The sequence below is a fragment of the Dasypus novemcinctus genome, chromosome 9 (assembly GCF_030445035.2).
Source record: "Dasypus novemcinctus isolate mDasNov1 chromosome 9, mDasNov1.1.hap2, whole genome shotgun sequence".
NCBI classification, from domain to species: Eukaryota; Metazoa; Chordata; class Mammalia; order Cingulata; family Dasypodidae; genus Dasypus; species Dasypus novemcinctus.
The window spans coordinates 94,057,045-94,194,893 of NC_080681.1; the positions used below are offsets into that span (position 1 = coordinate 94,057,045).

The 137,849-nt window shown below is 41.4% G+C and overlaps 3 protein-coding genes and 2 pseudogenes across 8 annotated transcripts in view; 1 reads left to right on the forward strand and 4 right to left on the reverse strand.

Annotated features, from left to right (window-relative positions):
- LOC101424237 (zinc finger protein 684) overlaps window positions 1–1,937 on the reverse strand; it is a 16,978-nt gene extending 15,041 nt beyond the window's left edge. For 3 of the 4 annotated variants that reach the window (XM_058303812.2, XM_071217526.1, XM_058303811.2), the window contains exons 1-2: window positions 1,736–1,913; window positions 678–820 (exon numbers count right to left, since the gene is read on the reverse strand). The gene's annotated coding sequence lies outside the window, so the exon portion shown is untranslated. Of the gene's footprint in view, window positions 1–677; window positions 821–1,735 lie in introns of all 4 variants that reach the window. The other variant, XM_058303814.2, reaches the window with a different exon arrangement.
- Window positions 1,938–9,670: 7,733 nt separating this feature from the next.
- Window positions 9,671–14,468, reverse strand: LOC139439632 (7-methylguanosine phosphate-specific 5'-nucleotidase-like; annotated as a pseudogene).
- A 2,917-nt stretch (window positions 14,469–17,385) lies between these two features.
- Window positions 17,386–22,710, reverse strand: EXO5 (exonuclease 5). The gene is made up of 2 exons (XM_004450640.5): window positions 21,862–22,710; window positions 17,386–18,941 (listed from the first exon to the last, which is right to left on the reverse strand). Exon 2 carries the CDS (start codon window positions 18,909–18,911, stop codon window positions 17,790–17,792), a length of 1,122 nt encoding a protein of 373 aa, XP_004450697.1. The 5' UTR covers window positions 18,912–18,941; window positions 21,862–22,710; the 3' UTR covers window positions 17,386–17,789.
- Window positions 22,711–27,864: 5,154 nt separating this feature from the next.
- On the reverse strand, window positions 27,865–106,565 carry LOC101434942 (zinc finger protein 69 homolog). Of its 3 annotated transcripts, XM_012522261.4 has the most exons (7): window positions 106,444–106,565; window positions 105,548–105,955; window positions 102,649–102,734; window positions 99,812–99,938; window positions 99,454–99,549; window positions 95,278–96,390; window positions 30,612–31,404 (listed from the first exon to the last, which is right to left on the reverse strand). In XM_012522261.4, exons 2-7 carry the CDS (start codon window positions 105,672–105,674, stop codon window positions 30,689–30,691), a joined length of 2,265 nt encoding a protein of 754 aa, XP_012377715.2. In that variant the 5' UTR covers window positions 105,675–105,955; window positions 106,444–106,565; the 3' UTR covers window positions 30,612–30,688. The 3 variants fall into 3 exon arrangements, with proteins under 3 accessions (XP_058159799.1, XP_023442396.2, XP_012377715.2); XM_058303816.2 differs by lacking the exons at window positions 95,278–96,390; window positions 99,454–99,549; window positions 99,812–99,938; ... (1 more) ...; window positions 105,548–105,955; window positions 106,444–106,565 and adding exons at window positions 45,752–45,850; window positions 46,160–46,286; window positions 64,560–64,642; window positions 65,972–66,465; window positions 67,698–68,139 and having other exon boundaries at window positions 27,865–31,827; XM_023586628.3 differs by lacking the exons at window positions 95,278–96,390; window positions 99,454–99,549; window positions 99,812–99,938; ... (1 more) ...; window positions 105,548–105,955; window positions 106,444–106,565 and adding exons at window positions 45,752–45,847; window positions 46,160–46,286; window positions 64,560–64,642; window positions 65,972–66,465; window positions 67,698–67,983 and having other exon boundaries at window positions 27,865–31,827.
- Window positions 106,566–135,306: 28,741 nt separating this feature from the next.
- LOC111762358 (small nucleolar RNA SNORA51) lies at window positions 135,307–135,429 on the forward strand (annotated as a pseudogene).
- Window positions 135,430–137,849: the final 2,420 nt, after the last annotated feature.

A 137,849-nucleotide genomic window follows, 5' to 3' on the forward strand; every position in this document is an offset into this window, starting at 1 on the left:
CTTGTTACTGTGAGGTTATTTCATAAATGGTATTTGCATCTGCAATTGATCATATCTACAATCAAGAAAGGCGAGTGTCCTCAGCAATGTGGGGAGTCTCCTCATTCGGTCAGTTGGTCTTTAAAACCAAAATTGAGGATTTCAGAGGTCAGAAAGAATTTCTACCTCAACTTCGATAGTGGCTTTTGTTGGAATTACCAGTCAGCCAGACCCCCTGAGGAATTTGGACTAGGGACTACAGCATTACCATTAGCAGAATTTCCAGAATTTCCCTACAGAGCTTGGACTTGCCAGCTCCCACAGTGGCATGAGCCAATTCCTTATAATAAATCTCAGTTCTGCTTCTCTGGAGAACCCTAGTATACTAAGAAACTGAAAAAAAAATGACCACATAATCAAACTTACTTAAATATTTCAAAAGGAGAACAAACCCAACGCTTTGTTTTGGGCAGGGTATCATGTTGTAAAAAAGAATGAAATTTGGAGAACACCGTCAGGGAAGAGACAACTGTTAACACCTCCAGGGGAGGAGTTCTATGTCATGAAGAATAGCAAGGAGAATAATGCCTGTCATCAGAAGCACTGAGGATCTCAACCCATTCCATGGCTTGCAGGTGTTGGGGTCCCCAACAAAAGCATAACCCACACAGGCAATGGATGGATAATGCTTTACTCACATAGAAAAGAGGCAGAGCAAGGTCAGCTTCAGTAGTGAGTGTCCCCCATGGCCAGCAGGTCTCTCTCTGCAGCCTATGCCGGGAGATGGTATGCTCGCACCCTTCTTGTGCTTGTGCTGCAGGAAAGGACGCTGCTTCCCTCCCTGCCAGGAAAAGATATAGTGGGGGTAAAGAGTTGGGGCTGGCCAGGTGCCATAAAGCAGACACTTTAGCCAAGCAAGTTTTGTGAATGCTCAGGGCAAAAAGGGAAAGAATACACCTAGTAGACCGCTATCGACTAGATGATGTGCTTCAGATGACGGTGCCCAAGGATGGTGTCTGCCCATTCATCATCCACCCTATGCTGGTCTGAAGCACTGGGTTCATTCGTGGGTCACAGAGAAAGGGTCAGGCCATGCTCAGATCACCCCCTTCCACAAAAACCTATGGGGGACCAGATGTAGCTCAAGTGGTTGAGCACCCGCTTCCCATCCCTGAGGTCCTGGGTTAAATCCCCAATACCTCCTAAAAAACAAAACAAAACAAAACACCACCTATGTAGGTACGAATCTCAGCTCTTCCGCTTAGAAGCAGGCAAGTAATTTCCCTTCTCTCAGCTTCAGTTAATTCATATGCGAAATAGAAATATTTACTTCAGATGATTGCTGTAAAAACACCCTAATGATAGTAGTTTCTCTAGAAATGTTTTCTTCCCGGCTCCCTTGATATGGCTTAAACTTTCCTCGCGGGCTAGGATAGGGACAACGATGTTCTTGCAATCGGGAAAGGTATAGCTGGTTGGTTGCACAGACTCCTACACCACAACCTTTATCTACAAGGCCAGGGATGCAAACAGCCTGCCAAAGCTTGGTAACTCGCCCAGGGCCAGCAGGAGCCATGCTTTCTGCTTTTTCTGAACCAGTCTAGGGTTGAACAGATATACACCCAACCGCTAAGTCACCGCACGAGGGGGTTGTGATGTTTATCCTCGGCCGGATAAACTCCCAGACCAGTCCTCGCCTTTCTCTCCTCCCTTCCTGACATTTTCCAAGTCCTGCAGAGCCACACCTGACACTCACCGACTCGCTCCCGGCTTCGTTTCTAACCCGGGGATCAGGTTACTGTGCCCGGAGACTAAAGGAACACCACACGATCTCACCTCCCGCAGGTACCGCCTGAGAACCTCAGAATATCGGCTACTACCCCACTGCGCGTGGGCGGAAGTAACTGCCTCCTTAGAGTTCCCAGGGTCCTCCCGGGTGTAGGCCACCCAGAAACTACATTTCACGGAGGGCCGGTGGGGCCGGTTTCCGGAAGTCGTCATAAGTTTCTGCCTCTTTAGGGGGAGATTCCAGGGTTGGTATCTCCGGGGCTACAGAGAGGACCGCCTTCGTTTTTAAAAGGGAAATATAATTTCGTTTAAAGAGATAGACATCAGAACTTAAAAATATTGGAAAACCGAAACCAGCAGTATATTAAGAGAATAATTTATCCTTACTCAGTAGGGTTTCTTCTATCAAGCAATAGCTTAGGGCAGGGAAATGAGAAATGAGACGGAGAAAGAAACGATCCGTGAGGTAGATGGACAAGGTAGGATAATTTGGATCTGCAAAACCAAGCGAAGAAAATATTTCAAGAAGGGGGGCGGGGGGCGATCAGGTTTGCAAAACTTGCTGACAGGTCAAGTAAAATGAGACCTAAGAATTGATCATTGGATTTAGCAACATGAAGTTCACATTGACACATGCGGTTTTGACCAAGTGGAGGAAGTTTGATAAGAGTGGGAGGAAAGAAGTGGACACAGCAAATGTAAACAACACTTTTAAGATTTTAAAAAGTTTTGCTTTTAAGATGAGCAAAAAAAAAAATAAGGCTGTAGTTGGATATGGATTTTGGGTTGAGATTTTTTTTTTTCTCTAATTTAAAGGTGGAAGAGGGTATAGAACATGCTTGTATCCTAATTAAAATGATACAGTAGACAGGAAAAATTGATAATACAGGAGAGACAGGATAGTTGCAGGAGCAGTCATTGAATAGGAGATTAGGGGTGGAATGCAGTACACAACTGGAGGGATCATTTCTGAGTAGGAAAGTAAGCAATTCATCCATTGAAATAAAAAAAGAGGAAGAGTATATAGGTCCAGATACAGGCAGGTGCACAGACTTTGGTAGTGGGATGAGGATGTCCTCTTCTGAGTGGGTTTTCAGCAAAACAGGAAGTTGAAAATGAAGATAGGAGAAGGTACTGGAGGAATGAGGAGAGAAAAGATAATACCGTATAACATTGGTTTTTTTTTTTAAGATTTTATTTCTCCACACTCTCATTGTTTGCGCTGTCTTTTCATTGTGTGCTTATCTTTGGTGTGTTTTTTTTGGAGGCATTGGGAACTGAACCCAGGATCTCCATTGGTCAGGAGGTCAATTGCTTGAGCCACAGCCGCTTCCCTACATTGATTCTAATATACTTTTCATATTTCCACAAATGTGAACTTGCTATCTTGCAATAATTGCCTGCCATCATTTAACTGGCAGCATTTTTCTTTCTTAATGATACATAAAATAATCACTCATCCTACAATCAATGGCATCTTAGACTCTATCAAATGTTAGTTATATAGTAACATGGGAGAGTGAGTGGATTAAGTAAATGGAGTACTACTGCCCAGTTGATTAAGGTCCACTTAATGGGATTAAAAGTCCACTTGATGTTAATAGTGATTGGCTTTACTGAAGTTTCAATGTCATAAAGACATATTTTTATCTATTGTTAAAAAAATTCTTTTTGACTTTTCCAACAGTTGCTCCAGTTTTCAGCTTTCCTTCACAGAAAAATTTCTCTAAAGAGTTGTTAGGGAAGCAGATATGGCTCAAGCAATTGAGCTCCTGCCTACCACATAGGAAGTCCTGGGTTCAGTACCCAGTGCCTCACGGAGAAGAGGAGCAAGACAGCGTGCTGGTGCTATGGGCAGGCATGGTGAGCTGACACAAGATGACACAACAAGGAGACACAAAGGGGAAAGACAATGAGAGACACAATAAAGCAGGGAGCTGAGGTCGTTCAGGCAATTGAGCGCCTCTCTCCCACATGGAAGGTCCCAGGTTCAGTGCCCAGTGCCTCTTAAATAGATGAACAGGCATAGAGAGCACACATTGAATGGACACAGAGCAGACAGCAAGTGCTAACAATAAGGGGGGGGAATATATTTTTAAAATCTTTTTTAAAAAAGAGTTAATTGCTGCTACCTATGTTTTCTTTTTGTTGTTTTTAAATAATAAACTTTATTTTTAGAGAAGTTTTAATTTATAGAAAAATTACACCAAAAGTATAGGGAGTACCCATATAATTCCCTGCACACACGCAATACACACCCACCCACACACACAAAGTTCCCCTATTATTAACATCTTATATTAGTATATTGTACATTTGTTACAATTGATGAACCAATATTGAAGCATTGCTACTAACAAAAGTATATAGTTTACATTATGGTTTACATTTCATGAAGCACAATTTTATAGGCTTTGACAGATGTATAATGTCATGTATCCATCATTGCAGTATATTACAGAATAGTTTCACTGCCCTAAAAATGCTGTATTCCATCTATTCATCCTTCCCCCTCCACTCTGAACTGCTGGCAACCACAATCTTTATAACAATGTTACAAATTTGAGGTACCGGGAGCAGGGACTGGGGACTGAACCTGGGACTTTGTATGTGGGAAGCTGGCACTCAACCACCAAGTCACATCAGCTTCCCTGAGTTGGTACGTGTTTGTTTGTTGTTCTTGTCCCTTCAGGAGGTACCAGGAACAGAACCTGGGATCTCATATGTGGGAAGCAGGTGCCCAACTGCTTGAGCCACATCTGTTTCCCTCATTCCTCAGTCTTGAGGTATTTGGGATCATATCCTTTCTGCTTCAGGCTGAGAGGGGACTTAGATATTATGGAACAGATAAAAGGAAATGTTTTGCTTGCAGTTGTAGATACTCCTTGTTTTGGGGACTTGTCCATCATCGTCGTTTTGTTAGTTGTCCAAGGAAAGCCCAAAGAAGTGGAGAGTAGGAGTTGGCCACAACTCTGCGAGGTTTCAGGGCTCAACAGTCGTATGAACAATTCAAAGATTTAAGACTCAGATATATTTAACAGGTATACTGAAAATTATATCTTCAAATAAAAGTAGAAGAATCATGATTAAGGGAATTATGAGTATAAATATGTCATAGATTTTCGTATATATTTCCAGATAGGGTCCACCAAGGAATATTATTTCATGAGGCTGTGTGGCTTGCCCATGGTGTCCAGACATCCCTAAAGCCCTTGGGAGCATTTTTATTTGAGGCTTTGTTTACTGTGGCAGAGAACAGCATAAGCATAACCTCAAGAATGACCTCCTGATTCACTTAGAAATCTCTTAGCCATAAAAACTCTGTTTTGGGAAATGGATGTGGCTCAATCAATTGGGCTCCCATCTACCATATAGGAGGTCCACAGTTGGATGCCCGGGGCCTCCTGGTGAGGGCAAGCTGGCTCACGCAGAGTTCCGGCCAATGCAGGAATGCAGCCCCACACAGGAGTGCTGCCCTGTGTGGGAATGCCGCCTCTTGCGAGGAAGCTGCCCTGCGCAGGAGTGCTGGCTGACCTGGAGAGCTGGTGCGGCAAGATGATGCAATAAGAGACACAGAGGAGAGAAAGTAAGAAGACAGCAGAATAGGGGAGCTGAGTGGCATAAGAGAGTAACCACCTCTCTCCCACTCCAGAAGGTCCCAGGATTGGTTCCCTGGGCCGCCCAATGAGAATATAAGCAGACACAGAAGAACACACAGCGAATGGACACAGAGAGAAGACAACAGGGGGAGTGAGGGTGGGGGAGAAATAAATAAACCTTAAAGAAAAACAACTGTTTTATTTAATATTTCCCCCTTTTGGTCAAAGTGTTTTTCCAAATGGATCGCTGGTTAATGCTTGGTAATAATCCCTTGGTGTCAGGGAGGCTCATCTCCAAGAATTCCATATGGAAGGGGGCGGGGGGTGGAGTTAATGAGTTTATTTGCAGAGTTTGGTTTAGAGAGAGGCCACATTTGAGTAATAAAGAGGTTTTCAGGAGGTAACTCAGCTGCCTATATTTTCTTACCTCCAGTTCTCTCCTCAGTTCACTCCAGTTGAACTTCTTGACCTGGGCTATATGCCTAAAACTGTTTTTTTCAAGTTACCAGTGAAGTTCCACTTGATAAATCAAACAGACTCTCTCTGTTCTCATATTTGACCTCAATAGCATTCAACAAAATTGAAGTATTTCCTTTTCTTGGTTTCTAGAACATCTCATGCAGGTAGTTTCTCCCACCTCACTGGACTACTTTTCTATTTCCTTTACTGAATAGTCTTCCTCTGTTCCACCTTCAAATGTTGGAATGCCCAAGGGTTTGGCGTTGGGCTTTTTCTAAGTTTTTCTCTCTGCAAATGCTCTCATTCAGTCCCTTGGCTTTAAATACTTTTATTTGATAGTGATTGACAACTATATCTCTAGTCCTCACCTCTCCCTTCAACTCCCCTAAATCTATATGCTTACCTGAAATTTCCCCTTGGATATCTAAGAGCCATCTCCAACTTAATGTATCCAATCTAAACTCTTCATTCCTGCCACAAACTAGCATTTCTCCCAGATGAATAAACACAGCATTATCCACTGTTACTCAAAAAACAACAACAAACAACCCAGAAGCCATCCTTGATTCCTCCCTTTCCTTTTCCTCTTTCATAGAATATACATTTTATAAATGCCTCATGTAGCCATTCTTCTCTGGGGGCTTGTCTGGCCCAGGGTCTTGCTTCTCTGGGTCCCACAAACCTCTCAACTCTCTTTCCTTCCTCTAACACACAGGTTGTATGGTAATTCTATATTTAACTTTTTGAGGAGTCACCAAACTTTTTCAAATTGGCTGCATCATTTTACATTCCCACCAGCAATGCACAAGAGTTCCAATTTCTCCACATCCTCTCCAACATTTATTTTCCACTTTTAAAAAATTTATTTTTAAAACAGTTGTAGGTTTACAGAAAAAAACATGCAGTTAAGTACAGAGTTCCCATATAACCCCCCATATGCAGTATTCCCTCTTAACATTTTAGATTAGTGTGATATATTTGTTATACTTTATGAACCATTATTATATTAACTATAGTCTATAGTTTACATTAGGGTTCACTCTTTGTGCTGTATAGTTAGTTCTATGGATTGAAAAAAATTAGTGGTACACCAACTAAGTATTAACTCTCCATTCCCCACCCTAAACCCAAACCTTGCCTCTGGTAACCTTTATTCTAATTTCTGATTCTATGAATTTGCATATTCTAATTGTTTCCTAGAAGTGAGATCATACCATATTTGTCCTTTTGTGTCTGGATTATATCACCCAACATGGTGTCTTCATGGTTCATCCATGTTATAGCATGTATCAGAATTTCATTCCTTTTTATAGCTGAATAATATTCCATTGTATGTATATACCATATCACATTTTTTCCATTCATCTTTTGATGGACACTTGGGTTGCTTCCATGCTTTAGCTCTTGTAATGGTGCTATGAAAATAGGTGTGTAAATATCCGTTTGAGTGCTTGCTTCCAATTCATTTGGGTATATACCTATAAGTGGAAATGTCAAGTCACCTGTTAATTCTATCTTAACTCTCTGAGGAACTGCCAAACTGTTTTCCACAGTGGTTGCACCATTTAACATTCCCACCAACAGTACACAAGTGTTCCTATTTCTCCACATCCTCACTTACGCTTGGTATTTTCTTTTTCTTTCTTTCTTTCTTTTTTTAATCATGGCCATTCTAGTGGGTGTGAAATAATATCTCTTTGTGGTTTTGATTTGCATTTCCCTAATAACTAATGATGTTGATCATCTTTTCATATGTGTATTGGTCCTTAGTATATTTTCTATAGCAGTCTGCCAAAAGGGTGCCGATGCAAAAATACCAGAAATCTGGTGGCTTTTATAAAGGGTATTTATTTGGGGTAAAAGCTTACAGTTACAAGGCTGTAAGAAGTCCAACTCAAGGTTGATTTATTACCAAAGTCAGTTGCCACGTGTTGAAGCAATATGGTTGCTGGTCTCTGCCTTCCCCTCTGGGTCTTCCTCTTGAGGCTCCCTGCTTAAGTCCTCTCTTGTGGTATAGGGCTTGTTTCTTTCCAGGCCTCCTATATCAATTTCAGCTCTCTACACAATCTCAGCGTAAGCTATCAGGCAAAATTATTCATTTCTCTAGGGCGTTAGCTCTTCGAGCCTTCTCCTTTCTGTCACATGGCAGGATAAAAAATGACAGAGATCTCTCTTCTGTTTCCATCTTCTTGACTGTCTGTTTATATTAGATCCAGCAAGGGGTTAGGGACTCAACCTGAGTCATACCTCTGATGTAGTCAAATCTAAAAGTCCTAATCTTAACAGGTAATCTAATCAAAGACATCTCAGCTGAATTAATGCAATCAAAGGGTATCAATCCCAAAGGAATAGTTTACAAACACAATCTTTCCTTTTGGGATTCATAAAATAATCTCAAATTGCCATATCTTTTCTGGAATAATGACTATTCAAATCCTTTGCCCATTTTAAAACTGAGTTGTCTTTTTGTTGTTGAGTTGCAGCAGTTCTCTACATATTCTGGATATTAAACCCTTATCAGATATATGGTATATATGGTTTGCAACTATTTTCTCCCATTCTGTAGGTTGTCTTTCATTTTCTTTTTTCTATTTATTTATTTTCCCCCCCTTCCCCACCCTCTCCCCTCCTCCGCCCAGTTGTCTGCTCTCTGTGTCCATTCGCTGTGTGTTCTTCTGTGTCCACTTGTATTCTTGTCAGTGGCACCAGGATCTGTGTCTCTTTTTGTTGCACCATTTTTCTGCATCAACTCTCCCTGTGTGCGGCACCACTCCTGGGCAGGCTGCACTTCTTTCGTGTTGGGTGGCTCTTCTTACGGAGCACACTTCTGGTGCGTGGGGCTCCCCTACACGGGGGACACCCGTGTGGCAGGGCACTCCTTGCGCGCATCAGCATTGTGCATGGGCCAGCTCATCACATGGCCCAGGAGGCCCGGGGTTTGAACCCTGGACCTCCCATGTGCTGGGTGGATGCTCTATCTGTTGAGCCAAATCTGCTTCCCTCTTCATTTACTTTTAATGTCCTTTGATACTAAAAATTTTTTTATTTTGATGAAGTAACATTTACCTATTCTTTTCTTTTATTTCCCCTACTTTTGGTGTTATAGCTAAGAATTCATTATTCGATCTCAGGTCCTGAAGATTTGCCCCTATGCTAGTTTCTAAGAGTTTCATTGTTTTATTTCTTATATTTAGGTTCTTAATACATTTTGAGCTAATTTTTGTGTATAGTATGAGGTAGGGTTCCAACTTCATTCTTTTGCATGCGGATATCATTTTCTCAACACCATTTGTTGAAGAAACTATTCTTTCCCCCATTAAATGTCTTGACACAATTGTCAAAAACCAGTTGCCCATGGATGCATAGGTCTACCTCTGGACTTTCTATTATATTCCATTAGTCTATATGTCTAAGCTTATGTCACTACCATACTCTTTTGATTACTGTAACTTCAAGGTATGTTTTGAAATTGGGGAGTGTGAGTACTCCAACTTTGTTCTTTTTCAAAATTGTTTTGGCTATTTGGAGGGCCCTTATTATTCTGTATTAATTTGAGAACCAGCTTTTTTCATTTCTGCGAAAAAAGGGTGTTGTTTTTTGTTTTTTCTTATTCTGATCTGCTATACAAGTTAGATTTGCTTGAGTAACAGGTTCCAATGTTTAAACTTTTTGAAAAAAAATCTTAGGACTAGATGATCCCAAGAGTGCTAAGATCTGGCAAGTTCATGGTTCATTTGGAGCAGCTTCTGCTGCCCTCCCACCTGGCAGAGCTTCCCCCAAGCTCTGATGAAAACAATGGAAGGATCTGGGAGAAAGGAGGAAGGAGGGGTGTGGGGCCCAGCAGCTCCCAACCACCCTGGATTTTTCTCTGCAGACAGGGAAGAGCAGTGCTTGCAGAAGGCAGTCCATGGGTAAGATTCCCCTCATCATGGCCTGCAGGACCTGGCTGAGCACGCAGGGTTCAGGAGCTCTACATCTCCATCTGGTCCTCCTGGTGCAGGATGTGCTGCAGCAGCCCATTGACCACATCCAACATCTCATCTTTTTCCAGCACAATGTCATAGGAGTCCATGTAGCACTCCAACCACTTCTCTACATTGTCATTCAGGAAGCCAATTTTGAGTAATTTTGTCTACACCGGGAACCCCATCGACCATAGTAAGGTCGCCCATGGAGTATCCAAGCAGGATGACGTTGGTTTTGCCCTGAAGCTTCTGGAAGTAACTGGAATCCTCCCACATGGAAATGTTTTTGTTATATGTGTATATGAGCTGACCCTTGAATTCCTCTAGGAAACCATTCTCATCAAAATCCATGTAGTTAGACACAATATGGATGTGGGGTGGAAAACTTTGTCAGATAATTTCTTCCAGGACATCACTGATGCTTGGCGGAAAAGATGAAAAGGGGAATGTGGTTATGGTACAGTGTATTGAAGAATGTTTTGTATCTTTCCCTAAGGATCGCATTGAACTCTCTAATCATTTTGGCTCTCTGAAACTTCTAAATTTTCTGTTAACACTGGAGATCTTGTGCTTTGGTCCACCATTCCATCATCATATGAGGTTACTTCTCTTTGATGGTCCAGTTTGGGTCAATTTCAATTGGGTAATAATGGTGAAAGATTGCCATCAGTTCTCTCCAGCACTCCTCACTGATGATCCTACTGTTATCCAGAATATTGTAAGAAGATGGACATTGCTTTCCATTATATACAAACCTGCTCAAGGTCATATCAAAATTAGAAATCACCTGTAAGTAGTCTTCCCCATCCCTGCAGGGTGCAACCACAATCTCCTTCACCCGCCTTCATCAGGGAGCTCACCTGTCCCAAGACCCAAGAGAACTGATCTCTTCATGGGCTGGCCCAAAAGGGTGCCCAAGGCTTGTTGGGAGGGGACGAAGTGGGGGCTCTGCCAGGGCTGGGGCTACTGGCCCGGGGAAACACAGCAGGGCCAAGGATGCATCTTCTGGCCTTACCTTCTCCACCATCTGGGTGGTGGCCTCTGTTGGAATCTTGATAGGGATTGCATTGAATCTGTGGATCACTTTGTGTAATACTGATACATTCATGATAGTCTTCCAATCCATGAACAAGAATGTCCTGCCATTTATTTAGGTCTTCTCTAAAAATTTTCAGCTATGATTTGTAGTTTTTAATGTACAAATATTTAAAGGATTATGAGAACTATCCTCCACCACACCTTCTATTCTTAGTTTTCTGAGTGTTTTTATCATGAAAGATGGTTAAAGTTTGTCAAATGCCTTTTCTGCATCTACTGATATAATCATGTGGGTTTTTTCCCCTTTGTTCTATTTATGTGCTGTATTACATTGACTGTGTTGAACCACCCTTGCATTTCTGGGATAAACACCACTTAGTCATGGTATACAATCTTTTCAGGATGCTAGGATATAAAGAACTTTTTCATGTCTGCTTATAAGGGGAATTGGTCTGTAATTTTCTTTTCTTGTGCTGTCTTTGTCTTTACTGGGCTTTGGTATCAGGATAATACTCATAGAATTAACTAAGAAGTCTTCCCTACTCTTGAGTTTTTTGGAAGAGTTTGAGAAGGGTTAGTGAATCCTTCTCAGGTAATTAAACCTTTAAAGGTAAATTAAACCTTTGGTAAAATTTACCAGTGCATCCATCTGGTTCTGGACTTTTTTTTATTGGGAGGTTTTTGATTACTGTCTGTTGAGATTTTCTATTTCTTCTTGAGTCAACTTAGGACATTTGTGTGTTTCTAGGAATTTTCCATTTTATCTAGATTATCTAATTTGTTGGTGTACAATTGTTCACAGTATTCTCTTATAATCCTTTAAATATTTGTAAGGTCAGTTGATATGCCACAATTTCCATTTCTGATTTTAGTTATTTGTATCTTTTCTCATCAATCTTTGTTAAGTTTGTCAATTTAGACAAAGGGGGAAGTGGACTTGGCCCAGTGGTTAGGGCGTCTGTCTACCACATGGGAGGTCCGCGGTTCAAACCCCGGGCCTCCTTGACCCGTGTGGAGCTGGCCCACATGCAGTGCTGATGCACGCAAGGAGTGCCATGCCATGCAGGGATGTCCCAGCATAGGGGAGCCCAAAGCGCAAGGAGTGCACCCAGTAAGGAGAGCCGCCCAGCGCGAAAGAAAAGTTCAGCCTGCCCAAGAATGGCACCGCACACATGGAAAGCTGACACAACAAGATGATGTAACAAAAAGAAACACAGATTCCCATGCCGCTGACAACAGAAGAGGACAAAGAAGAACACGCAGCAAATAGACACAGAGAACAGACAACTGGGGGGAGGGGGAAGGGGAGAGGGAAAAAAAATTTAGACAAAGGTTTGTCAATTTTATTGATCTTTTAAAGGAACCATTCTTTAGGTTTGTTTATTCTCTCATTGCTTTTCTATTGTTTCATTTATCTCCACTCTAATCTTATTTCCTTCATTCTGCTCACTCTGGTTTACTTTACTCTTCTTTTTCTAGTTCCTCAAGATCAGAAGTTAGGTTATTGAGAGCTTTCTTCTTTTAAAATACAGGCATCCATAGCTATATATTTTCCTCTATACATTGCTGTCTTTGTATTCCATAAGTTTTGGTATGTTGTCCTTTCATTTTCATTTATTTCTAGGTATTTTCTAATTTTCCTTTTGATTTTTGTCTCTTTAACCCACTGGTTGTTTGAAAGCGGAGCTTAATCTGCACATATTTATAAATTTTCCAGCTTTCCTACTGTTAATGATTTCTAGCTTCATTCCATTGTTGTGAAGTTACTTTGCATGATTTCAATAATTTAAATTTATTGACACTTGAAGAACTTTGCAAGCCAAGGATAAAGTGGAGAGAAGGGTTCAGATTAGAGATATAATATGAAAGTGGAAAGGAAGACAGAATCAGGATGAGTCCCAGGTTTCTGGCTTGAAAAAGGAGTAGTTGGGAAGTAGATGTGGCTCAAGCAATTGGATGCCCATCTATCATATAGGAGGTCCAGGGTTCGATGCCCAGGGCCTCCTGGTAAAGGCAAGCTGGCCCATGTGGTGAGCTGGCCCATGCAGAATGCTGGCCTGTGCAGAGTGCTGCCCATGCAGGAGTGCTGCCCCATGCGGAGAGCTGGCCCACGTGGAGAGCTGGCGCAGCAGGATGACGCAACAAAAAGAGACGCAGAGGAGAAAGAATAAGAGATGCGGCAGATCTGGGAGCTGAGGTGGCATGAGAGAATGATTTCCTCTCTCCCACTCTGGAAGGTCCCAGGATCGATTCCTGGAGCCGCCTAATGAGAATACAAGCAGACACAGAAGAAAACACAGCGAATGGCCAGAGAGCAGACAATGGAGGGAGTGGGGAGAAATAAATAACAAAAATAAATCTTAAAAAAAAAAAAAAGAGTAGTTAATGGTGCTATTTATGGGGAAATGAGAAGGACAGAAAAAGGAACAGGTTTAGATAGGAAATCATGAATTTAACTTTGGTCATGTGATGGCTGAGATATTTATGAGATACCCAAGTCCAGATGTCAAAATTTGGCCTCTGAGATGTGAGCTTTAATTAGAGGCATGGACTGGTAAGAAAACTACAGGTGACTTCAGCATACAGACTGGTCAAGTCAAGGGTATGGCTATAGTAACCTCAGGAAAATAAGTTTAAAGAGTAGACTTTCATTGTCTCTTTTATACACTTGTATATTATTTTAAAAATTTTTGTAACACTGTTACATGGGGAAAGGAGAATCTACTTTGCAGGAAAGAAAAATCAACTAATTGTTGGCTAATAGAAATAAAAGGAATTAGTAATTTCAGAAGACAGTAACCAGAATCATTTATGAAGCTTTAAAATGCTGATGCCCTGAACCCAGCCCAGAGTCTCCAAATGTGAGGCAAGGACATGTGATTTTTAATAATATCTAATATTGATTTTGATGCATACTCTTGGTAAAGAAACATTACCCTACCTCTCAGTTTCCTGACCTACTCACTCCAATTATCTTCACTTCAATTCTAGTTCAGTATCCTATAAATATTGATGCCTAGGCCCATAGGCAGATTTTGTGGCTGTGGGGTATAAGCAAGCTAGGAATCTTCATCCTAGCCTGCTTCTTCAATTCTCCTAAACTACACTTCTACCCACCTTCAACAAAGGCTCAATAACCACATACTAGAATTTGATCCTTATCAGATCTGCTACACTTCTGAAACCTTAAATTCTAACATCCTACTTCTAAACCCAACCTCCCATTCTTCTTGTTCCATTAGTCCTAGCTCATCGTCTACTTCATCAGATATCCAGAGTTTGGAGCCACCCCTTTCTCCCCATCAGCAGGCCCTCTGAACCTTACTGCCTTACTCAAAATAATGTCATATCCACTTTGCATTTTCTACTCCTACATTTGAGGAGCTGAAAACCATGCAACCTGGAATCCTGATACCACAATATATCCAATCTCAGCTCCATCTGAGATGAATCTGAGACAAATCATTCTGAAATACATTTACTAAAACAGCTCCATCTCAAGGATACTACTTTGCCCCCACTTACTTTACAAAGATATTGAGAAAAAGAGAAATTAGGGGCAAACAGCAAGAAATCTAGTAACTCTCTGAAATTATTTATGAAGCCTTGCATAGTGTCCTGCTTACCTCTTCTGCTTCATTTCTTCCACTTCCCCACATTATATTCTCTAAATTTAACTAACTTTTTTCATATCCTTGTACGTAGCATGTTCTCCACCTGTTGTTACATACACTATTCTCTGTCTTGAAAATTATTGCCCGAAACCTCTCAATTCAGCTAAATCATTCTGTTCGGGTATCAGTTGTCATTTCTACTGGAAATCTTTCCTGACCTCAAAGTCAAGAGTAGATGTCCTTTTGTGAACCTCTAGTATCTTGTACTACTTGTTAATAGCTCTTACCACATAGTTATATCATTGCCTGTTTATTTGTCTGTATTACCTACTAGACTATACAACACACGAATACCAGAACTGAATCTGTCTTGGCTGGGTCCTCTCAAACTTGCCTTTCCTTTGGCTGTAAGATACCCAGAATCATTAGTTAACGCTTCTAAGAATCTCATGGCCTTCTGCAGGCCTCCAGTGGTTTTACAAGTTATCAAATTCTCAAAGTTGACTATCAACCTGCTGTTTTTGCCTCAGAATATGCAAGTCAGTGTATTTGTCCAGATTCTATAGAGCAGATGATATAAGATTTAAAATTTTAAAAATTATGAGTGATTATCAGGAAGCCTTAAGCTGGAACTATCAATTCTGATATATTTTGGTACCAGGATGGAGTTGTAGGGATAAAATAAAAACTGGTCATGCTCTCCTCTTCCCCCTTCCCTCATTCTATCCAAGAGTGTAGGGTCCTAGCAAAGCAGAGTGCCAGCACTGTTCCAGAAAACCTCAGTGGGGTAGAGAATGCAAGCTGTTCCTCAACATCCCTTCTTCCCTTCTTGCACTGTCATAAAATCTACCCATTTTTTCCTGGCATATGCTTTCCCAGAATAAAAACTACATATCCCAACCCCTCTTGCAACTATCTTTGGCCATGTGGTCAAGGTCTGGCCAATGATATGTAAGGGGCAGTGGTAGTACAAATTTAGGAAGTGTCGTAAAAGGGATGCCCTTCTTTTCCAGCTTGCTGCTGGATGTCTGGAACTTGGGAGCCATTTTCATCTTTGAAGTAGAAGATACATGTTGACATCACAGAAATAAGACAGAAGGAATCTGGCTAGACGGAAAGCCACACCAGACCTGGACTAACTATATCTAGATTTCGTTTATATGGGAAAGAAATAAACTTTTATTTAACTACTATTATTTTGGGTGTTTCCATTATAAGCAGTTGAATCTAACCCTAACTAAGTTATTCCACTTATTTCCTGGCTCAAAAAGCAAAATAAATAAATAAATAAATAGCATTGTGACAAAGTCTCCTGTCATTTACCCACTGAACAAATATCCAAGAGGTCCACAATTTGGAGCATACACACTTAGGCAGAATTCACAAGGGAGAGAGACATCATTAGATATGTCGAGGCTAAAGACCAGGGAAGCATTTGTTGTGGGGAACAAAAGCAGTAATATGGGGGGAGGGGTAACAAATATCCCAACTACAGATGCCTAAAATTATGTTGTGAGAAATATTAAGTTGATAGACAGAAGCTGTTAGCTTAAAATAAGGATTTGCGATCCCAGGGAATTACTGAATTCTGACAGTGCCACTATCTGAAACCAGTTGATTTCCCCCCTTTTCCTCTTCTTAAAGCTTCTAGTATAACTAAAATGATGCTACAAAATCCTGAACAAGTTCTTTTCTTAAAGACTGTTAGCTTAATTCTGTTTATCTCATATGGTCCAGTTTGATTCCAAACTTCCTGGGACCTAAAATATTAATAATATACTATACACTCCAGGAACCTTAACAACAGCAAAAAGGAAACTTTATATCATAATGGTTATGAACATAAACACTCCAGTCAGGCATATCTGGGCTAGAGTCTACTATCTGCAAAATGTGGGACTTTGGGCAAATAATATAACCCTTCTAAGCCTCAATCCTCATCAGGGATAATAACGGATATATAGATTTAACCACAAAAAGTGCTTAGTCCAGTGCCTGGAACATCACAATCACTCAATAAATGGGAACAGTTATTACAAGACTTCCATTGTCCATAAGAGTATGTGCAACTCAAAAGGTCTCCAGAGGTAACCTACTTTATCTCACAAATATACTCAGGTATTACCAGCTCATATATAGCATGGAGGCATATTAATAACCATGTTCAGCTGGCTCTTGACTTTCTAGTTAATACAGAAACCCTGCCCCTGCCAATTTTCTGCCTCATCCACTTACTTCAACAAATTTTCCAATGGTATCTCTAAGAACAAGTCCTTACCTTCCAGGTAGTTTCCTTATCATTCTTTCCTCTAGCCCTTAGGTGATATTTGTAGGTAAGGGCTCTATTGCCTTATAATATGCTTTGATATTCCTCTCATCTTTTTCCTTAAAATATTTTAATTTTTATTTTCCACTTTATAAAAGTGATCCTGCTATATATAATCTTTTGGGACTTACTTTTATTCACTTAATACTGTAAGGCTAAGATCCATCCATATTGTATATCATTGTAGCTCATTTGTTTTGGCTGCTGTACCACATCATCCACTCTTCTGATGATAGGCAGGTGGGTAATTTCTAGTATTTGCTATGGTGAAAGTGCTATAATGTATATTCTTGTTCATTTTCCTGTTAATACATGTACAGGAGTTTCTCTTCGTATATACCTAGTACTGGTATTGCTGGATTGTAGAGCACATGAATGCTCAATGTTACTTCATGTATTATGTTTTCTATATCTCATCTATTTACTTTTTTATGACTTTCTGTTCCTGCTTCATTTTCTTCAACTCTTCGAGGTTATTTACTGTGCTTATTTAAAATTCTTGGTCTGCCCATTCCATTAATTCTGATTCAGAAAAATATTTAAGTATTTAAAGGTTTGGAATAATATACACAAAACTATTTATAGCAGTCATCCTTGAGATATTGGGATTATGAGAAAACGTTCAACTGTCCTGGACAGTGTTTTATTTTATTATATAAAATGCAAAAACCAACCAACAAACAAAAAACTTGATTGAGGAAAATAGAAAAGGGGCTTATCATAAACTGAAGAATTTTCTTAGGAAGGTAATGTTTGCTGAAGGATACATTTGCTCCAGTCATGATGAGCATCGGTCTTCTTGGCAATTCACAGCAAAGCTCCAGGGAAGGCATAACCCCCAGATCTCTCCTGCTGACCTCTTAGCCTTGGTCCTGGATTTGAAGTGGTTACAAGTCAAGGATATAAGGAATAGAGCCAAAAGAAGGCCACTCCATAAAAGCCAAGTTCAGAGACTGCTCCTCCTTTACTCTGCTGAATACATTAGGAGCAGGAAGGATCAAAATTCTTGAAGATACACCTTCTATTCACTAGTTTGGTTTTTTTTGGCTTGGGGCTCCAGTGTGGAGGTGAATACCCCACCACTCTTCCTCCACTCACAGATATCTGCATAGTTGCATGTGCGGCACTTCCAAGCCTCCTCCACATCAACCCCTTGAGGCTCTCGGTGGCCCATCCAGTAGGCCATATAACGCTGCACCTTACTTCTCACCTTCTTCTCTTCAAAGGCCACAATCTCTGTACCCAGCACAGTGGCAGTCTCTTGGTGGATATACTCAATTTTCAGGATATCAATGACTGGGAGGTCAGATAATGTTAGAGACAAGAAGACCAGCTCCATCAGGTCACCCAAAGACTTCACAGAGAAACCTCCCTGCTGGGCATGCCTCTGCACCAAGGGTCCCAGTGGTTTTTCTGGACACAGTTTTGCATGGTGGATTAGGCTAGCAGGAATCACTTTCCCTTGTACCATGGCATCAAAGATATATTTGTATAGGCTGACTTGAAAGCAGTCTTTTTTCTTCTGAGCTTCCAGAGGAAGCAAAGGGCGCTTGCGTGTCTTCAGTTCAGTCAGTTCCAGTTCCCCCTTGGCTGTATAGTGCAGCTCATCAATCACCCCAACAAGAAGTACACCCTCCACTTCCCCAAACACTGGAAACTCTCTGATGCGCCCCTCTGACTGCAAGGTGGGAATCATTGATAGTATGTTGAGAAACTTAGTTGCCCAGGCATCTTCTTTCGTGGTGATGGGGATAGTCACAAGATCATGAACTTCCAGTTCTCTAGCTAGGTGGATGCTAGCACCAGTTTCCAAAATAGCTGCCTTTTCTGGTGTCAGAAAGTCAGGAAACTCCTTTCCATATACCATTTGCTGTTCACACCAGTTCTGAGTTGATAGGTCAGTGACATACAAATAGTTAAGGTGGAATTGCTCCATGGGTGAGGACACATCCAAGTCTCTCTTCCACTTCTGTAAGCTTGTGGCCTTGCCATCCTTCCCTGGAAGTTCAGAAGAAGGGCCAGTCTTGCTAACTGAAGCACTTGACTCTTGGGCATCTACCAGTTCCAGGATCTCTGAGTCACTCATGTCTGAGAACCCAGAGGCATCTGCTGACACTGTCTCCTCTTCCCTAGTCTCTGCCATGGCACAGCTCTGGATTAGGCAAGGAAGGCCCTGCATAACATGTTAAAGAAATACATTATCCAAATAAAAACTTGCTCAAAAGTTCCAAGGAGGTAAAAATAATTATGATTATTTATATTTTCATGGAAGCCTAATAATTGGCCATTACTAATGCAATTGAGTTGTAACCCAAGTACAAGTACACTTTATAATACTAGGGCTCCCTGTATCATTCATATATGCCCACTTGGCAGGGTTTTTTAAATGGAAAAATAGTTTTATTCCTGGATATGCTACTAACATACAGTGTGACTTCAAGCAAATCACCCTCTTGGCCTTAATTTCTTCTGATTTAAAAGGAAATTTGATATTCACTTTTTGTTTGTCAAATGTCTCCTGACTAGGAGCATTATTTCATTATTTTAGGTGAATACAGATATTTGTAAATGTTGGACAAAATTTAACAATTTACCGTGGGTCACATCTCTAATGCCTGTGATGCTGAGTCCTTGACCTAGAATATAAACCTCAAATACAGACTTCCTTCGGTAAAACCAACTTTACAAATACCATCTCTAAATGTAGTTCTCAAGTACACGGTATGGCAAAAGACCAATAGAGAGAAATACAAATAGAGCTACTTATATACAAAATAGTAATGTGAAGAAAAAAATCTTGGTAGGTTTTAGCTTCCTCCTATTGACTTTATAAATTCACCCTCCTATTATTATTAATATATAGAAATAGGCGTTTCCCACTACCAGGAATTAGCTTACAGTAGAAAATACCTTTCAATAAGCACTATTAAAATATTACCGTTTTGCTACAAGTTAATATTTAGTGTGCAATTATTGTGTGTTATACACTGAGCCAAGTGCTTCACACTCAATATCTCACTATCCTACCATGGGACAGGTACTCATTTTTTAATGTTTTACTATGAAAATCTTCAAAGGTACAAAGAAGCAGAAAAAATAGAACAATGAACAACTATATACACACCAACTAGATTAACAACAGTTGACATTTTTATTTTCTTAATGTTTGTATTTCGGGGGTGGGACAAGAATTATTTTAAATTAAATTATAGACATCATAACACCTCAGATCTAAATGTTTCAGCATACCTTTCCAAATAAGCTCATTTTCCTGCATAACTACAGTATTATCAAAACTAACAAAATGAATGCAGTTCGTATTCAAATTTCTCCAATGGCCCTAAAAATGTCTTGGATACCTTTCCTTTAAACCATGAAACAAAGTCCATACATTATTGTTTTATCTCTCAAGTATTTTTAATTCTTAATAAATTAGGCATATTATCTTATGAAGGTACTCTTTTTAAGCTTTCCTCCTAACCTCATAAGTCTAACTTTGAATAAAGAGAAAATAAAAGAAAGCCAAACAAGGTATGACCAGTTCACTAGTATTTGACTTTGAGTGCCAGGAAAGTAAACAATTTAACAGAATTTAAACTGATCCAGGTAACTATGAGCCAAGCATCTCCTCCTTGATTTTGATAGGCAGTTACTATGCTGAATGTACCGACTTCCATATTAATAGTTGAAGAACTGATGCCCTGAAATTGGTATTAGTTAGGCTTGTACTTAACCAATTTTTACAATAATCTAAATGCTATTAATGAAGGAAAATATATATAGCTGGAAGTAAAATTATTTGCAAAGAGTACAAGTAATATTACAATAAGGGACTTTTGCTTATATCCTATAACGTTATTGGCTTATAGGATACTTCAGTAATAATAAAACTGAGAAGCTGCACATATGTCCAAGTGTCTTAAATTGTAAATGTGCTTTAAATGATAGTTTCAAAATGTGTAATTTGGTGTGGATTTTGAACTCTCTGGAAGTTCAAGAGAATCTTTGCTGTCCACCAAGAAACTAAGTTAAATGGCAATAAATACGTATACTTCCTTTCTTTTTAGGGGGAGGGCACTAAATCCAAAATTAAATCATCTTGCAAATATTTCATTTCACATATCTACACCTGGGTTGTCCAACAGGATAGTCACTGTGGCTATTTAAATTTAAATTAACTAAAAATAAATAAAACAACCTTCAGTTCCTCAGTTGCACTGGGTACGGTATTGGATGGCACAGATAGAGTATATTTCCCTTATCACAGAACTGGGTAGTACTGATTTAGGCTATGTCATGTGTATGTATTAACTCCTCAAAGAGAGTAAGCTTCTACAACATAGGGACTTTCTACTTGTTTTGCCTACTACATTGAGAACGGAGTAGCCCTAAATGGTTAAGTGAAATATCTCTTAGAGAAGACACAAAAGGGGATATTTTTTTGTGGAATTATTCATTAAAAGAAGAAAACAATAGCCTAGGGATGGACAATTTAGACTCAGATGTGTTGCCTGGAGTTTCCTATACAGGAAAAAAAAAAAAAATCCAGGAGCAAGTATGATGTAGTACACTGTGTCCCCTTTGACACATGAGATGATTTTACAAAGTACTTGGACCACAGTTTTTAGATCCACCTTTAAAAAGCTATTAAAGCTATTAGAGCTGTTAAAGCTATAAACTTTTTTAATGTGTTTGTATCCATCAGATGCATAATTCCATAGATACTGTTTGTATCCACCAAATGCATAATTTCATAGATACTGTTTCTAGGGATAAGTTTGACTTTTAAATAAATGTAAGTTAAAGTGAAAAAAATATTATTGTAACAATACAGGAAGCACAGAGGTTTGGCAACAATCATTAGGTGGTTAGTGAATGATATGGTTAGGAAATACCCAGCACAGCGTCAATAATTTGGAGGCCCTACAGATCTGGATTCTTAGCCTGACCCTGACTAGGTCTACTGTTAACTTAGTATTTGCTACCTGCTTTTGGAGTAATCTTGAGCAAGGTTTTAGTTTTCTTAAGGCTACTGACACATCTTCTATTCTACCCAGCTACCCAAAGGAGTAAGTGATAAAACACGCACACACCTGTTAGCACTCAATGAACAGGAATCTTCTTCCTATGGAAGAGATGACGGTGTACCCATTCACTCCGACAAATCTGACTAAACCCTCGGAGAGAGGAAACTCCTATTCGCCTGGGATTTGGTTGATCTTAATTGAGAAGAGCAGACTGCTGAGATGACAAGGCTAGGAGAGGAGGAAGCGGCTCTGACAGACCAGGTCTTCGTGGACGCTCCGCGATCGGCTCCCTCCTCCAGCTCCATCCTCAGGTCAGAGATTGCTTTCCTCTTCGATGGGTTCCCATCGCCTGCGCAACTGCCACCGCCTTATCCCTCAACATCTGACCTGCTGGTTCAGTGCAGCCCTGACTTGTGAGCTCCGAGAGTTCCCGTCAACGGAGACCTTTCCTAGGGCTCCGCGAGGGCCCTGGAATTTCCTGAGCACTTCCTGCAAGGTCCCGGAGCAGCGAGAATGGGAGCGACGCGCTCGCCTCGGAAGGGGCCCTACCCGACCGCAGGGTCTTTGGAGGGCGTAGGGTGTGGAATCCACCTGGGGGGCCTGCGGAGGGAGGGCGGCCGCTGTCCTGGCACAGGCCCTACCCGGGAGAGAGCGAGGGGGAGGCAGCGGCGGCAGGGACAGCCCCCGGGACTCCGAAACGCGGCGCCCGCACGCCCGCACGCCCGCCTCCAGGAGGAGCCTCGGAACCCCTTATCTCACGCAGCCCCGCCCCGGCCTCGGAACTGCTCCGGGACTCCCGCCCCGCTCAGAACACTCAGCACTTGAGCGAGTCCGGCAGAGAGCGCTGCGAGAGGCGGCTTTCCGCCCGGCTTTCGGAAAAGTCCCCGAGGCGTGCGGCCCCAGAAGGCGCAGCGCGGCCCTAGGACCGCCCCTTCCGCCGGACGTGGCCCCCGCGCGGCCTCCCCTCGCTGCGCGGCGTCCCAGCCCCGAAGGCGGCTTGCGGGAGCTCTCCAAGTCTGTGCGTGTCGTTTACTTCCGGAACGGGAGCGCTAAACTGCCCTTCTGGCGGGGTCTCCCGGCTTTAGCGGGAGCTCCTGCCAAGCCAGTGCCCGGGAAAAGCGCGGGCGGGCCCTCCTCGGGGCGCCCGGCCTCTGCTGGCTGGGTGCTGCGTCTTCGCTCCGTCACCTCTGGATTCTGTCTCCCGGTCTTACCTCCTCTCACCTGCTTTCCCCGCTGAGAGAACAAACACGAACTCACTTTCCAAAGATGCTGGCGCTCGCTTCACCAATCTGTTTTGTGTTTATTTGCTTTTCAATTAATCTTTTTTTTGGGGGGGGGAAGGGGGGAATGTAGCACAATTATATTCTGAAATATAAAACAAATATAAGAATAATTATTGAGCAGACGTCATCATTAAAGCAGAAATAGAAGTGCCAGTACTTTCGCAAATACATTACCATCTCTCCTGAGGCAACCATTCACCTAATTATTATCACAGTCCCTTCCTTGTTTTACAGTTTTATCACCCATATTTGGATACTTGGTTTATAACAAAGGTGGCATTGCACAGCAGTGGAGAAAAGATGGTCTTTTAAATGAATGGTCCTGTGACAGTAGAGTATACTTCTGGAAACAAAAAAAGAGACAAAATTGCACCTCTGTCTTCCTTAATAAAAAATCAATTCCAGGTGGATTAAAGACATATAAAAAGCAAAACTATAAAGCTTTTAGAACATAACATAGGAAAATATCTTTTGGACTTAGAATAGGGGAAGATTTCTTAAATAAAAATACAAAAATGTAAAAAAAAAAGCTACAAAGTTCAGTTGGGGAAATTTAAATGTGATTTGTACATTAGATAATAATACCCATCAATTATAAATACCTTGGGTGTGTGAATGGTTTTATGGTCGTGGGGAATATATCCTTATTCTTAGAGACTGAGGAAAATGCAATATATGAAGAGAGGTATTACTGGGTTGGGCTGGAGGTTTCCGTCTCCTCTTCAATACAGCCTTCTCTAGTCAAGATGGAGCTCCCAGGAAAGCCCCTCCTAATCTCCTCATATAACAGTTCTTCAAATGTAGTTTGGGGGACACTCCTGTTGGGTGAAGTTAAACAGAAGAGATTGAGAATGTCCAAAAGAGAAAGACCACATTCTCCAAAGCTTTCATTCTGAAGACTGTGAACTGCAAAATTCAGGAAAGATACCCTTTTCTCCAAAAGGCTATCCTGATGCCCATCACCTCCCCAAATCCTCAAGATTGGGGAATGAACAATGGACTAAAGTACACTTATTATTCTGCTATAGACTTATTATTCTAGCAATGGAAGAACTTTTATCATTGCTATAAAGGCAGTAGCCACCAGTGGCTCTGAGGAGAGGGAGAGGGAAGAATAAGTGTAATATGGTTTTTTGGGGGGACATTGGAGTTGTTCTTCATAACATTGCAATGATGGATACAGGCCATTATATATTTTGTCACAACCTACCAAATTGCACAGGACGGAATGTAAACTATAACGTAAACTATAGTCCATGGTTAGTAGCAATGCTTCAATACATGTTCATCAATTGTAATAAATGTGCCACACAAATGAAGGATGTTAATGTGGGAAAGTGTGGGAGGGGAAGGGAGTGGGGCGTATGGGAATGTCCTGTATTTTTAATATAACATTTATATAATTTAAAGCTTTAGAAAAATTAATTAAAAAATAATATTGTTCCTCAATTGTAACAAAGATTCCACACTTATTCAGAGTGTTAACAATAGGGAAAACTGGGAAGTGGATGTGGCTCAAGCAATTGGGCTCCTATCTACCATATAGGAGGTCCAGGATTCAATATCCAGGACCTCCTGGTGAAGGCAAGATGGCCCATGTGGTGAGCTGGCCCACATGGAGTGCTGCCCCACGCAGGAATACTGCCCTGCGCAGGAGTACTGGCCCATGTGGAGACCTGGTGCAGCAAGATGACGTAACAGAAAGAGACACAGAAGAGAGATAATAAGAGATGCAGCAGATCAGGGCGCTGAGGTGGCGCAAGAGAATGATCACCTCTCTCCCACTCCAGAAGGTCCCAGGATCAGTTCCTGGAGCCACCCAATGAGAATACAAGCAGACACAGAGGAACACACAGCAAATGGACACAGAGAGCAGACAATGGAGGGAGGAGGGAGAAATAAATCAATAAAAATCTTAAAAAAAAAATAGGGAAAACTGCGTGTGAAGGAGTGTATATGGGAACTCTATTTTCTGCATTTTTCTGTAAACCTACATCTTCTCTAATTAAAAAAAGACTTTTTCAATTAAAAAAAAAAAAAGACTATCCTAACAAGTCTGGGCCTTGAAGGCCCATCAGTACACAAAAATCATTGATTTGGTTCTTCCATTCCCGTGGATTCTATAACTATGGAAATACTGTTAGACAAAAGTGGTCCATTTTCCTCTGTTTCCATCTAATGAGATGTGCTGTAACTATAAGACACATCAGATTTTGAAGACAGTATGAAAAAAAAAGTAAAATAGTTCACTACTAATTTTCATATTGATTACATGCTGAAATGATAACATTGGATATATTGGGTTAAATAAAATATATTTTAAAATTAATTTTGCTTATTTATTTTTATTAATATGACTACTAGAAAATTTAAAATTACATATGTAGTTCCCATTTCTATTGGACAGTGCTGCTCTAGAGCACCAGAGCATTAAGGGTAGGAAATTTACCTTGCTCAAGTTTGTATTCACCACAGGTGCTGGACAATAATTCATATAATCTCTGTATGCTCAAGAGAAGCCCACTGACAAAATTCTGTACAGATCTCCTCCCCCTCCCATATTAAAATCATCCTCTCCTCACCCAAACACCAATTTCCGATCATTGAAAAGGGCATTGCTTAATTGGAGAAAGCCAGAGGAGGTAACTTAGTTAAGAAGTTGGGGGTGGTGGAAATGAACTAAGGATGTAAGACTGGGGCTTGCTTGTGCCCAAAACAGGCAGCTTCAGGTTCAAGAAGCTTCATAGGCTTCATTCATTTGCAAAGGCTTGAAAACCCAGGCAGCTCTGCCTTCAGGTGAGGCTTGATCCAGGGGTCAGTGTGACTAGGATGGTGTTTTCTCTCTCTCTATTGCTTGGGTGTTTTCTTTGCTCCATTTCTAGGCAGCTTCCCCCTTCTTCCATTGCCAGTCATTTCCAGGACTGCAGACTGCCAGATTTGTGCCCAATGGGAAAAAAAAGGAAGTCCATTTCCCTGATAGGGCAGAGAGGAGAGAAAAGGAAGGAATTTAAGCTGGAGAATTGGATGGATGATGGTACCTCTTCCTGGGTTAAGGAATACAGATTTTATTGAAAAGATTATGAGTTGAGTTTTGGACATATTGACTTTGAGGTGACTATTGGCTAGCCAAGAAGAGATGTCCAGCAGGACGTTGAACATAAAGTTCTGGCACTCAGAGGAAAAATCTAGAACAGAAATGCAGATATAAGAAGTATTAGGATGTCAGTGTGATCACAAACAATGTGTAGCTCAAGAAGAGAATATGCTTAAAGACACAGACCTGTGGAGAAACACTGACGTGATCAGCAGAGGGAGGAGTGCTTGTGAGGGAAAGTGAATGAGCAGGGCTTTATGACAGGCAAAGGCCAGGGGAAGGCTCTAGAACACAATTTATAAAGACCTCCTGTGGCAGTAGTAGGTATAAGAAGAAAACCTCTTAAGAATGGTAGAGTAGCTATGTTCAGCCATTAAGGGCACGTGTTTGAAAAGCTGGCTAGCAAACTTGGAGGAAAAAAATGTTAAAAAATGTGACTCAGGGAAAATGACATGACTGGAGGGGATTCTCCATTTCTTCATCTATAAAATAAGGAGTTTAGATTAGATAAATTCCTACACTCTTTCCAGGTCTTATCCTATGAGCTGGTATTGAAGGGGTAGGATTTGGGACTCTATGAATACAACCCTTCTTCTGGGAGTCTCTCTCCTGCCCCTCCACCTATGCATCACTACTCCATCACATGGTACCCGTGGAGCCTGATCTCTGGCTACAGTTAATTTGTTTAGGAGAAGGCATCTGACTCAGCTGGGCCAATAAGAATTTTGAGACTGGAAGTGAAAGAGAGAAGTCTGCTTTTATTTGGGTGGTATAAACCGAATGTATGTAAAATCTGGTGCTCCAGTTAACCATGATGAGCAATGAGGTGTGAAAAAGAAAGAAAGAAAGAAAAAGAAAGCCAGAATGTAGATATAAGAAGCAGAGGTGATATAAACCAGATACCTTTTCAGAGTTTTTACTCAGGCTGCCTACCGAGCATGTTGACTTATCACAACACCAATCACATTACCAACACTTCCTACAGCATCCAGATTTTCTTTCTTTTGAAAATATGTCTCGATAATGTGGTTTAGGCCTCAAATTCAACTAAGATTAACACTTCAGGTGATGTTAAGCTTTAGCAATATAAAATGGAACCACTTATTGACTTAGCTAATCCTGTTATCCTTAGTTTTTACTAAAAGCAATAAAGTCCCAAGGGAAAAATCTTCTGCTTGAATCCATGCAATAAACAGCTTTCTTGGAAGAGTAGGGGAGGAGGAGGAGGAGGAGCAGCAGCAGCAGCAGCAAGAAATGGAGAGAAAATGTCCTGGGTTTTCCAACATGCTTCATTTCAGGTCCTGGTCCCAGTCCACTGCTAGCATGTATTACTGCCCCTGAATTTTATAAAATACCATAGTATCCCTCTAAAACATCCCCCTTTGAGACTTAAGCTAATCCTAGTTGATTTCTGCTATTTGCCATCTTAGGATGTCAGAGTATATATGGGAAGGGGAAAACTAAGAGGAGATGAAGCTGTAAGGAAGGACTAGATATAATAGAGGATCTTAAGTGCCAGACTTTGGATTAAAAGTGATGTAGTGGCTTTGGGGTTGGAGACGAGGGGAATCCATTAACATTTCACAGAAACACTAAAACAAATGAAACTTAAACAATTGAGAAATAAACATTTACAAAATCACTGTGGTCCCAGACTTGGTACTCAACTACAACAAAAATAAGCAACGTTAACTAATTAATTAATGCTCTTTGTTTATTCAGTATTCTTGTCTTGCCTCCTTTCTGTCACTCTTCATGTGTTAATTATAACTAGTTAACACAACCATCTGTAAAAGTCTGTGTATAGTCAGTTAGCCATCCACAGTACACCCTGCCATCCTAAGTATCCTGCCTCAATCATCAGCTTCCCTCCTTTACAGTCAAAGAGTTTGCAGCCAAGATTATATTTGCCAAAGTAGGTGGAGCAGTTGGTGGAGAGCTGTCTCCTTCTCCAGCTTAGAATTTGATGAGTTTGATTGCTACTCAAAAAGATGCACATTCTTCCCCAGTTCCAAGGATAGTGTATGCTGCTGATCAGAACATCCAAAGGAATGCAGCTCAGCTGGTACTTCTATATTATCTTGCAATATGCTCATGCTTTTTTGATGGTTGATAGAGCTATTGCTCTAGGAGATGCCTTAGCACCAGAAATGACTTTACAGTTCCATGTCTTGCTGGTAGGAGAATAAATTGGTCCAACCTCTGTGAAGGTCAATATAGCAATATCTAATAAAGTTACAAATGCACTTACTTTCTAATGCAAAAATTCCAGGTCCAGGAATTTATCCTACATATATACTTACATGGGTGAGAAATAAAAATGTGTAAGATTATTCATTGCAACACTATATAAGTAAAAGACTGGAAATGACTAAAAAAAAAATCCACTGATAGTGAACTAAGGTGCATCATACAATGGAATACCATGTAGTTATGAAAAAGAATGAGTAGCAATTTATATGCTGATGTGGAATGACCTCTATGACATATTAAGAAATAAAAGTAACACACAGATGTGTTTGCATATGAAGCTGCCATTGTTTAACAAGAAAAAGGGAAGAACTGTATATTTATATTTCCTTGGATATAAAGAGAAATTCAAATCTCTAGAAGGGGGTACAAAATTGGTTAAAAAATGGTTGCTTCTAGATAGAATTTGGTGGTAGAAGGCTTTTTATTGTATACAAACTTCCATGCCTTTTAAACTTTATACTATGTGCAAGTTTTCCCTATTAAAAAATAAATTAGAAAAATAGGGGCAGTGGTATTTTATATGGTGGTTTCCAAATGCTGGTCTGTAAATCAGTAAATGCCCTTGAAGAATAATCTATTAATCCACGGTAAAATTAGAAAAATAGTAATAAGTATGTTGTGAATTTTTCATAATGCTAAACATTTAGTTTGAAAGACCATACTGTATTCCTATTTAGGGATTTTGTAAAGAGGTGTTAATAGATAGTAGTTAGCATCATTGTTTTTCTTTACATAATGGGCAAAATAAAAAGTTGGCATCATTGTATCAATCCCTCAGATTTATTTATGAGACCTGAGTCCTGACATTTAAAATCCTAGAATCGCTGATTTAGACTTGGCTTTTTTTTAAAGGGCAGAATATTTTGTCATTTGTAAATCAGATAGCGGTTGGATTATATAGTCTTCATACATAATCTTTCTTTTTTTGTAAATAAAAAAATTACAAGTTAAATCTTAAACTGATGATGGCTGGTTATGTTTTTCAGAAAACATGATTAGCTTAATTCATTAATGGCGGCTTCAAGCTTTTCCTTATTAGTGCCAGAAAATTCCCCCATTTTTGTCCTTTTTTTTTTTTTTGCCTCCCACCCCTATTCTTAAATTGAGACAAAAGAGGCAGAGGTACGAGTGTTCAGACATGCTTCTCTGTGGGTGGACTAGTTCTCTAATGGGCATTGGCAGGCACAGAGGCTCTGCTACAGCTGATCGTGAGCCCTCTGGAGTCAGCCAGACCTACAGTTCTCTAATTGCCATAAGACTTCGGATAAAATGCCAAACTTTCCTGACCCTCTTGAATAAAACTGGGGTCATATCTACTTTACAAGAGGCCATAAGGATTAGAGACAGAGGTTGGAGCCACCCTCATCTATCTCCATCAGCCTTTCCAAGCCACTCCTCCAAATGAACTACCGGTGAATACAATATGCGTGCAGTTAGGAAAGCTTCGAGAGACGTCTCCTGGTACCCTCTTCTGACCAGATTTCAGACCCTAAATCCTTCCTGCTCCTGGGTGGAAATTCTGATGCAGCCCCTAGAGTTGGTGTTCCAACAACTATTATTTTTATTGTTATTATATGTTGGAGTATCTTATGGACAGGTTCTGGAGATATTACGGTGAAAGGCTAACATTAAAGGGCCCTTCAGGGAGCTCTCCGAGGCCTGCTATCTTCAAACCCTGGACCCTGGCAGTAGCATCTGAATGGATGGCTTAAATGAATCAGCTTAGTGACAGCTAGTCCTCCTCCGCCACACATGGGTTCTGAAGATAGCTGCTTTGGGGCAGAGGGGTGCCCCTCGAGGATTTCTCCAGGCTAGATAGAGGCCCTCCGGACCCCCTTCCAGGTCTAGGGGGCCTATCTCGCAGGTTTTCACATGAGCGGGGTTGGGGGCTGGGGAGTGGGCAGGTAAGGGGTGTCCCTTTTTATAAAACTGAAATGTTGGCATGCATTTGACTTCACACTCTACAGCAACAGTCATCGACATCTACTTCAAGGAACACCACCTTGTTACACTTTTCAGAGGAATTAAAGAAAGACTCCATTATTTTGCAAGGCCTGCACCACATGGTGAGAAATCAACTACTACAAGTTTATCTCCAGCACCTTTCAAGATGTCTAAAAATCTCCCTTGCTGGCAACCTGCTTCACCATTTTAGTTGCTTGGGGTCTGACAATCGACCATAGAAAATGTCGAAGAGGACCCAAAAAGCAGGACTGAGGCTGGGCTAGACCAGACTTTTCTTCTTATATTGAATAATCTGTTCTCAAACATTAATTTGGAAAGGTTTCCTCCTGTGTATTTCATAGTGTCGACTAAGAGATGAATTATAGCTGAAGGATTTTCCACATTCATTACACTCATAAGGTCTTTCTCCAGTGTGACGTCTCTGATGTTTCTTAAAGGATGAATCATGCCTATAGGCTTTTCCACAGCGATTGCATTCATACGCTTTCACTCCTGTATGAACAGTTTTATGGTTGCTAAGGTGTATTCTCTGCCTAAAGGCTTTTCCACATTCCTTACATTTGTAGGGCTTCTCCCCAGTATGGATTCTCTGGTGATGTGTCAGATAAGCTCTGTGGCTAAAGGTTTTACAACAGGCAGTGCATGCATAGGGCTTCTCTCCAGTATGAATCCTTATATGCTCACTGAGGTGTCTAATCTGTCGAAAGGTTTTCCCACACTCATTGCATGTAAAGGGTTTCTCTCCAGAATGAGTTCTCAAATGTTGGATCAAGCTAATGTTCTGACTGAAAGCTTTTTGACATTTATCACAGACATAGGGTTTCTCCCCAGTGTGAGTTCTATGATGCTGATTGAGAGATGAACGATGTCTGAAGGTTTTGCCACATTTCTCACATTCATAGGGTTTCTCACCAGTATGGATTCTCTGATGTGTAGTAAGGGAGGCGCTTTGACTAAAGGCCCTTCCACATTCCTTACATCTGAAGGGTTTCTCACCAGTATGAATTCTCATATGTTCTGTAAGGTGAATGGGTTGTTTGAAGACTTTCAAACATATACTACATTCAAAGGATTTTGTTCTTATGTAACTTGCTGGATGATTAACCAAATCTAAATTGTATTTGTTCCTCTTTCTAGCTGTGTTACATTTATGGCGTCTTTGTTTTACAATAACATTTGAACCCACAATGATATTTTCCCCAAATGTGCTGGTTTCTTGGCTTCTCTTCTTGTGGGTCAGGATGGCTTGTCTCACATCTCTCCTACAGGTTTCCTGGGGCCTTTCTAATTCATCATCATATTTGGAGACTTTTCTCAATGTGGAATAAATGATATCGTCCCTCAGGAACTTTTCCATCATGATGCCATGACATAATTTTTCCTGTGAAATGTCATTCTTTGCAGTTGACTCACTAGTTTCTGTTTTACTCTTCAAATCTGAAAGAAATGAAAAACATGCAGATAACTGGTATTTATTATGCTTTGAAAAATCACTTTAGTGAGCATGGAATGATGTTAGAGATTGGGGAAGGTCTATACTTTTGAACTGAGCAGGAAAGGGTAATTAGGAGAGGGCAGGGTTATGAGGATAAGTATTAAAGAGAGGACAGAGGCCGATCAGATTCCCATACCCTATCATTTCATGTATACATTACTGAAGGAACTGTTCTAACAAATTGATGGAAACTAAGAAGCAGGAAGAAAGAGGACCCACATGTAAAAATGGATCTGAGAAGAGGTAAAGGCAAGACTGAGGGTGCGAGCTTCACAGTGAAGTCCCAGCAGGAAACGAGTGATATTGTCCACTTGGGCAAGCTGAAGAGAGTTTAAGAAAGGAACCATTCATAGAAAGTGCCTAGTAATTTTGGATAAACATAAATGGCCTCAAAATTATACAAAGTTATTTTAATAACTTGGACCAGGAACAGAGGATCACTGAAGTTTTCCTTAACAGGGAAGGGACAAAATAAATAGAATGATTCTGGTGGCCAAACCCAGCACTAATCTCCAAGATGTTTAGGAAGAAAGAGCATGACATCAACAAATTCAATCAAGAAATTTGGAAAATCAAGAAAGTGAGAAAATCAGACATAAGGTGAAAGGCACCTGGATTCGTGTTGTATAAATGGGAATGGAGCATGGAGTGAGTCTAAAAGCTATTTCCTAAGAAGAAACCCTGGCAAAAGAGGGAAAAATTGGTTACATGAAAAATTAGTTATATGAAAGGGTATAGGCTGACACTACAGATTTTAGTCTTGAGTTGAAAGAAGACATGAAGGGGAGCTTCCCTGAGCTGGCTAGAAGATGACTTCTTTTTTTGATTTACTGAGTTCATATAATAATGGAATATCCAATTGAAGATACTCCGTGGGACAGGGAAAACATGAGAATAGGGTAGAGGTGGGAGACCAGGACTGAGGCAATGATTTGGGAGACGTAGATACAGAAGAGTTGAAGTCACTGTAATATATTAGTTCTTTGCAGGCTTTCATGCAGACAGATGAGTAAAGTAGAAGACCTTAGGGAAGATATAGGCATTAAAAGGTACATAGCTAAGAAAACACTTAAAAAATAGTCAATAGAAGAGAAACTGGATGAGACCAGGGATGTATGATTATTAAAGTAGCCAGTGGAGGAAATAATGGCAGGAAGATGATGAGGTTAGCATAATACAATGCTACAGAGTAGAATGGTGGAAACAAATACCAGTTCTACTGTGCAGTAGCTACATGGCCTTGTGTAAATCACTTAACCTCTCTTGGGTCTTAATTTCCTCACCCGTAAAATGAAGATAAAATTTGTAAAGTACCTTTAACAGCATTTTAAATAGAGCTGGCCTAACATTTGATAGTGCAACAGATTTTTTTTTTAAGATTTATTTATTTATTTATTTATCTCCCCTTCCCCCCTCCCCCCGCCCCGGTTGTCTGTTCTCTGTGCCTATTTGCTGCGTTGTCTTCTTTGTCCGCTTCTGTTGTTGTCAGCTGCATGGGAATCTCTGTTTCTTTTTGTTGCGTAAATCTTGTTGTGTCAGCTCTCTGTGTGGGCAGCGCCATTCTTAGGCAGGCTGCACTTTCTTTTGTGCTGGGCGGCTCTCCTTATGGGGCGCACTCCTTGCGCGTGGGGCTCCCCTATGTGGGGGACACCCCTGCATGGCACGGCATTCCTTGCGTGCATCAGCACTGCACATGGGCCAGCTCCACACGGGTCAAGGAGGCCCGGGGTTTGAACTGTGGTGTGTATCTTTTTGAACATTAGAGGAATAACTGAGTTGTTGGAATGGGATGAGATAAAAGTGCATGGAAAGAACTTTTTAGGAGTAATGCTTCCATAACTTGTTGAACTGCCTTTTTCAGTTATTTTTTTAAATAAAGTTTGAATTTTAAAAAAAGTTGCCTGGATACCAAAGTGACCCAGCAGAGAAGAGGTCCACCAAATGCCCAGGGACTAAGGGAGGGGACTTGCCCATGCCCTGCTGGAGAAGGCACCGAGGGAAATACTGGAAGGGCAGTGAAGGTTCCCAGGAGCAGCATGAGAGAAAGTAGCAACTACATATCTACCACTGAAGGAGTAGAAAAACCACACATGCCCTTTATCCTATATTATTAAAGAAAATTCTCCTCTATCCTTTCCCTTTATCTTAAAGTAAAATTTGAGCCTTATAGGCCTACTCTTTTTTTTTTCTTCTCCTCCCTCCTTGTGGCTTTTTGCTTTCTGTCTGCTTTCTGTGTCCATTTGCTGTGTGTTCTTCTGTGTCTGTATTTATTTATTCCCCACCCCTTGTAGCTTGCTTGTTGTCTGCTCTCTGTGTCCATTCGCTCCACTCTTCTGTGTTTTTGCTTGTCTCCCTTTTTGTTGCGTCACCTTGCTGAGTCAGCTCTCTGCAGCACTTGTGGGCTGGGCGGCACTCTGTGGAGGTGGCGGGCAAGCCTGCCTTCACCAGGAGGCCACAGGATGCGAACCCATGGCCTCCCATATGGTAGATGGCAATCCAACTACTTAAGCCACAGCAGCTTCCCAGACCTACTGTTTAAAAAAAAAAATCAATTTTATTGATACATATTAATGAAGCATACAGTTCATCCCAAGTGTATAATCAATGGTATTTAGTTTAATAACATAGTTGTGCATTCATTACTTCAATCATTATTACGGCATTTTCATTATTTCAATAATAATAATAATAAACAAAAATCAGACAAACAATCAAAAGTCCTCACCTCTCAGTCTCTGTTTCCCCTGCTGTACATAGCTGCTATTTCTGGCTCTTCTTGCACAATTATTTATTTGTTTATCAAGCAATTTTATCAAGATATATTCACATACCATATGATCTATCTGAAGTGTATAATCAATGGCTTTTAGTATAATCACATTGTACAATCATCATCTCAAAATTTTAGAACAATTTCATTACTCCAAAAAGAAAGACTCAATATTCCTTAGTGGAAAAAAAAAAAACCAAAAAAAAAAGAAAGAAAAAATACCCCTTAGCATTTCTTCTCCAGCCCTACATAATGACTAATTTCATCTTTATAAATTTATGTATATTTATATTTTATATAAACGGAATCATACAATATATAGTATCCTGTGATTGGTTTCCTTCACTTAGTATAATGGAGTTTTTTTGTCTGATATTAACATTTTGTAGTATTAACCTACATTTGTTCAGCTTCAAAGAAAGTCTTACATGCAATTTTACTCATATTCATATTTCACATAATTATACTTCACATAATATGTTTAGTTCATAATAGCACTATCATATAGTATTTGTACTTTTGTGTCTGGCTTGCTTCACTCAACATAATGTCCTCCAAGTTCATCCATGTTGTCATATGTTTCACAACTTCATTTTATCTTACCACTGCATAATATTCCGTCATGTGTATACTCCACAATTTGTTTATCCATTCATCAGTTGATGGACACCTGAGTTGTTTCCAACTTTTGGCTCATGTATAACACTGCTATGAACATAAGTGTGCAGATGTCTATTCGTGTCACTGCTCTCAGTTCTTCTAGGTATATACCTAGCAATGGTGTAGCCGGGTCACAAGGCAAATCTATATTCAAATCCTTAGGAACTGCCTGCCAAACAGTCCTCCACAGTGGCTGTATCATTCTACATTCCCACCAACAATGAATAAGCATTCCTATCTCTCTACATCCTTTCCAACATTTACAGTTTTCTATCTTTTTTTTTTTAAGATTTATTTATTTCTCTCCCCTCCCCCCACCCCCACCCTGGTTGTCTGTTCTCTGTGTCTATTTGCTGCATCTTCTTTGTCTGCTTCTGTTGCTGTCAGTGGCACAGGAATCTGTGTTTCTTTTTGTTGTGTCATCTTGTTGTGTCAGCTCTCCGTGTGTGTGGCACCATTCCTGGGCAGGCTGCACTTTCTTTGGCGCTGGGCAGCTCTCCTTACGGGGCGCACTCCTTGTGCGTGGGGCTCCCCTACGCGGGGACACCCCTGCGTGGCAGGGCACTCCTTGCGCGCATCAGTACTTCGCATGGGCCAGCTGCACACGGGTCAAGGAGGCCTGGGGTTTGAACCGCGGACCTCCCATGTGGTAGACGGACGCCCTAACCACTGGGCCAAGTCCGCCACCTTCTATCTTTTTAATAGCTGCCAGTCTAATAGGTATGAAATAATATCTCATTGTAGTTTTGATTTGCATTTTCCTAATCACAGTGACGTTTTCATGTGTTTCTTTGCCATTTGTATTTCTTTCTTTGGACAGTTGTCTTTTCGAGTCCTTTGCCCATTTTTAAATCAGATACTTTTGTCTTTTTATTGTTGAGTTGTATGATCTCCTTATATATCATGGATATTATACCCTTATCAGATATGTGACTGTCAAATATTTTCTCCTATTGAGTCAGCTGCTTTTTCACCCTTTTGACAAAGTCCTTTGAGGTACAAAAGTGTTGAATTTTGAGGAGGTCCTATTTATCCATTTTTTTCTTTTGCTGCTTGCACTTTGGGTTTAAGGTTTAAGAAACTATTTTCTACCACAAGATCTTGAAGATGTTTTCCTACATTTTCTTCTAGGAATTTTATGGTTGTTATTTTTATATTTAGGTCCTTGATCCATTTTGAGTTAAGTTTTGTATAAGGTGTGAGATAGGAGTTTTCTTTCTTTCTTTTGGATATGGCTATCCAGTTTTCCCAGCACCATTTGTTGAACAGACTATTCTGGACCAGCTAGGAGAGCTTAACAGTCTTGTCAAAAATCACTTGACTGTAGACATAAGGTTGAATTCTGAGCTTTGATTCCATTCCATTGGCCAATCTGTCTGTCCTTATGCCAGTGCCATGCTGTTTGTTTGTTTGTTTTTTAACACTGTAGCTAAGGAATATGCTTTAAAGTCAGGAAGTGAGAGTCCTCCAACTTTTTTTTTTTTTTTTTAAGACATTTTTGGCTCTTCAGGGCCCCTTACCCTTCCAAATTGATTATTGGCTTTTCAATTTCTGCAAAAAAGGCTGCTGGGATTTTTACTGGGATTGCATTGAATCTGTAAATCAGTTTGGGAAGAATGGACTGCCCCTCCATTTATTTAAGTCTTCTTCAGTTTCTTTTATCAATGTTTTGTAATTCTTGAATACAGGTCCTTTATGTCCTTGGTTAAGTTTATTCCTAAATATTTGACTGTTTTAGTTGCTATTATAATTGGAATTCCCCCCCCCCCATTTCCTTCTCAGATTGCACATCAGTAGTATATAGAAACGCTATTGACTTTTGCATATTAATCTTGTATTCCGCCACTTTGCTGAACTCATCTGTTAATTCTATAGCTTTGTTGTGGATTTTTCAGGATTTCCGAGATATAGGATGTCATTAGCAAATAGTGAAAATTTTACTTCTTCCTTTCCTATTTGGGTGCCTTTTATTTCTTCTTCTAACCTAATTGCTCTAGTTAGAACTTCAGCACAATATAGAATAATAGTGGTGACAGTGGGCATCCTTGTCTTGTTCCTGATCTCAGTGGGAAAGCTTTCAGTCTTTCACCGTTGAGTACAACGCTAACTGTAGGTTTTTCATACATGTAGTTTACCATATTAAGAAAACTTCCTTCTATTTCTATCTTTTGGAGTGTTTTTATCAAGAAAGGATGCTGTTTTTTGCCAAATGCCTTTTCTGCATCAATAGAGAGGATGATATGATTTTTCTTCTTCCAATTTATCAATGTGGTTTATTACACTAATTGGTTTTCTTTTGCTGAACCACCCTTGCATACCTGGGATAAAACCCACTTGATCATGGTGTATAATTCTTTTAATGTGCTTTTGGATTCTGTTTGCAAGAATTTGTTGAGGATTTTTGCATGTATATACATTAGAGATATTGGTCTGTAATTTTCTTTATTCATACTATTTTTATCTGGGTTTTGGTATTAGGGTAATGTTGGCTTCATAGAAATGAGTTTGGTAGCATTCTTTCCTGTTCATTTTTTGGAAGAGCTTGAGCAAGATCGGTATTAAGTTGTCTTTGAATGATTGATAGAATTCACCTGTGAAGCCATCTGGTCCTGGGCTTTTCATCTTTGGGAGTTTTTTGATGACTGTTTCAATCTCTGCACTTGTGATTGGTTTGTTGAGGTCCTCTATTTCTTCCAGGGTCAGTGTAGGTGCTTCGTGTGTTTCTAGGAATGTATCCATCTTGTCTACATTTTCTAGTTTTTTGGCATAGAGTTGTTTATAGTATCCTCTTACGATCTCTTTTATTTCTGCAGGGTCTGTGCCAATGTTCCCCCTCTCACTTCTGATTCTGTGTCTTCTCTTTTTTCTTTGTTAGTCTAGCTAAGGGTTTGTTGAGTTTGTTGATCTTCTAAAAGAACCAACTTTTGGTTTTGCTGCATCTCTCTAATGCTTTGTTTTTGTGTGTGTGTGTGTGGGGGGGGTTGTTCTTTTTTTTTTTTTTTAAGATTTATTTTATTTATTTCTCTCCCTTTCTCCCCCACTGTCTGCTCTCTATGTCCATTCACTGTGTGTTCTTCTGCATCCATTTGCATTATCCAGTGGCACTGGGAAACTGCATCTCTTTTTGTTGCGACATCTTGCTGCATCAGCTCTCCGTGTGTGCGGTGCCACTCCTGGGTGAGCTGTGCTTTTTTCATGTGGGGTGGCTCTCCTTGTGGGGCACACACCTTGCACATGGGCACCCCTATGCAGGGGCGCCCCTGTATGGCATGGCGCTCCTTGTGCACAGCAGCACTGCGCATGGGCCAGCTTACCACATGGTCAGGAGGCCCTGGGATTCAAACCCTGGACTCTCCATACGGTAGACAGATGCTCTATCTGTTGAGCCACGTCCATTGCCCTTTTTTTTTTTAGATTTTTATTTTTTATTTAATTCCAACCCTCCCCCCCCCCCCGGTTGTCTGTTCTCTGTGTCTATTTGCTGCGTCTTGTATCTTCTGTCTGCTTCTGTTGCCGTCAGCGGCACCGGAAATGTGGGTGGCGCCATTCCTGGGCAGGCTGCACTTTCTTTTGCGCTAGGCGGCTCTCCTTATGGGCGCACTCCTTGCGTGTGGGGCTCCCCTACGCGGGGGACACCCCTGCGTGCCACGGCACTCCTTGTGCGCATCAACACTGTGCATCGGCCAGCTCCACATGGGTCAAGGAGGCCCAGGGTTTGAACCACGGACCTCCCATGTGGTAGATGGACGCCCTAACCACTGGGCCAAGTCTGTTTCCCTTTTTTTTTGTTCTTGATTTCATTTATTTCTGCTCTGATATTTACTATTTCTTTCCTTCGGCTTGGTTTGGGATTAACTTGCTGCTCTTTTTCTAGTTTCTCCAGGTGCGCACTTAGATCTTCAATTTTAGCTCTTTCTTCTTTTTTAATGTAAGCATTGAGGGCTATAAATTGCCTTCTCAGTACTGCCTTTGCAGTGGCCCAAAGGTTTTGATATATTATATTCTCATTTTCAGTCATCTGAAAAAATCTTGCTGAATTCTATTGCAATTTTTTTCTTTTGAACCACTGATTATTTATGAGTGTGTTGTTTAATCTCCATATATTTGTGAATTTTCCCTTTTTTGTCCACTATTGATTTCCAGCTTCATTCTCTTATGATCAGAGAAAATGTTTTGTATAATTTCAATCTTTTTAAATTTATTGAGATTTGTCTTGTGACCCAACATATGGTTTACCTTGGAGAAGCATCCATGAGCACTTTAAAAGAATGTATATCCTGCTGTTTTGGGGTGCAATGCTCTACAGATGTCTGTTAGGTCTAGTTAATTTATCACATTATTCAAGCTCTCTCTTTCTTTATTTATCCTCTGCCCAGATATTCTATCCAATACTGAGAGTGGTGAATTGAAGTCTCCAACTATTATTGTAGAGACATCTATTTCTCCCTTCAGTTTTGCCAGTGTGTGCCTAATGTATCTTGGGGCACTGAGGTTAGGTGCATAAATAGTTAGTATAGTTATTTCTTCTTGTTGAATTGCCCCTTTTATTAATATATAATGACCTTTTTCATCCCTTATAATTGTTTTGCATTTCAAATCTATTTTGTTCGGAATTAGTATCACTACTCCAGCTCTTTTTGGTTATTTGCATGGAATATCTTTTTATAATGTGTCACTTTTAACCTGGTTGTGTCCTTATGTCTGAGGCAAGTCTCCTATAGACAACATATAGATGGTTCATAATTTTTTATCCATTCATCAGTCTATGTCTTTTGATTGGGAAGTTCAAGTCATTAGCATTCAATATTATTACCATAAAGGTATTATTTACTTCATCCATTTTGACCTTTGGCTATCTGTCGTCGTATCATACTATTGTCTATCTTTTTACTGTTTAATTTACCCTATCTAATAATCTTCATTTCTACACTCTTTTCCAAGTCTCTTGTCCTTGTTTTTTCCTTTCAGATTGCAGCACTCCCTTTAGTATATCTTGTAATTGTTGTCTTTTAGTAACACATTCTATCATTTTTTGCTTGTCTGTGAAGACTGTGAACTCTCGTTCCCTGTTTGATTTTTTTAAATTTAAATTTTATTTATTTAGTCCCTCCCTCTTCCCCTGTTGTTCTGCACTTGCTGTCTGTTCTCTGTGTCCATTCACTGTGTGCTCTCTGCGCCTGCTCATCTTCTCTTTAGGAGGCACTGGGAACCGAACCTGGGACCTTCCCTGTGGGAGAGGTACTCAATCTCTTGCGTTCTCAGAGCTAGGCTCTCTACTTGTTGTGTCTCTCACTGTCTTTCTTCTTTGTGTCTCCTTGTTGCATCATCTTGTTGTATCAGCTTGCCATGCCTGCCCGTTGCACCAGCTTACTGTCTTGCTTGTCTTCTCCAGGAGGCACCAGGAACCAAACCTGGGACCCCCCCTGTGGTAGGCGGGAACTCAAACACTTGAGCCGTACCCACTTCCCTCCCCTTCATTTCTGAGGGACAGCCTAGCCAGATACAGAATTCTTGGCTGGCAGTTTTTCTCTTTCAGTTCCTTAAATATATCATAACACTTTCTTTTCTCCTCCATGGTTTCTTATGAAAGGTTGGCACTTAATCTTATCGAGTTTCCCTTGTATGTGATGCCTTGCTTGTCTCTTGCTGGTTTCAGAATCTTCTGTTTATCTCTGATATCTGCTCAATAGTAGGTGTCTCTGGATAGGCCTATTCAGATTTATTCTGTTTGGGGTGCATTGTCCTTCTGGGATATTTACATTTATGTTTTTCACAAGGGTTGGGAAGTTTTCAGTCATTATTTCCTCAAATATTCTTTCTGCTCATTTTCCATTTTCTTCTCCTTCTGGAACATCAATAATGAGTACGCTTTTGCGTTTTGCGTTGTCATTCAATTTCCTGAGACCCTGCTCCATTTTTTCCCATTCTCTTCTTTTCTGCTCTCTTGTCTTTTCCAGGCCAGATGTTCTGTCTTTGAAACCATTAATTCTGTCTTTGAGCAATTCAAATCTGCTCTTATGTTTCACTAATATTTTTAAATCACATCCATCATATCTTTCATTCCCATAAGGTGTTACTTTTCTTTGCAGACTTTCAAATTGTTCTTTATTCTTACCCAGTGTCTTCTTAATATCCTTTATCTCTTTAGACACATTTTCTTTCAATTCTTTAAATTGATTTAGGACAGTTGTATGCTTATCATTGATTAATAGTCTTAAACCCTACATCTCTTCAGGATATTTGATTTGTTCCTTTAGCTGGGCCATCTCTTCCTATTTCCTAGTATGGCTTGAAATTCTTTTGCCGAGGTCTAGGCATCTGAATATGATGGTGAATTTACTTTGATGGTCAATTTATCTCTCTTGCCTATTGTTATTTTTTCACAGCTCTTCTTTTTTTTTTTTTTTTTTTTTTTTTAAGATTTATTTTTATTTATTTAATTCCCCTCCCCTCCCCCGGTTGTCTGTTTTCTGTGTCTTTTTGCTGCGTCTTGTTTCTTTGTCCACTTCTGTTGTTGTCAGCGGCACGGGAAGTGTGGGCGGCGCCATTCCTCGGCAGGCTGCTCCCTCCTTCGCGCTGGGCGGCTCTCCTTATGGGTGCACTCCTTGCGAGTGGGGCTCCCCTACGCGGGGGACACCCCTGTGTAGCACGGCACTCCTTGCGCGCATCAGCACTGCGCATGGGCCAGCTCCACACGGGTCAAGAAGGCCCGGGGCTTGAACCGCGGGCCTCCCATGTGGTAGACGGACGCCCTAACCACTGGGCCAAAGTCCGTTTCCCCACAACTCTTCTTTGATATTTTATTCAACTTACCCTAAGTCTTTAAAATTGCCCAGTTTAAGACATCAGAATTGTCCAGGGACTCATTAATGAGATGCAAATTTTCTCCCAGAAGTTGAAGAACAGAGAAACCCAAGTGCAGTTTTTGTCCATGCAATTTCCAGACTAGTTAGCTGATAGCACTTGTTGGTGCACCTTTCCACAGAGGTGTATCTCTCTCTGTTTTCCTTTGTTTTGGTCTGTCCAAAGCCTAGATTCAAAGTGGACTCCACTGGCTGAATTCACTGAAGAAAAACCCCCTGACACCTCCCTCCCTTTTCCTTTGTAACTGCTGAGAGGGAGGAAGACATCTGCTTCCCTCTCAGTCAGCTGCAATGAGCCAGGGGTTTTACCCCTATTTAATATCTTAGGGATATGGGAGGGGAGTCCTACCTGGTGGCCAGGAGGTTTAGTAACTCACAGTTCGCTGTTTTGGGTTCTTCCTCTCTCTGTCCTTCACCTTCCTGGGAGTTGTGAAGCACTGTCCTGTCCGCTGACCCCCAAAGCAGGTTCCTTGGGTAGCTTATGGCTCTTTCTCCATTGTTTTTGTGAGAGAGCTGAGCCTTGCCTGCCTAATCTGATGCCATCTTCCCACTATTCTTTAATAGTGCTAGGTAATGAAATTTCAGAGCTATGTCTTAAGAATTTAAGTCTTTTTAATTGACTACTACTTTTGGAAAACAATCTCAGAAAAATTTTAAAAAAACAAAAAAAAGATGTCCCTCTCCTCTTCCAGCAGCAGGAGACACACTAATTCCAAAACTAGGGTTTCAAACTGAGAACATTCACAGGAACATTAATGTCCTTTACTGAAATTTTTATTATTTACCTATTATTCTGCTTTCTATAGTTGTTAATCTATCCCTGGAAGAGTTACTTATACAGAGGAAACTTGTAAGAACCCCAGACTGTTATGTTGCTATGGTTGTAATGGTCTATTAAAGTATTTTTTAACCTTTAAAACTCTGACTGGTTTTCTTACTTGATAAATTGTTGTACAATTACTAATGTTTCAAGATATTTTTCAATACAGAGGGATCATCAAAATTCCTAATTCTACATGAATGGAGGCAATAATAAAGTCTGTCCTCTGCAGGCCCCTGCTCCTGGTCCTGAAAAAGGGAGAGGAGGAAGAGAAGAAGCCAGGGAAAGGAAGAAGCCACCGCCTATGTTATCCTCCCCAATTCAGTACCCAAGCCCGAAGCAGCTTCAAGCTAGGGCAGAAAAGATTTCACCCTAAATGAAGTTGGAATTTTTTATTATTGCTCTGATTTACATACTTTACTAAAATCAGACTGTTCTTACTATGTAAAGAGACTGAACAGGCTATGGGGCCTCTCTATTATTTCATTCATAAGCAGAGAAAGAACAGTCATGGGAACTTTTGTTATTATTTTCATTATTATAAGTTGAAAAAGAGAAGACCCAAGAGATTGTACAAACAAATTACTGGAATTAACCAGAGAGTAAAACAAGACGGCTGACTATAAGGTCAATATTCAAAACCAACTATGTTTCGATATGAGCAACAAACAGAAAACTTAATTTTTAAAATATACTATCTACAATAGCAACAGAATAAAAGGTTTTCAGGATGATTCTAACAAAAAATGTGAAATATGTGTAAGACCTTTATGGGGAAAATCCTGAAACCTTATTGAAAAAAATTAAGAAATATCAATAAATTATAATGATTATTATATGTTATAATGTTAATTCTCCCCAAAATTAATCTATAAATCCGATGCTAATCCCATCAAAGTGCCAGCAGAGTAACTGTGTATGTGTGTGTATGTGTGTGGTTTGACACACTGACACCATTTTTAAAAACTAAAAGGCCACTGACTGAGAGAAAATATTTGCAACACATAAAGCTATCAAGGATTAGTATCTAGAATATAAACATACACATAGTTTTTTCTATAAGGAAAGAAAAAACAACAGAAAAATTGGTAAAGGATATAAATGGACAATTACAGAAGAGCGATCCTGGATGGATGGTCAATAAACATGAAAAATCAGGATAATTAAAGAAAACAACAAGATTCCAGATTAACCCACTGAATTCACAAAAATTTTAAAGTTTGATGATGCCAAGTATTGATAAAGATGCTAAGGTCTGAAAACTCTCAAAACCTGCTGGTGGGCATACAAATTGGTACCACTGGTTTGAGGTGAAATTTGTCAAAACTCAGCAAAATGACTCAACAGTTTTATTTCTAGCAAATATTTTAGAGAAATGCTTGCAAACGTACAGAAGAAGATACATACATGAAGGTTTTCTGCAGCCTTCTTTGTAACCCCATTTTTAGAAACTGTATATGTCTATCAACGGGAAATTGGATAAATAAATCAAAGGAAATGAATGAACTAGAATAGAATAAATCTTAATGTAGTTGAGTGAAAAAAAAGCCAGTGGGATGAAGTATATACACCAATTACTTAAATAATAAAAACATGAAAAACATTGCTTTATATTATTTAGGGATATACACATATATAGCAAAAGTATGAAGACACCTATGGGAAGGATATTTAAATTCAGAAAAGTGGTTATTTCAGGGTGTTGGGAGGGACACAGAGGGGTTTCAACTCTGATTTATTTTTTAAAATCTAAATAGAAGATACATAGGAATTTGTTATAATGTTCTCCATGCCTTTCTGAATGTATAAAATATTTCTTAATAAAAGCAAAGTTTAAGGAGATTGTTATATACCACCGGATTTTGGTGAGAAGGAAGCCTGTGGTAATTTCTCTTGCAGGAGCTTTCATAAAATAGTTGATAAAAAAAATTAAAATATATGAGTTAAAGAGAATTAGAGCTGAAGATGGGATTGTAAAACTAAAGTTGATAAAGAGTAGAAATAGGATGCAAGAAAGAAAATTAAAGATTTGTGGAATGCCTTTGATTGATACAGCCTTAAAATACTGAAGAAAGAGGGAAAAATCAAGTTTAGACTTAATGAGGACAAGACCTCTCTTTCGTTCAACTCCAGAGAGAGTTTTGGGAAGAATCAAGCAAAGAATGGGGAAGGGAGAGAAGATTAAAATCAAGTATTGCTGTCCAGTAGCTCAGCCTTGTCCAGAGCCTAGGAAAACTTTTGAGCACTCTGGCCTACATCTTAAAAGGTATGATATGGCGGCAGGCTTGGCCCAGTGGTTGGGGCGTCTGTCTACCACACGGGAGGTTCGCGGTTCAAACCCTGGGCCTCCTTGACCCGGTGTGGAGCTGGCCCATGCGCAATGCTGATGTGCGCAAGGAGTGCCCTGCCACGCAGGGGTGTCCCCCGCGTAGGGGAGCCCCACACGCAAGGAGTGTGCCCGGTAAGGAGAGCCGCCCAGCGTGAAAGAAAGTGCAGCCTGCCCAGGAATGGTGCCGCACACACAGAGAACTGACACAACAAGATGATGCCACAAAAAGAAACACAAGATTCCTGTGCCGCTGACAACAATAGAAGTGGACAAAGAAGCAGCAGCAAATAGACACAGAGAACAGACAACCAGGGTGGGGGTGGGGGTGGGGGTGGGGAGAAATAAATAAATAAATAAATAAATCTTTAAAAAATATATATATATGGTAAAAAAAAAAAAAAGGTATAAGCTGTCTTAGTCTCACCTGAACTGGGATCTCCTGAGTCTTCTTTCTCTGCTACCCATGGTTCTTCCCCTTTTTCCAACTGGGAAATCACACTAGGTTTGGAAAGCTGATATCCTGCTTGTGGAGTAAAAAAAAGAGAATATGAATGTTTATGCTGAGGTCTAAACAGCATCACTAGAATTAGTTCCATCCCTCTGGTATTCAGGGCCTTTGGAAACAGAAAGGGGCACCACAGCCGCATGTCTTCTTATTTCTAGATCTTCAAAGAAAGTAGAGCCAGATAAGTCCTGGCTTTGTTTTTAAGGAACAAGGCATCTGTAACACAAGCCAAGGACAAGCTTCGGGAAAAACACATCATGTAATACTTAGAAATAATGATTCTCTTGTACTGGGCAGGTTTCGGTTGTGTGGCTAGCCCATTCTTACCCACTGACACCAGGTTCCTGTAGTTTTCCAGCATCACCTCTCGGTACAGGTTCTGGTGAGGAGGGGCCAGTCTCCCCCATTCCTCCTGGGTGAAATCCACAGATATGTCCTTGAAGGTCAACAGTTCCTAGAATATCAAATATGTTCCTTTTCAGCTAGAGACCACTTCTACCAATGTCCAAAGAGTTCTGACAGTATTCTAGGTTCTGAGAAATTCTAGAGAAGTTTTCCCAGAAGCCTCCTCTGGGTCAATTTGGAGATTCTCCAGAGGCTTTCAAAAAAGAATTAAATATACAAAAGGGCAGATGGTCATAAATGCCTTAAAAAAAAGTAAAGCAGGGAAAAGGGAATAAGGAGAGCCAAAATGAGGGTAGGCAGGCTCTTTTCTGTATGGTGGTTAGGGAAAGTCTCTCTAAAAGGGTGATACTGAAATTCAATAAGGGAGATTGTCATTAGGAAACGGAGAGGAAAGCATTCTGGGCAGGTACAAAGGACTTAAGGTCAGAGTTTTCTCGTTTTGTTTGAGGAGGAGAAAGGTGAAAGCATGGCTGGAGACAGGTTAGTAAAAGGGAGATTAGAAGAAGAAAACTGAGACATGGGGGTGGGGTGGGGAGGAGAGAAAGGCTTTCTTTCTTCATTCAGCACATATTTTGAATGAATGAAAGACCTATGCATTCTTGCTGAGCTTGATTTATGGGGCCCTGCTGAAGTTAAATCCAAAGATAAACAAAATTGTCTGAAACAGTGGCTTAACCCCTTTCTAGTTCAAATACTGCAAAGACAGAAAAAAAAGATCAGTCCCCTATCAGTGGTGGTCAGACATTTGCAGCTAGGCTAACCAGAAGTAAAATCAATCGAATTAAAGCTGCATCTCATACAGAACATTATATATCCTGCAATAACTCGCTGAATGGACCGGGGAGAGAGTGTAAACTACAACGTAAACTATAATCCATGCTGTGCAGCAGTGCTCCAAAATGTACTCATCAAATGCAATGAATGTACCATCCTAATGAAAAAAGTTGTTGAAGTGGGAGGAGCAGGGGGTGTGGGAAGTAGGGTATATGGGAACCTCTTCTATTTTTTAATGTAACATTTTGTGTGATCTATGTATCTTTAAAAAAAAAAAGATAATTAAAAACAATGAAGAAAAAAAAAAGCTGCATCTCAATCAGAGCTCACAGTTTGGGGAGGGGGGGGGATATGAATAATCAGTCCTTCATCTTAACCACCAGAGGAAAGGGCTTAGAGTCTCTTGGAAATAAACAGAACTGAATATGAAAATATATATTTCACCCTCCACTATTCCTGTATACACAAATCTCAATTTCAATAAAAAATTATTAGACATGTGAAGGAAGAAAACGTGCTAATAAAAAAATCAATAGAATCAGACCCATAGATAACTCAGTTATTGGAAATAGCAAACAAGGAATTAAAAACAACTATTAAAAAAATATATATATTGGCAGTGGACTTGGCTCAGTGGTTAGGGCATCCATCTACCATATGGGAGGTCTGTGGTTCAAACCCCGGGCCTCCTTGACCCGTGTGCAGCTGGCCCATGCGCAGTGCTGATGCACGCAAGGAGTGCCGTGTCACGCAGGGGTGCCCCCACTTACGGGTGCCCCACGCACAAGGAGTGAGCCCTGCAAGGAGAGTCGCCCCATGTGAAAAAAGTGCAGCCCACCCAGGAGTGGCACTGCATACATGGAGAGCTGACATAGCAAGATGATGTAAGAAAAAAGAGATGTAGGGAAGCGCATTTGGCTGAATGGATAGAGCATCCACCGACGACATGGGAGGTCCAGAGTTCAAACTCAGGGCCTCCTGACACATGTGGTGAGCTAGCCCACGCGCACAACTCATGCGCACGAGGAATGCCCTGCCACACAGGGGTATCCCCTGAGTAGGGGAACCCCACTGCAAGGAGTGCGCCCCATAAGGAGAGTTGCCCAGTGCAAAAAGTGCAGCCTGCCCAGGAGTGGCGCCGCACACACGGAGAGCTGATGCAGCAAGATAATGCAACAAAAAGAGACACAGATACTTGGCTGGTGACAAGAATACAAGTGGACACAGGAGAACACACAGCAAATGGACACAGAGAGCAGACAACTGGGTGGGGGAGGGAGGCAGGGAAGGGGAGAGAAATAAATAAAAAATAAACTTAAAAAAAAAAGAGAGAGACGCAGTTTCCCAGTGCCGCCTGACAATGCAAGCGGACACAAAAGAACACAAAGTGAATGGACACAGCAGACAACAGGGGGAAAGGAGAGAGAAATAAAATAAATCTTAAAAAAAAAAAAGAGCGTCTGAATTGACCAAAATGTGGGTGAGTATAAAAGGCTCATTTTTTTCCTTTTCTTAAGTTCTTTATAACATAATTTCCTGTTAAAAACAAAAATAAGAACAGTGTGTTGTGGGGAATATAATATGTAAAATAAAATGTATTATGACAATAACAAAAAGAATGGGAAGAAGAAAACAGAAATGCAATGTTATAAGATTTTCACATTATATATGAAGTAGTATAATATTAATTCAAGGAAACTGTGATACATTAAGAATACATATTGTAATGGCTAGAGCAACCACTAAACACAAATAAAACAGGTATAGCTAAAAAGTAATTGGGGATTCATTTGGAAGATATAAAATGGAATATTAAAAAGTGACTCAATCCAATAGAAGGCAGAAAAATGAGGAACAAAGAAACATAGATGGGAAAAGGAGTAAACAAAACAAGAATATACCCCTAAACTCAACCATATCAATAATAACTTTTACATAAAATGAATTAAACAAGGAAGCTCCAGCTATATTTAAGGAGGTCACACTGTAAATATAAAGACACAGATATGTTAAAAGTAAAAGGACGGAAAGGCCTATACCTTGCTAACAGTAATTAAAAGAAAGCTGGTGTGGCTATCTTAAATCAGATAAATATACTTCAGGAAAAGGAATATTACTAGGGATATGAAGGACATTTCATAATGATAAAAGGGTCAATTCATTAAGAAGATATAAAAAGCCTAAATGTTCATCCACCTAATAAGAGAACTTCAAAATAAAGCAAAATTGACAGAACTACAGAGAGATATAGATAAAACCATGTTAACACTCTTCTCTCAGTAATCATTACAAGTAGACAAAAATTCATCGAAGATATTGTAACAGTTTGAAGTTCTTTCATGAATCCCCAAAAGAAAAAGATTATGTTTTTGAACTAATTCATTCCTGTGTGTGTGAGAACCGTTTGGATTGGACTACGTCAGTGATGCACGACTCAGGTTGAGTCTCTGCCCTCTTGCTGGGTCTGATATAAAAGGACACACAGAGGAAAAGGAAGAAGCTGTGTGAGAGAGAGGACTGGAAGAAAATAGAATCCCCAAGAGACAGATGTCCTGGAGTCTGGAACCAAGAGAGCACAGAGGCATGGGAAGAGGACTCCAAGGGGCTGGGCCCATGGAGCAGCTCAAGAGGAGATGATGTTGGATATATGGGAGTCCCCTATATCATATATATGAACTACTGTGATCTAAAACTTTTGTGAAGACAAAATTAAAAATTAGGAAAAAAAAAAAAGAAATGATGTAGACACTGAGGAAGAAATGAAAGAAATTGCCTTGCCACTGTACATACAGGGCAACACCTATTGCAGTGATGAAAGGCAAAACGTCAAAAATAAAACTTTATAATATTTTTCATTTTTTAATACCCCAACTTATTTTTACCCTATTTTAGTTTTTCTAAATTAGTATGTAATCTATTTCTAATCTATAAACCTATCAATATATTTCATTTTCATATTAATTGAATTTGGCCATATATTAGGCTTCATTTTTTAAGAAGTTTTAGACCACAGAGAGGTTCAACTATGGTAGGGGAGGAACACTGGTGTAGGGTGTTATTGATAGGGGGCACATAGTTAGGAGGGAGTTCTCCAGGGCATGTACATAGGGTACATAAAAATGTTCGGATATATGTTGGGTATTTTCATAGTAGTTACGTTACAAATGACAACTGAGGAAGTGCTGAGTTCCTACCCAGGGGAACTCTACCATATTCCCCAATGGAACAGCAACAATCCCCCAAGTGCGATGGCAAAGATCAATGAAGAAGGATGGCCCAACGATGAGCCCTAGATACTGATGACTATGCTTAAGAGCCTGTGTGCCTGAAATATGAAGTAGGCCTACAGCTGCAGGGTGCCTAAGAGTTACCTCCTGAGAGCCTCCATGCTGCTCAAATGTAACCACTCTTTAAGCCAAACTCAGCATGTAAATGCATTACCTTCTCCCCAGCGTGGGACATGACTCCCAGGGAGGAGCCTCCCTGACACCAAGGGATTATTACCAATCACTAACTGGTGACACAACTAGAAAGAGACCTTGAATAAAAGGGTCAACTCAGACCAGCAGAATATCTCAGCATACCTGTAGGATCATGTGTTAAAAACTGTTTTGACCTTGAAAAAAAGGGGTAATGGCAAAGACAAATGAGTTTATATGGCTAAGAGTATTCAAAAAAGAATCAGGAGGTCATCAGAGGGGTTGTGCTTATGCAGACCTCAGCAGGACCCCAGAGACAGCTGAAGTGGATACAACCCCAGGTACTGGTTCTCCTGAGGGCTACAGAGATCCACAGGTTCTATGGTCATGGTAGATAGCTCTGGAGTTCAGTGCCATGGCAGTGGGCCCTACTTTGGAATTTGTGTTCCTGAATGTGATGGAGTTGGACTCAGATGTGACCTTTCTACACATGCCTCTTTTGTCACTTTTACTGAACCTGTGGTTGGTGCTAGGGTTGGTGTATACTCAGGAGACTTCAATCTCTGGACTGCCCATGTGCCAGCTGGGCCGTGAGCTTCAGTAGAGTTGCAACTCCTGCCCTCTGGTCCTTGGACTTACCCAGGTCAGCTAACAGGGAGGTGAAGATGGTTAACCACAACACCAGGGAACCAAGAGTGCCTAAAACTACAAGAAGAGAATTGTATCCATCATCCATTTGGAATCTAAGCCCCCTCTCGATATAGAGGTAGAGTGGACATCACCATCCCAGGGTCCACAGAATGGAGGAATAAAATATGGATTAGAGTGGACTTACTGATATTCTACCATGTAACTATTTTGACTAGTAATGGAAGAAATTGTAGCATTGATATGGAGAAAGTGGCCAAGGTAGTTGCTGAACGCAGGGAGAGGGAAGAAGAGATGTGATGTGGGAGTATTTTCGGGACTTGGAGTTGTCCTAAATGATATTGCGGGGACAGATGCTGGACATTATACGTCCTGCCATAACCCAATGAATGTACTGGAGAAGAGTGTACACTACAACGTAAACTATTATCCATGTGGTGCAGCAGTTTTCCAAAATGTATTCACCAAATGCAATGAATGTGCCACAACGATGAAAGAGGTTGTTGATGTGGGAGGAGTGGGGTGAGGGGTGGTGGGGGGCATATGGGGACCTCATTTTTTTTAATGTAATATTTTTTGTGATCTATGTACCTTCAAAAAATACAATTAAAAAAACTGATGGGGGTGGGGTGGTGGGGAGTGGGGTGTATGGGAACCTCTTATGTTTTTTTTTTTAAAGATTTATTTATTTATTAATTTCTCTCCCCTTCCCCCACCCCAGCCATCTGTTCTCTGTGTCTGTTTACTGCATCTTCTTTGTCCGCTTCTGTTGTTGTCAGCGGCATGGGAATCTGTGTTTCTTTCTGTTGCATCATCTTCTTGTGTCAGCTCTCTGCGTGTGCGGCGCCATTCTTGGGCAGGCTGCATTTTCTCTCGTGCTGGGCGGCTCTCCTTCCGGGGCACACTCCTTGCACGTGGGGCTCCCCTACACGGGGGACACCCCTGCATGGCATGGCACTCTGCGTGCATATCAGCACTGCTCATGGGCCAGCTCCACACAGGTCAAGGAGACCTGGGTTTGAACTGCGGACCTCCCATGTGGTAGACAGACGCCCTAACCACTGGGCCAAGTCCGCTTCCCTTATGTTTTTTAATGTAACATTTTCTGTGATCTATTAACTTTTAAAAAGAGAATTAAAAAATAAAAAATAAATTAAAAAAAGAGGAGATGAGCCATACACCCGATAGTTCACATCTGAACTCTGGAAGGAAGTAAAGCAACCAAGACTGAGAGGAGGCCTGGTAAGAGACAAACCCTACGCCTGGTTGCTCACAGCTGAGCTCTAGGAGATGCAGATTGTGGAGAGGAAGGCAGAGACCTTGGCAGTGATCAGCAAGCATCTTGCTTTGCCACATGGGAGGACCCTGAGAAGGCATCTCAGCTAATACCCTATTTGGACATTTCACAGCCACTGAACCATAAGTTTTTACCCTAAATAAAGTACCCATTTAAAAAGCCAACCCATTTCTGATACTTTGCATTGGCAGCCCTTTGGCAAACTGAAAGAGAAATAGATTTGAATAATACTATCAATTAACTTATTAATGTAATTGATATTCATAGACCATTACATCTAAAACTGCATAACACATTATTTTTTAATTAACCTTTTTATTTTATAGATAATTATAGATTCATATACAACTGTAAGGACTAATACAGAAAAGAGCCTATGAAGCCTAAATGGTAAAATCTTGCAAAAATATAGCATACTGTCACAACCAGGATATTGACATTGAAGATAAAGAACATTTCCATCACCGCAAAGATCCCCCAAACTGCCCTTTTATAGCCATCATACTTCCAGCCCCTCTCCTCTTTAATCTCTAGCAACCATTGATGTGTTTTCAATTTCCATAATTTTGTCATTTCAAGAATGATTTACATAAGTAGAATAAAACAGTATCTAGTCTTACAGGATTGGCTTTTTCCACTTAGTGTTTTAGTTTGCTAAAAGCTGCCAAAAGCAACATACCAAAATGGGTTGGCTTTTACAATGGGGATTTATTAGGTTGCAAGCTTATAGTTTTGAGCCCGTGAAAGTGTCCCAATCAAGGCATCATCAGGTGATGCTTTCTTCCTGAAGACTGGCACACACAACTACTGGCCTCTCCCTTCTCTTCTGGGTTTCATTGCTTCAGCTTCTGGATTGTTCTCTCTTGGATTCTGCTGATGTCAGCTCCTTGCTCCCATGGTTTTCTCAGTCTGCTCCTGTGGACTTTTTTTCCTATATTCATCCTGTTTAAAAAGGACTCCAGTAAGAGGAATAAGACCTACCTTGGGTCATGCCCTAACAAAACAACCTAATCAAAAGAAGGTTCCACCTACATTAGGTTTATACACACAGGAATGGACTGGCCCTGAGGACACAGTCTTCTGGAGTCATAAAAAGCCTCAATCTACCACACTTACCATACTTCTTTGTCCCCTGCTCCCACCCTGCTTTTCGCTTCCTTGTACTTTACCCACCTGTTCTTCGAAATCTCTCTGCATTATGGCCCTTCTCAGCAGCAGCTTATGCTGCTGCCTCCCTCCGCCCCTCCTCCCAGCCACTGTTATCTTCCCCCTCCCAGCCGATCGCTGTTCTCCCCGCCTCATTCCAACCACCCTCATCCCGCACCCGCCCCGGCACAACCTCTGAAACAACCCCCCCTGCCATCAATGGCTTACGTCATAAACCGCAGGTCCACCCTTGCCTCTGCAGCCAATCCCCAGCTGCCCCGCGGACATGCCCCTCCCACAACCTCCCCGCCTCCATGAGACTATAAAACCCTATGTACTTCCCGAATAAAATCAGACCTGCGCATAGACCTCGTCTCCGTGGTTTTTCTTCCATCGAACCGCGCGTCCCCACCAAGCCTTGAGCCGCCCGCTGTCGCCCCAGTCCGGCCATGGGCTCGGCCCGACTCCCGGCAGCGACCCGCCCGCGCGGCAGCGACCCGCCCGCGGTACCGCAGCGGCGGCCACAGGTGGCGCCCAAACAGGGACCACCGCTCCAGGGACCACCGCTCCCTTCCGTATGCAGTGGAGCGATATCTTCGTATTCCTGTTTGGCCGGCCAGCCGCTCGATCCCCCGCACGGGACCCATCGCCGTCCTCCTGTGCCGCCGCTCAAGGTAGGGACTCTCCGGCGCTGTTCCCTTCCTCTTCGCCGTCCCAGCCCATCCATGAACCTAACCCGGCCCTCAGCGACAGCGAGTCTACCCCCCTCCTGAACCCTCCGTCGCAATGGGAGCCTCTCTCTCGTCCCGCCAAGTCCCTCAAGTACATTTACTCGCGGCCCTTTTAGAAACTCACCACGTGAAGGTCTCTCTCTGTCAGCTACAGCGGTACTGGGACCTTCTCCTACCCTTTAACCCTTGGCTCGTCACCTGTGCTCTCTGGAGCCCAGAGACCTACGAACGCTTAATTCAGCGGGTGACGTCCGCTATGGAGCACGATCGCAAGCAGTTTCCCCCCGGTCTTATCCCGACCCTCGTTGCTATCCGCGCCTGTCTCCAAGGTGTGCCCTCCCCTGCCTCCGCTCTCGCCTGTGAGCCTAGCCACCCTCTCACCTGCGATCCTGATGGAGACGACGATACTCGTTCTCTGTCCGCCCAGCTAGAGGCCGCGCTCGAACTGGATCCCCCCACAGCCTCCGATCCGGACCCCAACCAACATGGCGATCCTCTGCCTTCTCCCCCCCCCACCGCGCCCTGCAAACAATGCCAACATGGCGCACCTCCTCCTTCTTCTTCCTCGGTGCCCTCTTCCCGCCTTTACCCACCTCTTCCTGTCTCGTCGCCATCCGGTCCCGTCCCGGATGCCTGCCGATCGCCATTTTCGGCTAAACCGGTAGAGCCTCCGATGCCATCTTGGCCTGCGCCCGGAGGTGACGCGGCCACTCCACCATCTTGGCCCGAGGCCAGAAGTGATGTCAGGCGTGACGTCACCGTGCCGCCATCTTGGCCAATCAGAAACGCCGTTGCCGCCGCGCCCTCCTGGCCGGCGCCCGGTAGCACTGCCAATGCCTCACCTCCATGGCCCGCTTCACCTCCCGCCTGCTCCAGCAATAGCAGGACCGTCGTGAATCCTCCTCCGCCAGCGTACGACACCGCCTTTCTCACCCCTCCCACTCCGCCTCTGGCTCAGATGTTCCCCCTCAATCCTGCTCGCACTCCGCAGAACCCACAAGCTTAGATCCCCTTCTCGCCCAAAGACTTACAAATGCTTCGTACCGCAATCAAGGAAGACGGCCTCGCCAGCCCCCACGCCCAAGACCTCCTTGAGTGTATGGCCATTCCCCGCTGTATTCCTTATGACTGGATTTCCTTTGCCCGTGCTGTCCTCTCACCCGGCCAGTTTATTGACTGGCGAGCCCATCTCGGCGTGCTCATCGATACCCAGCTCGCCGACAATGCTCGTCAGGGTGTGCACTACCTTGCAAACGCCTTCCTCGGCCTCGGCCCCTACGGCGACCCCAGCGCTTACACAGCTACTCCTCCCGGATTTTTCATCCAGCTTCGCGATTGTGTCTTCAAAGCCTTCCGCTCTTGCGCCGCAGCCGCCCCTGAGCCCCTCGCCAAACTCTTCCAAAAGCCTGACGAGCCCTTCAACGAGTTCGTCGCACGTGTGCAAGCCGCAGCCGAAAGGCGCGTCACCGGCGCCGCTGCTAAGGAGTCTTTCATCAAAGATCTCCTACAAGAGGGAGCTAATCCAGCCTGCAAGGCCATTATCCATCCCCTTCGTGACAGGCCCCTCCAAGACTGGGTCCTTGCTTGCTCCGGAGTCTCCGGCCAAACCACCGCCCTCGCTGCCGCCCTTGTTGCCGCCGTCCAAACCACCAATACATGTTTCCGTTGTGGCGAGCTAGGCCACTTCGCACGGGAGTGCCCTAACCTCCCGGCACCGCCGCGCCCGGCCCCTCGGGGCATGGAGCCGCCATCAGCAGCCCCCGCTCCCCGCGCGCCCTCCACTCCTTGCCCGCGATGCGGGAAAGGCACCCCGCACGGCCCTGCCGACCTTCCACCTCCCGACCCCCTTCCCCCTGATGACTCCCCCCTGCCGTAATGATGGCCCTTCTCCGCATCTCACCCCCCCCCCGTGAGATCTTTCTCCTCTTGTCGTTGCAGATGACACCTCCAGTTGCCCAGTCGAGCCCGCCTGAGTCTGCCCCTCCTGCACCATCACCCGCAGGGACCACGCCAGCTCTCTCCCACCGCGAGCGACGTCGACGTCATCTTCTTGTCCGCCGCTTGAGCCGTCTCTCCCTTGAAGATGATGACCCCATCGAGCAACAAATTCTCCAGCTTCTCCGTCGTGCTCGCGCCTCCCCTGCCCCGCGCCCTCCTACCACCCCCCCACACACCTTCTCATTATTATGCTCTCCTTAGCCTCCTCAGCCCAGGCCACGCCCCTTTGGGCCGCCCTTCTTCAACCGCCTGGTTTCCTCTTTCTCTCCCCTCACTCCCCCACCTTCCCCACCATGTACTCCCCCAACTGCGACTTCCTCCCAGAAAGCTGCGACCCCCTCGCCCTTCCTGTCTCCTCGTCGTTGTCAAATGTCTCCATCCCTATTCCCCTCGACGCCTTGCAGTTCGTCACCAACCTTTCCCTGTGCGTAGACCGCGCAATAACTCGTGCCTTTTTCTCACCAACGCCACTCTTCTTGACCTCTCCCCCACCTCCCCCCTCAACGTCAACTCCTCCTCTACGCCTTCCTTTTTCTCCTTCTCCTCCTCCTCCTGGGCCTCGCCTGCTGTATCCGCAAGTCCGTTCGCCAGCACCGAGAGCGGCAAAGGCTCTTGGCCACAGCTGTCCTAGTCCTCTCCCAAAGTTCTCCCCTTCCCGAGGAAGCCCGGCACGCCCAGGTGTGGCTCACGGAGGTGGCAAGAGGCGGCCATCGATAGGGCCCATCGTGGCCACCTCGAGCTGCGCGTACGGGTTCTCTGCCCTCCGCATGGGGAATCGGGCATTTCAGCCGCCCTCCCCTCTGCTCACGCCCCCCTCGTGCCCCCACGCCCCCTGCCGGTAACCCCTCCTCGTTCCTCTCTCCCCTATTTCCCCTCCTCTCACCCCCCCCATCTTTCCTCCCCACAAAATGTCAATCCTGCAAAATCTGCGCTTTCTTCAAAGCTGCCAATGGTTCTTATTTTTGAAAAAGGGAGCAATTGTCCCCTGCTCCCACCCTGCTTTTCGCTTCCTTGTACTTTACCCGCCTGTTCTTCTAAATCTCTCTGTATTATGGCCCTTCTCAGCAGCAGCTTATGCTGCTGCCTCCCTCCGCCCCTCCTCCCAGCCACTGTTATCTTCCCCCTCCCAGCCGATCGCTGTTCTCCCCGCCTCATTCCAACCGCCCTCATCCCGCACCCGCCCCGGCACAACCTCTGAAACAACCCCCCCTGCCATCAATGGCTTACGTCATAAACCGCAGGTCCGTCCTTGCCTCTGCAGCCAATCCCCAGCTGCCCCGCGGACATGCCCCTCCCACAACCTCCCCACCTCCATGAGACTATAAAACCCTATGTACTTCCCGAATAAAATCAGACCTGCGCATAGACCTTGTCTCCGTGGTTTTTCTTCCATCGAACCGCGCGTCCCCACCAAGCCTTGAGCTGCCCACTGTCGCCCCAGTCCGGCCGTGGGCTCGGCCCAACTCCCGGCAGCGACCCGCCCGCGCGGCAGCGACCCGCCCGCGGTACCGCAGCGGCAGCCACACTTCTTCAAACAAGTTATTGCATACCTAAATAGCACATTCCTTTTTATTACTGAGTAATATTCCATGGTATGGATGTACCACAGTTTAAATATTCACTGACTGAAGGACATCTAGGTGTTTTCAGTTTTATAAATAAAGCTGCTATAAACATCTTTGTATATATAGGTTTTGTGTGACCATAGTTTTGATTTCTGCAGGAGAGGTGACCAGGAATATAATTGTTGGATTATACGGTGGTTGCATGTTTAGATTTTTAAGAAACTGCCAAACTTTTCAAAAGTGGCCATTTTACATTCCCCCAAAATGTAAGAATGCTCATTTCTCTTGCCAGCATTTGGTGTTGTCACTATTTTTAAATTTTATTTTAGCCATTCTGATAGGTGCAAGCTTTAAGAACAAGGGCTTGGCTTATGAGCTTGTTTTCTTTCATTGGGCAAGGCTAATATTTTCCAGAGCTTTTGGCTGTCTTATTTGAGAAAGTAGCAGGACTTCCCTGATGGGGAAGTGTAACATTTCTTTTAGCTACTGTGAGTACAGCAGTCTCAAGGACTACTTCTTGTATAGTCCTTGTTGTGTGTCTCAAGTGACAAGGAAAAGCTCTATCTATTCAGAAAATATACGTATGGCAACAAGAATACATTAGTATCACATAGAAGAATGTAGGAATATAATGTTCAAGATATTTAAAAGGCCCTGTCCATCATTTTAATTTATACTTCCCTAGTGGCTAAAGGATATTAGATTACACCTAAACATTTTTGAGCAATCGTAAATGGTATTTTAAAATTTGCTCTCCAGACCTTTCTTGCTGGTATTTACAAATAAAGTTAATTTTTGTGGGTTTATTCTGTAACTTGCAACCTTGCTGAACTCATGTATTAGTTCTAGGAGATTCTGCTATACATTCTTTGGGATTTCATGCATTAGAAGCATGTCATCTGCAAATAGGGACAGTTCTATTTATTTCTTCCCAATCTTTATGCTTTTTATTTCCTTTAGCACTTGAAAAATGTGCCATTTCATCTTGGTCTCCACGGCTTCTGAAGAGAATCTGCTTCTGAAGAGAATCTGCTATCTGAAGAGAATCTGCTTCTGAAGAGAATCTGCTATCATTCAAATTGTTCCCTGTAGGTAAGGTTGTTTCTGTCTCACAAGGTTTTTTTGTCTTTATATTTCAGAAGTTTGACCATGAAGCACCTTGGTGTGGGTTTCTTTGGGTTTATCCTTTTTAGTGTCTTGAATATGTAGGTTTATGTGCTTTGTCAAATTTGGGAAGTCATTATTTTTTCCAGTACTTTTTAAGTCATCCTCTTTCTTTTGTCTTTCCAAGACTCTGATGACAGGAATGTTAGATCTTTTATTATAGTCCCACAGGTCCTTGAGGCTCTGTTTGTTTTTTTCATTCTGTTTTCTGTTGTTCAGACTGGATAAGGTCTTTTTCTCTGTCTTCAAGTTCACAGATTCTTTCCTCTATCCCTTCCAATCTGCTACTGATTCTATCCACTGAACTTTCATTTCCATTATTGTCTTTTTTCCATATATAATGGTTTAAAGCTGTATATATCCCAGGAAAGTATATTCTTAAATTTAATCCATTCCTGTGGGTGTGGACCCATTGTAAGTAGGAACTTTTGGAGAGTAGGATCCTAACTGAAGTTAAGATGTGACTCACCTCATTCAGGGTGGGTCTTAGTCCTCTTTCTGGAGTCCTTTATAAGAGAATGAAATTCAGACAAAGGAAGAGAAAGCCACAGAAGAAGCTAGAAGCAATGAAACCTGGAAAAGAAGGGAGAGACCGCTGTGGCCTCCATGTGCCTTGCCATTTGACAGAGGATTGCTGACAGCTGGTATTCAGGAAGAAAGTATTATCTTGATTGGGCCATTTTCATGGCTTCAGAACTGAAAGTTTGTTAGCTAAAATATTCCCATGGTAAAAGTCAACCCATTTCTAGTATATTGTTTTTGACAGCCTAGCAAACTAGAACACCATACTAAAATTTTTATTTGGTTCATCTTTATATCTTCTATTTCTTTGCTGAGAAATTTTTTTTCAAGTATGTTTGCAATTGCTCTTGGAAGCATTTTTATGATGGCTGTTATAAAATTGCCAGATAGTTCTAAATTCTCTGTCATTTGTGTTGGTAATGTTGATGGTCTTTTTCATTCAGTTTGAGATGGCTATGGTTCTTGGCATAAAGAGGGGTTTTTCTATTGAAACCTGGCCATTTCAGGTTTTATGTTATGATACTCTTGATTTTATTTAAAACTCTGTTTTAGCTGGCTTCCTCTGATTCTACTCTGGAAGGGAAAGGGGCCATAGCCTCATTACTGCCAAGTCTAGATTCCCATGTGGCCTCCATTGACAGTTCCAAGGCAGGTGTGGGGTTTCCAGCTCTCACCAAGTCTCCAGTGATATCCCCCAGGTTGGGAGCATAGGAACAGTTCATTACTGCTCCCAGCATAGCTTCTGCTACCACAGAGGGTCAGGTAGGTTATGGCCTCATCCCTGCTGAACAGTGGTGAAAATCCTGACTGTTCATAGATTTACTCTGATACTACCCTGGCAGGAGATTGGAGCACATCCTTACTTCCCAGCAAAGGCAGAAGTTTCAGCTTCCCACTTGACTTTTGCTGGTGTGAGTAGAAATGGGACTATAGATTTTCTCTGTGGTGTTTAGCTAGAAGAGAGCTTTTAGTGCCTAAAAGTCTTTTGTCTTGCTTGCTAGGTTGCCTCATTCCTAGCCTTGGCTAGAGAAAGAAGGATTTTGTTGGGGCTTTTTAAAATTTTTAAATCTGTGTCCATTGGCATTTCCTGGTTGCTGGCTTCTTCAGCTCCAAGTCTGGGATATAAGGCAAAAGGAGAACCAAGGGAACTTATCACTGTGCCAGTTCTTGGATCCTGAGTTCCATAGTCTTTTTTTCTCTCCGCCTTTCAATGTCTTCTTTTTTTTTATATACAAATATTCAGAATTTTTTATTGTACTTACAAGGAAGAATAAAGAAAAGTACATCTATTCTATTTTCCCAAAGTAGAAGTCTAGAATTGGGTTTTTTCCCCCTTCTAGTAACACATGGAACATTCAGCAAAACAGACAATAAGCTGGGTCATAAAACATGATTCAGTTAATTTCAAAAGACTGAAATTAGAGTATTTTCTCTGAGCACAATGGAATCAAATTAAAAATTAATACAAAAAGTTATTTAGAAAGCCAAATATTGGGAAATAAACAACATACTTCCAAATAACCCATGGTCAAAGAGAAAAATAACCCATGGTTATTCGAAATAACCCATGGTCAAAGAAAAAAATTCACAAAGGAAATTAGAAAATAGTGAAAATACATCATAAAATTTCCAGGACACAGTCAAGCTGAGTATAGAGAAGCAAATTTATAGGTTAACTTACATTAGAAAAGAAGAAAGGTTAAAATCAATTATCTAAGCATCCTCCTTATGAAGCTAGAAAAAGAGAAAAATGAACCCAATATAAGTAGAAAGGAAGAAATAATAAAGATAAGATTAGAAATCAATGACATAGAAAACAGACATATAATATAGAGAGATTAACAAAATCAGAAGTTGACTCTTTGAAAAGACTGAAAAAACGGATAAACCTCTAGCATACTAGTAAAGAAAAAAACAAAAAACACAAGATTTATTGTACTTCTATATGCTAGCAATTAAATATTTTAAAATATTACCATTTTTAATAGAATCAAAGAAACATAAAATTCTTGGGACTATATTTCTGAAACCTACAAGACATTATTGAAAGAAAATTTATAAGACCTAAATAAATGGAAAGATATACCATGTTCATTGACTGGAAGACTCAATGATCTTAAGATATCACTATCCTAAATTTATCTACAGACAATGCAATACCAATAAAAATCTTGCTATGCTTTTTCTTGGCAGAAAGTAACAATCCAATTCTAAAATGTATATGAAAATGCAAAAGACCTAGAATAATAAAAAAAAAACAACAACCCTGATTTCAAGATTTACTAAAAAGTTAGTCATCAAAGCACTGTAGTACTGGCACAAGAATTCTCAAAGAGATCCATGGATTATAACTAAAAGCTCAAAACAGATCCACACATATTCAGCTAATTGATTATTTCTACAAAGATGTCAAGGCAATTCAATTAAGTAAAGAGAGTCTTTTCAAGACAAGGTGCTGAAACTACTGAACACAATATGGGGATAAAAGATAAACCTCAATTTTTATCTCACATAATACACAATAATTAATTCAAGATGGGTTTTAGACCTAAATGCAAAAGCTAAAATCAAAAGCTTCTAAAGTAAAAATAGGAGAATATCTTTGAGATCTCAGGGTTGGCAAAGAATTCCTACATAGGACACAAAAGCATCAACCTAAAAGGAAAAAAAATGATATATTGGACTTTGCAATCAAAATCAAAATTAAGAAATTTGTTCATCAAAAGACAAAACTTAGAAAATATTCACAATTCAAATATTTGACAAAAGGCTAGTATACAGAATATATGAAGAACTCAACCCTCAATAATGAAAATCAAACACTAATAAAATTTGAGCACAGACTTTTGAACAAGCACTTCTCAAAAGAAGATATATACATAGCAAATAAGCACATGAAAAAGTGCCCAATATCTCTTGTCATCTGGGAAAAGCAAATTAAAACCACAATAAGATGCAACTTTATACACATTAGGATGGCAAAAATTAAAGGATGACAATACCAAATATTTGCAAGGATATAGGATAACTAGAAGTCTTGAACATTGCTGGATGGAGTGTAAACTGGTATAACTACACTGGTAAACTGTTTGGCAATTTTTAATTAAGTTAAACACACCTATCCAGCAATTCCACTCTTAGCTATTTTCCCAAAAGAAATGGAAGCATAGCCAAAAAACGACTGAAAAAGAATGTTCATAACAACTTTATTCATAATAATTAAAAACTGGAAACAACTTAATTTCCATTCACAGGAGATGTATAAACAAGCTGTGTTATATTTCTACAATGGGATACTACTCAGCAATAATAATTACAAACTACTGACAAATGCAGCAACATGGAAAACTCTCAAAAACATTATATTGGAAGAAAGAACCCAGGTACAAGAGAATACACATTGATGATCCCATTCATATGAGTTCAAATACAGGAGAAACTAATCAGTAGTAATTAAAAAATCAGAATAGTGGTTGCTTTTGGGGTGGGGGAATTGACTGGAAAGGGGCACGAGGGAACTTTTTGAGATGGTAGAAATATTGCACACCTTGATTTGGTTACATGCTGTATGTGTATCTCAAAATTCATTGAACTATACACTTTCCAAAGGCATTTTACTGTATATAAATTGCATCTCAATTTTTTAAAAAAAGTTAAATTCATTCCTAGAGCTAAGAATCCCATCAGCTATTGATAAATGTCAGAAAGGTAGGAATTATAGGTAAGTAGAATGTTGAGACAGAACTCTTTAAATAATTAAGTAAATAATTAGACTACTACAAATTACTGTAAATGACTTTGGAGTATATTTCAAATCTAGCAGGCAGACGTTAGTCAGAATTTATCAGCTAAGAAGACTGTGACTATAAAAGGTTAAAAAAGGGAAGCAGACTTGGCCCAATGGATAGGGCATCCACCTACCACATGGGAGGTCCGCGGTTCAAACCCCAGGCCTCCTTGACCCGTGTAGAGTTGGCCCATGCACAGTGTTGATGCGCACAAGGAGTGCCGTGCCACGCAGGGCTGTCCCCCGCATAGGGGAGCCCCACCCACAGCGAGTGCACCCCGTAAGGAGAGCCGCCCAGTGCAAAAGAAATGCAGCCTGCCCAGGAATGGCGCCGCACAGGCAGAGACCTGACACCACAAGATGACGCAACAAAAAGAAATGCAGATTCCTGGTGCTGCTATAAGGATAGAAGTGGTCACAGAAGAACACACAGTGAATGGACACAGAGAGCAGACAATTGAGGGGAAGGGGAGAGAAATAAATAAAAAATAAAGCTTAAAAAAAAAAAAAAAGGTTAAAAAACAGTCCCAGAAAATCAGGCGAGCGAAGACCAGAGATAAGAGCCAAACTTGTGCCATATAATTTCAAAACCCAAATTCTTTTTACTTAAAATTCTTCTGTTCTCTAATAACACCTCCTTTCTAATAGTCTTCCTTTCTAAGTTATTTTATCATTTTCCTTCTGCCAGGTGGTGAGGACAACCCCATTTCGAGCGCCCTGTTGTAACTGCTCTCAGAGGGTCCTCTTCCTTTCCTGCTGAGCCTGTCTTGTGGGTGCAAAGTGTGGTCTGACCATTTCTTCTCTACTCGCTTCTTCTCTGAATGCAATATGACCTCTGATCCCAAGGGTCATCCCTTGAAGTTCACAAATGATATGTGTACATCACCAAGAATGTCAGTACTTTCTTCTCACTTAAAAATGTTGTTTTTGAGTATTTTATTGAAATTTATCTTAGTTTCCAGGTGGTATCTGTTAGTCTTTAGGGGTTGGAACTATACTGCTCCTTTTGCTTTTTCTACAGAACTTAGCATAATATTCTATCTAGATGTTGATCAGAAACATGAGTTACTTGGAGAGAGGCCACTGTGGGAAGGAACATTGCCACCACTGAGGCCAGCTTTGCTGTACAAGAGCAATTTAGCACTGTAACTCCCTAGGATGAATGTTGTTAGTTTCCTCTCCTTCAATACCCCCATCTCCCAAAAAGGCAAGGTCTTGGTCTTAAGAACCAAGAAGCAATGTCAAGAAAATGAAAGGAAACTCCAGCTCACCTGGGATTCTGTCAGGAGCCCAAGGATTGCTTCATTCTCTAAACATTGTCTCTGGCTCACATGAGCATCCTGAGAAAGCAGAGCTGGGGAAGTAAGAGATCATGAGGTTTATATCTCCCCCAAACCCTCCAACACACCCACAAAGAAAGACATTCAGAATGACTCAAAGTAGCCTGAGGCCTCCCAAATGAGAAGAGCATGCAGTGTGTTGCTTGGTCTCTGATATAGTCCCAGTGGTCAAGGGTGGCCTTCCCAAAAGCTCTACTCCCCATGGGCTCCCCATGAGCTCTACTCATGGCCCAGCTCAGCACAAAAATCCTCAATGGCTCCCCACCGCTAAGAGGGAAAACACTTCATTATGAACATCAAGGCACTCTATGACCTGCCCAAAGCATACTGTCCCAATATTATTTACCTTTAAATCACCATCCTTCATACATAGGACACGCCCACCCACCACATGCTTAACCCTCAGTTAGACCAGAATATTCCTCAGTAAGTGAACCACTCTTGAAGGTATTCACTGCTGTACTGTATTATTCTCTCCCAAAATCTGCTATAAAATACTTAGACATTATCTGCTTTGTGAAATCTTCTCAGAGAAGTACAGTCAAAAGAAAGTTTTCTCTCCCTTGTATTCCAAAATAACTTTATCAAACCATTTTCTTAGGCTACTTTCTATTATTTTAAATTGGGTATGTGTCTGTCTCTCTCAATTAATAATTAGCGTTAAAGACATTCATTGTTTCCATCTGACAAAATGCTTAGTTAGCACAGTTCCTGACACAGCAAGTGCACAATAACTACTGGCTGGATTCGAAGTGTTAAAGGCATGAAGAACTAAGTGACCACATGAAACGACCTGAGTTCCTCTGTCCATCTATCTATACCTAATCAGGCCACTAAGGAATGGATGATCAGGGCACTGAGCTTCTCTCAGTGAACTCACATATTTTAAGGTAAAATGAGAGCAATCAGCATGTCATTTCTGTTTCTCAACCCTCAGCATTAGGTGGGAAGAAAGCGATGATACTTGTGAAAAACACTGGGTTTAGGCTAGAATGACTGAAACTTGTCAAGGCAAAATTTCAGAGGGATTAAAGGGGCAGAGAGAGAACTTTGGCCCTCTTGTCCTGACTCATACTCAGGAGCCACTGGGGGAGTAAACGCTATCCTGTCTTTCTGTCTTGTATTGTGTACGAGGACAGGAGACAGGAGTGTTTGCTGACAGTCCAGTATTTTCTCTCACAGCTATGTCCTTCCCAAAAGCCACAAGGATGAACCCTAAAGACCGCCTTTCCCCCATTTTCTCCCTAAGAGACCACCTTAAAGGAAGTATCTACCTATATTTTCATACAGAAATAGGACCTTCTCTCTTTGTCCTCCCTCCCACCCATCAGTCTAATTCTTACCTTCTCCTTCAAACATTTTAGTCACATCCTCCCACAGGGGCACCTCCTCCTTAGCCTTCTTTGGATGGTGCAACTTCACCCAGGTGCTGGCCTTGGCGGGCAGTGTGATCAGGAGCTGCTGCAGCATGATGGCGCTAGCACTCCTCTCTGGCCTCTCTGGCCTCAGCCCACAAGGCAGAGAGATGGATTGGGCTTGTCCACTTCTGATGAGGAAACTGCAAAACCTCTGATAAGAGGCTTCACAGTTATGTGGGTCTCCTCAGATCACAACCTCCTGCCCTTAGGACTCTGGCTTGTCCCTGGGCACCAATATCTCCTACAGAAGGTGTGACTTTAAAAAGTCTCGAAAACTGACTCTCCTCTTAGATTAAGTACCATCTCCCTGGGAAGCAGCCGGTAGGGTAGGTTTGAGCACTTGCTTCTATGCTCTTTTAGAAGAGCAATGGGTAGGAGAGGAGGGATCCAGAGGTGTCTATATCACAGAACTCCAGAATCTGCAGAAATAGATTTAAAATTGCAAAAGATCCAAAAATAAAGATCTGGCATCAATGCAGGAATAAGTCTCATCCATGCTGTTGGCTGTATCACTATCTCCCAGTTTAATACAAACATACACAATACCCAAAGATACATAAACACACACAGATTCTGCCTTGACTTCCCTCCTTGGAAACTGCCTGCATCTTCTGCCTGAATACTACAGACTTGGGACTCAGCATACCGTAAACATGTTCTTTGAAATCAGATAACCTGGGTTAGAATCCTGACACTGGCCCTTAAAAGCTTAAGGCACTTCCTATCTCTGAGCTTCAGTTTCTTCATCTTCAGAGGGGATAATAATTGCACTATATAGGGTTGTAATGTTAATTAAATAAGACAATGCTGGGTATATAGCAAACCCTTAAGAAACATTATAAACCTTTTCTTTTAATGCTGCCTCATAGCATTATCTCTAAGTCATTAAAAATTAGAGATCTGAATTTTATTTCAAGTATCTCAAAATATAGATCACATAGTCACATTGTGGCACGTGCAAGCAGTGACAGACACCACCACTCATGTGAATGCCCAGCAACTGGCAAGTTTCTTTATCACATAGTCACATTGTGGCACGTGCAAGCAGTGACAGATACCACCACTCATGTGAATGCCCAGCAACTGGCAAGTTTCTTTTAATCTCATGGTAAGATGCATGCCGGTTTCAGAAATGTTAAGATTGGGGGAGGGAGGTGTGCCTTCAACTGGAGGAAACATAGTACTTCATATATAATGAAGGCCATTGCAGGTGTGCAAATTTGGAAACAAGCCATCATCTTATCCAACCCCCAAGATTCTGAGCAGATGCCACCACCGTGACCAGGTCCAGACCATGTATCTGGGGTTCTAGCTCCGTGGAAAAGGAAAAAGCCCAACTTTTCCAAGTTTGTGGTATGAAGTATGTGGCTTAGGGACTTATTTTTATCATCTCTGATCAGCATGCAGAGAAAGGAGCTGTGTCCTAGGGATTGGAGCTGTTGGAAAATATCCTGCCCCTGAACATATAAAAGGTAAATGCCCTGGTACCAAGATGGGGAAACCTTCGAATTTTACTTATAAAACAGTTAATGACTGTGAGGCTGCATTTCTTAAGAAGCTGCTTCTCACGATCCTCCCAGGTATGCCACCCTCGGGCTGAAGTTAAAAGTTAAAGCAGCAGACGGACAGGACAGGTAAGCCTCCTACTCACCAGATGGCCTTGAACGCGCAGGACCACAGGAGGCGTGAGAGCGCTCCTCTTACAGCTTTTACCTCCAGAGTCTCTTATGGAAGGAGGGTGGTAGCAGATTTTGTTCTTTAGCAGCCTTTTAGGGACAGGCCACTCAACACACTCATTCTTACAACGTCCAACGTTTCCGTAGGGTCGGAAGCCCAGAGCCTGGACGTCTTTTCCAAATTCCTATCAAGAACTGCCCTAGGACAAGTGGTGCTGCACAAGATTGAGCACACTCTCTAAAGTGGATTTTCCCCACCCCCCGGGGTGGAGTTGTGGGGACGACAGCGGAATGGGAGGGGTCCCCTGTACCGGCTTCACCCAGACGCAGGCGGGGATACTCCTCCCTGGCTGCCGCTTTAAAGCGAGCGCCAGCGGCCAAGCCCGCCCTCCTGTCCGCCCCCCGACCCCGGGCCCCTTAGGCCGCAGCCTCGCGTCTCCAGGCGCCTCTGCGCCCCCGACGCCCCCTCTCCGGTGCCCGCGCTGCCGGCTGCCCTCGCCCCAGCCCTGGAGGAGTCCCCCGGCCCGCCCAGCCACTCGCTGTCCAGCGACGGACACCCCCGGCGCCGGCGCGTCTCCCGGCGGGCTCGCAACACCCCGCTGCCGGCTCCGCCCGCAAGGCGCCGCCGAGGAGCCCGCCCCGCTCCAGGGAAGTGGGATCCTCTCGAAAACCCGGAATCCGGAAGCAGGGTATGCGAGTGCCCCGGAGACCTGCCCTTACCAAGGGAGCAGCCGCCACCCAGCCAGACCAGCTCGCGTTACGTGACCGTGTTTCCCCGGAGACCACGTGTCTGGCTAGCTCTTTTGGTGGGGAAACCGCTTTTCTGTAATTCATCCACCCATCCACTCAGCTATCTGCCCGTCCGTCCATTCGTTCTTCCATCTATCCATCTATCCAACCATTCCACAACCATCTACTGACTGTCTACGATCTGCCAGGCATAGCCTCCGGGTTAGGGCAGTAAATAAAAACGCAGTCCCTGTTTTCTTGGAACTTAATTTTGGTAAAAGTAAATAGAAAAATAGATAATACCCAGACGATGGTAAGGGCTATGAAGAAAAAAGAAGTAGGATCATGGGAGGAGGGTAGAGGAGGACAGACGACTGCAATTCTCCTTTCTAGAAACGGTGAGCTAGAATACTTACATTAACTCACTTTAGAAAATAACAATGAAATTTAAAAATAAAAAAGTCTGCAATATCTATTTTTAATGTTTGTAAAGATAGTTAAGAGATGACAGAGTAGGAAATGGCTGGAAAGCAGAATAAGATAAACACAAGGTAGTAGGGAATTAGCTCGGAAAGCGAGGATCCTGGGGGATAGTCCAATTTAGAAGCTGCTTTTTCCCTGAGGGCTTTATCTAGTTGGAAAATTATAACCTTCCTTTTGCACTTCAAAGAAGAAAAAAGTAAAACTCTATACCCACAGGAGAGGTTGAATTGGAAATAGAACAGCTTCAGAGGAATTTACAAGCTGGTATCAAATTGCCTGTCTCAAGTTTTCCTTGTAAATTAGTCTCTGATTTGTGGTGCCACCAGATGCCTAGCAAAAGCAAATAAAAATCTTCTCTAGAAGAAAGCACTATAACTGGAGACAAAATTGTTCCTACAGGTAAGTTTTCATATACAACATGCAGTACAGAATTAAAGATAACTGGAACACACGGAAACTAGATTTTTTTTCATTCATTACCAAAACTTTCTTATCACCCCAAATATAAACTCACAGCCTTTGGTAACCTGCAGACTACTTTCTGTCTTTATGAATTTGCCTGTTCTAATTATTTCTTTTAGCAATGTTTTGTAGTTTTCTGTGCAAGTTTTTACATCCTTGGTTAAATGTATTCCTAAATACTTTATTCTTTTAGTTGCAATTGTGAGTGGATTTTTTCTTTAATTTTTTTCTTCTGATTGCTCAGTCCTTGTGTATAAAAACACTACTGATTTTTGATGTTGATCTTGTGCCCCATCACTGCTGAATTCATTTATTAGTTCTCAGAACTTTGTTGTGTATTTTTCAGGATTTTCTGTATGTAGGAGTATGACATCTGCAAATAGGGAAAGTCTACTTCTTTATTTCCAATTTAGATGCCTTTTTTAAATTAGAGAATTTGTGAGTTTACAAAACAATCATGCATAAATTACAGGATTCCCACAAACCACCCCACCACCAGCACCTTGTATTGGTGTGGAACATTTGTTACCATTGATGATAGCACTTTTTTTATAATTGTACTATTTTTTTTAACAGTAGTTACCTTTGTTAAAATTGATGAATTATCACTAAAGTAGTCCTATCTATCATCCATTATTTATATTAGGTATATATTTTTCCCATATACAATCCCATTATTAACACCTTGTACTAGTATTGTATATTTGTTATAATTCATGAAGAAACATTCTTATACTTGTGCTATTAGGTATAATCCATTGTCTAAAATAGGGTTCACTGTGTTGTACAGCTCTGTGTTTTAGCTTTTTTTATTCTAGTAACATACACATCCTACATTTCCTCTTTTAACAACATTCACCTATACAGTTCAGTGCTGTTGGTTACATTCACAATAATGTGCTACCATCACCACAATACATTTCCAAACCTTTACCATCAGCCCAAAATAGAAATTCTGTACAAATTAAGCATCAACTGTCCATACTCTTTTTTTTTTTAAAGATTTATTTATTTATTTATTTCTCTCCCCTTCCCTGCCCCCCACCCCTATTGTCTGTTCTCTGTGTCTATTTGCTGCGTCTTCTTTGTCCGCTTCTGTTGTTGTCAGCACCATGGGAAACTGTGTTTCTTTTTGTTGCGTCATCTTCTTGTGTCAGCTCTCCGTGCATGCGGCACCATTCCTGGGCAGGCTGCACTTTCTTTCGCACTGGGAAGCTCTCCTTACAGGGCACACTCCTTGCACATGAGGCTCCCCTACGCAGGGGAAACTCCTGCATGGCATGGCACTCCTCGCACGCACCAGCACTGCGCATGGGCCAGTTCCACACGGGTCAGGGAGGCCCGGGGTTTGAACCGCAGACCTCCCATGTGGTAGTCGGATGCCCTAACCAGTGGGCCAAGTCTGCCGCCAACTGTCCATTCTTAAACCACAATCTATCTCCTGGTAACCTGTATTCTAGATTCTAACTCTATGACTTTGGTTATTATAATTAGTTCATAGCAGTGAGATCACACAATATTTGTCCTTTTGTGTCTGGCTTATTTCATTCAATATAATGACCTCAAGGATTATCCATGTTTTCCAATACATCATTCCTTTTACTGTTGAATAATATTCTATTGAATGTATATACCACATTTTGTTTATCCATTCATTGTTTGATGGACACTTGGGTTGCTTCCATCTTTTAGCAACTGTGAATAATGTTGCTATAAATATCGGTGTGCAAGTATCCATTTGAGTCGCTCTTTTCAGTTCTTCTGGTTATATACCTACTAGCAGGATTGCCAGATCATAATGGTAATTCTATACTTAGCTTCCTGAGGAACTTCCAAACTGTCTTCTACAGCAGCTGCACTATTTTACATTCCCACCAGCAGTGAATGAGTGTTCCTATTTCTCCATATCTTCAACACTTGTAGTTTTCTGTTTTTTAAATAGTGGCCATTCTAGTAGGTGTGAAATAATATCTCATTGTGGTTTTGATTTGAATTTTCCTAATTAGTGATATTGAGCTTATTTTCATGAGCTTTTTAGCCATTTGTATTTCCTCTTTGGAGAAATGTCTATTCAAGTCTTTTGCCCATTTTAAAATTGGGTCATTTGTCTTTTTGTTGTTGAATTTTAAGATTTCCTTATATATTCTGGATATTAAAGCCTTCTTAGATAAGTGGTTTCCAAATATTTTCTCCCAATGAGTAGGTTGTCTTTTCACTTTCTTGACAAACTCCTTTGATGCACAAAAGTTTTTAATTTTGAGGAGGTCCCATTTATCCATTTTGTTGTTGTTGTTTGTGCTTTGGGTATAAAATCTAAGAAACCATTGCCTACCACAAGGTCTTGAAGATGCTTCCCTACATTTTCTTCTAGGTGTTTTGAAGTCCTGGTTCATATATATAGGTCTTTGATCCATTTTGAGTTAATTTGTGTATATGGTGTGAGATAGGGGTCCTCTTTCATTCTTTTGCATATAGATATCCTGTTCTCCCACCATTTGTTGAAGAGATTATTCTTTCTCAGTTGAGTGGACAAAGCAGCCTTGTCAAAAATTGATTGGTGGGATTGTGGGAAGATGGCATTGGATTAGATAGATAAGGATCAGTTCTCTCACAAAAACAACAGAGAAAGAGCCAAAAGCTGCCCGAGGGACCTGCTTTGGGGGTCAGCAGACCAGGACAGTGTTTCACAACTCCCAGAAAGGTGAGGGACAGAGAGGCCAAGAAGCAGAAAAAACAAATTGTGAGTTATTAAAGCCTCCCGGCTACTGGGAAGGGCTTCCCTACCCTACCCCCAAGATACTCAGTACCGTTAAAACCCCTGGCTCATTGCAGCTGACTGAGAGGGTAGCATTAGTCTTCCTATCTGCTGTTACAAGAGAAAAGGAAGAGGGAATTGGGGGGCTTTTCATCAGTGAAGTCAGCCAGTGAAGCCTGCTTTGAATCTTGGCTCTGGCTAGACAAAAACAAAGGAAAACCAAGAGAGATACACCTAAGTGGAAAGGTATCTGCTGGCTGGCCTGGAAATTACATGGCAAAAAGCTGCTATTAGAGCTCTCTTTACCCTAGCCCTGGGAGAAAGTCTGCACCCAGTAGGGAGTCCCTGGCATGATTTTGATAACTTAGGCTGGGAATCTTAAAGACTTAGGATAAGTTGAAACAAGTATTTTAAAAGTGCTGCAAAAGAGAGAAATTGGCCATCAGAGTAAATTCACCAACATATCACATGCCTAGACACCAGCAAAAAATTACAATCCATCCTAGGAAACAGGAAGAGATGGTCCAGCCAAAGGAACAAACCAAATATTCTGATAAGATTCATAATTTAAGAAAATTAATCAATGATAATCACACAACTCTCCTAAATCACCTCAAAGAATTTAAAGAAAATATGAATAAAGAGATAAAAGATATTAAGAAGATACTGGGTCTGCATAAAGAACAATTTGAAAATCTACAGAGAAAAGTAAAAGACCTTATGGGGATGAAAGACATGATGGATGAGAATAAAAAAACATTAGAGGCACATAAGAGCAGATTTGAATTGCTCGAAGACAGAATTAGTGATTTAGAAGGCAGAATATCAGAAGTGGAAAACACAGGAGAGCAGAAAGAGAAGAGAATGGAAAAAATGGACCAGAGTCTCAGGAAATTGAATCACAACACAAAACACAAAAACATATGCATTATCAGTGTCCCAGAAGAAGAAAATGGGAAAGAGGTGGAAAGAATATTTGAGGAAATAATGACTGAAAACTTCCTTACCCTTATGAAAGACATAAATATGACCATCACAGAAGGTCAACACACCCCAAACAGAATATACCCAATTAGAACTACCCTAAGACACCTACTATTCAGAACAACAAATATCAGAGATAAAGAGAAGATTTTGAAAGCAGCAAGAGAAAAGCAAAGCATCACGTACAAGGGAAACTTGTTAAGATTAAGTGCCGACCTCTTATCAGAAACCATGGAAGAGAGAAGAAAGTGGTATGATGTATTTAAGGTATTGAAAGAAAAAAACTGCCAGCCAAGAATTCTGTATCCAGCAAAGTTCTCCTTTGAAAATGAAGGGGAGTTCAAAGACTTCACAGATAAACAAAAATGATAAAATATATTACCAAAAGACCAGAATTACGAGAGATATTAAAGGGAGTGCTGCAGCCTTAAAGGAAATAAACAAGGGCGAGAGACTTGGAGAAGAATGTAGAAATGAATATTATTAGAAAAGATAAATCAAAGGGTAAGAAGATAGACAATAGTATGATATGACAACAGAAAGCCAAACGTCAAAATGGATGAAGTAAGTAATGCCTTCACAGTTACAACACCGAATGTTGAAGACTTGAATGCCTCAATCAAAAAACGTAGACTGATAGAACAGATTAAAAAACATAAGCCATCTCTATATTGTCTGCAAGAGACTCATCTCAGATGTAAGGACACAATGTAAGGTTGAAAAAGATATTCCATGCAAATATTAACCAAAAAGAGCTGAAGTAGGAAACATCTTCATGCTCTTGTGGTAGGTGGTAGTTTCTTAAACCTTAGGCCAAAAACACAAGCAGTGAAAGTAAAAATAGGTAAATAGGACCTCCTCAAAATTCAACACTTTTGCACCTCAAAGGACTTTGTCAAAAGGGTGAAAAAGCAGCTGACTCAATGGGAGAAAATATTTGGTAATCACATATCTGATAAGGGTATAAAATGCATGCTATATAAGGACATTATACAACTCAACAATAAAAAGACAAGGCGGCGGACTTGACCCAGTGGTTAGGGCGTCCACCTACCACATGGGAGGTCCACAGTTCAAACCCCAGGCCTCCTGACCCATGTGGAGCTGGCCCATGCACAGTGCTGATGCGCGCAAGGAGTGCCGTGCCACGCAGGGGCATCCCCCGCATAAAGGAGCTCCACGTGCAAGGAGTGAGCCCCGTAAGGAGAGCCGCCCAGCACGAAAGAAAGTGCAGCCTGCCCAGGAATGGCACCGCATACATGGAGAGCTTATGCAGCAAGATGACGCAACAGAAAGAAACACAGATTCCCAGTGCCGCTGACAACAACAGAAGCGGACAAAAGAAGATGCAGCAAATAGACACAGAACAGACAACTGGCGGGGGGGGGGGGGGGGGGGAAAGGGGGTGGAGGTGAGAGAAATAAATAAATAAATCTTTTTTAAAAAACAATAAAAAGACAAAGTGTCTGATTAAAAAATGGGCAAAGGGGGACACGGCTGTGGTTCAACTAGTTGGGCTCCCGTCTACCATATGGGAAGCCCTGGGTTCTCATCCCAGGGCCTCCTTGTGAAGGCAAGCTGGCCTGTGCACTGCAGAGAACTGACGGCCCGAGCGCAGCAGAGAACTGGTGCAGTGAGATGACACAGCAAAGGGAGACAAACAGATACAGAAAAAACAAAAACAAACGCACAGTGAATGGACACAGAGAAGAGAGAGCAAAGAATAGAACAAGCCGAAAGCGGGTGGGGGGTGTAAATAAATAAATAAATCTTTTAAAAAAACAAAATGGGCAAAGGACTTGAAAAGACAACTGTCCAAAAAAGAAATACAAATGTTGAAGAAACACATAAAAAATGTTCAATATCACCAGGGATTAGGGAAATGCAAATCAAAATTACAATGAGATATCATTTCACACCTATTAGGCTGACCACTATTAAAAAGATGGAAAACTGTCAATGTTGGAGAAAATGTGGAGAGATAGGAATGCTTATTCACTGTTGGTGGGAATATAGAATGGTACATCCACTGTGGAGGACTGTTTGGTAGTTGCTAAGGAAGTTGAACTTGCCATGGAACCCAGCAATCCCATTGCTAGATATATACCCAGAACAACTGAGAGCAGTGACAGGAATAGACATCTGCACACTGATGTTCATAGCAGTGTTATTCACAAAAGCCAAAAGTTGGAAACAACCCAACAACTGATGAATGGATAAAAGAATTGTAGAGTATGCTCATGATGGAATATTATGCAGCAGAAAAAAGAAATAAAGTTGTGAAACATATGACAACATGGATGAACTTGGAGGACATTATGTTGAGTGAATAAAGCTAGACACAGAAGGACAACACTGTATCATTGCCATGTTATGAACTAAATATATTGTGTGAAATATATTATGTGAAATATGAATATGGGTAGAATTGCATGTATAAGACCTTTTTCTTTGAAGCTGAACAAATGTAAGTTAATACTACATAATGTTAATATCAGAGAGAAAAAACCAACAACTTTATACAAAGTGAAGGAGACCAGACACAGAGTACTACATATTTTATTATTCCATTTATATAAAAATGTAGATATAAATCAATTTATAAAGATGAAATGAGATTAGTGGTTATGTAGGTCTGAGGAAGGAATGCTAAGGGGTGTGGAGCCTTTCTTTTTGGAGTGATGAAATTGTTTTAAAATTTTTGAGATGATGAATGTACATTGTGAATATTCTAAAAGCCGTTGATTATACCCTTTGGATAGAACATCCAGAAACAGCAGTTACGTACAGTAGGGGGAGCATAGGGAGATTGAGAGGTGAGGAATTTTCTTGCTTATTTGTCTCTTTTTTGTTTATATTGTTATTGAAATAATGAAAATGCTCTAGTAGTGATTAAAGTGATGAATGCACAACTATGCAATTATACCAAATACCACTGATTATACTCTTCATATGAATTGTATGCTTTATTAATATGTATCAATAAAATTGATTTGTTTAAAAAAATCAATTGGCCAAGAGCAATGTAGTGCAAGTGGTTGAGCACCTGCTTCCCATATACAAGGTCCCAGGTTTGATCCCCAGTACCTCACAAAAACAAACAAATGAAAAAAAAAACTCTTACTGGCAAGCAGATGTAGCTCATTTACCGCTTCCCATGTATGAGGTCCTGGATTCAATCCCTGGTGCCTCTTTTTAAAAAAATCAGTTGGCCATATGTGTAAGGGTCTATTTCTGAATTCTCAATTCCATTGGTCAATATATGCCAGAATCATGCTGTATAGTGTGGCCTTAGTATTATTTTTATTTTGATGTGGCATGTTCTGAGTGCAGTGGATAACTGCCTGCAAAAAGGTTAGTAAGGATGGTGGAGACGGTTTTTTGACACGGTGGAGACGGTTTTATGACACGGTGGAGGGAAAACTCGAATTTCTAAATGTTTGCCAAAAATGACCATTTGAACAGATGTTGAACCATGTTAGATTATCAGGTATTAAAATTATGGGAAAGTTGTAAAATGTAATCCTAAAATTTAATTTAAAGACATGCCCAGGAAGCAGATTTGTCTCATCGGATAGAGCGTCCACCTACCACATGGGAGGTCCAGGGTTCAAATCCAGGGCCTCCTTACCTGTGTGATGAGCTGGCCAATGCACAGTGCTGATGCATGCAAGAAGTGCCATACCACGCAGGCATGTCCCCGCATAGGGTAGCCCCATGTGCTAGGAGTGCACCCCGTAAGGAGAGCTGCCCAGCACAAAAAAAAGTGCAGCCCACCCAGGAATGGTGCCATAAACACAGAGAGCTGGCACAGCCAAGATGATGCAACAAAAAGAGACAGATTCCCAGTGCCACTAACAAGAATACAAGTGAACACAGAAGAACACAAAGTAATTGGACACAGAGCAGACAACTGGAGGGGGGTACAGGGAAGGGGAGAGAAATAAATAAAAAATAAATCTTAAATCTTTGAGGTGGAGAAAGTGGCTGTGATGGCTGCTGGGGGTGGGGCGTGGGAAGAAGAGATGTGATGTGGGGGCATTTTCAGGACTTGAAGTTGTCCTGGGTGGTACTGCAGGGACAGTTACTGGGCATTGTGTGTCCTCCCATGGCCCACTGGGTGGACTGGGGAAGAGTGTAAACTTAAATGTGAACCATTGACCATGTGGTACAGCAGTGCTCAGAGATGTGTTCACCGAGTGCAGTGAGTGTCCCATGATGTTGGAGGAGGTTGTTGTTGTGGGAGGAGTGGGGTAAGGGGGGTGAGGGGTATATGGGGACCTCATATTTTTTGAATTTAACATTAAAAAATAAATAAAGACAAAAAAAAAAGACATGCCCATGTCAAGTGTCACAAAACTATCTGTTGATGTATTCTGAGAAGAGGTCTGTGATTTTCACCTGACTGCCAAAGGGGTCTGTAGCAGTTAGATATGGTTGTGAATTATGAAAAATGATATTGGATTATGTTTGTAATCTGGTCTATTACTGGGCATGCTTGAGTTATGATTAGGGCTTTGATTGGGCCACATCATTAGGGCATTGAGTCCCCCCCCCTTGGTGGGTGGGGACTCAGATAAAAGGCATGGCAAAGGACAGAGTTGGAGCTTTTGATGCAAGGGTTTTTGATGTTCGAGTTTGATGCTGAAGCCTTAAGCTGGAGCCCTGGGAAGTAAGCTTACAGAGGAAAGAGAAGCCAGCCTCAGGAAGAGAGGAACCCTGAGCCCAGGAAGAAGCAAGTCCTGGGAAGAAAGGAACCTTGAACCCAGAGAGAAGCAAGACTCTGGAAGGGAGGAACCCAGGAAGCCTGAACCCTTGCAGCCATCAGCAGCCATCTTGCTCCAACACGTGGAAATAGACTTTGGTGAGGGAAGTAACTTATGCTTTATGGCCTGGTCTCTGTAAGTTCCTACCCCAAATAAATACCCTTTATGAAAACCAACCAATTTCTGGTATTTTGCATCAGCACCCCTTTGGATGACTAATACAGGGTCCATGGAACAAAAAAGCTTAAGAACCCCTGGTCTAAAACAATAGATTTATCATTATTTTTTATGCATTTGCATTTTAGCACCTATAGGAAGTAAGAAATAGAGTTGCATACTGAACAATATACTACAATAATATTGACATTTATAATTACCCAAATGATTATCTTTACTGGAGGTCTTTATTTCTTTATGTGGCTTTCAGCCATTGTCTACTGTCCTTTCCTTTCTGCCTGAAGAACTTCCTTTGGCATTACTTGTAGAGCAGGTCTGTTGGTGATGAACTCCCTCATCTTTTGTTTATCTGGGAATGTCTTAACCTGTCCCTCATTTTTTAAAGAAAGTCTTGCCAGTATAAAGTTCTTGGTTGGCAGTTGTTTTCTTTCAGCATTTAAAGTTTTTGAACACCTTCTAGCCTCCATGGTTTCTGATGAGATATTGGCACTCAATCTAATTGGGACTCCCTTGTACATAACATGTTGCTTTCTTCTTGAAACTTCCAGAACTCTTTCCCTGTCCTTTGCATTTGAAAGTGTAATCAGTATATGAGAGGGTGTATTATTCTTCATGCTTATCCTCTTGGGTGTTCTCTTGGATTTTTGGATGTGCATGTTCATGTCTTTTGCTATGTTTGGAAAGTTCTCTGTCATTATTTCTTTGAATATTCCTTCTGCCACTTTATCTCTTTCTTCTCCTTCTGGGACGCCCATAATGTGTGTATTTGTATACTTGGCAGTGTCCCAGAAGTTTCTTAGGCTATATTCACTTTTTATAATTCTATTTTCTTTTCTGTTCCTGAGCCAGGCTCATTTCAATATCTTGTCTTTAAGTTCATTGTCCTTCTGTCAGCCCCAATCTGTTCTTGAAGCCTTCTTGAGAATTTTCCAGTTCAATTATTATGGTCTTCAGCTCCAGACCTTTTAAGAATTTCTCTCTTTACCAAGATTCTCATATTGGTTATACATTGTTTTCCTGGTATGCGTTAGTTCTTTATCTGTATTTTCCTTCATCTCCTTGAGCATTTTTGAGATCATTTTTAAAGGCTTTTTTTGGTATATCCACATTCTGGTCATCCTCCTTGGCCATTTCCTGTTTCTTTGCCTTGTTGTATTTTGTTGCATGTGCTTTTTTTTTTTTTTTAACATTTCTCAATTAGATGTATACTGGATACATATTATTTTTTTAAATCATACAATATGTTATACAATATATTTGGTTCAAGGAAGGAAGGAGGGCCCAACAGTGGGCTCTTGATACTAATGGCTACACTTTTGAGCCTATGCACCTGCAATAAGAACAAGGCCTAGAGTAGCATTGTGCCCGGGGGTTTCCTCCTGACAGCCTTCATGTTACTCAAATGTGGCCACTCTCACAGCCAAACTCAGCGTGTAGATGTGATGCATTCCCCCCAGCGTGGGACACGACACCCGGGGATGAGCCTCCCTGGCACCAAGGGATCACTACCACATACCAGCTGAAGAAGCAACTAGAAAATGACCTTGAATTAAAGATTCAATGCGGAACAGCAGAATATACCTGTCTACATATAATAACATGACTTCGGGAAGCAGTTTGACCTAATGTAAGGGGGAAATGGAAAGGAGAAATGAGATTATAAGGCTGTGAGTCTCTAAAAAAGAGTCTGGAGGTTGTCAGAAGGAATACCCCTATGTACAACTGAACAGAGTCTAAGAGACAGATAAGGTAGATACAACCCCAGGTATTGGTTCTTTTGAGGGATAAAGAGACCCACGGGTTCTATGGTCATGGCAGAAGGGGTTCACTGCCATGACAGATGGCCCTTCTTTGGAGCTGGTGTTTCTGCGTGATGGAAATGGACTCAGAGGGGATCTCTTTTCACAAGACTTGCATGCTACTTTATTGGAATTGTAGTTGGTGCTGGGTTTAAGATATATGTAGGGGATTTGAATCTCTGGACTGATAATATGACACCCAGGCCCAGAGCCTCAACAGACTTCAGCTCCTACACTTTGACTTATTGGACTTACTCCACTCAGCTAACATGGAGTTGAAGAAGGTCAACCACCACAACATGGAGCCTAGAGTGTCTACAACTAGAAGTGGGAAGAGTGCATCCAGTACCCATGTGCAATCTAAGCCCTCACTTGACATAGGTGTGCAATGGACACAACCAATCCAATGTCCACAGAGAAAATGTGGAATGGGTGTGGGAACGGTAGCCATGGGGGCTGCTGGGTGTGGGGAACGGGAGGAAGAGATGAGATGTGGAGGCGTTTTCGGGACGTGGAGTTGTCCTGGATAGTGCTTCACGGACAATTACGGGACACTGTAGATCCCCCCAGGGCCCACTGGATGGAACGTGAGAGAGTCTGGGCTATGATGTGGACCATTGACTATGGGGTGCAGTGATGCTCAGAGATGAACTTACCAGGTGCAATGGATGTATCACGATGATGGGAGAGAGTGTTGCTGTGGGGAGAGTGGGGGGCGGGGGTGGTGGGGTTGAATGGGACCTCATATATATTTTTTTAATGTAATTTAAAAAAATAATAATAAATAAATATTAAAAATATATATATTTGGTTCATAGTAATGCAGTCGTACAGTACTTGTACTTTTGTGTCTGGCTTGCTTTGCTCAACATAATGTCCTCCAGGTTCATCCATGCTGTCATGTGCTTTACGACTTCATTTCTTCTTACAGCTGCATAATATTTCCATCGTGTGAATACATCACAGTTTGTTCATCCATTCATTGGTTGATGGACACCAAGGTTGTTTCCAACTTTTGGCAAACGTAAATAATGCTGCTGTGACCATCGATGTGCAGATGTCTATTCGTGTCACTGCTCTCAGTTCTTCTGGGTATATACGCAGTAGTGGTATTGCAGGGTCACATGACAAGTCTATATTGAACTTCTTTAGGAACTGCCAAACAGTCCTCCACAGTGGCTGTACCATTCTGCATTCCACCAACAGTGAATAAGTGTTCCTATCTCTCCATATCCCTTCCAACACATGTAGTTCTCTGTCTTTTTAATACACACTATACATTTTAATATTTTTAAATGTTAACTCTGGGATTTATACCCTGAGATGTCTGTTTCTTCTTTTTGTAACCAGCTGGTGATAAGACAGTGCTCCTATCAGGAAGGTGTGCCCAAGGTGAATGCAGTGTGCACGGTCCTCCCTGTCTCTTCTAGGCCTGTGTCTTGTCCTGGGCTTGTGCCTATTAGTTCTTTTGGATTTCCCCTGTTTACAGGAGTTTAAATGCCCCATTTATTTCCCAGGAGTCAGACCTCTCTCTCTCAGGTATTTAAAGCAGACTGGCCTTTGCCCCCGACAGTTTGTCTATATAATTTCTTACAAACTTTTGTTGTTTCAAGCTGCTTTTGCCTGGATGGCAAATATTGGGAGGGGGTTATGCCAGAGAGGAGTTCCCAAGTAAGTCTTTCCCAGATGACACAGGGCTACAGACCCACAAAAGGATCATATATAACCTCCAACTTTTCCTGGGGAGGATATGAGGAAGGGCACTAAGAGCTTCTTCCACATCTACCCAAAACTGAACCCTCTTGACCTGCCCAGTGAATGGAGTCCTTCAACTAACTGTTCCCTGCAGCGCTGAGGAAGTGTCATGTCTTTAAGTGTCCTCCTTAGCCATCTGTGTCCAGGGCAGATTGGAACAATGGCCGCCCTTAGAGCCAGGACCCCAGTGATCAGAATTCACTAATCAAAAGCCATAATCAGTGATCAGCTATGTCTACCCCTGGTCTTGGAGAAGAGGATTTGTTGTCCCTTTCTGTCACCAGTGAGCTAGCCAGTGCTTGGACCCCATGGTGAGAGTGGAAGGTGGGTGCCAATAACTGGTGTGCTGAGAAAGCAGTTTACTTACGTTTACCATAATTTACCATCCTCTTCCTCCTGCTCTTCCCTGGATGCTGTACAGTGTTCTGCTGGCCTTTGGGGTTTCAAAATAGTTGTTTCAGATAGTTCCTGCCTGTTTAATAGTTGTTCTGGTGGAAGGACTGAATCCTGGAATTCCCTACTCCTTTATCTTCCCACATTCATCCTCTAATATATTTTTTATTTGTTATTGTGCTTTTCATCACCATTATTTCTGTCTGGTACTTTTAAAAAATTTCTAATTCTTTCCCTTTTCCTCGCATAGATTTCCTGATTTCCTTTAGATTTATATCTAAGTTTTCATTTATGCCATTGAACTTATTTAGGAGAGTAGACTTAACATCTTTGATTAGTTGTTCTAATGTCTTGGTTTCCTCAGGGATAGTTTCTGTCATTTAATTTTGTGTCTTCAAATAGACAATCTCTTACCATTTCTTTGTTTGCCTTGTGACTTTTTGTTGATGTCTGGGTATATGAATATTTTGATGTCTTAACTCTATAAGTCCTATACTCCCCCATTCCCTATGGCTTGCTAGTTTTGTTGTTGTTGTTGAAGGCTGTAGTGTAGATTGGTTCTGGGTTGAGTCTCTTCTTCAATGCCTAGCTCAGTTTTTAGTGAACCTATAGATCAGACACGTAGTGAATAGTTAGGTTCTCCTCAGGGCTTTCTGAGCATGTGACTTGCCCTGGGCAAATGTGGTAACTTTACTTTCAGGAATTCCCCAGTATGTGCAAATGTTCCTGGATGTCCTGGTTCCCCCTCCAAAAAAGAGACTCCTCCCATAGCATCTTCTTTGGAGCCCCAGGTGCTCTATTTTATGTCTCGACCACAGTCTTTTGCACCAAGTGGTTGTGGTTTGCTTGGTTCTGTTCTACTTCTCCACACTGCTTCTCTTACCTCACGTAAATTCTGGGTAAGGTGATCCAAATAAGTGTCTTGACTTAGTCTTTCAGAGAGCAGGTTGGAGTGGACATAAAAACACACTAAATGGGAAGTGGATGTGGCTCAAGCAATTGGGTTCCCGTCTACCAATTGGAGGTCCAGGTTTATACCCAGGGCCTCCTGATGAAGGCAAGCTGGCCCGTGTGGTGAGCCAGCCTGCCTGGAGTACTGCCCTGTACAGGAGTGCTGCCCCATGCAGAGGCGTACTGCACCATGCAGGAGTGTTGCCCTGTGCAGGAGTGTTGGCCCACACAGAGAGCTGATGCAGCAAGATGATGCAACAACAAAAAAAAGAGACACAAGGAGAGACAATAAGAGATGCAGCAGACCAGGGAGCTGAGGTGGTGCAAGAGAATGATCACTTCGCTCCTACTCTGGAAAGTCCCAGGAGAGGTTCCTAGAGCCGCCTAATGAGAATACAAGCAGACACAGAAGAACACAGTGAATGGACATGGAGAACAGACAATGGAGTGAGGGGGGGAAATAAATAAATAAATAAATCTTTTTTTTAAGAAGCACACTAAATTAGCATATTTGTGAGCTAATAATAAGCAGACATCAGGGAACCATATGGAGAACATAAACTGCTTCATTGGGAGCACAGGCTGTCCGAACTCATTCTGTCTCCTAGTCAGCTACACCAAGGCAGGGGAGAGAGAGGGACCAGAGCAAATGAAAGTAGCCCATAGCTTTGCTATCATTTTTACATTTTCTTTTTCCTGATTCAGCATTTTCTTAGTTGTTTATCTTTGATTGTTTTCCAGAGTTCTAGCAAAGTTGGTTCTGACAGATTCTGTTTGTTTTTTCATGTTTCTGAGGGGGTGGATGCACTAAGACCATGATACTCCACCATCTTATTGTCACTCTTTATTTTAAGTCACTAAATTTTGGGATTATTTGTGATGCAAAGATTGATAACTTACAAGGGCAAAAAAAAAAGTAGATAACAAGCACAAGTGATGTTCTGACAGCAGATTTCTCAACAGCAGTAATGGATGCCAGAAGACAGCGGAATGGAATCTCCAAAGCACTGTAAGGAAATAACTGGCAACCCAAAATTCAAAACACAGTAAAAAAAAAAAAAAAGATGAAATAAATATTTTCAGATAAGCAAAAATGAAGGAAGTTTGCCACCAGAAGACTTAAGTTAAATGAAATTCTCTAGGATGAAGTAGAGACAGGAAGAAAATTATTCCATATCAAAGGACAAAGATACTAAAAGGAGGGAAACGGACTTTGGCCCAGTGGTTAGGGCGTCCGTCTACCACATGGGAGGTCCGCGGTTCAAGCCCCGGGCCTCCTTGACCCGTGTGGAGCTGGCCCACGCACAGTGCTGATGCGCACAAGGAGTGCCGTGCCACAAAGGGGTGTCCCCCGCGTAGGGGAGCCCCCACGCGCAAGGAGTGCACCTGTAAGGAGAGCCGCCCAGCGAGAAGGAGGGAGCAGCCTGCCCAGGAATGGCGCTGCCCACACTTCCCGTGCCGCTGACGACAACAGAAGCGGACAAAGAAACAAGACGCAGCAAAAAGACACAGAAAATAGACAACCGGGGGAGGGGAGGGGAATTAAAGAAATAAAAAATAAATCTTTAAAAAAAAAATACTAAAAGGAAAGAAGAACAAGGAAATCAGAAAATGTGACTAAATCTAAATTAGCATTAATGATATAGACTAAAAATCTTAATAATTTGTGTGGTGTTTTTTTTTTTACGAAATAAATTCAAAATACCCAAGAACAATAACATGTAGGTTGAGAAAGGGGTAAATGGAGTTAAAGTTTTCTAAGGTCTCTGAAATGTCTGGGAGGAGCATAAGATATTCATTACTATTAAATTTTGATAAGTGAGAAATGTATGTTGTAAGCTACAAGATTTTTATTTCTGAATATAAAGACCTATTATAAAGTATAGTAATTAAGACAGTGAGGTAACTAGTGGTACAAGAATAAGTAAAATGACAAGTAGAACAAAATAAAGAGTCCAGATGCAAATGCACATATAGGTCATCACCTGATTAATTACAAAGGCAAGAACTTTTCGATAAATGTGGTGCTGGAGTCCAACCTCCAATCCGTTTAGTTAAAAAGGCGCCTGTGTCTGGCAGAACCGGTGTGAGACCAAGATAGAATCCTTTCCCGCTGTCCTGGTAATCAAGGGTTTTAGCCGGACCTTTGAGTGCACACTGAGATAGTGCAGTGCCAGACAAAATGCACAGACTGTGGCGCTGAAATGGATTAATAAGGAACTCAGTGATTTGGCCAGTGACCCCCTCCCCCCCCAGCACAATGTTCTGCAGGTCCAGTTGGAGATGATATGTTTCATTGGCAAGCCACAATTATGGGACCTAATGACAGCCCATATCGAGGCGGTGTATTCTTTTTGATAATTCATTTTCCTACAGACTACCCCTTCAAACCACCTAAGGTTGCATTTACAACAAGAATTTATCATCCAAATATTAACAGTAATGGCAGCATTTGTCTCGATATTCTAAGATCACAGTGGTCTCCTGCTTTAACTATTTCTAAAGTTCTTTTATCCATTTGTTCACTGCTATGCGATCCAAACCCAGATGACCCCTTAGTGCCAGAGATTGCACGGATTTATAAAACAGACAGAGATAAGTACAACAGAATATCTCAGGAATTGACTCAGAAATATGCCATATGATGCTACCTTAAATTTAGAATAACCTGCATTATAGCTGGAATAAACTTTAAATTACTGTTCCTTTTTTTATTTTCTTATCCAGCCGCTCCCCTATCAGACCTCATCTTTTTTAATTTTATTTTTTTGTTTACCTCCCTCCATTCATTCACATGCTCATCTGAGAAGACTTAAGTTCTTCCAGCTTTGGACAATAACTGCTTTTAGGAAACTGTAAAGTAGTTACAAGAGAACAGTTGCCCAAGATTCAGATTTTTTAAAAAAAAATGAGCATGTGTATTATGTGGCCAATGTCTTCATTCTAACTTGGTTATGAGACTAAAACCATTCCTCACTGCTCTAACATGCTGAAGAAGTCACCTGAGGAGGAGGGAGATGGATATTCATTTGTCACATCAAAGGAAGCAGCATTACTCTATAGCAGGATCCATTCTTTAAGCCTTCCACTGTTAGAGATGTGAGGTTACATGATATATTTTATGCTCATAACCGATGTGGCTGGAGAATTGGTGATTGAATTTATAGCATCAACAGAACAGAAAATGAGATGTATTTTGTGCATGTCAATAAAGGAATGACCTGTTCTTGTTCTACAGAGAATGGAAATTGGAAGTGAAACACCCTTTGTATTCTAAAATAGGGTCTCAAACATTTTGTAATTTTCATTTAAATTGTTAGGAAGCTTGGAGCTCTTAGTTAATCTATCTTCAAATACACTGTTTAATATAGCACTGAATAAATGAAGCAAGTTGTCAATGGATGAGTGATCAACTAATAGCTCTGCTAGTAACTGATTTATTTTTCTTCAATAAAGTTGCATAAATCAAAAAAAAAATGTGGTGCTGGAGCTAATGGATATTCATATTGACCCCTACTTTACACCATATACAAAAATCAATCCAGGTGGATTACAGATCTAAATGTAATTAGATCTGTAAACCATAAAACATTTTAGAAGAAAATAGGAAAATTGGAGTAGAAAAAGATTTATTACATGGGCTAAAAAGTGCTAAACATCAAGGGAAATATTGACTCTGATTAAAATAAGGACCAGAATTTTCAGACATTACTGATGAGAGTAGAAATTGGTTCAACTTCTTGGGAAAACTATTTGGCAGTATCTACTAAAGCTGAACCCTGTGGCCCAGCAATCCCACCCTTATGTGTACACCCAAAAGAAATGCATGCCTATGTTTCCCAAAAGCCATTTACTAGAGTTTTCATAGCAACACTCATTGTATTAATCCCAAACTGGAAACTACCCAAATGTCCATCAACAGTGGAATGGATAAGCAAATATTAGTATATTTGCATAATGGAGCATTACACAGCCATAAAAATAAACAGGCTATAACTACCCACAACAATATTGATGAATCTCACAAGCATAGTGTTGAGCAAAAGAAGCCAGACAAAAAAGAATAAACACATTTTGATCCCACTTATACCATGTACAAAAGCAGGTGAAATTAATCTATGGTTGTTAGAATTTACCTTCTGGTGGGTAATGACTGGAAGTAGGCATAGGAGGGCTTCTTGAGTATTAATGATTTCTGTTCTTAATCTATGAGGTGGTGTGGCAGTTTGATAATACTTATGAACTCCAAAAAGAGATATAGATTATGTTTGTACCATGGACCTCCCATGTGGTAGACAGACGCCCTATCCACACACAGTGCTGATGCACGCGAGGAGTGCCCTGCCACGCAGGGGTGTCCCCCGCGTAGGGGAGCCCCACATGCAAAGAGTGTGCCCCATAAGGAGAGCCACCAAGCGCAAAAGAAAGTATAGCCTGCCCAGGAATGGTGCCGCACACACGGAGAGTTGATGCAGCAAGATGACGCAACAAAAAGAGACACAGATTCCCGTGCCGCTGACAACCATAGATTATGTTTGTAAACTGGTCTGTTCCTCTGGGCATGATACCCTTTGATTGTATTAAATTCAAAGGTTTTCTGTTTACTTGATTAAATTAAGATTAGGGCTTTGATTCAACCATGTCAGTCGGGCATAACCCAGGGTTGTATCCCCACCCCCTTGGTGGACTGTAAAAATGGACACTTAATAAAGGAGAACATAGGAGAAGATACACAGGAAAAGAGTGCTCCATAGACACAGCAGAAGAGAGAACTTGATCCCAGAGAGAGATGAGCCATTCGCCTGATAGTTTGCAGCTGAAAAGACCAGAGCCCTGAGCAGCCAAGAAAGCCTGGAAAGAAATGAGCCCTCCAGTCAACAGCTGAGATGGGAAGAAGCTGGGCCCATGAAGCGTTATGAGAGAGAGGAAGGCTGAGGCCTCACAGACATCCCAGCTATCTTGTTTCAACACATGGCAACAGATCTTGGTGAGAAAAGTAACCTTGAGTTGGGCTCTTTAGGGCCTTGTAAGGGAGGACCCTGGGCCCTGCAAGCTAATCAAAGACTTTTAACTGAAGTGATCTAATCACAAGTGATCTAATCAAAAGTGATCTAATGAAAAGGCCCCTTCCCCAGTGGGTTTAAAGTCACAGGAATGGGTTTGCTTTAAGAACAGGATTTTCTGGGGTCTACAAAAGACTCAAACCAGGACATGTGTCTACAAACCAAGGAACACATGATGCTACCAGAAGATGGAAGAATCAAGGAATGATACTCCCTAGAGATTTCAGAGGGAGCATGGCCCTACTAACACCTTGATTTTGAACTTCTGGCCTATAAAACTGTGAGAGTAAATTTATCTTGTTTTGTTTTTGTTGTTGTTGTTTTTTCTTCCCCTCCCCCCCTTGCCCTGCTGTATTTGCTATCTGTATCCATTCGCTGTGTGATCTTCTGCATCTATTTCTCTTTTTGTCTTCTCGTCTTTTTCCTCTAGGATTCACTGGGATTCGATCCTGGGGACCTCTGCTGTGGAGAGAGGTTCCCTGTCAATTTTGCCACCTCAGTTCCTGGTCTCTACTGTACTTCACCTTGACTCTCCCCTTCATCTCTCTTTTTTTGCATCATCATCTTGCTGCATGACTCACTTGTGTGTGCACTGGCTCACTGTGTGGACACTCACGTGGGTACTTGGCTCACTGAGTGGGCACTTGATTCACTGCATGGGCACCCATGTGGGCCTTCAGCTCTCCACGTGGGCAGTGGCTCAGTGCACAGGCATGCTTTCTCTTCTTTTTCATCAGGAGGCCCCAGGGATCAAAGCCAAGTCCTCCTATATGGTAGGCAGAGGCCACATCTGCTATGCAATTTATGTTACTTTAAGCCACTCGGTTTATGATAATTTGTTACAGCAGCCCTAGAAAACTAATACAGAGGTCTATCAAGGAAGTTGTCTGTGATAAGGGCCCTTTTGAACAGAAACCTGAAAGAAGTCAGGAAATGAGCCACACTGAATCTGGAGGAAGAGAGTTTTAGGCAGGAGATAAAGGCCCTGAAGTGGGAGTATGTAGGAGTGTGCATTGGCCAGCAAGGAATCTGGTATTGCTTGAGGGAAACCGTAGAAAGGATATTGGATCTATTTTGAAAAACATAAGAAATCTATGAAGGGTTTTGAGCCAAGAAGTGGGGCAATCTGACTTATGTTTGGATCATAATCTGGAGCACAAGTGGGCAATAATCCAGGTGAAAGATAATAATGAACTGGACTAGGTGGTGGTAGTAGAGGTGATAAGAAAAGAGACATTTTGAAGGTGAAGCCCACAGAATTTGCTGATGGATTAAATATAGAGCATTAGAGAGAGAAGTCAAAGATGACCCTGAGGTTTTGGGCTTGAGCAATTGGACATTTCCCATTTACTGAGATAGGAAATACTGAAAGTAGAGCAGGTTCAGAAGTGAGCCTGATAAATTTGAGATGCCTAATACATACCCAGAGGTCAAGTATGTGGTTGGAATTAAGAGTCTGAGTGTAGAGAGTCTGGGGCTAGAGATATAAATTTGGGAGTTAGCAACATGCATATAGAGAGCTGGAAGTGTTTACAAGGGCATGACTAAAAACTGGCTAGGGAGTACATGATGAATTAAGGTGGGTGAAGAGGTGACATGGCATTGGTACAAATGTGTACAAAAATAAGATCAAGAAAAATTAAGTAATTTGACTTAATTTGCATTAGCCAGCAAGGAATCTGGTATTGCTTGAGGGAAACCATAGAAAGGATATTGGATCTATTTTGAAAAACATAGTAATCTGTGATACAGCTGGGATTTGAATATAGATTTTTCTGACTTTGAGCTCAAGTTCTTTACCATTACACTCTGAGGGCTGAAGATCTGAGCACAGTCCATTACTGAGTAAAAAAAGAGTTACAATTCCAAAAGAATCTACAGCATAACCCCAATTATAGAAAAGCACACATGAAAGGACTCAAAATCTAAAAAGTAACCCACTGTTATCCCTGTAATGGAGGAAATTTTAGTTATACAATATTGTATTGTGTCCTGAATTGTCCAGGCTCTGCATATTGCTTTTTTCTTCTTCTTATTTCTCCCCCCTCCTTCCCCCTCCATTGTCTGCTTTCTATGTCCATTGGCTGTGTGTTCTTCTGTGTCTGTTGTATTCTCATTTGGCATCTCCAGGAACCCATCCTGGGACCTTCCGGAGTGGGAGAGAGGCGAGCACTCTCTTGTTCCACCTCAAGTCCCTAGTTCACTCTCTCTTCTCTGTGTCTCTCTTGTTGCATCAGCTTGCTGCATCAACTCTCCGTGTGAGTGGCACAACTCCTGGGCAGGATGCACTACTGCACGGAGCAGCACTCCTTGTGCACGGCAGCACTCCACGTGGACCAGCTTGCCACATGGGCCAGGAGGCCCTGGGTATTGAACCCTGGACCTCCTATATGGTAGGCGGAAGCTCTATCCATTGAGCCACATCTGCTTCCCTTGAGCCACATCTGCTTCCCCATTTTTTATATTTTAAGAAAATTAAAACAGAGAGAGAAAGCACATTAATCCAATGAGATTGGGAGAGTAGTGTAATTCTGAAATTTATCTAGAAATTTAAGTAGGTATGATATAGTTAAGAAACGTTTAGAAAAATAAAGAGATGAAACTAACGTATTTTTGGAATCTATTATATAAAATGTCTATCATAAAAAACATGGCTCATTTGAGAATTTAAAGACACAGATGAACATAATACAGAGCTCAGCCTCCCATTTCAGCTGTGTAACCCAGTAGTTAAGACAGACCATGGTTCCCATCCATTTCTTTGATTGATTAGCTGTGTGACTTTAGGCATATCATTTAACCTCTCAGATCTTCCTTCATTTATAAAATGGGAGATAATACTAATTCCCACTTTATAGAGATGGTATAGTGCTAACTAAGGTCATCTATGCAGATATACAGTGTGTTTGGCAATTAGTTGAGAAAGGCTGACTATACAGTGAGTGACATTTGGATAACTAACTAGAAATTGGGAAAGCAGAAATATTTACTCAACTGCATCGTACATAAGCACACACACTCAAAATACAGAAAAAAAACCTTGTCAGATGATAAAAGTCACCAAAGTCACAGAAATAAATTGTCTTTGGTGTGGAGTGAAATACAAAAAAAGGTAAAAGTGGAATCACATACACATACAAATAAAACTGTTAGAAATTTAAGATGAGCATGTATCTGAGGGAAATTTTTCTATATGAATCCCAGACACTTCGTTTAATTATCCCATTTTTAAAATATGGAAATTCAGTCTCTCTTTTGACCTCCCCATGCTGGAGGCCCTATTCTCTGAACCCTTTGTCTGTCTTTTTTCATTTATTCCCTTATTTTGGTGGAGCACATGCTCCTGTAGCTTACTAAAACAGATTGCATGGAAGGTAAATTTTGACATCTGGCATATGTGGAAAATGTCATTTTACCCTTACATTTGATTGTTAGTTGGCTTGGCATAGAGCCTTAGGCTGAAAATAATTTTTCTCAGGTATTTAAAGACATTGCTTGATTACTGCTGTGAAAAGTCTAAGGTTTTTACGATTCGCATATAGGTTATTGGCAGATAATTTACAAAAGCTTTTAGTTTGGTATTTCATAATGATGTTTCTTGGTATGGGCCCTTTTTGGAAGTAGATTTCCTTGGTTCTAATCCCAGTTCTGCCATTTACTACCAGAATGTCCTTATTTACTTAACCTGTGCCTCTAGTTCCTCATCTGTAAAATGGAAATAATAACAGAATCCACTTCAGAGAATTGTTGAATTAAATGGGTTAGTATATATAAAGTACTTAGAACAGTGCCTGGCCCATTATAAGTACACGATAATTATTAGCTGTGATAAATATTTACTCTCCTGGACACACAGGGAAACCTTTAATTTGAAGAATTATGCCCTTCAATTCTGAGGAATTGTTGTGTGTATGTATATGTGTGTTTTAATTTCATACCTTTCATTTCCTTTTTCCTTTTTGGAGATTGGAAGCTCAGTCTGCATGTGCATGGTGTTCGGGTCATTGAGCTTGATTCTTTTCACCAGGGTGCTCTGTAAGTGCACAGATGGGGCCATCTGGTTTCTCCCAGAGATGACACCTCCAATCTCCTGCTGCAGTTGGAGTTGGGGGGTGAAAGCCTTTCACTGTTAAAGGATCTGAGGCTCCCACAGTTCAGCATGCAGCCTTACATTAATCCTCATTTCAATCCTCCACTCTGCCTGGTGTCCCTGATTCTAGAGCACCCCTGTTCCACCTTCTCCAGAGAATAACTCTCTGGCCTCCGTAGGGGTGAAGGTAGATGGTAAAAGGATGGAGGAAGGCATAAGAGGGCAGAATGTGTGAACAGCAGCCTGCTGCGTGGGGTAGTGAGAGAACCGATCTAAAGAATTTCAGTTAATCCCTATTTTCAGCCCTCTTCTTCCAAGATGCCCAGTGTCTCCAAGGCTCAGCTTTCCCAGGGATCTTCTCTAGCCCATGTACCTTTCTGCAAGCTCTGCTAAATCAGCCACCATTCCTTTATTATCCTTTTTTTTTTTTATATATTTCAGGTCTCTGGCTTTATCCACCCCCAATTGTTTTTTGTTCTCCCCCATTTAAAAAATAAACTCATGTTTACTAAACAAAAGTAAGACAAAGGTAAATTCATTAATCAGCCATATTTACTGCATTTTTAGCAAATGAACTTTAAAAATACCCGTAACTTAAAATTATGTCATCTATGATTCTCAGTTCTTAGAAGTCTAAAATCTTAGTATATTCTCAAAGAAAAAAAAAAGGAAAACATAAAAATAGTTTTTTTCGTCTATAAAATGCAAGTAGGAAAGTGTAGGGATCATATTTATTACCGTCATGGTTACACAGTTCAATTAAAACCAATACATTTAAATAAATATTTAAGTCCCTACTGTGTGCCAGGCACTGTTCTAGGCACTTGTGATACAGCGGTGAACAAAACAAAGACCCCTGCCCTCATGGAGCTTACATTCTAGTAAGGAGAGAAATAGTAAACAATAAGTATAATAAATATGTAAAGTATCTATTAAGCTAGAAAGTACTTGATTTTGAAAATGAAAAAGCAGAGCAGCTTAGGGGGGCTGGGAATGCTGGAATTGGCAGGTAGGAACAGGTTGCAAGAGTAAATAGCATGGTCAGGATAGGCTTCGGTGACAAGGCAACGTCTGAGCAAAGGCAAGACAGTAAGGGTACAGGATATCAAGGGCCCAAGGCAGGAGAGAGGCTGGGGCTCAGGAGAGATGTCTGGGCTGAAGACATGAAGTTGATACTTGTTAGCTTAGAGATGGTATTTTAAGCCATAAACTGGATGAGATCCAGAGGCAGCGAGTGTAGACAAAGAAAACTAACAGTCATCTCTTTCATAGAAAGAAGCAATTAGAGAAAAACTATTGGGAAATCTAAGACCAAAGCAACACGGTAGAACAAATGTAAGAAACTGTGTGCATCCCCAATCTGGCCTTCTGCCTATCAGTCACAGAGTCTTAAGAAGTCAGAAAGGCCAATAAAAAAGTAAATGTAGTAATAGACAAATCTAGATACTGGTATATATTCTGGATTTACAGTTTTACTTTCTTTTCACTTAAAAGGCTCAGACAATTGGACTTTTTTTTGATCTGCCACATAAGCAGTATGAAGTCGAATTTAAGTACAATTATGAAGGATGCAATGTCTATTTCATTTAGTAAAGTAAGTACTAAGTCAATTCTTCCACTTTCTCTCCCATACTTCTGTCTCAAAGTGGCACCTGCAATCACCTTCTTCCAGTCTCCTGACCCTCTTCAGTGGGCCCCTTGTTCTAGGGGCTATCTTAAAGATCCTCTCACTCAGCAGGACAACCATTTTCAAATCTAATACTATATATGCTTGGCAAAAGGAAAGTTATAAAACAAAATTAAAATGGCAGCCACCAACTTCAATGTATCTTTTCCTCCAAAGGCATCAATATGTATGGAATTATGGTTTTTAGGCTCAGTAATGGCATTGTGGCTATGTTATTAAAAAAGGACTTACATTCCAGTAATATATCCCTAAGTATTATGAAAAAAAAAATCTTTTACAAATGTCTCCATAAATAGTTCCTAAGTTTCTACGACACCATTGAAAATGTGGGGTCTTTATTTCAAGAGATAGTGTAAGAATTCTTAAGTAAAACATGGCATAAATATACCAACATACTAATTCAACATTAGATGATTATCCTGTTGCCATTATTAATCATTTTACCTACTCAGTGGCTAGGGTAGCAAACTATAACCCTTGGGCCAAAAGTGGCCTGCCACTGGTTTTTGGAAGTAAAGCTCTATAGGATCATGACCACACCCATTTCTTTGTCAGTAGCTCTCAACTGGGACACTTTGTCACCAGGGAAACTGGAAATATCTGGAGATATTTTTGGTTGTCACAACTGGGGTGTGTGAGTTAATGGCATCTAGTGGGTAGGGGCCAGGGATGTTGCTGAACATCCTCCAATGCACAAGGCAGTTGCCCACAACAAAGCATTGTTGGGCCCAATATGCCAATAGTACCAAGGATGAAATGCCCTAGTTTATGTATTGTCTTTGGTTGCTTTCATGCTACAGTGGCAGAGTTGAGTAGTTGAGACAGAGATCTTACAGCCCACAAAGCCTAATGTATTTACTATCTGGCCTTTTACACAAAAAGTTTGCGAACTCTTGCTCTATAAGAAACCATAAAATATAAACAAGTATCTCATACAGATTATCAATTCTAGAAAACTCCCTTTAACATTTCTTCTAGAAATGAGTTAGCCAACATAATTTTTATTTATATCTTTTCAAGTTACATAATGGGCTACTATAAAATGTTCTACTATATTTTATTCTGGTTCATTTAAACTCAAAAACCTATCCACAGATCACTGGCCATACATAATGAAGTTTTCACTGGCCCATAGTAAAATGAGAAAAGTAAAGACAAATTTGGGAATTTTCATAAAGCTGATTTAATTCCATGTAAAGAGCTGTTCTGAATACTGATTATATCCTTCCTACATTTTAAATATTAAAATGTCCATTCTTTCCTGAAACAATGCTGATAATAGGTGGCATTTACTTAATGTGACAAATTAATGGGAACATTGTTTTAAAAAATAGTATTGGTTCTCGAAATCCAAGTCAGGGAAACATTAATTTAGAGGCTTTTGCTCCAATGGGGATTTTTGATGTTGAATATATTTTCATATATCATTGCTGAAGGTGTTTCTTAAATGTGTTTTGCAATGTCTAATAAGTGATGAACTACAGCTGAAGGCTTTTCCACATTCATTACAATCATAAGGTTTTTCTCCAGTATGAATCCTCTGATGTTTAGCAAAGGATGAATCATGTCTAAAGGCTTTCCCACAATGACTGCATTCATAAGGTTTCACTCCAGTATGGACTCTCTGATGGATAGAAAGGTGTATTCTCTGGCTAAAGGCTTTCCCACATTCCTTACATTTATATGGTCTTTCCCCAGTATGAGTTCTCTGGTGTTGTGTTAGGTATGTACTGTGGCTGAACGTTTTACTGCAAACATTACAAATATAGGGTTTCACACCAGAATGAATAATCTCGTGTTGTCTAAGGTGTCTAATCTGGAAAAACGCTTTTCCACAATCTTTGCATGTAAAGGGTTTCTCTCTAACATGAGTTCTCAGATGCTGGATCAGTCCAATGCTCTGGCTGAAGGCTTTCTCACATACACCACATTCATATGGCTTCTCCCCAGTATGAATTCTAAGATGCTGAGTAAGAGACGAAGGATGTCTGAATGTTTTGCCACATTCCTTACATTCATACGGCTTCTCACCAGTATGGATTCTCTGATGTGGAATAAGGGATGAGCTTTGGCTAAAAGCTTTTCCACATTCCTTACATCTGAAAGGTTTCTCCCCAGTATGAATTCTCATGTGTTCAGTTAGGTGAATCAGCTGTTTGAAGATTTTTTCACAAATATTACATTCAAAGGTTTTCATTTTTGCATAACTCCTTGAATGATTAAGCAAATCTAATTTGCATTTGCTTTTCTTTCCAAGGGTGTCATAATTATGACCTCTTTTTCTTGGGGGACCAATTGGTCCTAGAATAACTTTTGAGTTGTCATTAATACTTTTCTTAAATCTGTTAGATTCTTGGTCTCTTTCCGGAGTGAGGGTTTTCTTGTGGTTCAAGGAGATTTGCCCTTTGCCCATTCCATGGCTTTCTAAGTTATCAGCTTTGGAGCCTTCTTCCAACGTAGAGTACAATGTGCTTCCTCTTGTGGACCTTTCCATTATCAGGCCATGGTGTAATTCTTCCCATGAAATATCATTCTTTAAGGCTGACTCTTGGGTTTCTGTTTTACTCACCAAATCTGAAAGAAATAAAAAATAAAGATAATCCATCTTCACTGCATTTTTTAAAAGAATAGTAGGAATGGAATTAAAAATAGCATATTCTAGGTACAGGAGGCTTGGACAGTCTTCAAATGTTACCCTGCATCAGAGAGCTAATATAAAAGGAAATGAAGAAGTGGTCAGGGGAAGGAAGCTATTAAAAGTATGTGAGAAAATAATACAAAAATAACAACAAAAGAAGTATGTGAGGTGACTTTAAGAAACTGGGAGAAACCCATCCATGTGAACTTCAAGGAGGAGAGACTAAAAAGAGGGTATCATTATAAGGACAAAAATGAAGAGACAGCATTAAGATGGAATTCTAGCACCACATCATTTCAAGCTCACATCATTTCAAGCTCACATTTCTATGACAAAATTTTTATTTCAAATACTTTTTGGGAAAAAAAACAAACAAAATATTAAAATATTAAACACTTAAAAAGGAAAGCCTCTCCCAATCTCATTCCCATTCCATCCAGTCTTTCAAGATTTTGGGGGAAGTGGATGTTGCTCAACTGATTGAGCTCCCATCTACCACAGGTCTGTGGTTTGGTTCCTGGTACCTCAACAGAGACAAAGGGCAGAAGTAGATCTAGCAAGTATTTTCAAAGAACCACATGATTAAGGAAAAGTTGAGAGCAGAAAAGATGATATATTCTTGCTGATGCCATATTTCTAGTCTTAGGACTTAAAAGAACAGGGAATTTGGGGTAGAAGATGGTTTCCATTTTTGGTTTAAAGTGATATTATGGGAAACGGACTTTGGCCCAGTGGTTAGGGCGTCCATCTACCATATGGGAGGTCCGCGGTTCAAACCCCGGGCCTTCTTGACCTGTGTGGAGCTGGCCATGCGCAGTGCTGATGCGCGCAAGGAGTGCCGTGCCACGCAAGGGTGTCCCCCCGTGCAAGGAGTGCGCCCCTGAGGAAAGCCGCCCAGCGTGAAAAGAAAGAGCAGCCTGCCCAGGAATGGCGCCGCCCACACTTCCTGTGCCGCTGACAACAACAGAAGCGGACAAAGAAACAAGACGCAGCAAATAGACACCAAGAACAGACAACCAGGGGAGGGGGGAAAAATAAATAAATAAATAAATCTTTAAAAAAATAATAAAATAAAATAAAGTGATATTAGCACATCTATTAGAGAGGTCCTAAATGCTAGAGGATTTCTGGGAGTAGAGTTTGCATGGGTGTATAAGATTAAGATGAATATACAGAGAATACAGACATCAAAGGGATAGTTGAAACCATCATAGTGCAAATTTGTGGAAGCTTGTACAGAAATAGAATAGTAGTGTAAAAACCAGAATCTCATCAAGAATTGTGGCAAAGACTGCTGACTGTCCACTAAAATCTGTTTTCTCCATTTTAGGACACGTAATTATATTTCACAGATTATATTTCTCTCTCTTCCTTGAATTTGGTTCATCAATATGGCAAAGGTCTCCCCTGTTAAGGGAATAAGAGTGAAAGTGATATTAATCATGTCATTCCTGGCCCACAGAAACCTCCCAAATGAGTACATTTGTGCTCTACTTTTGGCTAATGCAGATGATAAAGAGGCCCTAAGGGAAGGTAGAGTCATGAGGAAGCAATCTGGGTTTCTGAATCACCAGATGGAGAATAACTTGTCCACTGTCCTGAACAATTACCCAATATGAGTGAGAAATAAATTCCTATTCTGTTTGAATTTTGGAATCTGTCTGTTACCGGAGTTTAGCTTACCCCAATGAAGGCAGAAATTACACAGAATTAAAGAGGACATTATGAGAAGCACTGAGAAAGCAAAAGAAAGAAGAGACCTTGGGGGCTTTTAATGTTGGGAGTTTTGATGTTGGAGTTTGATGCTGAAGACTTAAACTGGAGCCCTGAGAAGTCAGCACACAGAGGAAAAAGAAGCCAGACCCAGGAATGAAGGAACCTGGAAACCAGTGTAAAGTAAGCCCCAGGAACGCAGGAACCCAGGAAGCCTGAACACTTGCAGATTTTGGCAGCCATCTTGCTCCAAATAGACTTTGGTGGGGGAAGTAACTTATGCCTTATGGCCTGGTATCTGTAAGCTCCTACCCCAAATAAATACCCTTTATAAAAACCAAAAAGAAAAAAGAAAAGAAAAGAAAGAAGAGACCTCAACTATTAAACTAGACAGTAAAGGAAAGAATCCTAAGAAAGTGGTGAGGTCTACATAATTTAATGCTGCCATCTAGAACAGCATCATAAAGACACAAACTTTGGAGACAGAATGATTGGAATTCAAATACAGATTCCACCAAGTAGTAGCTATGTGACCTTATGCAAATTTCTCTGAGCCTTCTTTTCCTCATTTGTAAAATGGATTAATGTAGACACAGATCTCATACAGAGGCCAGCTTTTTAAATAGCTGTCATTATTACTATTCTTAGAAATTGAAAAATGAGGAACAGGTATAGGTCAGTGGCTGAATGCCTCCTTTGCATGTATGAGGTCCCAGGTTCAATCCCCAGTACCTCCTTAAAAAAAAGACTGTTAAAAGCTATTTGATAAGAAGGAATTTTCTGGTGATTTCTCAAAGTGTCATAAATTATCTGACACAAAAAGTTAAATTATACCAGTTACAAAGAGAATCAAATTTGAAGCTGTGATCACAGAATAATATTTAGAAAAAAATTAAAAGTAGAATGGTTGAAAGAAAGTGAAATCTGCTAAAATAATATGAGAATCTAGGGAAGGGTACTATATTTAATGAGGAGAGAGCCCTGAATATCTGAATACACAGGGTAAAGAAACTATGATCAGGGCAAAGCTTAGAAGGCTAACTCTTATGAAAATCAGGTCAGGAGAAATGGTGAAGAAGATTAACACTAATGAGAAAGGCAATTCTTTTCCTCTGACTCTAGAGAAATTAATGAGAAGATCCAAATGCAGGAAAGGGGTAACAGAGGTAGTGAAATCAGTTCCTTGTGTGTCCCATCCAGATGGCTATGACCCCCACAGCTTGGGAAGGCTTTGAAGGGAACTCTCTGGCAAATATCACAAAGGTCTCCATCTGCCTTGCTCTTACCTGAACTTGGACCTCCTAAAATTTCTCTCTCGGTTAGCCATGGTTCTTCTCCTTTCTCCAACTGGGAAATCACACCAGGTTTGGAAAGCTGATATCCTACTCATGGAGAAAAAAGATTGTACATGCTGAAGTCAAAGAGCCATCTTAAGAATTTAAAAATAGCCTTTGGTATCCAGGCCCTCTGAAGGATAAAGTAGAAAGAGTAAGGTAGCAAAGACCACAGCAATCCTGACTTGGTGTTCAAAAGGAACTGGAAATCTCTCAACACAGAATCCAAAACCCAAGCACAACACTAATTTAGAAATCAAGATTTTCTTCTGTTAGGTAGGTTCTAGGTACAAGAGGAATCCATCCTTACCCACTGAGATCAAATTCTCATAGTTCTCCAGCATCACCTCCCGGTACAGATCCTGGTAAGCAGGGGTCAGCTGCCCCCACTCCTCCTGGGTGAAGTCCACAGATATGTCTTCAAAGGTTAATAAATCCTAGAACATCAAATACGTTTCTTTCAGCAAAGCTCAAGAAGTTGTTCTGATCCTGTCTAGTTTCTGAGAGATTCTAGTCAAGTTCTCCTGGATACCCCCTCGATAATTATTTAGCTAATTCTCTACTGGACATTATAAAACAATGCATAGAACACATAAATTGCCTTTTGCAATTTACAATTTGGCTGAAGGAAAAATACTCATGAAATATTAAAGAAGGTCAAAGGACAATGCACACTAATTTCGATGAAGGACAATAAATGAGAAATATTTGAGAAAGGGGGAGTTTAAAAGAAGCTAAGGCCAAAAGAGAAGACAGGGACACTTTTTGGGCTGAAAAAATTGGTTAAAATTAAAATATTTTAAAATAAGTTGGGTATTTTTGTTAATGAGAAAAGAGAGAAGATGAAGTTTTAGAAGGAGCATGAATTCTGTCTATTAAAGACAATCCTTTGACTAGAGCAGACACTCGGTGTTGTGAAGAACAATGAGAGCCTTTTATGTGTGAGCTATTCAAATTAAATAACCATTTGATAGCTATTAAAAAAAAATACTCCCAATGCAGAGACACATTAGCTGCTGGGAATTTTGTGAAGGGTAAATGCCAGAATAACAAGAAATAAATTCTTTAAGTTTAAAGACCATTTTAATGCTTTCTATGTATTATAAATACATAAATACATAAATGCATTTCAGGCCCATTAAACTAATATTAGCATCCACATTCACTGATGAGGACACTGAGGAGGGTTAAAGACATGGGATTAAATCCTATAACATGTGATCTTGGAAGCCAAGATCACTCCACTTTAAAAATCTTCTGCTCTCTAATAATATCACCCTCTAAATAGGTTTTCTATGACTGCTCTATAATTTTTCTTTGTTTCTCCTACGTTTCTGGGGTTTGGTCATGGTAGAGCTTTGCCAGTTGCCAGTGCCACCAGTTATCTGATTAGCTCATTTATGACACACAACACACTGTTAAACTGCTCTTAGAAGTTTTCCTTCCCTTTCGGCTCAGCCTATTTAGTTTGTACCCTTTATGACCTGACGGTGTCTTCTCTATTCATTTATCTTTTAAGCTACACTTTGAGTTTTATTCCAGAACTCAAACAAAAGTTCTCTCTTAAAGGTCATTAAAAAGTGCATACATCTCCACAAATATCAGAACCTGATTCTGTTCATCTTAAAGTGTTGCTTAAAATATCTTTTCCCAGAAGATATCTGTGAGCCTTTAAGGGCTAGGATGACATGACACACTTTCATCATACACCTCTTGATTTCAAAGTCGCAATACCAGCACAATTTTTAAATGTGTAGGATAAATGGCTAGAGGATAGCTAGAAACAAAACAGTTGCTGAGAGAGGTAACTACTGGAGGGCAAACTACCTGTGAAGTCAACCAATGTGGCCTGATTTTCTAAGGAAAAACAGACTAAGAAAATGCAATCCAGCTGGATTGTGGGAACATGGCCGACAGGTTAGGCAGATAAGGCTCAGCTCTCACTAAATCAACGGAGAAAATGCCAGGGGCTGCACTGGGGACCTACACTGGGGGACATCAAACCAGGATTCTGCTTCACAACTCCCAGGAGAGCGAGGGTCAGAGAGATGAAGAAGCCAAAACAGCTAATTGACAACTAACGAGGTGATGATGGACAACTACCATACCAAGGAACCGAGAGTCTACAACTGCAAACAAGAGAGTCACATCCATCTGCCCCATGGAATCACAGCCCCCTCTCAATTAGAGGTGGAATGGACATCACCATCCCAGAATCCTCAGGACTGGGGAATGAACTATGGACTAAAGTAGACTTACTGGTATTCTACTATAGACTTATTGTGAGTCTAGCAATGGAAGAACTTATATCATTGATGTGGAGGCAGTGGCCACCAGGGGTTCTAGGGGCAGGGATAGGGAAAAAACAGGTGTAATGTGGGGGCATTTTTGGGATGTGGGAATTGTCCTGAATGGCACTGCAGTGACAGATGCAGGCCATTATATATCTTGCCATAACCTACAGAATTGGGTGGGAGAGAGTGTAAATGACAATGTAAACTTTAATCCATGTTTAGTGGCAATGCTCCAAAATGTGTTCATCAATTGCAATGAATGTGTGGGAAAATGTGGAAGATGTGGGGAGCGGGGCATATTGGAATCCCCTATATTTTTTATGTGACATTTATGTAATCTAAGTATATATGAAATAAAAGAAGGGAAACGGACTTTGGCCCAGTGGTTAGGGCGTCCGTCTACCACATGGGAGGCCCGCGGTTCAAGCCCCGGGCCTCCTTGACCCGTGTGGAGCTGGCCCATGCACAGTGCTGATGCGCGCAAGGAGTGCCATGCCGCACAGGGGTGTCCCCCGCGTAGGGGAGCCCCACGCGCAAGGAGTGCACCCATAAGGAGAGCCGCCCAGCGCGAAGGAGGGAGCAGCCTGCCCAGGAATGGCGCCGCCCACACTTCCCATGCCGCTGACGACAACAGAAGCGGACAAAGAAACAAGACGCAGCAAAAAGACACAGAAAACAGACAACCGGGGGAGGGGAGGGGAATTAAATAAATAAAAATAAATCTTTAAAAAAATAAAAATAAAAGAAATAAAAGAAAATCCAATCCAGGAAGCAGAGTCAAAGAGAATCAAAGTCCAGAGCTCTTAAAACCTGAGACACAATTTCAAGAAAGTGACAGAAAATGCCAGCCCACCTGGTATGCTGCTGTTGGGAGCCCAGGAGTAACTTCCACCTTGAAACTTTCTCCCTGCGTCTCATCAGCATCCTGGGACAGCAATGCTGGGGAAGGATAAGAAACATGAGGTTTCATCTTCCAAACTCCCCAAGGAGAAAAACTGCCTGCTGACCCACACACTCAATGTGGCTCCTCTCCTAACTTATCCAATGAATGCGGCTTCCCTAACGCACCCACAAAGAGAGCTACTTAGAAGGACTGAAGAGCAATCTAAAGCCTCCTTAATGAGAAGGACCTGAAATGTAATGCTTTGGGCATCACTAATTCCCAGTGACCAATTCTGGTCCAAAAGCATAAATCTACCACTCCAGTCCTTTGTTCAAACCTTGAAGGCTCCCCACTGACAAGAAAGAAAAGTCCAGGTGCCAGACTTGGCCCAGTGGTTAGGGTGTCCGTCTACCACATGAGAGGTCCATGGTTCAAACCCCGGGCTTCCTTGACCCGTATGGAGCTGGCCCATGCACAGTGCTGATACGCGCAGGGAATGCCCTGCCACGCGGGGTGTCCCCCACGTAGGGGAGCCCCACGCACAAGGAGTGCGCCCCGTAAGGAAAGCCGCCCAGCGCGAAAGAAAGTGCAGCCTGCCCAGCAATGGTGCCGCACACATGGAGAGCTGACACAACAAGATGACGCAACAAAAAAAGAAACACAGATTCCCGTGCCACTGACAACAACAGAAGCAGACAAAGAATATGCAGCAAATAGATACAGAGAACATACAACTGGGGTGGGGGGAGGGGAAGGGGAGAGAAATAAATAAATAAATAAATCTTTGAAAAAAAAAGAAGAAAGAAAAGTCCAAACACTTTACCATGGACTTCAAGACCATCTACCACCAAGCCAAACCCTTTTTCTCCATATTCTCTCCCTCTAATGTCATCCTTCATTCAATGGACACACCACCCACACATATCCTAAACTTCAGTTAAACCAAACTATTTGCCATTCTTTGAACATATCTTGATAGTATCCTATTTCAATACTTTTCCCCAAGTCTAAGTGAGAAACTGAGATATCTTTCAAGTCCATTTCCAGGGACATTTTCTCAGACACTCTTAATGAGAAGAAAGCTTCCTTTCCCCTGTACCCCCAAAAACCATGGAGGTTGTTAATTTTTTTAATTTTTTTTTTTTAGGAGATTGAATCTGGGACCTTGTACATGTGAAGCCTGAGTTCAACCACTGAGCTAGCTACACCTGCTCCAAAAGCTTGGTTTTTATCTCTATTATGTCACCTATCTCAGGAGGCAGCCTATTTATTTATATAATTATCTCCCTCAAATGAATTTTAGTATCAGTACGAGTGTATGAGCAGAAACGGTGTCCTGTTCATTTTTTCCCATCTGCTAAAGTACTAAGCATCATATCCTGCCATGTTGCTAGAATCCGAGAAACACTGGCCAAATATGAACTAGGAATTAAGGCACATGAATTAGTCCTTGCATTTTTTTCCAACTATTTATTATGAATATTTAACACCCGTATGTCCACCATCTAAATCCAACCATCGCTAATATTTTGCCCTGTTTTATTTATATATATTTTTTTAACAATTTCAAAGTTGCAGACATTATAATACTTCAGTAAGGATCCTCTCCTACATAACCAAAATGCCATCAATCACGCCTAAGAAAATTAACAGTAATTCCATTGTATCATTTAAATATGCAGTCCACATTCGGATTTCCCCAACTGACCTCAAACTGTCCTTTATTCTGTATTTTTTCACATCAGGAGCCAATCAAGGTTCACACATTGAAATTGGTTATGTCTAGTCTCTTATTCCAGAACAGTATGCCCCTTTTTTCATGACATCAACTTTTTAAGAGATCAAAATAGTCTAACTGAATCCTCATTGTGGGATTTACTTTATTCCCCCATCCCCTGGATTTTCTGTGAACCAGAAGTTTGACCTTTAAGCTGAATTTAGATTCAGATTAAACATTTTTGGGAGAAATACTTCATGGGATTTATATCACATAGAAGACACAAAATGTCAGGTTGTCCTCTTATTGGGACAGTTGGTTAGGATGCACCCACTAGATCTTGCCATTAGAAAACACTTTGCATTTAGATGTGGTAATAATACCTTCATGCCGCACAACTATCCTGTTTCCCATCAACCTTTCAATTATCTCATTTACAATGAAATAGTCTATCATTCCTTTCGAATTTATTGGCAGGTATTTTTGCAAACAGATTTCTCTCAGCAATTGGAGATGATCCAAAAGGCAAGTCAGATACATCAACTTTCATAATAATCTATTGCTCAATGTGGGCAAATGAGTTTTCTCCCTCTTCTTTCTCTATTTTAAGTGCCATAATGAACTTGAGGAAATTTATTTATTCAAGATATTACAATCATTTTGAACACTTAAGCTGTTTCAAATTTGTCCAGGGGAAACCCCTGAACCTGGCTACTACATCCTTCTGACACATCCCTGTTAGCCTTTGAGATTTTCCTTGCTTTCTGAAACAAGGCACTCCAGGCTCATTTGGTTCTTTCCCTGTTGCCTTCTACTTCTGAATTGGTAACCAAGTATCTCTGTGACCCGGCCAGATTTCCCCACTAGAGTCACATTTCCTCAAATTTCCTGTAAAATAAGGATAATCAGGAAAGCCCTCCCTGGCCCATATGCCCATGAGGAGACTGAAAAGAAATAACACATACAGCCATGACACTGAAATATTGGTTTAAGACTGAACTGACCACTACTGTCCCAGAAAACCTCAGAGCAGGAGGCATAATTAAGAACTACAGAATTCTTCTCTTCCCCAACTGTCTCCTGAAAGATGCTTTTACCCAGGGGTCTACCTTCCTTCTTACAGGTGAGGAGACGGCCTTTCCTAATTCTCACCTTTTCCTTCAAACATTTTAGTCACATCCTCCCACAGGAGAGCTTCCTCCTTGGCCTCCTTTGGATGGTGCAACTTCACCCAGGTGCCGGCCTGGGTGGGCAGAGTGATCAGGAGCTGCTGCAGCATGATGGCGCTGCAGCCCAAAAAGCAGACAGCCCTGAGTTAGCTGGTCCACTCTGATGAGGAAACTGGTGGAATCAATTTCTGACCAGAGGCTTCACAGCTGAACGGATCTCCTCTGATCACCAACTCCTGCTCCTCCGTGTCCTCCACTCTCGTGCACCCAGTGAACATATAGTACCAAAACCTAGAATACGGAATTGTTTCAGTCAACCACTGTCACGGAACATCTCCCATCTTGGGCTCCATCTGTCTCCTCAGCAGGTATTCAAACTGGGTAGCCGTATCTAAGGAAGGGGGCAGGAAACATTTAAGTCTAAAATGGATAAGAAAGTTCAGTCACAGTATTAGAATTCTAGAACTTGCACATATCACTGAAAACTTTTTACAAAAGATGCATGGAGACCGTGGATATACACAGCCCACAGAGTCGTGTGTCCTGGAGCATAAAAAGGTGAATAAAACCCAATTCTCTGGTTTGGGTTGTATTTTGTTTAAAATAGGAGATTTGGAATAAGAAAGGATCTGAGTTTGCATCCAGCGCTTTCACTTGTTGGCTATGACAAGTCACACAGCCTCTCTAAACCGGTTTCATCCTCCCTAAACAGAGAGGAAGAACCTTTCTCCCAGAGCTGGATCGGCCCTGCCCTGCCCTCAGGGCCTTTGTCTGAGCCCAACTCGGGGGCGCACCGCGCGCGAGACCCAGTAGGAGCTCGTGCTTCTCCGCTCGCTTCCCTCCCTAAAACCCCGGATAGCCCCAGCTCGCCCCTCTCACCACTCCACCGCACACCCTCGCCTTCCCGCCGCGGCCGACTAATTTCGCCGCCGCGCGGGGAAGCTGCGGGTGATGCTCCCACGTAGCGCCACGGCCGGCAAGCCGGTGCTCTGCGCGCCTGCGCGGCACCCGCCCCCGCGCGTCCTTCCCAGCGTCCTCCGGGGGAGCCTCTCCAGGCTTCTAGGCCCTTTAGGGGATGCTCGCGCTCGCCTTTCCCGCCTCTCTTGCTTTAGGAGCATCCAGAGATCCCAACCCAGTTTGAATCACCCCGGTCTTGCGGAAGGAGACGCATCCTGGTTTTGTTTTGTGTTTGTGTGTGTGTGTGCCCGCAAAGCGATTAAAGTACGGAGTCGTCTCCTCTGCCAAGATAATGTTTCTGTGCAGAGACTGTAAACCACTGACAAAAAGGAAACAGCCGTATCACTTTTTGGTTGAAAAAACGTTGTTTTTTTAAAAAAATCCATACCACTTTCACTTAATATGTACATGGGAAAAAGACTGGAAATGGAATGGAACCCAGTATATTATTGAAAAAATACCACGATCAAGTAGTTTTGGATTTTGTTTTTTCTAGTATTCAATAAAAGTTCTTAGTTTTATTGCTTTCCTTATATTCCTGAAATGCCAGAAAACACAAGCAAAAACAGGAAAATAATTACCACCAAGCAGAGATAACTATTTTTGATATTTGGTGCACAGCCTTTTCCTACACACACACACAAACACACACACACGTTTTTTCATGCCTGTTTTTGTTTTCTACTAAAGGGCAGTCAAACTAAATATGCTGGGTTTTCTCCCCTCAATAAAACAGGAGTGTATCATTCCAAATATACTTCTACATCAATGGCTTCCAAAAATAACTTAGAAAATAAAACTGTAGTAACTGCTAACGCTTATATGGCATTTACAGATTATGAGGCTTTGTTCTAAGTGCATTGCATGTTTTAACTGATTTAATTGTCGTAACACTTTGGGATAAGTCCTATGATTGTTCCCACTTTACAGGTAAGGAAACTGAGGTTTGGACAAAGTAAGTAATGCCCAAACTGCCAGCTTTAGGAGCACACCCCTCCCTGCTCCGTGCCTGCTTCCTCTGGGGTCCTGATGACCTTAAACCTAATCTTGCAGCTCTGGGACTGCAGGGGGAAAAGGAAAAAGGACAACTTCAGACCCTAACTACTAAATACCAGCCTTATCCCCCGTGGAGCAAGTTGCTATATGGTGTGTCCTGGGAACACAGGCTTTCAGCAAATAGCAAAAAGGGCCCAAGAGAGCTTGGTCTGTTTCCCAGGAAAGCAAATGCTGGGGTCAGGGTGGCTGGATGGCAACTCCACACGACCCCACTTTGCATCAGAGAGGAAAGACGCCTATACTGCCTGAGAATGGGTATTTATACCCCCAAGGAAGAGGACCCTGTCACTGAGCAAAAAAACATGTTATCAAGCAACCTTTGTGCAGAATTCCACCCTGGCAAGCAACTGGCCCTGCTTGTTCCCAATTTAGGGTTCCAGGTAAAGACCGGCAGTTCCATTAGACCTAATTGTAGCTAAATGGAAACATATTGAGACCTCTGCATCAAAGAAAAGGAGGGAGTTAGGACTAGGACATGGCCACTGAGTGCATTGTGACTCCCCCAGCACTCCTGATCTCCCAGTTCCCTTTCTCTCACCCCAGCCATATGTGACCCTTGTGCCTGAGAGGCTCTAACCAAGCAGTTCCTTATCTTCCTCATCCTCTCTCCCAGGTGGCCTAATTACCACAAAACAAAACATTCTGAACCAAGCGGTCCTAATGGTAACCTCAGTAAATCCCTCACCTATCCCATCAATCAACCCTCCTTACTATAATCTAGAGCTTTCTCTCTCATTTCCATCCTTTGAAAAGCTTGCTGTCCTTTGTTTTGATGGAGCTGAGTTCTACTCTCTCTCCTCTGCTATAGCAACCCCTGAATAATGTCATCTTTGCCTAATATTGCCCCGTGCAGTTTTTTCTTTCATAGTAACTGACCCAAAGTACACAGCTTAGAAATGGTGAATCTTGGGGAGTCTGTGCTCTTCACAGCTACTAAAAAAAAACAACCAGAAAATAGAGTAAAATGTAGAATGTAGGCAGTAGTACCTGGTACCTGAGTACTCATTGTAAAACTTCTTCATCTTCTCTGTATGTTTGAATATTACAGTATGTTAAAATATATATATATATCATAGCTAAGAATAAACAAAATAAGAATTATGCAGGACATTATAAATGAAATTACAAAAATTATTGGTTTAAATTGTGAGAATAGTGAAATATACCATATTCATGGATTGGAATAAAATATTCTAAATATGTGTCAGTTTTCCTCCATCCAAATAATGTAAACTTTAATTCATCCAAATCAAAAGCTCAATTCTTCTTTTTACTAAACTAAATGACTCCAAAGTTTAGCGGAATTGTAAATGTTCAGAATAGCCAACAAAACTTTCCAACAACTATGAAGGCAGACATGCCTTACCAGATATTATCTTGAATGATAGAGGCACATAATCAAAATAAGATAAAAGTAGTGCCAAGATACACTCATAAATTAGTGAAATGAAATTGGAAGCCAAGAAACAGATGTGATTATTTAAATTTAGCAATTATTAAGGATGCATTTTGAATCAGGAGAGTAATGATGGATTATTAAATAAGTATTATTACAACAATTAGTTGACCATTTTGAGGAAAATCAAGTTGGGTTCCTACTGCACACATTACACAATATATAATTCCACTAAAATTTTAAAGTAAAAACAAAACTATTAAAATGTTCAGAGAAAGATGATTCTATATATAATTTTGCATAAGAAGCTATTCCATACATAGTTTCACAATTAAGACTCATATTTACAAGTAACAATCTCACCAGAGTTGGTTTCTAAGTTAAAAGAGCACCTGTTGGAGAGCTTCTGGAGTGTCTTCAGGAATTTAAGAAAGAGCTGATCCACCCAGTCTCTGGAAGGTTAAGAACCAGTACATGGAAGTGGATGTGGCTCAGCAACTGGGCTCTCACCTACCACATGGGAGGGCTTTGGTTTGGATCCCAGTGCCTACTAAAGAAGACAGCGAGCTGGCGTGACCGGCGGTGCGGCAGGCTGACACAAGAGACACAAAAAGAAAAAGGACATAAAGAGAGATACAATAACAGCAGGGAGCAGAGGTTCCCGGTGCCTCCTAAAGAAGACAGTGAGTTAACGTGACTGGCAGGTGCAGCAAACTGGCACAATAAGACGATGCAACAAGAGATGTGGGGAAGAAAAACAGAATGAGAAACACAGTAAAGCAGGGAGCTGAGGTGGCTCAAGTGATTAGGCATCTCCCTCCCACATCAGAGGTCCCAGGTTCGCCTTCCAGTGCCTCCTAAGGAAACAGGGAAGATGAATAGACACAGCAAGTGAAAAGCAACAAGGGGGTAGGGAGAAAGAAATAAATTAATCTTAAAAAAAAAAAAGAACCAGTATATTTCTGGGCACCACAAAACAAAGTGTCATCTATACCAACCCCCTTAACACGATTCAGTTCTAGCAACTCCCAGGCAGTGTTGCTCAATTCAAAAATCTTGGCAATATCATTTGATGAGTCAGTTGTAACCAGGTAGTACCAAGGTCCAGAGACTTGGCATCTGGATGCGGGTTAGCTCCCAAAGAAGGAGAAATTACTGTGAGCCAGGCAATCCCTCCAAGAGGCTTCTGCCCAGAAAAGTCTCCCTGAGCATGACACATGCTCTCACCATCCCCAAAATGATAAATGAAAAGATCGATGGCAAGGATTACAGGAAATTTACAATTTCTCTGTGATTATACATTTAAAAAACTATAGGTAAAGCTAATTAAAAGCAAAGTAGAAAATTGGGAATAAGTGTCAGAAAAATTTAACAAAGTACTAGTATTTTAACAATTCTTAGAAATGATTTAAAAAGATAAACACCTATACAATGGAAAATGGGCAAATAAGCAATTTAAACTTTGAAAATAACCTAGATATAGGAGACTTTAAAAGAATAATAAGAGAATATTTCAGGCAACTCAATGGCAACACATTTTGAAACTTAGAGGATATGGATTATTTCTTAGCAAAATTTAAATTACTAAATTTGACCCAAAAAAGCTTGACATACACTTGTTGTAGTTTATAGAAGAACGTTCTTATATTTGTACTATTAACTACAATCCTCATCCATCATTATATCCACTATGTTAGTCAGTCCCTATATTATTCTCTAGCTTTCTTTGAATGGACATTTACATCCCTAGACTACCCCTTTCAGCCACAATCCCATTTATAAACCAGCCATGTTATAGTCACTATAATGTGTTACCATCAACTCTATCCATTTCCACACTTATACAGTCAAACTAATAAAAAATTATATATACATTAAGCATCTGTACCCCTTCTCAGTCCTCATCCTATCTCCTAATAACCTATATTCTAGATTTTAACTCCATGTGTTTATTCTTCATATTTAGTACATATTAGTGAGGCCATGCAATATTTGTCCTTTTGTGTCTGGCTTATTTAATTCAGCATAATGTCCTCAAGGTTCAGTCATGTTGTCATTTGTGTCCCAATTTCATTTCTTCTTACAGCAACATAGTATTCCAATGTATGTATATACCACATTTTGTTTCCTCATTGGTTGATGGACACTCGGGTTGCTTGCATCTTTTGGCAATTGTGAAAATGCCACTATAAACATCAGTGTGCAAATGTCTGTTCACGTCCGTTTTCAGTTCTTCTGGACATGATCGGATCATATGGCGGTTCTATATTTAGCTTCCTGAGGAACTGCCAAACTGTCTTCCACAGAGGTTATACCATTCTACATTCTCACCAACAGTGAAGGAGTGTTTCTATTTCTCTACCTCCTCTCCAGCACTTGTGGTTTTCTGCTTTTTAAACAATGACCATTCTATTAGGTATGAGATGTTAAATCACAGATTTGATTTGCATTTCCCTAATAGCTTGTGATAGGGAACACTTTTTCATGTGCATTTTGGCCATTTGTAGTTCCTCTTTGGAAAAATGTCTAAGTATTTTGCCCATTTTGAAATTGGATTACTGCTCTTTATCATTGAGTTACATGTTCTCTTTATATAGCATGGATATTCAACCCTTATCAGATATATGGTCTCCAGATATTTCCTTCCATTAAGTAGGCTTCTTTCACCTTGTGGACAAGGTCCTTTGAAGCACAAAATATTTAAGTTTGAGGAAGTCCCATTTGTCCATTTTTTCTTTTGTTGCTTATGCTTTGGATGTAAGGTTTAAGAAACTACTACCACCAGGTTTTTTTGTTTTGTTTTTTAAAGATTTATTTTTAATTTATTTCTCTCCCCTCCATGGCCCCCCAGTTGTCTGCTTTCTATGTCCATTCGCTGTGTTTTCTTCTGTGTCTGCTTGTATTCTTGTAAGCAGCGCCAGGAATCTAGGTCTCTTTTTGTTGTGTCATCTTGCTGCATCAGCTCTCTGTGTGTGCGGCCCCACTCCTGGGCAGGCTGCACTTTTTTTTCACGTGGGGCGATTCTCCTTATGGGGCACACTCCTTGGACGTGGTGCTTCCCTACACGGGGGACACCCCTGTATGGCATGGCACTCTTTGCACACATCACCACTGTGCTTGGGCCAGCTCCACCACATAGGTCAGGAGGCCCTCGGTTTGAACCTTGGACCTCCCATGTGGTAAGCAGATGCTCTAGCCATTGAACCAAATCCACTTCCCACTACCACCAGGTTTTGAAAATGTATCCTTACATTTTTTTCCAAGAAGTTTTATGGTTCAAGCTTTTATATTGAGTTCTTTAGTCAATTTTGAGTTAATTGTTGTATAAGGTGTGAGATAGGAGTTCTTTTCCTTCTTTTGGATTTGGATATCTAATTTTCCAAGCACCATTTGTTAAATCAACTGTTCTGCCCCAGCTGGGTGGGCTTGACAACCTTGTAAAAAACCACTTGACCATAGTTGAGAGTCTGTTTCTGAACCATTAATTCAGCTCCTTTGGTCTATATGTCTATTTTTATGCCAGTACTAAGCTGTTTTTACCACTGACTAGGTAATATGATTTAAAGTCCAGAAGGGAGAGTACTGAAGCTTCATTCTTCTTTTTTTCAAATATTTGGCTATTTGGGGCCGCATTCCCTTTCAAATAAATATAATAATTAGCTTTCCTATTTCTTTTTAAAAGGCTGTTCAAATTTTAATCGGGACTGCATTGAATTTGTAAATCAATTTGGGTAGAATTTACATCTTAACGATATTTAGTCTTCCAATCCATGAACACGGACTGAATGTCCTTCCATTTATTTAGGTCTTCTTTGATTTCTTTTAGCAATGCAATGTAGTTTTCTGAATATAGGTCCTTTATATTCTTGATTAAATTTATTCCTAAATCGGTGTTGTAAATGGAATATTTTCCCTGACTTCCTCCTCCACTAGTGTATAGAAACACTACTGATTTTTCCATATTAATTTGCTCTCTCTGCTGAACTCATTTATTAGCATTAGCAGCTTTGTTTTAGATTTTCCAGGACTTTCTAGGTATAGGATCATATCTTCTGTGAATAGTGAAAGTTTTACTTCTTCCTTTTTAATTCGGTCACTTTTTATTTCTTTTTTTGTGTGCCTGATTTCTCTACCTAGAACTTCTAACACTATACTGAACAACAGTGGTGACAGTGGACATTTTTGTCTTGTTCCTGATCTCATCAGGAACGGTTTCAGTCTTTCACCATCGAGTACAATGTTAGCTGTGGGCTTTTCACATATGCCCTTTACCAATTAAAAAGGTTTCCTTCAATTCCTATCTTTGAGTGTTTTGTTTTTGGTTTTTTTTTTTAATCAAGAAAGGATGCTGTATTTGTTTAATGCCTTTTCTGCATCAAACAAGATGATCATGTGATTTTTCCTCTTCAATTTATTAATGTGATATAGTATACTGATTGATTTTTTGTTTTGAATCATGCTTACACGCCTATGATAAAACCCATGTAATCATGATGAATAATTCTTTTAATGTGTTGTTGGATTTGATTAGCAAGTATTTTGTTGAGGGTTTTTGCACCTATGTTCATTAGGAAAGTGGGTCTAAAATTTTCTTTTTTTGTAATATCTTTATCTGGCTTTGGTATTAGGATGATGTTGACTTACTAGAATGAGTTTGGCAGCATTCCCTCCTGTCCAATTTTTTGGAAGAGCTTGAGCAAGATTGGTAATAGATCACCTTTGAATGATTGGTAGAATTCACCTATGAAGCCACCTGGTCCAGGGTTTTTCATTTTGGGAGTTTGATTTTTTTGTTTTGTTTTTTAAAGATTTATTTTATTTATTTATTTCTCCTCTGCCTCTGTTGTTTGCACTGGCTGTCTGCTCTCTGTGTCTGTTTGTTGCATGTTTGTCTTCTTTTTTTTTTTTTTTTTTTTTTTAAAGATTTATTTATTTAATTTCCCCCCTCCCCTGGTTGTCTGTTCTTGGTGTCTATTTGCTGGGTCTTGTTTCTTTGTCCGCTTCTGTTGTCGTCAGCGGCACGGGAAGTGTGGGCGGCGCCATTCCTGGGCAGGCTGCTCTTTCTTTTCACGCTGGGCGGCTTTCCTCACGGGCGCACTCCTTGCGCGTGGGGCTCCCCCACGCGGGGGACACCCTTGCGTGGCAGGGCACTCCTTGCGCGCATCAGCACTGCGCATGGCCAGCTCCACACGGGTCAAGGAGGCCCGGGGTTTGAACCGCGGACCTCCCATATGGTAGACGGACGCCCTAACCACTGGGCCAAAGTCCGTTTTCCCATGTCTTCTTTTTTTAGGAGGCACTGGGAACCAAACTCAGGACCTCCTTTGTGGGAGGAAAGCACCCAATGACTTGCGCCACCTCTGTTCCCTGCTTGTTGTGTCTCTCATTGTGTGTTTTCTTTGCTGTGTCTCTTTATTGTATCATCTTGGTTTTTTTTTTTTAAGATTTATTTATTTATTTATTTCTCTCCCCTACCCCTCCCCCAGTTGTCTGTTCTCTGTGTCAATTTGCTGCGTCTTGTTTCTTTGTCCGCTTCTGTTGTTATCGTCAGCGGCACAGGAATCTGTGTCTCTTTTGGTTGTGTCATCTTGTTGTGTCAGCTCTCTGTGTGGGTGGCGCCATTCTTAGGCAGGCTGCACTTTCCCTTGCACTGGGCGGCTCTCCTTATGGGGGAGCACTCCTTGTGCGTGGGGCTCCCCTATGCGGGGGACACCCCTGCGTGGCAGGGCACTCCTGTGCGCATCAGCACTGTGCATGGGCCAGCTGCACATGGGTCAAGGAGGTCCGGGGTTTGAATCGCGGACCTCCCATGTGCTAGACGGACACCCTAACCACTGGGCCAAGTCCGTTTCCCTATTGTTTCATCTTGTTGGGTCATCTTGTTGAGATCAGCTCGCCATGCCAGCCCATCATGTTGGCTCATTGTCTTGATCATCTTGTTTAGGAGGCACCAGGAACTGAACCTGAGACCTCCCATGTGGTAGGTGGGCACCCAACTGCTTGAGCCATATCTACTTCCCTTGGGGAGGTTTCTGATGACTGTTTCAATCTCTTGTGATTGGCTTGTTCAGGTCTTCTATTTTTTCTAGGGTCGGTGTAGGTTTTTCATATGTTCCTAGAAATTTGTCTATTTCATCTAGATTATCTAATTTGTTGGCATACAGTTGTTCATGGTATCCACTTATGATCTTTTATATTTCTGTGGGGTCAGTAGTAAAGTCCCCACTTTCATTTCTGATTCTATTTATTTGCACCTTCTCTTTTTTTCTTTGTCAGTCTATCTAAGGGTTGTCAATTTTGTTGTTCTCCTTGAAAAACCAGCTTGTGGTTTTCCTAATTCTCTCTATTGCTTTTTTTCTCAATTTTGTTTATCTCTGCTCTAATATTTGTTATTTCATTCCTTCTGCTTGCTTTGAGATTAGTTGGCTGTTCTTTTTCTCATTCCTCCAGCTGTGTAGTTAGGTAATTGATTTTAGTTGTTTCTTGTTTTTAAATGAAAGCTTTGAGGGTTTTAAATTTCCCTCTCAGTACTGCCTTCATTGCATCCCATAGATTTTGATGCAGTGTGTTCTTGTTTTCATTCACCTAGAGATATTAACTAATTTCTCTTGCAATTTCTTCTTTGACGCACTGATTATTTAAGAATGTGTTATTTAATCTCCATATATTTGTGAATTTTCCCATTTCTGCCTATTATTGATTTCCAGCTTCATTCCATTATGATCAGAGAATGTTCTTCATATATTTTTATCTTTTTAAATTTATTGAGATCTCTCTTGTGACCCAACATATGATCTATCCTGGAGAAAGATCCATGAGCACTTGAGAAGAATGTATATCCTGCTGTTTTGGGGTATAATGTTCTGTCTATGCTTATTGGTTTAGTTCATTTATCATATTATTCAAGCTCTTTGTTTCTTTATTGCTCCTTTGCCCAGATATTCTATACAATGATGAGAGTGTTGTTACTAGTACCTGTCTCAGAGTAGATCTATTTGGATTTATTTGGATTGGAATATATTGTGGTTCTTGAACATGGATATCCATGTCTTTCAAAAGGGTTTGAAAGTTGTCTACTATTATTTCCTCAATATTCCTCCTGCCCCTTTTCCCTTGTATTCTCCTTCTAGGGCACTCATAACACATATGTTTGCATACCTCTTGCTGTCATTTAGTTCCCTTTTGTGGGTTCATTTTCAGAGACAAATTGTCTTCAAACTCACGGATTCTTTCTTCTGCTTCTTCAAATCTGCTGTTATATGCCTCCACTGTATCTTTTTTTTTTTAAAGAAAGGTACCAGGTATTGAACCCAGGACCTAATACATGGGTAGCAGGCACTCAACCACTGAGCTACATCTGCTCCCTCTTCACTGTATTTTAAATTTCATTTATTATGTCTTTCATTCCCATAATTTCTTCTATTTTTCTAGCTTGCTTTCAAATTCTTCTTTGTGCTTACCCAGTGTCTTGTTAATATCCTTAATCCCTTTAGCCATCTCATTGAATTTATTAAGGAGATTTGTTTGAATATCTGTGATTAGTTGTCTCAACTTCTTTATGTCATCTGGAAATTTAGTTTGTTCCTTTGGGCCATATCTTCCTGTTTCTTGGTATGGATTGTAATTTTTTGTTGATATCTAGGCATCTAATTTACTTGATGTATTTATTCTGGGCTATGTTTCTGTCTTAGTTTAGGGCTTTTAATTTTACTGGCTTTGCCCTATAGCCCCTCTTTGACACTTGGTTCAACTTTTTGGAACTTTATAATGGTTCATGTTTAGCCAATCTGAAAATTTTCAGTTCTTTTTAAAATCTGTTTCTTTCCCTTTCTCCCTTGCTGGGGTATAGTAGGAGCCTAGGATGTGATTGGTACTATAAACTCTGGAGATTGAAGCTACCTGTATTGCCCCAAGAACCCAAGAAGTTTCTCCTACCTTTCTTCCCTGCCAGGGGTGGGGATGGAGCCACAGTTACGTGCAGTAATCCAAGCCATTCAGGTCAAGACCGGCTGTAGATGCCCAAAGAGACTGCTGAATCTCCATGCCCCTTATTCCCCTGCCTGGGGCAGGGATGGAGCCATAGGTGTGGGTAGTGAACTAAGTGGTGCAGGCCAAAATTGGCCACAGTTGCCCAGATAGACTGACAAACCGCTGGCCCCCCTTCTCCCCTGCCAGGGTCAGAATGGAGTCACAGATGTGTCCAACAATCTAGTCTGTGTAGGCCAAAAGCACTTGAAGTTTCCTGGAGAGGCTGAGGGACCATTGCCCCTCCTCCTGCCCTGTCGAGGCAGGGAGGTAGCCACAGGTGTACCCAATAGTCTGTACTGGCCTAGAGTGACTAAAGTTGTCTGGAGAGGGTGGTGCAGTTCCCCCCAGCATCCTCCCATAGGTGGCGCTCCCAAGGGCCCCCAGGAGGTTCCGGAAGCAGACAGCCCGCCGCCCCGCCCATCCACAGGTGAGCACCTGGGGCCAGGTGGCCAGGGTCCCCAGGCGGGTTCTCAGGAGGTGCCTCCCACTGCCTGGCCCCGCTGCGCGGAGAGCCACCTGGGTGGGAAGGTTCTCCCCCCGGCGGACAAGCCGGAGTCCGTGCTCGGGCGCAGAGGGACGCCGAGGGACAGACAGGGAGAGGATGGCGGCGGTGGCAAGTTGGAGGAAGCCGGCAAGGCAGAGATGCTTGACCACGCCGTCCTGCTGCAGGTGATTAAAGAGCAGCAGGTGCAGCAGAAGCGCCTGCTCGATCAGCAGGAGAAACTGCTGGCCGTGATCGAGGAGCAGCGCGAGGAGATCCACCAGCAGTGGCAGGAGGGGGAGAGGGCCGAGTCCAAACAAGGGGAGAAGCATCCCGAGCCCGGGGCCCTGGAACTCAGGGGGAAGGGCGAGGCCCACCAGGGGATTGCTGGGGAGACGGGGATCCTCCTCCCCAGCCGCTGGAGCACGTGCTCGAAGCCCCTGGAGGTCGCCTGCCTCCCCCCTCCCCCCCGCAGAACACGGCCAGCGAGCCGCGGGGGCTTCGAGGGGCCGCCACTGGAGACCCTCCAGGCCCTCCTGCTGGCGGTGCCGACGCAGAGCCCCAGGCAGCCCAGACAAAGCCGCGAGAAGGCCAGGAGGGCGCTGCCCGCGAAGCCGCCGGCTCCAGCGACACTGAGATCTGGGCAAAGGAGCCCACGGGGGCGCCCCGGAGCCCAGAGAGGCAGAGCCAGGACGTGTTAGGAGGAGGGTCCCCAGACAGGAGGCAGCCCCGGGAGGCGGAAGCGGCCGCTGTTGACGAGGGAGAAGCCGCAGCCGCCCCTGCTGTGGGGACGGGAGTGGAGGCCGAGGACCCCCACGCTGAGTGCCAGCAGCCGGGCCGGGGGCGGGGGCCGGCCGCAGGTCTGCCTGGCCGGGTGCACGGCACCGCGCGCCAGCCCCAGGCCGCACCGCGCGGGACGCGAGCGCAGGGCGGCCCCGGGACGGCGCCCCCACGCGCAGGCACGGAGGGCGCTCCAGCGGGCGCTTCTGCGCCTGCCCCCCAAGAGCCTGCCCCCTACGAGCCGCCAGGAGCCGCGGGCGCTGCCGCGGTGCACGAGCCTGGGCCCCCACCCGGGCCAGGGGCGCCAAATCCCGACGACGAGCGGAAGGAGCCGGCCGGCTCGTACCTTCGCAGGCGCCGCTGGGGCCTGGCCCGCGGGGGAGGAGGTTGGTCTGCCCCTCCTGCCGGACGTTAGAGTCAACGACCTGCGCGGGGCCGTGGACAGCCGACTGCGACAGGCCGCTGGAGGGGCCCTAGGGGTCGTGCAGAGCGGGCTGCTAAAGCAGCTGCCCGGCGCCCGAGGGGACAAGGCCTGAACGGGCCGCGGCCACGCCCGCGGGCCTGTCGCCTGCCTCCCTGAGCAGGCCGGGGCTGTCGAAATCGTGGGCATCCCGTGCTTGCTCCCCCCGGGATCCTGGCCCCCACACCGAGGCCAGTAGCCTTCTCTTGCTGTCACGTGCGAGAAGGCCTCGGGAGGGCTGGCGGTTTTGCTCCCGCGGGGTGGTCGTCCCCCCGACTGCCGCTGCCCCTCTGACCTCCAGGCGGCCAGGAGAAGGTTCTCGTAAAGCCTCCAGCCGAAGAACCTCTGCTCGCGGAGACCATTGGGCGATGCTGCCTGTTACAGCCTCAGTTGCAGGACCAAGCACTTCCCTTCTCGCTGGTTTTCCTGTCGCTTCTTCAGGGACAAACTAAAGGCTCGGGTCTCAGGCTTGCCAGGCTGCACGATTAGGTCCGAGGCCTTGGGTAGGGCCTCGGTCCCAGTGCCGGACACTTTGAGAACCGACCTTTTGACCATGTCTCCAGTTACTCAGGACCTCGAAGATCTGTCCTGTTCTATGTGTGTCCTAGAAACCTTAAGTAAACCCTCAGCCTTCCTGCTGTGCCTCAACAACAAAAAAAATCCCATATCTGAAAATAAGTTTCTCAATGAGAAGAATGGAATTATCGATTTAAAAGGAGGGATATATTTGGCTTGCTGTTAACTTATTTTAAAGATGGATTTCTATGTTAATAAGTTTCCATTTTTCAGTTTTGATATGAACCAGTGTTCAAGATCCTAACTTGCATGCATGCATTAATGTGAAAGGGTGAAAATATACTGCCCTGCCTATTCTGATAAAGTTAAACTAACCAAAATTATGATAAATTTCTGCTTAATAAACCATTATTTCAACAGGCCATCTAATACACTATCTAAATCTGTTCTTCAAATTGTGTCATGTGTCATAGACTGGATTATGTGTATAAAGATACTGGAGAAAGGGCTCCTTATCTGTTTTTCTCTGCCATCAGATTCAGGCAACCTCTATGAAGACATTCCATTAAGTCTTTCAGTGTCTTCTCATTACCTTCAAAATACAGCTTCAGGAAGTAGTTTAAATGAGTTAACAATCATATCATTCAAACAACAAAAGGAACTCAACTGTGACAGTTTGAAGTTCTTTTGTGCAACCCAGGAAAAATTACATTTTTAAACGAATCCATTCCTGTGGTTGTGGGACCCTTTGATTGTATTAAGTTCATTTAAAGGGCCTTAATTAGATCACCTGATTGGATCATTTAGGGCTTTTGATTGGACTATGTCAGTGAGGCATGACCCAGGTTAAGTCTCTGCCCTCTTGCTTGGTCTTACATAAACTGAGAACACACAAAGACAGTGAGACACAGAAAAAGGAGCTCTGCCATTTTGACCTGGCCATGTGACTCCAGGTTCACCTCCAGCTGCAGAAAGACAGAGAAGCCCGAGAGGCTCGAGGAGATGAGATTCAGGGAGAGTCGCCTGATCACCTACAGCCAAGCCCAAGGAGAAAGTAGAGAGAGAGCTGCAGATCCATCATCTTGCCTCACCACAGGGCAAATCTCCAGGATCTGCTAGCAGCAAAACTCTGATGATGCCTTGATTTGGACATTTTCACCGCCTTGGAACTGTAAGCTTTTACCTAATAAAATTCCCATTATAGAAGCCATTGTCCTGTAGCAAACTAAGATACCAATTCATAAATATAAAAATCTAACCCCTCCACTAACTCCAGTTACACAATACTGTAATTTAATGCACTTGATCTGTCAAAACAAAAACTGGTTTAAACCTTGCCTTGCAGTACTGAATTTAGACTGTTCTAAGGACACATGTATATCGCAAGATACTCTAATTTGCAAAGCCAGTGCCAGTTAGTCACATGCTCTCACAAAGTATATGAGATTCAGAAAGATGAAGTTATTTTAACCTCTTAAAGAGACAAATGAGGATTCTTCTGAGGGAAAATCAAGGAGCTTCTGAATGAAACAGAAGCTGTTTGAAATCATTTGCTACCTCTAAATGGAACTGAGAAAAAGGAAGAGTTCAGTGGTCCAGTCTTACATGACTGACAATTTTAACAACATTGTGAGATGTTTATCTTAAATCTTTGTGCACATTTTGAGTTGCTGGTTCTCCCTGTGCATAATCAGTAAATTGTATCCAACTATTCACATTATCATCACAATCTTCAACCTTCTTTAGAAATATTATTTTCACCACACAGCACAAAGGGTCCAAAAGAGCAGGGAAGAGACCTCATCATGGCCAGTTCCCTGGAGAGGCTGACTGCTTGGGTCAGGGTTGGTGGATGGTGGCTTTACTCACCCCACTTTGCTTCAGAGATGAGGAACCCTCTGCTACCTGAGGGCTAGGTATTTATATACCCCAAGGGGAGGGGACCTGCAAAAAGCATGTATCAAGAAAAATTTGTGCAGAGTTCCTGCCCTGGCAAGCAGCTTGTGTCACCTGTTCCCAATTTCTGATTCATTCCATTAGACTTAACATCAACCCCAGACTGAAAACTGGAAACACTGAAGAACCTGCAAGCAAAAAAAAAAAAAAAAAAACAAGAGGGGGAAAGTAGGGGGTAAGCAAAGGCTGGAAGATGGCTACTGAGTGTCTCCATGACTTCTCCAGGCTACAGTCAAAAGGAAATTAGCACTATCAATAATGACAGAGTAAGGCCAAATTTACCATTATATATTCTTCTGCATATTTTCCATAGCAAACAATTGTCAACTTTAAGCAAAAGAATGCTAAAAAGAATGCAGAAGAGGTTGAGACTAGTTAAGTGCTATTTGTGTCCTGCACATATTCTTCAGACCTTCCAGGAACTGCCAGCTGCCAGTATCTGCACCTCTGTGCCTAAACCTGGCTAGCCCAGATACCAAGGAATTAACACCAAAAACTCCTTTTAACACCGCTGCCATTATCACTCAACCAGTATCTCTTGGAAGTTGGTACAAAAACATCCAGCCTGCACACCCCTGGGTGGCATGATTCCAAGGTATGTATTTTGTAGTTTCCCAGTGTTTCACTGACACTAAGCACCAGTTTCCTACAATGGTAGCTGACGTAATAGAATACCCTTCCCTGGCGATCTTCCTTTCCATGTCTCATTTACCTACTTCCCTATGGTATTTCCTATGCTCCCAAATGCTGAGAACACCTCAGCAATAGGTTTACACGAAGGGAAGGAGTTGCAGAACTGAAGAAATAAAAGGACAGAAAGAAAGACATGAGACAGAAAATCAAGATAGGACCCGGGGACTCAACAGCTTCTGGAACTGAGAGCCTTGACCCTAGTTTCCACATCGTATTTATTAGAAATTACAAAGTGGTAGTTATCTATGTTTACTTTCAAGGCTGCTTGTTATTACAGCTGCAGCACCTGCAATACTAGGGAACAGGCCATACAAAGTTCAAATGATTCCTCATGCAAACAGTTTTCATGCTGACCAGACAGCCTTCCATCTAGTCAAGGCCGGTGCTCCTAAGCCCACACTTTTTATCTGCATTATGGAAACATTTCAACTTCAAGCCAGGTTCCCATGTTCAAATTCAAGCTATTTTCCCACATGAAAATAAACTACTTTCACTCCAATCCTTGTCTCAGGATCTGCCTCTGAAAGAATCCAAATCAGACGGTCACTGACTATGTGAGCTATGAGCCTATAAGTCATTCAGTCCTTGTAAAGTGGGTTATCATGCCTCACCGCTCCATCCCAAACCATATATTTGAAATTTCGTGTTTAATGTACCAGTTATATTTCTTTTATCACACATTAGAAATAAATATGTAGATAATTCATCAAAATGAGTATTTATGATTCATGTATTTTCCTAAATGTAGTATATACTTTAATTAAAAAGTTTAAAAAATACATAAAAATTTAAATTTTCTTTCAGAGTCACAATCACCCCTACCTTTGAGCCTCTGCTTCCAGTTTATTCAATAAGTTTATAGATGATCTTGTTACACAGCTTAAATACTTCAGAGTTTTGCTGGTGTCCTCCTTTCTCTTCAAACAACCAACCTTCACTAACACATGAGAATGAACAGTTATTCTCTCTTCTCCTGTCCTCTCTGGAACAGTCCTAAAGGGTTGCGAGTCTCTAGCAGCTACTGGTTTCACTAGGGTTGGGACCTCAAAGCTAACGTCCCTTTTCCATCCTCGGAGACAATGGGGCAGAACAAAGCCATCTGCGTAAGTCCCCACAAATTTAACACCCCAGACAGCACAATTTCATGCTAATTTTTATGAAAGGATCAGGTAATTTTCAGAATTAAAATTGTAGCTAACTTGGGCCTTCTTAAAGGGAAAGTATTCAATGAGGTGGGACTTCACAAGGATTGTAGTCACAACACTGTCCCTTTTCTTTGAGGCGCTCAGTCTACAACTCCCCTGGGAAACATCCCTTCAAAAAGGAAGGGTCTCATCACCTGGCCTCTATTCTTTCCTAGTCTCAGTCTTGGTGTCTTAAATTTTAGTGAAAAGAAGAAGATTGAACATGAGCATTTAGCTCCACTCCCTCATAAAACCCTAACAAAACTATATAAAAAGGAATTTGAAACCAAAGGCATAAAAACCACAGGGATAAATTGAATGGAAGAGGAGAGGTAACACAGTTTTGGAAACTGGAAAGCAGATGGAGAATTATGAGTCCTGAAAAGGCTGACTCCTAAGTGAACAGTGGAGAAAGCCAAGAAGAAACCCAATTTACATCACAGAAATTGGTAGCCTGGGGTACCTCTGTAAATGGGGAATGAAAGTGAAGCTAAAAATAGAATATTAGTTGCAAATCTGTTGAAGAAGCAGTTAGATTCCTGGTATCCCTACACTACCCTATATAGTCAGGTCATAGTCTTCTTCTAGCTCTGCAGTCTCAAGTGAAGATAAAAACAGAGGGGTCTCTGAACTGAGAGACCCCAGATGCAGCTGAGAGCAGGGTACTATGCTGAAAACAGTGTGGGGAGAGGGAAGAAGGGTGTGAAAGGTTAAAGGTTAATAAAAATTGACACTCTGGACTTGAGATTCCCAAAGTTCTTCCCAGAAGTCTCCTACCCAGGTCTATATTCTCTGGGCAGCAGATCTGAAGAAACTTCTCCAGTAAATCCAACTAACCGAAGAGAAAAAAATCTAGGGATAGTAACATTAGGGGTCCCCCAAGGACATGGCCCAGCCAGACCACTACCCAATTCATGAGGGGCAGCTCGGGTTCCCTGGCAACTGGAGTGTTGTGATCAGAGGTACAATCCATCCCAGGGTCCAGTGGGGGAAATAGTTATTTGCCAAAGAGGGTATAGCTTTGAAAATCATAGTTGCCTCCTTTGTGATTCTTGTATTGGGACTTGTAAGAGGATACTACACAGCATCCTAATCTGCTGCTGATGTACAGATATAAGGGAGGAGGACAAAGCCATCTATCCTGAACAAGAAGAGACTTTTGCCATTCTGAGCTCCAGGCAGCTAGAGGTAGCTTTTCAGGTCACACACACTATCAGTTGAGCCAAAACACCCAAATATGATACATATGCTTCACAAATCCCAAGAGAGTCACCAATTAATGCATGTCTTTCTTAATAGAAGCGGTGAAAACTTCAGCAACTTGTGCCTCACGTTACAAGTGTTATCCTGACATATCTCAAATAATTAACTGATGAGGCAGGACCTATTATATTAATATTATTGCCTATTATTTTCTAGTTTAACAATAATCTTTTATTATTTCTCACAGTTTCCATGAGTCAGGGCCTTAGATGGAGCATAGTGCAGATGGCTTCTCTGTGCTCCATGTTGCCTGGGGCCGAGTTGGAAGATGAAGGCAGAGGGCTGGAATCATCTGAGGGTTTATTCATTACCATGTGGCCCCCACTGGGGCTGTTGGCCAGTACACATATACATGACCTCTCCCTGTAGCCTGAGATTTATGGTGGCTTGGTCCCAAGGGCAAGAGTCCTAAGAAAGAAAGAGAGAGATCCATGAGGAAGCCATATTGCCTCTTTGTAACCTAGCTTCAAAAGTCACATGGTGTCATTTCTATTGCATTCTATTGGCCAAGGCAGTTTTAAGGGAAGAGAAAATAGACCCCACTTTTTGATGGAAGAATGACAATGTTACATTATAAGATGAGTTCATGGTATGAGATATATATTGATGTAGCCATCTTTGGGAAATATAGGATAGATCTTCCTCCTAAATTGCCATGTGAATAGCCATATATCAGGTGCCAGGCACTATCCTGATTTGATTCATTAAACAAATGACTTCTGGAACAGCAGTTGCAATGCATGCCACCACGTGATTAAGTTTATGGTAATCCACTGTCTTCCTCCCAAATCCGTCCATTTCTGGATCAGCCAGACTGACAAGTTAATGGAGATGTGATAGGAATCACCACTGCTGCATCTAAGTCTTTAATGGTAACGCTAATATCTGCAATTTCCTCCAGAGAAGTAGTATTGCTATTGATTTATTATTTGGGCAGGGAAGAGCTCTAGGAACTTCCTCTTCTTCACTCCTCTCTTAGTCCCTACTTCACAGTTGCTCAGGACATCTTTTGCAACTAGACATTCAGAAACTTGGGGAAATACTATGCAAGGGGTTTAAGGTTCCCCTGAGTCTACAGTGAGGTAGACTTAGGTTAAAACTCCATCATTACCTGATTCCCGTAAGTCCCCATTCTGACAAGTGCACAATGACATCCTGAGTACCCAGCTAATATCCAGTGTCCAAGTGTTTGTGTAGTTTCCCCAGAGTACAGTTACCCAGATACAATAGTAATGGGTCCCTTTGGGGAAGTCCAGGAGTGAGATGTACATTATGTACTTGTAGGGCTTTTGTTAGCTCCCTCCTCAAGGATATCTGGCTTTCTCATGACTCAATAGGTTCTGCAGATTGGCTCAGGTCTAGCAGTAAATATAGGGTTACATTTCTACCTTGATGACCTTTATCTTCTAACCTTGAGACATTTTGGTTGTACAGATCAAGAAGGACTTCAGTGAGATGACAAGTATTTGGGACTCTTTTCAATTCACCCCATCAAAGATCTTGTTATCCATTCTGATCACCATAAATAGCAGTGGTATGGTAGAAATGCCCACCGTTAAAGGCTACTATTGGAAACATCTCATCTCCATTGAAAATAGGTGGTACGCTTCACTAGTATTCTTGGCCCATAGAGAATACCTTCTAAATAATGTTTTAATGATTCTAGTATTTTTCTAACAAAGTATGTCTCATGCCTTTAATAAAGGTAATGTCTTCTGGGCCCTGCTAGGGGTAGATTGGAGAATATTTGGTAAATTCAATAGATAATTGCTCAAGTCTTTGATTTCTTTTTCTTCATTCTACTCAGGAATTTGCATCACCTCAGCTTTTAGGATAGGCCAGTGTTATATTCAGCCTTGTCTAATAAAAACATGCCCAGCTACTGTGGTAAGTGCACTAATATTAAGAAATACCATCAGATCTTTTTTCTTTTTTGAGATTTATTTTATTTCTCTCCCCTTCCCCCCTCCCCCATTGTCTGCTGTCTGTGTCCATTCACTGTATGTTCTTCTGCATCCGTTTGCGTTATCAGGTGGCACTGGGAATCTGCGTCTCTTTTTTATTGAGTCATCTTGCTGTGTCAGCTCTCCATGTGTGTGGCACTACTCCTGGGCGGGCTGCACTTTTTCATGTAGGGCAGCTCTCCTTGCGGGGCACACACCTTGCACTTGGGGCACCCCTACACTGGGGTGTCCCTGTGTGGCATGGCACTCCTTGCGCATGGCAGCATCGTGCGTGGGCCAGCTTACCACAAGGGTCAGGAGGCCCTGGGGATCGAACCCTGGACCCTCCATAAGGTAGATGGATGCTCTGTCATTTGAGCCATGTCTGCTTCCCCCTTCAGATCTTAAATTGCATCTTTCCCTTCTTGATTGAGCATCCTCAACATTTTCATATGAATTCCTCAGATTTTTGCCAGTGAGTATCTAAGCCGCCTCCTCTGGGTGCTTTTGATTCCTGGTGTGATATGATATACCCAACATAACCTATGAGATATTCTTGCAAAATATATTTAATCTGAATCTAATCAAACCTCCAGACCTAACTTCCAGTTTTTAGGAAACATGGGGATGGAGAACATGGAATATGCAATTTGCTATCAAACAATTGGCTTAAGCTTTTCAATAAGTCAACATCATGGGGAAAAAAGTTAGGTGCCTTGTTCTAAACTAAAAGAAATCAAATAGACATAATAACCAAATGTAATGCATAAACATAAATTGGATACTTTAAAAAAAAGCTGCAAAAGCCATTCTTGGGATAAATGGTGAAAACTGAAAACAGAATGAAGTTTAGGTGACATGGAAAAATTGTTAATTTTCATAGGTGTGGCAGTGGTACTGTGGTTATATAGGAGAAGAATAATTTTGGTGAGACAGCATCTCTGATAATGTCTTGATTTGGACATTTTCACAGTCTTGGAACTGTAAGATTTTACCCTAAAGAATTCCCATTATAAAAGCCACCCCATTTCTGATATTTTGCATTGGCAGCTCGTAGCAAACTAAAATAGGGTAAAATATATTGGTGTTTATTGTACCATTCTTTCAACTTTTCTGTATGGTTGAAATTTTTCATAATGTGAAAAGTTGGAGAAAGGGGAGAATTAGGAAGTAAGCCAAACAGAGAATGAGTCCTCCAAGAAATAGCAGGTACAGGGGCAGAGACAAATGCATGCTTGGCTTTTTTCAAGGAACACCAAGGAAGCCAAAAGACCAGCATGCCAAGAGCAAGGGGGAGATGGTAGGAGATGAGGTCTGAGAGGTTGTGGGAGGCCAGAACTTGTAACGATTTCCAGGCCATGCAAGACTATGACCTTTACTCTGAGTGCAGTAGGAAGTCAATGGAGAGTTTCAGACAGATGAGAGGCAAGATATGGTTTATGTTTTTGAATGATTACTCTGGCTAATATGTTGACAGTAGGTGGGAGGTGGGAGAGGTCCGATGCTGGGAAAATGGAAAGATAGTCTGGGCTAGACCAGAGAGGCAGCAGTGGAGGGGGTAAAGGTGGCTAGAATATGAATATTATTTGAAGGATTTTCTGACAGAACAGATGTGGGGCATGAGAGTGAAGAGCAGTCCCGATTATGTCAAGGCTTTTGGCCTGAGTAACTAAAGGAACAAAGCTGCCTTTAACGAGATAAGGAAAACAGTATGAAAAACAGATTGGAGGCAACAAGAAGTCCTGTAGAATTCAGGAGTTCTGTTTTCCTCACATGTTAAATTTGAGAAGGCTATTAGGGATCCAACTGAAGTTTTCTAGTTGGATTTGTGATAGAAGTTACTGTATACAGCACGTTTATCTGCCAATGGATTCATCCTCCCATGCCTGCTGGAGGAGCCCCTTCTCCCTTTTATTTTTTTTTCCATTAAAAAAAATTTATTGAAGTAAATCACTCATACATAAACATACATAAACAATAAGTGTATAGTAATAGTTGTGAACTTAGAAAACAAACATAAATAGCATCATACAGGACTCTATACCTCACCCTACCACCAATACCTTGCATTGTTGTTAAACATTTTTAACTAATGATTAAAGAGTATTGTCAAAATACTACTAATAACCAAAGTATTTTCCCCCAACCCACCCTATTATTATTATTTTATATCATTACTACATGAACATACATAAATAATAAGTCTATAGTAAAAGTTGTGAACTTACAAAGCAAACATATATAACATCATAGAGGGGTCCCACACAACAACCCTCCACCAAAACCTTGCATTGTCATAAGACATTTGTTACAAGTTATGAAAGAATATTGTCAAAATCTTACTACTGATTAGAGTCTTAATCTTATATTTGGTGTATTTTTCCCCAACCCACTCAATTGTTATTTTTAAAATATATTTTTATGACAGAAGTTGTAAACTTATAAAACAATCATGCACATGTGTAAAATTCCCAAACAACACCCCTCTATCAACACACCACACTGTGTTGGAACATTTGTTATAGATTACAAGATAATATCATCTGATAGTTACCACACCCATAGTGTATATTTGGCACACATTTTCCATACTGCCCCATTATCAACACAGTATGTCTTTGGCATAGATGCAAGAATATTACATTATTACTGGTAACCACAGTCCAAAGGTCACTCCAGCTGTATTCTTCTTCACATTCCCACTACCCTTGCAATAGTGATGTACATTTGCTCCAGCTAACAAAGGACACTCTGGCATCTGTACCATCAACCACAGTTCTCATCCACCTCTGGGTTTACTGTGCTATTCAGTTCCTAGATTATTCTCTAGCATTCTGTCAATTGGCATTTACATACCTAGACTACCATTTTCAGCCACATCCCCATTTATAAACCAGCTGTTACTCACTGTGTTACCATCCACTCTATACATTTCCACACTTTTACAGTAAAGCTAATTAAAACTACATACATTAAACATCAGTAGTCCACTCAGTCCTCCTCTTATCTCCTTTAAGAATCTACAACCTACCACCAGGTCCTCAAGACATTTTCCTGCAATTTATTATAAAAGCTTTATGGTTCTTGCTTTTATTTTTACTCTTTTGATCCATTTTCAGTTAATTTTTGGATAAGGTGTGAGATCGGGATCCTCTTTTCTTCTTTTAGCTATGGATATCCAGTTCTTTTAGCACCATTTGTTGAATGGACTGTTCTGCCTGAGCTGTGTGGGTTTGACAGGCTAGTCAAAAATCACTTGACCATAGATGTGAGAGTCTGTTTCTGAACCATCAGTTTGGTCTGTCTTTATGCCAGTACCATGCTGTTTTTACCACTGTATCTGGTAATATGATTTAAAGTCTGGAGATGAGAGTTCATTTTTCCTTTTTAAGATGTCTCTGTCTTTCAGGACCACTTACCCTTCCAAATTAATTTGATAATCATGTTTCCCATTTAAAAAATGCTGGTGGAATTTTTATTGGGATTGCATTAAATCTGTATATCAATTTGAGTAGAATTGACATTTTAATGATATTTAGTCTTCCAATCCATGAGCACGGAATGTTCTTCCAGTTATTTAGGACTTTTTTGATTTCTTTTAACACTGAGTTGCAGTTTTCTGAATACAAGAGCTTTACATGGTTGCTTAAGTTTATTCATGACTATTTGAGTTTTATCTGTCATATTTTATTTTCACCACTCTTTGGACATTTTTAGTTAATTTTGTTGATATAATCTTCATTTCTAGACTCTGTTCTAGGCTTCTCTCTCCTATCTTTTCTTTTCAGGCTCTAACACACTCTTTAGAATTTCCTGAAACTGGTCTCTTGGTTAGAAATTCTCTCAGTTTCTGTTTATTTGTGAATATTCTAATCTCGCCCTCATTTTTAAAAAATATTTATTTATTTATTTATTTCTCTCCCCTCCCCCCCCACTTGTCTGCTTTCTGTGTCCATTCGCTGTGTTCTTCTGTGACCACTTCTACCCTGCACCGGGAATCTGTGTTTCTTTTTGTTGCGCCATCTTGTTGTGCCAGCTCTCAGTGTGTGCAGCACCATTCTTGGGCAGGTTGCACTTTCTTTTTGCCCTGGGTGGCTCTCCTTACAGGGTGCATTCCTTGTGCGTGGGGCTCCCCTATGCGGGGGACATCCCCTGCATGGCAGGGCACTCCTTGTTTGCCCTCAGTTTTGAAAGACAATCTTGATGGATAAAAGATTCTTGGATGGAAGTTTTTCTCTCGTAGTATCTTAAATACATTCTACCGCTGCCTTCTTGCCTCTATGGTTTCTGGTGAGAAATCAGCGTTTAATCTTATTGGGTATCCCTTACATGTTATGCATTGCTTTTCTCTTGCTGTTCTCCAGAATTCTCTCTTTGTCTTTGGCATTTGACATTCTGATTAATATGTGTCTCGGAGTTGGTCTATGTGGATTTTTTCAGATGGGAGTATGTTGTGCTTCTTGGACATAGATATCTATGTCCTTCAATAGGGTTGGGAAATTTTCCTCATTATTTCTTCAAATATTCTTTCTGCCCCTTTTCCCCTCTCTTCTTCTGGGACACCCATTACAATTATGTTTGCACATCTTTTGTTGTCGTTTAGTTCTCTGAGACCTTGTTCAATTTTTTCCATTCTTTTGTATGCTCACTTTCAGAGGCCATTTCTTCAAATTCACCAATCTTTTCTTCTGCTTTCTCAAATCTGCTATTATATGATTCCAGTGTTTTCAAATTTTCATTTATTGTGCCTTTCATTTCCATAAGATCTGCTATTTTTCTATGTATGCTTTCAAATTCTTCTTTGTGCTCATCCAATGTCTTCTTAATATCCTTAATCTCTTTAGCCATCTCATTGAATTTATTAAGGAGATTTGAACATCTGTGATTAGTTGTCTCAACTTCTTTATGTCATCTGGAGGCTTATCTTTTTCCTTTAACTAGGCCATATCTTCCTGTTTCTTGGTGTGGATTATAATTTTTTGTTGGTGTCTTGGCATCTGGCTTACTAGAGTATTTATCCTGGGTGCAGTTTTTCTCTTTAGTTTAAAGCTTCATGCCTTTCTCCCTTGCTGGTTGTGCAGTAGGAGCCAAGAATGTAGTTGGTGCTATAAGCTGTGGAGGCTAAAGCTACCCTTATTGCCCCAGGGACCCATGAAGCTTCTCCCAACTTCCTTCTTTGCCAGGGTAGGGACTGAGTCACAGCTGTGTGTAATAATCCAAGTTGTGCAGGCCTAGACTATAGTTGCCCAGAGAGACTGATGAAGTTTATCCTTTTCTCCTCTGCTTGGGGAAGGGATGGAGCTGCAGATGTGGGCAGCAATCTATGCAGTTTGTCCAAGATGACTGCAGTTGCCCGGTAGACTTCTGATTATTCAGCCTGTGCCAGTCAAATGTGTCTGCAGTTACCTGGATAGGCTGGTGCAGGGCCCGCCAGCTTTCCCCCTGAAGCCTAGGCTAGGAATGAAGGCCAATCTGGGAAAAAGAAACCGGTTCCTACCATCAGTGTGATTTTTGGTCAACCCAGGTTCCCTCATGCTGGGGGCAGAGTCAAAATGGCAGCCACCAGCCTCTTTCCAACTTGCACAGGTTCAAACTTTAGCTGTTCTTGGGATTATACTTTAGCCCACTGAATTTACTCATCAGTAGCTGAAGTTGATGCCCACCTGTCTCTTCCTCCCCCATTTTTGAGAAGTGGAGCTTCCAATTTCAGCCATGGAACAGCTCCTGAGGTGGCTTGTGCCTCCAGTGAAGGATGGGCACCAGCCTCTGTGGCATGGAGCGCTCTACTTATGAATATTCTCTGCAGATGGGCAGTCTCCTTCCATTCCTTCAAGGATATTGCAGGATGTTCTTCTGATCTCCTGGAGCCCCCAAACAGGTGCTTCAGCTAGCTCCAGATAGCTCTGGGTGTTTACTAATTGTCCTGTAGCAGGAGCTGACTCTAAGACCACCACCCTCCCCTTTTTTTTTCCATTTTTTTAAATAAAATTTTATTGAAGTATATCACTTATACAATGAATCTAAACAATAAATATATAGCAAAATTTGTGAATTTATGAAACTAACATGCATAGCTTCCTAAAAGGCTCCCATATATCTCCCCACCAATACTTGCATTGTTTTGAAACATATTTTACAGACTATGAAAGAACATTATCAAAATATTACTACTAGCTATAATCCATATTTTACATTTGTTGTATCTTCCCCCAACCCACACATTATTAACACCCTCTATTAGTTGTTGGGAGCAGTCAATACGAGTATACACTGAGTTCAGCAATGCCAGTAACATGGCCGCCAGAGTGGAGCCCACTTCCTTGTTCTTCTTCCTCCCCGCTCCTTTGTTCTCCGTTTCCCGCCACTGCCCAGGCTAATACAGCAATGTGCAGGTGCAAGGCGCAAAACTGAAGTCTGCCTTCCACCCCAGCAACAGCAGCCACCAATCCCTGAACCCTGCCACTTACCCCAGCAACAGTAACAGCCAATCCCTAGCCTCCACCTCTTCACCCACCGCTCCTCCCCTTCCCAAGAGTATATATGCTTTGTTCCCTCAATAAAATTTTGCAGCTTGATCAGAACACTGTCTTGCTGTCGTTCTTCGTGTCTCTTGTCCCACCATTCTTTCTCGGCAGGTTTCGAGCCCTCGTTACCCTCCTGCGGGCTGGGACAATTAGTATTATATATTTGTTATCATTCATGAGAACCATTCTGATATTTTCCTATCAACCATACCCTATCATCCACCATAGGAGTCCCTGTGTTATACAACCCCATGCTTTGTACATTCTCCTCAACATGTACACTCAGTCTCATTTTCATCACAATGTTGCATTTTAATCCTTCAGTCAATTTTAGGAATTTTTATTACTCCAAAAGGAAAAAAAATTCCATGCCACTTTATACCACCCTATTGTTGTCCCTTAGTATTGAAAAAATATATCTTCTTGCCATTGCTACAAAATATTACAGTATTACTATTAAATATAGTCCGTATGTTATAATAGTTGTAATTTTCCAGTGTATCACCATATTCTTAGCATTTTGTAAATGAAGAGCATTCTTATATTTATACTATTAAACAGTATATCTAGTATCCTTTCTTTTATTTATTTATTTTTTTTTTATAATTCATTTTTTTAATATTACATTAAAAAAATCTTTCCTACACTGCTTTCCAAAGTCTTTATGGTCTTGGCTCTTATATTTAGGTCTTTGATGCATCTTGAGTTGATTTTTGTATAAGGTGTGAGATGGTAATCCTCTTTCATTCTTTTACATATGGCTATCCAGTTCTCCAGGCACCATTTGTTGAATAGGACATTCTCTCCCAGTTGAGAGGGTTTGGTGGCTTTATTGAATATTATATGGCTATATATATGAGGATCTATATCAGAACTCTCAATTCAGTTCCATTGGTCTGTGTGTCTCTCCTTATGCCAATACCATGCTGTTTTCACTACTGTAGCTTTGTAGTATGTTTTGAAGTCAAGTAGTATGATTCCTCCAATTTCATTTCTAAGACCCCCTTACTCCATTGCCATCTTGCTGGTTGTCTCCCTTTTATTTTTTAAATGAATCGTAACTAACATTCACAAAAGTGTACAACTCAGTGTGAATTTGCACATGCAGATCAAGATATAGAATACTTCCCCCCTCCCTGTCCCTAAAAGTTCCCTTGTGCTGTGGTAGCCATAGAAACATGCCCCTTAGATCTGCAGCTGACAGCATCGTTGACTGGTGCTCCCCTGTTCCTGCTCCCTGGATCCACCATCATGTTCAAAGTCACCCTTTGTGCTTCCAGTGACTGATTATGGTGGGAATAATAATGTAGGCCCACTTTTTTTTTAAAATTATAGAAGTTGTAAATTTACAGAAAGATCATGCTCATAACTTTGTCTCAGTTTATGAGAGAATATTATTATAATGTACTATTAACTATAGTCCATAGTTTACATTAGGGTTCACTGTGTTGTGCAGTCCTATGGTTGTTGGTTTCTTTTATTTTTTAATTTTTAAAGATTTATTTATTTCCCCTCCACCCCCACCCCCTGCCCCATTGTTTTTGTGCTCACTCTCTGCTTTTTGTGTCCATTTGCTGTGTGTTCTTCTGTGTCTGCTTGTCTTCTCTTTAGAGGGTGCCAGGAACCGATCCTGCAACCTTCCAGAGTGGGAGAGAGGCATTCAATCTCTTGTGCCAATTCAGCTCCCTGATCTGCTGCATCTCTTATGTGTCTCTTTTTGTTGTGTCTCCTTGCTGCATCAGCTTTCTGCATGGGCCAGCACTCCATGTGGGCCAGCTTGCCTTCACCAGGAGACCCCAATCCCTTGAGCCACATCCGCTTCCTGTTGGTTTTTCTAAAATTTTTGTTCTAGCGATGTATACCACCTAAAATTTCCCCCTTTTAACCACATTCAGATATATAATTCGGTGGTGTTAATTACAATCACAATGTTGTATGACCATCACCATTGTACATTACCAAAACTTTTCCATAATCACAAAAAGAAATTTTGCATTCCCTTCCCCCACTCCAACCCCTGGTAACCTGTGTTCTAGTTTCTGACTCTATGAATTTGCTTACTCTATTTCATATCAGTGAGATCATATAGTGTTTGTCCTTTTGTGTTTGCCTTATTTCACCCAAGATTCATCCATGTTGTTGCATGTATCAGACCTTTGCTCCTTTTCATGACTGTATAATATTTATTCCACTGTATATATATGCCACATTATTTTTATCCACTCATTTATTGATGGACTTGGGTTGCTTCCATCTTTTAGCAATTGAACATCAGTGTGCAAAGAGCTGTTCAAATCCACGCTTTCAATTCTTTGGGTATATACCTAAAAGTGGTATTGCTGGGTCATGGTAATTCTATACTTAGCCTTCAGAGGAGTGGCCAAGTTGTTTTCCACAGAACTAATGCAGGCCCACTTTTGAGAGACGTGTGTCTCCTCTAACAGGCAACTTTGGTTCAAAGACTTCCATTGGCCTGATGAAAACATTTTCAAAACTGCACTGCAGGGCCTCCTGGTGCTTACCACAGGCTGTGTTCTTGCACTGAAAAAGGAGGCAGAGTGAGCTGATCCCATAACCCCCTCAGCCCATGCCTTGTGCCTGGTCTGAATTGTGAACAGGGGAGCACTGGGGGGTGGGGGGGGGGAATTGCACTGCAGTCTGACTTTTCCTACCACGTCTTCCTTCCTCCCCTTTCTCTTTCATAGGTGTCTGAGTCTAAGGCTCTTTCTTCCTATTCTTGATTCTTCTCTATTATCTCGCATAATCATTTCCCTCAATAAAACTCTAGCGTCTAATTCCATCATGGCACCTAGCTTTCACAAGCAGTTTCCATGCAAAAATTTCTTTTGGCATTTCTCAGAAAAATTGTGTTTTTCAAGATCTGAGAAAATTACGTTGAGAAATAAAGAAAATGGGGGGAAGTACCATAATTTCCTGCAAGAATTAAAACTTAACAATCAACATAGACACATTACTAGCTTGAAGAAATCCACTGAAGTCAATTTGAAAGCAAGAGCAGGAAACATTTAAAAAATATAAACTAACCACATGGTCAACACTTCATTAATTCCCAATTCCAAGCTTCTGTGTCTTCCAGCTCCACATACTTTGAACACTTTGTGAATATTATGTGAGTTATTTCCAATACATAGAAAAGCAAATCTCAAAATACTTCCCACTTTTGGTCTTGTAAAAGAAATGGAACTTTATCCATATTCATATTTCACATAATATATTTTTATTTCACAAAGTATAGTTAGTTCATGATAGGGCAATCATACAACTTTTGTCCTTTTGTGTCTGGCATATATAAGACCTTTTTTTTTTGAAGCTGAACAAATGTATGTTAATACTACAAAATGTTAATATCACACACAAAAAAATTATACTAAGTGAAGGAGACCAGACACAGAGTACTACATATTGTAGGATTCCATTTATATAAAATGTAAATATAAATCAACTTATAAAAATGAAATTAGATTAGTGGTTATGTCGGGCTGAGGAAGGAATGTTAAGGAGTGTGGAGTCTTTCTTTTTGGAGTAATGAAAAAATTTTTGAAATGTACAACATTGTGATTATACTAAAAGCCATTGATTATACACTTTGGATAGATCGTATGGTATGTGAATATATCTCAATACAACTGCTTAATAAACAAATAAAAAATTGTGCAAGAATAGCCAGAAATAGCAGCTATGTTCAGCAGGGGAATCAGAGAGATTGAGAGGTGAGGAATTTTCTTGTTTATCTGTTTTTTGTTTATTATTATTGTTGAATAATAAAAATGCTTTAATAATGATTGAAGTGATGAACATACAACTATGTGATTATACCAAGTATCATTGATTATATACTTTGGAGGAAGTATATGCTTTATTAATATAACATCAATAAAATGGGAAAAAAATCTGGAAAAACCAAGGTAGACTCTTATTTAGCATACCTCTATTACAAATATTTCATTTGAAGATATCAAAATACAATCTAAATAGTACATTGTAAAAAACTCATCATATATATAAAGAAATGGAATAGTAAGGGCATAAAGCAGGATTAAGAAACTTGATAATGTCAAGAGCAATAACCTCTCTGATGTACTCATGGCATCAAGGCCAAGGAGAACTCTTGAACTCAGCTTTGTCATCTACAAAATGGGTTACTGGCCCCTCTGTCAGGAATTTTGAGAGTATAACTAATGGAAATTATGATGAATCACTCATTGATGGAGAAATAATGAGAAGTTTCAAATATATGTAATAGAACTTTACCTGAACTTGGATAAAGCTTTGTTTTATGGGGCCAATCAAGGTGCTATGGGCATTCAAAGCTTCTAAGGGATACAAAATCCTTAAAAGGGAAAATTTTAAAGATTATATATTTTTCATTTTTCCTGATATGTTTTATCAACGACAAGCGTGATAACATTTCTTTATGTCACACAGGGACAATCGGCAAAAAATATAAGACTATAAATAAAATTGTTTCTAAAGAAATATAAAATCTGAGTAAACGGTCCATCATGATGTAAAATAACTAATATTATAGAACCACTAATCATTCCTTATTCAGTAGAAGGACAGCCACATTCCACAGCCCCTGGCTGGCAGTCCACCTGTGGACTTACACAGTTCTAGTTCTTCCCACAGTGTGAGAGGAATATTTCTCAAGCACAAATCCTGTACTCTCCAAATTAGAATCCTTCCGTGGTCATCACCCACAGAATGACCAGACAAGCAAGCAAGTCCTGATGCGACTCTCGCCCAGTTCCTTTCTTCCTGCCTCATGCTCATTCCGGAATCTGACCCTGGTCCCCACAAACATCACCTCCTGCCACGTTCCTGTGTCTTTTGCTCTGCTCTTCCGTTCGCCTTCCTTCCACTTTACACTGGAACGTCCGGGTCCCAGCCAAATGGTGGCTTCCTCTGCATAGCCGTCTGCGACATCCCTTCTCCTCCCCCCACCCTGCTCGACTGGCCCCAGACCTCGTGTATACTTCTGCCACAGCATTGCTCATCATCTGTCGCTGTTCACTTGTTTCCCACAC

What these genes read in the sequence shown, in the direction of transcription:
- EXO5 (XM_004450640.5), bottom strand. Translation starts at nt 18,911, where the DNA reads ATGGCAGAGACTAGGGAAGAGGAGACAGTGTCAGCAGATGCCTCTGGG.
- LOC101434942 (XM_012522261.4), bottom strand. Translation starts at nt 105,674, where the DNA reads ATGCTGCAGCAGCTCCTGATCACTCTGCCCACCCAGGCCGGCACCTGG. An exon ending in TAAAATGTTTGAAGGAAAAG is followed by an intron (nt 102,735 to 105,547) that starts GTGAGAATTAGG and finishes ATCCTTCCCCAG; the next exon opens with CATTGCTGTCCCAGGATGCT. An exon ending in TTTAGGAGGTCCAAGTTCAG is followed by an intron (nt 96,391 to 99,453) that starts GTAAGAGCAAGG and finishes TATTTCTTTCAG; the next exon opens with ATTTGGTGAGTAAAACAGAA.